Below are 112,776 nucleotides of genomic sequence, written 5' to 3'. Positions count from 1 at the left end.
GCATGTCTGGCTGTGTTCCGTATAATACAAAAGTCAACTGTGAACAATAAATACTACAGTCGCCTTGTGTGATTTCCTGGTGCAACACATTCAATAAAGCTGTTATCAACATGTAATCCGACGTCTTTCACGTGTACGTTCATTGTTTACAGTGTCTGCGCAAACAATGAAACGAATTACAGTATCCAATAATTTCCTAAATTCAGACAAGCCTATTACGCCACACCAGTGTTCCACTGTAAATAAAAAATGTCCTAAAAACACATTTCAAACTTCATCAAATGTCTTCTCCACTGTTTACAGTCAGATCCTTAACTTTACCATAGACTCTCTATGACTTTACCAAGTTGTAAGTCACCGCAGTTCGGATACGTTTCCCGGGAAAATTGTACGGGGTTCCACTGCCGTCAAAGAAACGCGGCCATGAGCCGATCCCATGTTTTTTCCGATTTTTAATTTTAATGTCCAGTATGAGAAGTCACATCCTCTTCGGAATAAAAAAGAAAGAAAATAACTTCTGGGATGTCTTGCCACAGAAGCGACGCCAGTTTAATAGTGCAGTGAAAAAGAGAGGCGAAACGACAACCCCTTGGTGTGCCTCTTTGATGGTCGTTTGGTCGTCGTTTGATGGTTCACAGCGTCGAAGTGTTTACGTCCGATGATCACAGTAGCCAACCTGGATTTTTACAACAATTTATTCTGTCAATCGTTCTAGGTGTTAAAAACTTTGCTGAATCCAATAAAATCGGGACATCTTGTAGCAGTTTACCATTCGAAAATCCCCGAGCAATCTGATAACATCGAGCCGCTAGCCGATCTATACCACAGTCACTTGGGGGCTGAAAATCAATAAATACTAATTTTCAATAAAAATCATCCGCTATACGTATGTGATAGGTATTTTTGATGGTTAAAAACCTTTCACTTAGGTAACCGGGATTCGGTCGTTTCCACGCTAGGCTGACAAAAGACACACACAAGCTTCGTTCATGTTCCCAAAACGATTCTCTGCCAAGTCCCTCGTTTTCACCCGAGACAGCATTAAATCAATCTTTATTTCTTGTCACCCCTTAACCAATTACAATCATTATAAGAGACTCCAAGGCCTTGCCTTCCAACAAACAACCAATCACATGAAAGTTTTACACATCATAATCAATTAATTACTCATCAAGCTGTCTAGAGAAAACATTTCTATACATTGTCAACGCTAACTAATATTGATGGGGTAATAGTCTCGCACTAACATTCCACAAAGATACCACCTTAGTTAAAATCGCAAACAACATTGGTTTAGAATTACAGCTACTGTCTTGTATCTTAAAAACTGCAGAGTCATAAGATGTTTTTGGTTGATTTCGACCAGCTCACCATCTGGTCTTGTCATTAACCTTTATCAGTATATGTCATGGCAACCACTGTCAAACTGACTGAAATATAAATCATGATACAACCCCCTGTTTTACATTCTGCATGTTCTCCGAACATACCGTTCGAGTGGGTGGGGGTTCACTTTGCATTTCCGTACCCCTCTCATCAGCATTCACGATTTCAAACTCGGGGGCTTCCCCAAATATATCCCCTTCATTTTGTTCCTCGCGTAAAGCTCCGCGTTTCAGTCTGTTTACATGAACTATATTTTTAAATATTTTCCCATCGCATACGCGTTGCAATCGAAAGTTCACGGGAGCTACTTTTTCGAACGTGCGATATGGGCCGTGCCACCGATGTTCTAGTTTTTTACTCAATCAATATCCCCAACTTGGAACGTACTTTCTTTCACTCTCCTGTCAAAATAATATTTCATTTTTTCTTGATTAGCCTCAATGCATTTTAAAGCAGTCTCATGGGCAACCTTTAATTTTTCTTTCAGTAATTCCGCATAATCTCGGGGTACCTTATTCTCTTGTTCTGGTTCTAATAACACTGTGTCTATTGGCAACGTCGCCCGTCTCCCATATGTTAAGTAAAACGGTGTTTCTTGAATCGTTTCCTGTTTAGTTACTTTATACGCAAATAACGCGGCCGGTATAAATACATCCCAATCTTCCTGTCTAGAGTCGCAAAACATACTTAATATTTGAATTAATGTTTGATTAAAACGTTCTGTATTCGCGTTACATTGTGGGTTATATGGCGTCGTGTTTGCTTTTCTGATTCCAAACATTTGGCAGGTCGCTTTGATTACTTCCGACAAGAAATTTTGACCCCTGTCTGACAAGAGACATCTTGGTGCTCCGTACCTGCATATAATTTCATCAAATAGAATCCTAGCTGTTGTTCGAGCATTCATGTTTTCCGTCGCGAACGCCTCAGCCCATTTCATAAAATAATCAGTAAACACAATAATATACCGATTTCCCGCCCGAGTTTTATGCATGGGCCCAATAAAATCAACTCCGACCCTATGCCAAGGGACTTCTATTTTTAACGGTATCAAGGGGGCCTTGGAGCGTAGTTTAGGAGATTTCCTAGTGGCGCAATCTACACACGTAGACACCCAACTATGGATTTCAGAAGCCATTTTTGGCCAATAATAACGCTGCCTGATTGAAGCATAAGTTCTTGCAAACCCAAAATGACCTGCCGTTACTTCATTGTGAAATTGTTCTAAAACGCGATTTCTTAATTTATGCGGAATGACTAACTGTTTTACGCAATCCTGTTCTTTACTAAATTTACCCTTGGGGAACCAGAGGTGATATAATTTTTCATTCTCCATAACATATTCGTCTCTAGTATATGCTAATATTCGCGCCTTGCGCGGTTCAGGCGGTAGGGTCCCGTTTATTAAATAATCTATTATTTGGCTTATCTCTGGGTCGGCTCGTTGCATTTCGCTAACATTACACCAGCCTGTGTCTGCAGGCGTTCCACCGACTACATTTTCTTCACAATATACGTCTACTGTTCCTTCATTATTAATTTCCGGTTGGAGTTTATCAGTTACTAAGGATACTATTCCAATCAAATCATCGTCTTCCTCTAATTCTGTAATCGTTTGGGGCCCCTCATAGGTACGTCTAGACAATGCATCCGCGTTTTGGTGAATCTTACCGGGCCTATGTACAACTTCAAAATCATACTGTTGTAGGGCAATGACCCACCTTCCGATTCAGCCCTTAGGTCTTACTAACCCAAATATATACTTTAAACTTGAGTGATCTGTTATTACCTTGAACTTTGCGTGCCTTAAATACGGGTCGAAATATTTAATTCCTACCACTACGGCCAAAGCCTCTAATTGTGTTATAGGATAATTACGCTCTGCCGGGGTCAACGCCCGCCCGCCATACGCAATAACTCTCTCACGTTCGTCTTGTATTTGCGATAAAATAAAACCGATGGCTTGGCCAGAGGCGTCGCAACTTAATATAAATGGCTTCTCAAAATCGGGGTATGCCAATATAGGCGGATTTGTTAGCGCTTCTTTCAGCTGTTCGAATGCCTGTTGACATTCTTCCGTCCATTCAAATGCAATATTTTTGCAAGTCATTGTATTCAAAGGCCTGGCTATTTTCGCATATTGGAACACTAACTTTTTATAATAATTACAAATACCTAAGAATCCTCTCAAACTTCTTACATCACGTGGAACGGGGAAATCCCTTATGGCTGCACATTTTTCTGGATCTGCTCTGATACCGTCCTTACTTATCACGTGACCTAAATATTTAACCTCTCTACACGCAAAATTACATTTTGATAACTTCAGTTTTAAATTAGCCTTTCTTAACCTTTGGAATATTTGATTCAGGTCCCCCAAATGTTTCTCAAAAGTATCGGAAAATACGATTATATCATCTAGATAAACTAAACAACTCTTCCAATTCAATCCCCTAAGCACAATATTCATGAGCCGTTGAAATGAATGTCCACTCCCAGCGACCCCCATCGGACATCGGTTAAATTGATAATTCCCATCATGGGTCGTAAATGTAGTGAGTTCACGACTATCTGGATGTAGGTCTAATTGGAAATATCCACTTTTTAGATCAAGCGTTGAAAAATATTTGGGTTTGGCTATTCCTAAGGAATCAAAACAATCCACTATTAAGGGTAAGGGGTATGGTTCTAATTTTGTGATTGCATTCAACTTCCTATAGTCGACACAGAATCGATAAGCACCCCCAGGTTTCGTAACCAAGACAACCGGAAAACTCCATTCCGAAACAGAAGGTGAAATTATATCTTCAGATAACATATCATTAATTTGTTTTTCAATCTCCCATCTTTTTTGAGGAGTGACCCTGTATGGCCGACAACTAATTGGGTCGGGGTCGCCTACTAATCTTATTCTATGTTGGATTAATTTTGTGTGACCCATGTGTCCTGCAATTTCGGCAAATATATCTCCATTCATATTTAGGAATTTCCTTAACCTTTTTTTTTGTTCAGAGTTTAAATCTGCCCTCGCCATGTCAATATTGAAAGGGTTTACTGTTTCACTAGGGTGATCATCGTACTTGAACTCATTCAAACTTAAGTGCTCCCCCTCTGAGCCGATGTTAATTATGCCAGTATCCGGGGTCAAACATTGTATCATTCCAACTTTAATGCCTCGAGGAATTTGAATTTCTGTGTCTGACGGATTCATTACTTTAATTGGCACCTTATTCTTATGTATTTCAAAAATGCCTTTTGCAGTCAATAACCCGTACTTAGATAAATTATTCACGCACTTATTTTCTGCAATTACCCCGTTTGGATAATGATATCGAGTTTTACAAGTCATAATTTGCTGTGTCTTGGGAGGAATTGTAATACTATTTTGTGTCCATATTGGCGACTTCGGTCTCAAATGAAACTTTCGGGATGAGAAATCAATAACTGCTTTATGTTCCGCTAGAAAGTCTGCTCCAATTATCACATTACTTTTTGTATAGTCGACAATGTGGAAAGGAATAGTCACTTTTTGATCCGCTATTTCTGCCCTAACATAGATTCGACCTCTGAGCGGAACTATTTGACCGTTCACAGTACGTGCTGAACTTCGAAGGGGGGGGGGGTATATTTTACGATTTCTCAAGTTTGGAAAGTTTCGTATGAAACTTCTTGAAATAACTGAAATCTCAGCTCCCGTGTCTACCAATGCCCATACATAATCATTATCTAATTTTACTTTAATTAAACTATTTCTATAGATATCGGTTGATACTGAACACAAAAGAGGGCTGTCTACCATCCTTTTCTTATGGCTAGTCAGTCTATTCTCCGCCCTTACTAAAATAGACTTTTTGGGTTTGAATTACCCCCTTGTTTTTCGTCATCACAATTTTTAGCAATATGGCCTTTCGCCCCACAACTATAACAAATTATATCTTTCGAATTTCCTTTTTGTTCCCCTTTCCGACATTCTCTTGCCCTATGACCTCTTTTGCCACAATTATAACAATTTCCACTGAAATAACTTCCACGGCTGTAACAGCCGGCTGCTGAATGACCCTGCTTATTACAAATGCCACATATCGGAATTGTATTGAATTTTCTACCTTGGTAAGTTAGGTTTGAACCAACCTGACTCTCTGGTCCCTGGAACTGCTGCGGGCTGTATACGTACTGCGGTCGATGTTGTTGTAATAATTGTTCAGTTTTCTGTGCTAACCTTTCCACGCTGAATTCAATCGCTGATAGATCTGCGCCATTCTTTTTTTTCTCGCCTTCCTGCATCTGACAAGCTATCTCACTCAGTCTGGCTCTTCGTCTCGCTTCATCAATGGTTTGAGGCTGATGGACAATCACCTGACTCTTGATGTCATTCCGTAGCCCGGCGCGAAAATAACGTAATTGTTCTTCGGGTGTTTTACGAAGTCGGGCACAACGCGACTTGATATTTGCCGCGTAATCTTCTACGGATTCGTCGGCCCCTTGTTTTCGCTCAGACAGTTCTTGTTCTAGTATCCAGTCTAAATTGGCGTTTTCAAAATATGCAATAAAGGCCGCCGTTAAAGCTTCATAATCATCTCTTACTTGGGCTGGCAATTCATTTACCCACATCTCGGCTGGGCCAGTCATCAACATTCTGAATCCTGCCGCTTTTCTATCATTCGGCAGTTGGTTAAAGTCTGCGTTCGCATTAAATCTCTGTAACCAGGATGTTGCGTTCTCTGATTGTTTACCTTTAAACGGAGCTGGCCCGATTCCCATGTTGACAGGCGTTGGACGATTTTGAAGATCTTCCACCACTTCCTGAATTCCTTCTACCGCTTGTTGTGTCATTCTTTGGTCTCCAGCAATGGCTTGTGTCATTTGTCCAAGATGTTCCGTTAAAACTTCACGAATCCCTTCCATCATGTATGTCTTTTGTCTTGTAATCATACAGTGTTCCCAGGATGATTTTTGTGTTGAACACAATGCCCAAGGGTTATCCACCACGTGTGATAGGTATTTTTGATGGTTAAAAACCTTTCACTTAGGTAACCGGGATTCGGTCGTTTCCACGCTAGGCTGACAAAAGACACACACAAGCTTCGTTCATGTTCCCAAAACGATTCTCTGCCAAGTCCCTCGTTTTCACCCGAGACAGCATTAAATCAATCTTTATTTCTTGTCACCCCTTAACCAATTACAATCAGTATAAGAGACTCCAAGGCCTTGCCTTCCAACAAACAACCAATCACATGAGTTTTACACATCATAATCAATTAATTACTCGTCAAGCTGTCTAGAGAAAACATTTCTATACATTGTCAACGCTAACTAATATTGATGGGGTAATAGTCTCGCACTAACATTCCACAAAGATACCACCTTAGTTAAAATCGCAAACAACATTGGTTTAGAATTACAGCTACTGTCTTGTATCTTAAAAACTGCAGAGTCATAAGATGTTTTTGGTTGATTTCCACCAGCTCGCCATCTGGTCTTGTCATTAACCTTTATCAGTATATGTCATGGCAACCACTGTCAAACTGACTGAAATATAAATCATGATACGTATATAAATAAACAAGTTGTGAAACACGGCACCGAGTAAATCGACACCCTGTCGGTTTCAAATGTCGATTTCTTACCTTAAAATGCGAAACAAAAATTTTAGAGGGGATCAGGTGTTACGTTAATAACCATTGTTCATAATCGCTAACTTGGTTTTATTCAAAACTGCACAAATCCCGCGTTTTCTAATGATATCCGACGATTTCATGAACGAAAATGGCCAGCAGCCAGAATCAAGGGGGATTCGCATAGAGTTCTGGGTAAATCAAGGAAATACTCGCTGTTACGGCACGCCTGATTGGCTGAAAATGAGTATGCGCACTTGATTTACCCACAACTCTGTGCGAATCTTAATGTCTCAAGTTCTAATCACATTTCAATGAAACTTTGTACATTGATAGTCTGTAATTTTGTGCAGATCTTGTTTCGCGAACCCGCCGAATGAACAAGAGCAGAAAATGAAATAAAAATAAAATTTTATTTCAGCGTAATTTCTCACTTGTAAGCGCAAAAAATTGCTAAAAAATATTATTTTTATCTTAATTTTTTCACCGCCTGCCTCATACCAAATCCAATTTGCATTTTCGAGTATCATGATCAAAGTACCGAAGTCTTGTGCCGATGAGAAGCAAGGTTATACATGGAGTAAAATTTTATTTCATTTCTTCTCTCCGATCTCGTTTACAATTCTTTTGAGAATCACACAAATCTAATGGAAAAAAAGAATTAATTTTATTTATTTTTTCTGCCCTCGTCAAAACAATTGCCTTATAAAAACTCGAGAAACAAGGAATAAAAAAAGTCTGGCCTAAATCCACTTATATACATCCATAATAATTCCCTAATTTGCAATAATAATACTTTTCGGCTTTCTATCGATTTTTAATAAGAATTAGTCATCACATTATAATAAAACTTGGCACACGTGCCCTGGAATATAACACTGACCTAATTAGTTTGCATAATAATTGCATTTCAATAAGGCTTGATATATAAGTCCCTGGGAACAATGCATTAGTTTTAGATAGAAATTCAAGCACGCTAACTGCTGAATTTGCCCAATGTGCATAATCATCACATTTCATTGAAGTTTGGTTCAGAGATGCTCTAGGGTAATCCGCAGACGTGATCAGTTTAATAATGAAAAACCTGCATATCTAATTATTAGTATTCAATTCCTGGTATCTCAAAAAATCTGATTTAAATTGAATTTGTAGTAGAGGTGCTCAGGAATAAATAAGACTGAAAATGACCAATGTTTACGTCTTTTCTGTATTTTGTATTTCTGTAATTTAATTAAATAACGGAATCAAATAGTTTTCACGTTGTACATCTCAGATATCAGACAAATATTAATTGCCAAGTTTCTTGTTTGGAAGGCTAATCAATTTGTAATATGTCTTTTAAGACATATTAAAATACTCTCAGCATATGGAAGTTCTTTCTAAGCTTTCTTGTGGTGGCCCGGTTTGAGTAGAATGCTACACTGTCCAGTAACATTTTAGTGGAGAAATGGGTTAATTAATGTCTGATATCACAGCAGTAGTACATTATGTTTCATGATTCAAATCAAAATGGCGTTATATCGGTTATTTAGTGCTAGACAAATTCTATACATGCTGTATAGCTTGTCCTTATTGTTGTTGCATTACTTTTATTACCAGTCAAGTGCACATCAAAGAAAGTGGTTGAGAAAATTCATTTACCGATATTGTTGAGTTTGTACTTTATTATTATCTTCAGGAGAGCTTGGGATAAATGCCTCAATAATGGCAACACGTACTCAAGACAATCGTTTTCTGAGAAGCATCCACATGGATATGGAATTCTCGGATCCTAAGCATACAAGCATACAGGAGTGGCGTGAAAGTCAACAAGCATTGAGCCAGCTATGCTATGCTGCCGGACTGGTGCTAGCAAGAGTGGAACAAGCCTGTATTAGACTGGTCTTTTCAAGCAGCCACCGGGAAGGGTTAGAACTATTGTGGAAAAGATATACCGATGGCACACTACGAGATATACTGCAGAAAGTTCTAGTCACACCTCGTCTGCTTTCGACGCTCGGTGTTCCAGAAATTACGATAGGTGTTCACATAAATGAAGAGGAGTTCCTGAAGGCGATGGAATATGTATCTAGTAAGTACAAGTTTGTTATCTGATCAAGGGGAGCAAGCAAACATAAAACCTAGTTTGATCACTATTTTAGTCCCCGTTCGGACTAAGTCAGAAAACGGGGACTTATAATTCGGTCTCCATCCGTCCGTGCGTCCGTTCAAAGTCATATTCCAGAATCCCTTAGACCGATTCCGTTCATTCTTCGCATGTGCCTAGTACTTTATGTGGGACATATGCACATGCAGTGGTTTAGCGATTCGATTCAAAATGGACGACTGGCAGCCATCTGGTTTTTTGAAAATGTTGTATTTTGGACATGCTTTTTCAGTTTTCATTCAAACTTGGTACATAGATTATACATGTTAGGATACATGTCCATGACGATTTATTTCACAATTGGATCAAAAATGGCCGACTGGCAGCCATCTTGTTTTTTGAAAATGTTGCAATTTTAGACATGATTTGTCAGTTTTCATTCAAATTTAGTACATAGATCATATATGTTAGGATACATGTCCCCGACCGTCCGTGAATTCCTTAGTCTGTCCGTCCGTCCGTGTGTCCGTCCACGCGTCAGTCTGTGCAGAGTCATATTTCAGAATCCTGTGGGCCGATTCCATTCATTCATTGCATGTGCCTAGTACCTTATGTGGTTATGTGGTTTAGCGATTCGATTCAAAATGGCCGACTGGCAGCCATCTTGTTTTTTGAAAATGCTTTGTCAGTTGGCATTCAAACTTAGTACATAGATTATACATGTTAGGATACATGTCCATGACAATTTATTTCGCAATTGGATCAAAGATGGTCGACTGGCAGGCATCTTGTTTTGTTTTTTTATGTGGTATCTTGGACATGCTCTATCATTTTTCATTCAAATTTGGCACATACATGTACTTTATACATGTTAGAATGCATGTCCATGACAATTTGTTTCAAAATCTGGTCAAGGATGGCCGATTGACAGCCATTTGACTTGTTGGTCTTACTACTATATTTCCACAATTTATGTACCATTTTCATTCGTATTTGGCACATACATCATACATATCAGTGTGTTTCATAATCAGATCAAAGATAGCCGAATAACGGCTGTTTTTATTTTTGGCCATATTACTACTACATGGAACACATGTTTTGATGTAAATAAACAATCTGTTGTATACGCGACTTGGAACTCAAGTTTCAAGGACACGCTCGCGACAACCCCTCCGCTTTAATGTGACGAGCACAAAGAGAACTTTAACAGGGACTGTGTTATTTTCAATGACTTGTTGAAATCATAAAATTGGACAACTTTAAATATTTATAAGGGAAATATTATTGTACATCCCGGTACACATGTAGCTTGTTATATTCAACCTTAGATGTCAACATCAGTACAACATGTGTATTTATTATGCATAGCCTTTATTGAATATGTAATGAACTATTTTTCTTTGACACTTATTTTACCATTTATATTGACAACTGCTACTATTTCCGTGTCATCATCTAATATACATACATGTAGGAAGTTAACATTTTAGCAATTATTGGTTTTATTCTGAATATATGTATTTATGAATTAAAACATCTACCTATACACACAATTTAATCATTTTTACAACTAAATCTGTTAGATTTACTGGTCATGATTAGTTAATCAAATAGAGAAAAATGTTGATGAAAATGAATGATAATATGATACAACATCTTACTGGAGCTCAGGGACAGCAGAGGATACCAAACTTACCCATTGTTTAAGACTCAAGTTCAATAAAATAGAGTGGCATATTTTATTATATATATTATTGTTATATATATTATTATATATATATATTCTGATTTCTGGTGGAAAAACTTGTAACATGTTATACAATCGCTAATGGTATTTTATGCTGATTTAGATATTTGTACCTGATTGTTTTTTATCTACAGTTACAGTGGCATGTGAATGAAATTATTGAATTGTTCAAAAACATAGTTTGTGTACATTCACTACTAATAAACTAATAAATACTATCTGGACAGTTTATTTGTGTTATTGAGAACATTAACCACTTGTATTTATTTTTTTCATAGCAAAAAATGTATATTTACCAGTGGCAACACAACCTGGACGTGTGACACCCAATGCAGACTGTATAAAAGAATTACAACCTGTTAGTTGGCGTGAATAGCGTGAAGCCTTGTTCTCCAAACTTTGAAACAAGAGATTATGTACTTCATATTGATAAAAAATTTACCACGATGGGACTGCTTAAACATTTTGTACTCAATTTTAGCTGTTTCATTTCATTGTTTATTATTATTGGTAGTCGAAATTGCTAATGACTGTAAAATAATGTCAATGAATAATAATTTCGCTTCCACATGAAAATTTGTAATCCAGTTCAAAACAAAGTTTTGTTCAATGTTTAGTGATATTTTTTTTTAAAAAGTTCAGAAGATGGCACTATACATTATATTTTGTATGCAGTCAATAAACGTTTGTTTATTAATATATCTCGATCCTTAGTTGTTGAATGGTTCTGATATTCAATCTTTTATTCTTCGGAAAACCTATTTTTATATATTTAAATCTATTGGATCTGTGTTTTCCTAGGGGTTCAATCGCATAACATGACAGTAGATATGGTCGTACAGAATCGAAAATCCAAGATTCCTTGTTCCCTTTGCAGAGATAAATGTTTGGTATGAATCATATGCGAATACTGGTAACACACACAGAACAGCTGTTTACAAACTCAATTATCTACACAAGACTAGCTCATTGTATTCTCCACACACCAAAAAGGCATTTTACGTTTTTACAAAAAATAAAATGAAAGTTCCATTTGCAGTAAAAAACGGGTTTTTACACTTTACGGTTTTTAATGTATTTGATAATTTGTGTTTTAAGAATCAAGAGTCAAACAATATCACACATTGAATAATGCGGATATATAATTGTATTTAATTATTGATTTTAATTATAATTACTTGTATAATAGCGTATTTTATGCATTTACATGTGGTTTTACTCATACACGCATTTATATTTATTTACCAATAACTCGCACCTTACAAGTACGGCGTATTTACATTCATCTAATAATAACTTATTGCACACTTTGCAAGCACGGTGTATTTATTTTTATTTAATATAAAATACTGATAAATAAAATATTGATCACCTCGGCAAATTAAATTCAAATACACTTTACTTCCGACGTACAAGTTATTGGCAAATATTAATATGAATAAAATAAATAATTTAAATATAGAACTGCAAGGATTCAATCAAGATAAAAAACGTGCGTATCCAAAAAATCCGTAGTCGAAACTCCCTACATTAGAGATATACGTAACAACTTAGCCCTCTGACGTCGATACACCAACAGCAGAACCTTTGTTTTCAATGAAAAATTCACATTATTTACGAGAATCCACTAAACCGCGGAAATAAACAAGAACTTCACTGCACATGTGCAACGACCTCACCCGGGAGATTTGCGCATGCCCCCGGGCGTCAAAAAGAGAAATTTGTAATTTTGTAAGAATTACGACATTGAATGTGAAAAATACTTTATACACTTAAAGAAATTAGATCATTGTACGAATTACGGAAGATTAAAATTTTACACCTTGTGCATGTCTACGAAATTCCGTTTTTTTTTATTTATTTAAATTACAGTATTACGAAAAAACAATTGATCACAGCATACGAAAATATCTTTTGCCGACCCTTTAATATTGTCAAAAATTGGCAACCTGAGTACCAGATTGGTTGATGGAGAGGATGGCTTGAATTATTCAAATGAGTACGTTTAATATGGTTGTGTATGTCATTGTCGCACTGGTAAAATATAATTGATTAGAATGCATACGGGTTCGATTATCTGATACATGTGAAATATTTTGATTGGTAGTATGCATTGGATTCCAACTCTGGGTTAGAGAAAACATTATACACTCAATATTAACAAGTTGAAACATTGTGCCTGAAATTTCAATTTATCAAGGAGCTGCGTGATGCAACTGTCACGTAAAAACAGGTTTTGGTTTTCATCTGCCATTGTCTTGAAGAGGTCTTCAAAATGGGGAAGTAAAGGCTTACTTTCAACAACCTGAAAGTATTTATTTATTGCGCAACACTCAAATGACACAATTGAAAGTTTGGTATGAGGGAAAGTTCCATACATTTCGTCGTAATCCGCAACAATTTGAAATATGATACGTGTACTGAGCACAGGGAAAGGACACGGGCCGACAGTTTTACGCCCCTCCGACTTGATACCACATTCCTAACCCCTAAATGGACGAGTTTACTAGTAATTTTTTCGACAGGTCTTTTGTGGTGAAGGAGCCAGTCATTGATGTATAGGCGTGTACCTCGTATTGGGCATAAGTACTTGCATTTGATTCACAATGTGTCGTGCCTTGGTATGTGGGCAGCTGCGGTGTCTGAAGTTTCTTTAATTCGGACTGTCTAATTATAACAAATAGTGATGTTAATTTGCAGTTACAAAAAAAAAAAAAAAAAAAAAGGACCGGCTGGAAACTGCCCAAGTGTTTATTAATCATTGCCAATCACGTACACTACAAATATGATGGATCATAAATTAAATTACGCATTACTTTAAAATATTTTCAACTATTTCAGTGAAAAGAACATATTTTCGCTCCTTGTGATGCCTCCAGTTAATTTGACTGTCATTTCAACTCGTAATTTTCAACTAAAAATTTTACTTTACTATATTGTATTGTCGTTTACATATGTGGGCGTTAAGATAACTGGAGCACCAATTTAACTTGTACTTTTGCTTCTGTACTTTGCGCCCGTTTGTATCATATGCTGTAGCCTCTTCAGAACTCCCATAGAAAGTAATGTAACAACTGGAATATCAGGGTTGATTTAAACATAGAAAAAAAATGAATTAAGTTCTCAAATTTTGAAGGCGTGATTTGTCTAGTTTTAAAATCAAAATAGGCAGCAATGAAGCCGACTAAATTACAATTTTATGGCAATAAATAAAAATACTTTGACTCCTTTGTCAACGCAGGACATGTGCTAAATATGGGACAGACATGCATCGTGGTTGTCGAATATAAAAATGTGTGTTCACAAACAAAGTCATTAAAAGAATGTACATTGGACTAGAATGATCGAATTAATTGTCTAAATTTTACCTTTCAAATACTGTTCAATTAACTACAGTCATCACGTCCACTATTCCTTTGATCAATGTATAGGTAACAAGTGGCGAGCAACAACTTGAAGATACACGACACCTTCCTACCCTAAATGTGTGACGTTACCTCTTATATCACCACCTGCCCGACACTTGCCGCGATACGTTTTCATACTGTTCTTAATTGTGAATTTCCTATCGACAATGTCACGGTCATGGTCATGAACTTCACGTCACTGTTATTAACAGTTTAATTCTCGCGTACAGGCAACATGTAAAGCGCTACATGTAGACATGCCAAACCTATTTAAGAGTCCTGCCACCTCACAGGAAGGACAATTACATTGTCAATTTCAAGCACAGCAGAACTAGGGGCGCAGTACATCTGAAAGGATTGCTGCCTGCAGCTCGCGCTTCAGATATTTGCAAATCAGCCAGATAAGTAGGCCGTCTGTCTACTTTACGAAGTTGCATTCCAGTGCTTTATGAACAAGTGTGAAAACGTACAATCATCGAAATACTTAAATTAGGGACACCGCGTGGTAATGGAATTTAAACTTGTTAATCAATATTATTTTTCAAGATCTTTATGTTCTTGGCTATAATACGGGGATTGTGTTCAAAGGAATGAATTATACTTCTAAAATATTGTTATGACCGAAATGAGTCCAGCGAATGACGAGACTCGGTAGGTGTATCATCAATCGCAAAACTGCATACACCATGTAAATTAATCAGATTAATACTATTTGTACCCCTTCTTAACACGTGTAGTTGTAGTTTCCATGACAACCAAGTATGGTTGAATGTGAAGACGTGATAATCCATCTTTAGAAGGAATTGGAAACTCGAGTTTCAATTGTTGCCCAAACCTTGGATCACATTATTCCAAACATCGCGTTGGGTCCAACTTGTCTATTGAATAGTTTGTCATATCGCTCGTACAGACACCCATCATGGGCGTTGTCACGATTCCCACGGGTGACGCTTGTATTATCATCTTCACATTGTTTTCAAGTGTGGTTTTTAAAACAATATCCGTGACTCGTATATCAAGTATGTGGTATATGGGCAGCCGACAGTAATATAATTCCACGATGTGCAATTCGTACATCATTATCACCTACGAATAATCAGCCTGTAAAGCATTTCACCACGATGTAGAAACGTGCTTTCAAACATTTACTGATGAGAAACAGAACTGATAAACAAGTCAGGGCAGCACCAATACTATTACGTTCGCTGGCATTTTCACAGCGATACAGATTTCATTTTTGGACATCCGATTGTAATTCTACCAATCTTGACTGGCAGATGAGACATGGTGGCATGAACATTGCTAACAAAACATGCAAAATTCAACTTGGTAAAATATGCATTTTAGTTTCATTTTTTTTTAAGTCAACAGAATTAACAAAATTATCTTGCAGGGTTGAAGTTTTATTTAATAGCATTGAAAGGGGACGATTTTTTATCTTGCTCGCCCAACCTCGCGACTGAATGGTCCGGTAGCGCCCCCCCCCCCCATGTTGTAAAATATAAATTACAATAAACAATGGCAAAAACTTCACTTCGGGTTCAAGTGGAAGCAGTCAGTGAAAGCAAGTGACCGCGACACAAGAGTAATTATTTCTCGCCGAGTCATCACAGCCCCACAGTCTCGGGTTTCTACTAACTTTGTTAGTTGCCGAGTAAGTTTGAACAGGCACGTGAAATGTCTATCGTTCACGTAGTCTTTGTTCATGCACAAGGGCTATTCGCAGTAGATTTCATCGCGGCGATCAATCTGGCATATAACAGCCTACTTATTTTGCAAGTGAAAATTTCTAAAAATCGAAAAATTTGGTGACGGTCATTATTATTTTACTTGAATAAATTAATTACTCCAAGTAGGGAATACAAAATAAAGGCGATTATGTAATACAAGTAAATCATATCTTATATTAGCCCTGCGTACAGTGCTGTGTGTAAGGGGACGCGGTCGGTTGATAGATGTCCCCACCACAGCCATGCGTATCTCCATAGACAAAGTCCGGGAACGCACCGTAATTGGTGCGCAAGTTAAAAATAGGTAGTTTCTCTGCCGAAATGACGATAGTTATCCGTAACAACCATTAAAAAGTTATCTGAAATGGAAATGTCTTTAAACGACTAGTAAAGACGGACAAATTGTAAACGCGCAGGTACAGGATGAATTATCCACCAAACGCCGCCATTTTTAATTTCATTCACGCAAGAGAATGCGTTTGTTTTTAGGGCAAAGTAGCCGATTTCATCCACAATTGGACTCCGAACTGGGAGTTCTGGATATATCTGGTAATCGATCATCATTATTGGTAGCTGGGCATGTTATTTCATTAAAAAAGTTATATTTTTCAAAGTCCCGGACTTTGTCTATGAAAGTTCGCAGGGCTGTGGTGGGGACATCTATCAACCGAACGCGTCCCCGTACACACAGCACTGTACGCAGGGCTAATCTTATATATAAATAAATTCACTGTTCCTATAGGCTATCTAATAATTTAACATATAATAAACTAATATATAAATAAACTATGAAACTTGTTATTCTATTAAAATTAAAACAAAAGTAGCATCGTACATTAGATGGTGATACAATCTCATTTTGCCAGTTTAGCTTTGCTCGAGGCAAGTTTTTTCAACGACAGTAACTTAGCATGAAGAAAAGTCTTCTTCCTCGTGATGTTTCTGGTTAAGGTTCCCTGGCGGTTAGTTTCTCTAGTGTTCTCAATTTGTCCACGAACATTGCTGCTGGGTATAATTTTTGCTAGAGTTGCCGAGCGACGGGAATTTGCCTGCTTCTCTTCACCGGTAGTTTCTTGTCTTAGAGATTTTCTTCCTAACTTCGACTCAATACGGTGAAAAGACTTGACTGTGACATTTTCATTCGTTGCAGGAGCTAGAAATTAAAGTAATGCCTTTTAGTGATTTGCATTGCTTGCATAAAAGGTTTCGGCATGGAAACCAGTTATAATTTCTTTATCTCCTCGAATATTTAGTATAAACTCCCTAAGTACCTTTCAAATTGTATGGATATTTGTGAAAAGCGAACCATATACAATCACAGGCATACTAACACAAGATTCAAAGTTGCGACCATGGCAAAAATCACCGCAATTGTAAGACTCTTCACACCACGCAACTTTTAAAACAACTGTCCGAAATGAACGCGACGCGAATCCACACCTACTAAAAGGACATTTGCAAACCAAAATGCATTTAACATTTGCAGTACACGTTTCGTTTAATAATCAGCATTTTGTTTAAAAAAAAACTACACTAGTTTCAGAAAATATTGTAGAATGAGCCCAACATGTAGCGAATTAACATATACGTTCATTTGCATTTTTTTGAATGCATCCATGGGCGATTTTTCTAACACGTGATAGACTCGTAGCCGCACAAATCGTATTGAATTTCTTTTATTTAGCGCAATGTCGAAATACAGTTTGTTCACAGGGAATGACGTTAAGGTGCACTTCAGTAAAATTTACCAATTATGTAATGCCAATTAAGCTTGAAAATAGCCAAAAAAACTATTCACGCACGCAGTGTTGACGTCACCCCCACTCATTTACATTTCATTGCATGCATGACTCAGATATACTAGTACAATCGTTTTGCAATTAATATGAGAAGACCTACGTGCAAGTGCACCGAGCTGTTCTTCTAGAGCTTCGATTCTTCCCAAGAGTTCTGTGTACATTTCCTCATCTGAAAAAGAATTGAATTAAAAATTGGCAACAGATTTCCTCAGATAATTAAAGATCCGCTGGACCAAGGTTTTTTTTATGAAGGTAAGCACTAAACACTTTTCCAAATAAGTGTGCTAGAATATAATTGGACAATCTTACTTTCTTAATGAAGCTTCCACTCCCAGTTGATTGTGGCAGTTATTCCAAATGGGGGGGGGGGGCGTTTACATTGCAGGAATAGAGTGAATAGTTAGAAAAGTACACACTATTTCACACTTCATGGTCCAAGTTACCCGTTGTGGAGGTTACCCACGTGCAATTGTATAGCCAATGAATCTAGCGACTGTTTCTCTGCCTTTAAGAATGAAATTGTGTGGAGTTAATACTAAAAACCTACGAGGTTTTGACGATCGATTACTATTTTCTTTGCAACAGAACGACTATAGTTTTTTTTGCGCTTGTGGTCACAACTTACCCACTTCATGACAATGCGACAATGTTTCCAACAAAAAAATATTCAAAGACGAAAATGTTTTTTTCTTGAAAACTCACTTAATGATTCATGTTGCTCTACATGTTCTTCCACTTCATTGCACTTCTCTTCTATGGCGTCCAACCTCTCTTCAATTCTAAATCTAGATATTTTTTCTATTGGAATGGAAGATCATTAAATTAGTAATACTAGATAAACTCTACTACTAAAGAAGTTTCATAATTAATAATTATAAATCTTGGTAAGCACATCTCTGGGCTTGCAGCTACCCATTCGCCAATTGTTTAACTGAGTGACACGAGAATAAAAAAAATAGTTTTACAGATTTAGCTAAAAGTTTGTATTATAGACAAGCGTCACGTGTATGGCAGTTACCTTCAATGGTTGGTTCTGGAGTAATTGGTTCCAACGTTGGAAGACATTCTGGCAGTCGTTCATCTTCGCCATATTCACAGTCTGATATACCATCACAAACTTTGATGATTGAAATACATGCACCAGTGGTGGGACATTTAAACTCCCTAGCCTCATCACAACCACAATCGTCTTCATCTTCGCCATACGGACAGTCAGGATCACCATCACAAACGTATTCTCCCAATATGCATTTCCCATTACCGCATTCGAATTGATTGACATTGCATCCACAGAGATCGACACTTTCATCTTCACCAGTTGCACAATTCGGTACACCATCACATACACGAAATAAGGATATACAATGTCCAGACAAACATGTGTATTCAGATTCTAAGCATCCAGTTCCACAATCGAGTTCATCTTCAGAACTCTCACAATCTATGGTACCGTCACAGAACTGATGAGCTTCAATAGATTCTCCAGATTTACATTCATGATGTATAAATCTACCACATCTGAAAGGATTCTCATCAGCACCACTAGGACAATCATCAACTCCATTGCACAGAGACGACAGTGGTATGCAACCACCTTGGGGACATGCAAACTCTACTTCAGAGCATACATTTGGACAATCTAATTCGTCTTCACCATTAACACAATCTCTGATGCCATCGCAAATTTGGAAATTAGCAATACATTCGCCAGTTGAGCATTCATGTGCTGGGCATGGATCATGACATGTACGTGGGTTCTCATCAACTTCACTTGGGCAATCTACTATTCCATCACATTTGGAAGATAAAGGAATACAGCGACCATCAAGGCAGGTAAATTCAGCCAGAGTACAACCACAGTTTGTCTCATCTTCGCCACTAGGACAATCACTAACGCCATCACAGAACTGGTCTGTGGAAATGCATTCATCAGTAGAGCATTCATATTGCAGCAATGTGCAAGGGGTTAGATTACATGTCAGTGTGCTTTCATCACCCGCATCAGAACAGTCTACTATTCCATCACATTTGTAGGATAAAGGAATACAGCTACCATCAGTACAGGTAAATTCTTCATTTGTACAAACTGTACAAAGTGGTGTTTGTTCGTCAGCACCATCCGAACAGTCTACTATTCCGTCACATTCGTAAGACAAAGGAATACAGCTACCATCAGGGCAGGTATATTCAGCCCATGTGCAAGGGGTTAGATTACATGTCAGTGTGCTTTCATCACCCGCATCAGAACAGTCTACTATTCCGTCACATTTGTAGGATAAAGGAATACAGCTGCCATCAGTACAGGTAAATTCTTCATTTGTACAATCTGTACAAAGTTGTGTTTGTTCGTCAGCACCATCAGAACAGTCTGCTATTCCGTCACATGTGTTGGATAAAGGAATACAGCTGCCATCAGGGCAGGCAAATTCTCCACGAGCACAGACTGCACAAAGTGGAGTTTGTTCATCAGCACCATCTTGACAATCTACTATTCTGTCACACATGTAGGATAAAGGAATACAGCTACCATCAGTACAGGTAAATTCTTCATTTGTACAAACTGCACAAAGTGGCGTTTGTTCGTCAGCACCATCAGAACAGTCTACTATACCATCACATTCGTAAGATATAGGAATACAGCTACCATCAAGGCAGGTAAATTCAGCCCATGTGCAACCACAGTTTGTCTCATCTTCCCCACTAGGACAATCACTAATACCATCACATAGCTGATCTGTAGAAATACATTCACCAGTAGAGCATTCATATTGCAGCAATGTGCAGGGGGTTAGATTACATGTCAGCGTGCTTTCATCACCCGCATCAGAACAGTCTACTATTCCATCACATTTGTAGGATAAAGGAATACAGATACCATCAGTACAGGTAAATTCTTCATTTGTACAAACTGCACAAAGTGGTGTTTGTTCATCGGCACCATCAGAACAGTCTACTATTCCATCACATTCGTAAGACAAAGGAATACAGCTACCATCAGTACAGGTAAATTCTTCATTTGTACAAACTGCACAAAGTGGTGTTTGTTCATCACCCGCATCCGAACAGTCTACTATTCCATCACATTCGTAAGACAAAGGAATACAGCTACCATCAGTACAGGTAAATTCTTCATTTGTACAAACTGTACAAAGTGGTGTTTGTTCGTCAGCACCATCCGAACAGTCTACTATTCCGTCACATTTGTAGGATAAAGGAATACAGATACCATCAGTACAGGTAAATTCTTCATTTGTACAAACTGTACAAAGTGGTGTTTGTTCATCGGCACCATCCGAACAGTCTACTATTCCGTCACATTTGTAGGATAAAGGAATACAGCTGCCATCAGGGCAGGTAAATTCAGCCAGAGTACAACCACAGTTTGTCTCATCTTCGCCACTAGGACAATCACTAACGCCATCACAGAACTGGTCTGTGGAAATGCATTCATCAGTAGAGCATTCATATTGCAGCAATGTGCAAGGGGTTAGATTACATGTCAGCATGCTTTCATCACCCGCATCAGAACAGTCTACTATTCCGTCACATTTGTAGGATAAAGGAATACAGCTACCATCAGTACAGGTAAATTCTTCATTTGTACAAACTGTACAAAGTGGTGTTTGTTCGTCAGCACCATCCGAACAGTCTACTATTCCGTCACATTCGTAAGACAAAGGAATACAGCTACCATCAGGGCAGGTATATTCAGCCAGAGTACAACCACAGTTTGTCTCATCTTCGCCACTAGGACAATCACTAACGCCATCACAGAACTGGTCTGTGGAAATGCATTCATCAGTAGAGCATTCATATTGCAGCAATGTGCAGGGGGTTAGACTACATGTCAGTGTGCTTTCATCACCCGCATCAGAACAGTCTACTATTCCGTCACATTTGTAGGATAAAGGAATACAGCTCCCATCAGTACAGGTAAATTCTTCATTTGTACAATCTGTACAAAGTTGTGTTTGTTCGTCAGCACCATCAGAACAGTCTGCTATTCCGTCACATGTGTCGGATAAAGGAATACAGCTGCCATCAGGGCAGGCAAATTCAGCCCATGTGCAACCACAGTTTGTCTCATCTTCATTACTAGGACAATCACTAATACCATCACATAGCTGATCTGCAGAAATACATTCACCAGTAGAGCATTCATATGCTGGGCATGGATCAGTACATGTCAGTGTGTTTTCATCGCCCGCATCAGAACAGTCTACTATTCCGTCACATTTGTAGGATAAAGGAATACAGCTCCCATCAGGGCAGGTAAATTCAGCCCATGTACAACCACAGTTTGTCTCATCTTCACCACTAGGACAATCACTAATACCATCACATAGCTGATCTGTAGAAATACATTCACCAGTAGAGCATTCATATGCTGGGCATGGATCAGTACATGTATGAGGGCTTTCATCGACTTCACTTGGGCAGTCTACTATTCCGTCACATTTGTAGGATAAAGGAATACAGCTGCCATCAGTACAGATAAATTCTTCATTTGTACAAACTGCACAAAGTGGCGTTTGTTCGTCAGCACCATCAGAACAGTCTACTATTCCATCACATTCGTAAGATACAGGAATACAGCTACCATCAGGGCAGGTAAATTCAGCCCATGTGCAACCACAGTTTGCCTCATCTTCCCCACTAGGACAATCACTAATACCATCACATAGCTGATCTGTAAAAATACATTCACCAGTAGAGCATTCATATTGCAGCAATGTGCAGGGGGTTAGATTACATGTCAGCATGCTTTCATCACCCGCATCAGAACAGTCTACTATTCCGTCACATTTGTAGGATAAAGGAATACAGCTACCATCAGGGCAGGTAAATTCAGCCCATGTACAACCACAGTTCGTCTCATCTTCACCACTAGGACAATTACTAAAAGCATCACATAGCTGATCTGTAGAAATACATTCACCAGTAGAGCATTCATATGCTGGGCATGGATCAGTACATGTCAGTGTGCTTTCATCACTCGCATCAGAACAGTCTACTATTCCGTCACATTTGTAGGATAAAGGAATACAGCTACCATCAGGGCAGGTAAATTCAGCCCATGTACAACCACAGTTCGTCTCATCTTCCCCACTAGGACAATCATTAATACCATCACATAGCTGATCTGTAGACATACATTCACCAGTAGAGCATTCATATTGCAGCAATGTGCAGGGGGTTAGATTACATGTCAGTGTGCTTTCATCACCCGCATCAGAACAGTCTACTATTCCGTCACATTTGTAGGATAAAGGAATACAGCTACCATCAGTACAGGTAAATTCAGCAAAGCTACAACCACAGTTTGTCTCGTCCTCACCACTGACACAATCTGCGATTCCATCACAAAGATTCATTTGACTAATGCATTCACCAGTTGAACATGCAAATTGTGTGCATCCAGTATTACCATTTCCTGATAAAAAAAAACATTTGAATTGTACATTACAAGTATTTCTCCGGCTTGTAATGCAACATCATTGCATTTACCAAAGAAGGCTGTCATTCCTGTCACTTGACCTTGAACGCTCATTATTTGGCTATTTCATCACAACAGCAGTTACACCGCATCTGCCCATGGTACAATTGTTCCTTGGTTTACGAGGCATATTCTACTTGCGAGATTGTCATAACCTTTTCCCAGTAGAACGAGTGTCTTCAAAAGTACGAGTTTTCCCCCCTGAAATGTACAGATTGTTTCGGAGAGATACAATTAAAAAAAATATCTTACTACACAATTCTAGCGAGTCATCATAATTGCCAGAACAGTCATTTGGTATTCCATCACACGCTTTATCAGTTGATATGCACGTTCCATCGGAGCATTTCAAGAATCCTACACTGCAACCTGAAATTAAAAACTTGATGAATGAGCATCGAGGTATGCTACAGGTAATTTGTCTTGTAAAAATGTAACAAATCTTAATTGTGAATTTTAGATACTACACACCTGCACATATAGAGGGCGCTTCGTCACCACCGTCAACACAGTCACCATACCCATCGCACACCCAATAAGTTGGCAAGCATCTTCCATCTGAACACTGGTATTCCCCACGTCCACATTCCGCTGTTAAAAAAACGCAATGTTAGAAAGCACATCTTAAATCTTGTACCATATGTTAGATTTCCATAGACGACAATTTAAGTGTCTTGGCGAAATTTTTTCTACACTACGTCTAAAATCCCCTTATTTTTAAAAATGCGTTTGAAAGTTGCGGTCTACTCGAGTCGTTTATCGTATTTCACAACGAGGCTCCTTATTAGCATACACGTATTCTTGCGACGTAACGAAGAGACGTGGTTGTACAACGTGGATATATTCTAAAGAATACTTCAGGTTCGAATTGTCAATCGATGCTTACATTTTCTAAAATAAGCCTCCACACTAATTTTAGTTTTACACATTCTACAAAATTTGGGCTGGGTTATTAGTGCAATGATATATTTTGTTTACGGAAACCATTTCTTTTACAACAATTTCTCGAACTGTCGTGGCTTAGTGACATTAAGAGTTTGCAACGATACACGAAACGATCTGTGGTTTATATATATTAATCAAAATGAAACTAGTCTATGGCAAGAGAAATAGAGCAAAGCTCGTCGTACAAATAAATGTTCGACTCTTGTTTCGCATTATCAATTGTCTGGTTGCGAATATGAGCGATTCCAGGCACTAACAGATGCACGAATGCATCTGTTAAAACGAAAAAAAGCGCTAGATCGAGAGACCTTCAGCGGGGACGGCCGCCTTTTGTGGGTAAAACTCCAGGTCTTCCGCGCCTACATTTGAACACATTCAATGACCCGATACGTGAATACACGTTTTTCATTCGTCAATCGCTCAACCCTCGTCATACTAGACGCGCAAGACTCTTTTCCGAAATTGGTGCAACAAAACGCGGTAGACGGAAATTTAGTGCGATTTGTTTGAGATGTTACTGGACATTTGTCTTAGTTTAAATGTCACCCACCAACGCCACTTAGTAACCAACGATCGTACGTTAGTAATCGCATATACTGTCTGAACAAGTGTGTGCAAGTATACTACCTCCATATGACCAATTGTTTGATAATATTTTGCAACCCGAAAATAAAATAAGTGACACTTACTCCATTTCAATAGATTTTCACAAGCATAATAGTAATTCACAGCTACAAGTTTGTTTTTTACTTCTTCTTCTACAGGGAAACCTTGGCTAGTCCCCGCCTCAAGTGTCATGGCGTACCAAGCCACAAAGGGGCGGTAACTAGTAATGGTTCCAGCATTCTGATCGGTCAGTCACTTTCTCGTCGCTTGTTCCATTTCCTTTGGTCACCTGATGTCGGCGCTAACGCCCGTGGCCCTAGAGAAAGGGTCTCCTTTTACTCTCGAAAATTGGGCGAATATGAAACTTTATTTTTTATAAATTTGCACAGAAACCTCGAGAAATGCCAGAAACATCTTAAATATGCAAGTCTAAGCAGGCAGAATGCAAGGGCATGGCGTAATGAAGACTTGTTTACAGAAAACTACTACTAGTATTACGTTTTCAAATTAAGTTAGTCACGTGGCTTTGGGTCGGAATCCTGAACAATATACATGATACAATTTCTAATGTTTAGGTTTAAGGAGAAGTTCAACTACTGGTTAAAGACTTGTCAATTGCTGGCACCACCAAGGTACGATGGATGGTCAACTTGGGTTTGAATGTTTAAAAAAAATCTGCACAGAAAATGTTACATCATCGTGAAAAAGATGTGGTTCACATCTAGGTGGCGAGGAAACCATCTCGCAGTAGTGTACTCATCCACACCCGATTTTTATAATTGCCCACACCGCACTGAGCGCAAAATACAAAAGTTATGTAGATTTCAAATATTGTCAGGGGGCTTGTTTCATAAATAACCTGAAATGTGTTCATTTCACTCACCTCCACAGATAGCCGTCGATTCATCAAAGTTGTCGCTGCAGTCCATTTCGTATCCATTGCACATTTCAAACGAAATTAGACATTCTCCATCAGCTGGACATTTAATCATAACAAGTCCGCACACTGTAAGCAACAAAATTGTTTGTGAACAGACGAGAAAAATACGACTACTAGACAACGTTAAATCGACGCAAGTTGTGCCGACTATACACTAATAGAATACCAATTATTGGCCGAGTAAAATGTCATATGCAAATAAACTTGCTGGAGTGAATTATTTCAGCTCTATTTTGAGGTTAACGTCGTATATTAATAACTTAGACCGCCTTAAAATGTTACACATACACATTCAGTTTAGAACACCAATGCCCGTACCACCGTATAGACAAAGGCAACACCACTAATAGAAGGCGTGGCATTTAAAATGGCCAATCATTGTCACAGTTGCTGTAGTATATTTGGTACATGAACCATTTTCCATCCAATACGGGGTCTATATGTGCACGAGAAATTAGCACGTGCACACATTTCAAATTGCCCAAACAATTCATTATATCCTGATACAGGTACTGGACTATTATGGGTTTAACATGTGACAAAAGGAAATGCACATTTAAAACTATTCAAGTCGAAGGTCGACAAAAAAGCGATTCTACTACACTGGTATTGCTAATGTTACCCAGCTGGCTACTCAAAATGCACCAGTCCGCCATTTCAGATCCAATTAGTTTTAGTCAATTTATTCACAAACCCAAGGCTTATTATTCAACGTACCAACACACTGAACAAGCATCGAATAAAAATTCATGCATTACAATCAATTAGTTTCCAGGTTATGGTGAATCAGTCCAATGTATTCATCAATCAAGTACCAATATTTAAAATTACAAGCACTTGTTGCATCTTTGATATAAGTTAATTGCCGAATAATGCAATAAAATGTTCTAGTAATCAATGTTCTAGGAAACTACGCACTTTACTTACCGGTATAGTCGCACAAAGAGTCTGATTCGTCAAACGCATCTGGGCAATCTGGCACTTCGTCACACAAATAATAGCTAGGTATACATTCACCGGTCGATGGACAAACAATCTCGTCGACACCACATCCCCAAGTAGTGATCGAAGTAAATATTGGAGGAGAGACCCTGCTTCCTTGATCAATGCCGTCAATATCATCGTTACGTAATCTTCGAGATTGGCGAATGTGCTAATAAAAGAAGATATTAGATCGATAGATTTATAATTATGTATCACTGAAATTATTTGCTAGGGGTGTACATTTAAAGTTGCTTGAATTAACCCGCCACATAAATACAAAGCAAAAAACAATATATCGCGTGAATCCAGCATTATGCAAAGTTTCTAAGTTCTGAATTCACAGGATACGATTTACGAACAAGATGCTTTTTTTTTTTTTACAAGATTTTGGAAAATTTGTCATTTTCAGTTTGAAAAAAACGGGAAAAAAAACGCTAAACGCATTTACTCTGTGTTGTGGCTATCAAGTTTTTGTTTGCAGAATCGAGAGAATCGACAGGTACATGCATTTGAAGGACATTACAGATGTATATTGGGCGAGACCATTTAAATACGTGGAGGTGATTTGGCAGCCAGCGAGGGCCTTCAAAACTGGGGACAGGGACTCGTTTTTACAGGAATGAGTGTCGAGTCTTGCGGAATATTTAAAATGCAAGAAGAAGATAAATTGAACTTAGAATTGTTTTAAAAAATCGAGCGTGCCGACCACGACTGAAAAAGGAAATGGGCCAAACACAAACCTCGTACTTCTCAATTGAGTTATGTTGGTCTCGTTCGGATATTTTCAAATCAACACGAGGGCGACGTTCCGCTGCATTTGTTCTGGCAAGGTCAAGAGCGGAAATAATGCCGCAACTACACATCATTATAATTAGTAAAATGATGAAAAGCGGTGACATGGCTGCCTTCATCCTCGCCTCGAGCCGAAGGTTAAACGGCAATGTGAGAGAACTGTCAATACGGGGTCACGTCAGCAATTATCCCACAGTCCGTCTATCGTTCGACTTTTTATACCGATGACGTTTCACCAGGAGGACACTTTATGCAAATTAGCACTCACTTGACAATAAGACCACCTGGCTTTTTTTGAAGAAGGAACATGCCATTGTCGTTTGTAATTCAGAGTTTACGTTCCAATTTCCGGTTTATTTGTTTATTTTTCTTTTCGAATATATCATGATCAAATATGAAGAAGCAAACAAAGTTGCAATGAAAGTGATATTTACACCTACAGTATTACGTTTTACGTCAATTGCATATAAAATCATTTTAAAATCTTGTTTCCATTACAATTGCCCTCAAAATAAAAAGTGCGCCGAATATTTAAACGTTGACCAATTCATTTTATTAATATTGTTAGAACAATTTAAATGTTGGTACGAATATGAGTACTGTTACCATGGAAACAGCAATTTTCTATTAAAAACTCAAAAGATTCTTGACGAAATCTCACGAAAATATCACGGCGACTGTACGGTGAACAGGAAAAGCAATCGATCTGATTTTGGTACAGATGTGGAAATAGTTGCTATAATAACATCGACTTCGGACTTTTTTATTGACAACTTAAAAACACGAGGATATTATATTGCTAGGACCAAGCCATTAGATGTTTGCAGGGGCGGCGTTACGATTGACATGCCATGGAATCGGTAATTTTGCGAATGATTTTTCATTTATAACTCAAACATTTATTCATATTAATTCTTCAGCAGGAATTTCTAGTGGTAACTAGTACCAATCGATTATATTTTGCTAGAGATGTGGATTTAGTTTCCTGGAAAAAAAAAAAATTTCGGAACTGATTACATGATGTGATTGACCATTTATCTTGCTTTCCTTATATGGTAACTGATCGAAGCGCGGTGGTCGTCACGCAGCGCATGTTCGAATTTTGTGTAAACAAACTATGTATTTTACACACGTTGTATACGTTGCTATGAATCCCATATCAATCAGGACGCGGCGCGACGACTGAAGCGCTTTAAAGGAAAAATTACGGCACGTAATGGTGTTACGGTGACAGATCAAGGGCGGTAGGCAAAAGTGTAAGATAAGCCAGGATTACTGACAATTTTCAAATGTTGACGATTTATTAGATAATGACAATGAAATAAGTTTAATTTGAATAACTATGTCTAAATGTACCTTATATATGTACACAATTTTAGCTGTACCATTCGCTTATATTATTTAATTCCACATTCGATTTGAAACGCATTGTATCCTTCGAGCCTTACGTTAGGCATAAAAAGTATTGAACAGCGCCAATACCGGCCATTTTTTGGGTTTTGGCAAATATTCAAAAGGAACGATCGCTCACGTGCACATTTCTCGTTTCATTAGTTTCCGCCATAAAGGAACAATATTTGGCGAAACGGGGTATGACACAGTGTGTTACATTTAAAAATTTGGTTTATCGAGCCTATTTTTTTTTAGTTATCGCACCCTGACACCGGCTGTACAAATATTCAAAATCAGAGTCACCCCGGAAGTTGTAAACAACGCATCAGTAGCTGAAGATTGCGAGGGTATATCGTTGTTTTAGTGCCGGTAAGAATATTTCGCCCATCATCGAACTAGATTTAAATATGCACAGAACGGAAGCCCGGACGGCAGCTATGCATCTAGTGACAGCGATGCATCACGAATGACCGCACAACAGCGATTATCATAAAGTTTCTGCATTTCACAGCAAACGTTCGATACTGAGCCGAGGTTAGTGAATTATGTTTTAACACGGTTACTAGAAGAAGAGTTTCCTAACCGTTCTTCTAGTAACCGTGGTTTTAATGATTGAACATGGTGTGTACCTTCTTCATTAAAAAACAGACATGCATAATAATGCGAAGAAGAGCATGGTACTTGTAAGCAATTGTATGAGCAATGGATGAAGAATTGCAGGTCACGTGTTCTATATGGCGAACACCTATTGGTCAGCTTGAGTCGTGTCATACCCCGTCTCATTCTCTTTCCCAGAGTTCCTTGCGGTTAGATCACCGAAAGTATCCCTGCCACCAAACTCCGCACAGTTCGATACGCGTTACTTATCATCACTACAAAAAGCATTCTCCTTTCCAGAGTTTCTTGCGGTTAGATCACCGAAAGTATCTCTGCCACCACACACCACTATTTTGTGGTGAAACACCACAAGACTTTTACTACGCGTATCATTTGCGTATTTTTGTTATTAGAGGGATCTTGTGTTGACTTATTCCTACTAATAAACAAGTTTTAAAATATTTCATTGATAGTTGATAATAATTTTTTTTGTAAACGCACTTAAAACGGTGAAATAGTTATAAATTACAAAAGAAAATAATTCTATTGCGTAATAACCGTTACCAAGGTGTTACTCGGTTCATAAAACTTCTTCGCCTGTCAACTGCCAGGCGAAGAATTACAAGCTAACGAAAGAACTTCGTAGTATTGACTGCTAAATCTTCCTACTGTTACACCGTTTGTGCTACAGAAAAAAAAAGAGCTAACTTTGAAAACGGCCAGTATATGCAAACAACGCGTACACATTCGTCGGGTTCGAAAATCGAACACTTGCTTGGCAATTTGGGGTGAGCGTTTTTGAAAGTAGTGCCACTGTGACGCATCGACCAATCAACGACAAGCATAAGATCGCGTGGTGGCAGAGATATATTTGTGATCGAACTCTGCCTGGAAGATTGGTCAATCACCTCACTACGCACGGCCATTTTCCTGTGGTTGTTACATCTGAAAACGTACTACAAATTGTGGAAAACAAAAATTGAATGGCTTGAACGGGTTCGATTTTCCGCGTCAACAGTCATAGAACACAAAGGTTCTCGTAAGTTATTACAGTGTGTCTTTTATTGTACAATTTAATGCTTCGGCATCTAGGAAAGGGTTGTACTTTTCTAACGCACGTCATGTATATTTTAATTTAATGAAATGAACATTTCGGAGTCAGGGGGTGAAACGTCCTATTAAAATGATTAATAAAGTAGAAGCCTACTCACCATTTCCGTCGATTGCGCATGTTTCTGCGCAATTGAAAGGCGTAAAATGGCAGCGTTTACGACATAGTAAATAAGTATGCTAAACAAACAACATGGACCTTCTTTTTTTTAATTATACATTAATGTAGTTGTTATGGGTATAGAATATTATTTTTTTGACAAATTATAAATATCGATGCATGTGCATGAACTTTTACGTTAGCCACTAACGTAAAACGGGTAAGCGTTGCTATGTAAACCCAGCTGTGCTCGCGTTTTTTTTAAAGCGAACGAGTCATACTTTGCTGTGCGTTTGTTTTGAAGCGATTTCCTAGATATTCATTCCAGGTAAGTTAAGTTTATAAACACTCAATTTCAAATTGCCGAATGAAAAATGCAAAATATTGTCACTAAGTGTCTGAAATGCGTGTATGATCATCGAGACCGTGTTGACCGTGTCAAGTGAAATACGGGTATTGTTTCAAGTTGACATCTGTTCGTTTATAACACTGCAACATTTAGATGTACGTGTGCTGCATGGGTTTGAAATAGTTATAATACATGTGTACATTTATAGAATTATTTGTTTCATCTGGTTCAGGTATGAGTAAGCGAGGCCGGTGTAGTAATGGAAAGTTTGTTTCCAAGTCCGACGAAAAACGCAGGAATGGTAACGGTCGGAGGTTATCTACAAACTCTGAATCACGGTCACTAACCAATAAGTTGTGGCAATTCCCTAGACACCATCCTTCCATGTATTACGATGGCCCAAGCTAAATTTTCATAAATTAACAAACCTCTTGAAATCACAGGTTGCTTGTCCAGACCAGATATTACTTTATGTATAGTTATGCCACCTCCCTTTTCTATATATGTACAACACCACCCGACTTCATTGTTAACCAGTTCAGTCATTTTGTGCTTGATGACATCACAATCAAATGAGATGACATTGGTGTCCATTTCCGTCAAACTACAGATATGTTGAGTCGAATCAGTTGTCACCTGTGGGCAAATTTTTTGTACATGTTTTCCGCAATCTTTACTATGGTCCTGTTGTGAGAAAAAAAAGTTAAATTATTACATATTTTTTCCAATTCTAACAAACAGGCAATAAAAATAACTGCAATTGTTAATTAAAATGAATTAATTTGAGGGAAAAAAATTAAGAAAACTATGGACGGAAATAAGTATAATATTCACCTGTTTGTCATCACAAATCTCTTGATCTCCCTTCTTCTGCTTTTCAAGTTTCTCCAGCTTTATTTTCTGTTACAATTTTCTGTAATGTTTTTTTTGTTCTATCTAGTTTTCCCGACTTGTATGGCATTTTGTATGAATAATAACACTGGAATACAAAAATATATATTCGGATTAAACCTGCACCATGAAACCATGCAACTTCCTACAGGTGTCAATTACACTGCCACTGGAAGCAGTCATGAAAAAAAAACAAGATGGCTGACATCACTATCGGGAGTAAAATGTCTGCAAACTTCGTTACAATGAAACTAACATCACATCCCTTTAAATAAAAGACTAATAGATTATAATTCAATGCACAAAACGAACTTATGAACCGTTCGCAGATAAATATTTGGGTACAATTCTTCGTCGCCATGTTGGACATCAACAGACACAGAGTTACGATTGCCCTACTGAAACGATGACAATTTTCTACATTAACCTAGTATTTAACCAACAGAAATGATAACAATGTGAACTATAGATATTAATTTAACAATGTGTTGTACTAAAATATAATTTAATCTGATTTTTCAGCAATTTTCCCGAACTTTTACGACAAAGGCAGTCAAAATAGCTGACGTCGCTTACCTTAACAAAAAAAGCGTTATTGTCTAAAATTGCGATTGAAACTAGTTATGATGATCGTAACCCGGTATTGAAATACCCAAACATTAACGTAGTAACGACTACAAACATTTTTGAACATTTACAGACAGAGTTTCTGGGATACAAAATGCCAAGGTCAATTACGATTCGCAGACGGCAAATCTGTCAACAAAACAAACTATCCGTATTTTCATTTTTTTTGAAAACAACAAAATAAAAGCTCACCTTGAATATCACACAACAGTCGCACAGGAGTCGGTGATGTTTTTACGACGGTCTTTCGGCTTAGTGAGTTTAATTTCTGCAATTTAGTTGACACACAGGAAATGCAATAGCAAGTCAGCAATATGGACGCCGTGCATAAAACCCAAGCGATGACGTAATAGTGGTTGGACGCGCACCAAATTGAAGTCAATGGTAATTAGCATATCTAACAATAGAGTTTCCTAACCGTTCTTCTAGTAACCGTGTTCAAACTAAAGTTTTGTTTTATACCCGGCCTCAGAAATCCGTATTTTAAATAATTGAACGAGTCTGTTTCTTTATTTTATGTAGGCAGTTGCATTAGCTTTGTTTGTAGATGTATATACTGTATTATTATGGGTTTATAACTGGAGTTTTCACTGTTTCGGGTGAGTATAATCAAATAAAAAATACTATACATGAGACACGTGCAGCCAATAAGCTGGAAATAAAGTACCCAACCGTAGATAATTAGTCGAAATTCGCACAAAAAAAACACGAGTTTATGAAGTCAACATAGAAAAACTAAAACCTAAATACACAGCAGCCCGTCGTTTCATTCCATGTATAGCCAAGCAGTATCGATAAAGAAGAAGTATCAGTGAAAACTCTGACAAGACTGTGATCTCGTGGGTATCAACACGGTCTCCAACAGTGGGTAACGAAGATATCCTTTTAAATGATACAGTCCCGCAGAGAAAACGAAAATGTTTCTTGTTTTAGTAAAACCCACAGGCGCTCGGAACGTTTCTTGGATAATAAAAGGGACCTATATAAAGTAGGGTCGGTATACTTAGTCAGTCGCCGATACATTTGCCGACCACCAGTATAATAACACAAGGTAAGCTTTGTCACCATGACATCGACACTTTCCCACAACTCAAGCATGATATCGGTAGAAACTATCGCACTATTTTCTGCATCTTGTATTTGTTATTTCTTTAATAGAATGAATTATGTCTGACTTAGAAATAAAAAAAGGTTAAAGAAACCTGTACAAGTATGGATTATAAAACATAAATGATTGTAATTAAAAGATAAAATAAAACTAAATTAAGTGTGCTGCTTATTATTGGAATTTGTAAAATAAAAATATAAAAGTTAACGCTTAATGATGGTGCATAAAACGCAATCTGCAATTGGCATTACTGTATGTGATGACGCATGCGTTGTAGAATACGGAAAAAAGGCCCGAGGCATGCGCACTGCGTACACAATATGCTAATAACTGTAACGAGACTATGACGTAGACATATCTCATGAATTTTAAAGTGCAATTATTAATAGAAAGCATTTATTATGAAACGCTGGAATCAAGTATATACGTATATACTCTGTCTAGTGTGGTTATTTGAAGATTGTACACGTATTCTGTCCTAAAAAACTAGTCACCAAATTTAACAAGTGTCTGCGCTTTTACACGTTGGCCTGCGTGAGCGTCGGCAAGCCTAAATAGGTTTCGATTGATTACAGCGCCACCAGTGGCTGTTTCCGGCTTCATGCGTCAAGAACTTCAAAAATACAAACATACTGACGTGTCGCTTTCTTGCTATTAAGGTGAACGCCTATCCATAAATTCGAATACCAAGTATGTATTCATTTACAATAAATTGTACTTCCGGGCAATACTGGTTTTAAAAAAGTGATTAGCCACCAGCCGAATTTTTTAGAACATGATGGTTGTGTTTTAGTGAATAGTTGCAATGTTGGCAGTATTTAGACGCTTGTACCATATGTTCCCATGGCAGAGATATTATGCCATATCTGAAATTTTAGGCTGGCAACATAGGCTGAAAAAAATATATATTATACAGAACACTAAAATCTTTAAATATCAAAGTTTAAATCAATACAAACCTTTGTTTCAAAAGTTTTGTTAGGCGACTGTTCCTAACATTAAACGAATATTTAGGAAGTATATTTAGGAACATGTGATCGTTTCCTAGCAACATGAAATAAATCTAATAATTATATATAATTATTTATATAGTTGTATTTATTTATTTATTTATTTATTTATTTATTTATTTATTTATTTATTTATTTATTTATTTATTTATTTATTTATATTGTGTCATATACAAATCCCATGTCATTGTTGGATGGAGATGTACTATGCATTACGTTTCTAGAAAATGTTCTACAAAATTAAAATTAAAATTAAATTATAACGAAGTGAAATTTCTTTTGACATAGTGCATAATGTGTCAAATCATAACATTTGGCATGGCGAACTATCGCAGACCATTCACAAAACCACGCGAATAACACGGTTTCAAGGCATACACACTTTGCTACGCCTCGCACATTATGTCGTTCATAGTGTACTTTCGTTCATTATGAGCCACCAGGGAGTACATTATTGTTGAAATATAACATGCATGAATAGCTCGGTTGTTTGTTAATCATCAGTAATGAACAATTTCATTCACTGTATGAAAGATGACAACACCAAACGAAAAAAAATATATATTCTCCTATACATTCCACAGTATGTAACCACGTCATTTGCCAAACAGTTCCACTTTTGGAATAGTTTGGCGTCAGCAAAAAACAACTTTAATCCATATCAATCCAACTTTATTACAAACAGAGGAACTCGTATACAACTGTGAAACAAAATATTTCATGTTCGGCAACATGGCAACGCTACTCACTGCATTATTTGTTTCGTAAAGTTGCTATAATGTTTGTTTTTTTAATAATGCAAAATACACGCAACTGTATTAAGTTGTGGAACCTCAGTGATCATTTCAATGACCAAGAAGAGAACACCATGTTAATGAACACATTTTATCTTTTCTTGGCGGTTTAAGTTTTTATTCAGCCCTATGTTGATGATATGTATCACTGATTCCTTCGAAATTTACAACTATGAGGATTTATATCACGAAAGCCCCTGTTTTTTCAAGCCTGAATTCTCGGTTCAATTTTCTTACCGTGGTTGGCGAGTTAAAATTTTGAAGCGCTACGCGCCAACCATTTAAAAATCTAGGGGGAGGGGCATTTACATTTAAAAATGTACATTTTTTAACCTCATCTATATTCTCAGCATTTCTTTACCACTTCCATTTTTGGTTAATATAAACTTTAATTGCCGATCACTGGTAGCATAGTGGTTGTTGCATCAGACTCATGATCGGTAGACCCAAATTCAAATCCAACCTTAGGCTGAACATCACAAGGGTCGACCCCTTCCTACTCTGGGCGAGTGTGCCACAGACTCAATGGGAAGGCCAATTCCACTGGCTGAGATTCATTCACTAACGAGTGCGGCTTATGGGGTACCTTGGTTAAGGTCTGCAGGTGCTTGTGTTTGACCTGGTTGAGGCCAGGATAACGCATTAAATTGCCATTCATGGAGAGATGGCCGCACAGCTTTGTCATGTGTCCCAAAAACATGTAATATGGCTTCTGTGGCAAAAATGCGCTATATGTCAGCACTTGCAACTTGCACATACAAACAAAGTCAGGAGAGACATTCAATGCCCAGAACCGTCACAAAAAACATTTAAAACAAATACGTGAAAATGAAGAAAAAATCGAAAATATTTAAAAAAAAAACTTTAATTGCCACAATACTAAGTTAAATATTTGAACAGTTTAAAATATATATAACCGTGAAACTCTGACCAATGTAGTTCATACTTTTATTATACACTCATTTTATCGAAGGTTTGTTTGTGATATCCTTAACAGCCGCTGACAAATTCATAGCAATGTGGGTTAGACAGTAAGATAATTATTCAAACTGCCTGTGGTAATAGTGTTTCAAAAGTGTTTCATTCACAGTTAAATACACCATTATTAATTTGTACATTGGTATAACTGTTGTCAAAATTTTACGTTACACATTCTTTTGGTAATATTTCACCATAGTAGCTAGTTGGCGTTTTAAATTGTCATGTTCTTAAAACTAAAATTTACTGTAAAAAAATACATGTATGTTTGAATTAGCATGTAATTGTATCACTTATAATTCGGCCTATTAATCCCATTAAATTTGTCCATTAAATTTGTGTTTGATTTGAATGTCATCGTTTCAAACAAATAATTCACTATTCATACATAACACGTGTATTTCGAGGTGTATAAGTGAGTGCATGCCAGGTTTTAATTATAACTTAATGAAATAAGCATGTGCGAAGAATGTATGGAACAAATTGATAAAATATAATGTTGGTGAATTTCTTAGATGATCTGTAATTTATATTGAGGCTAAATGTGTCCGATCTGTGTTTGCCTACCTTGTCTAATGTGAATATCAGACGATCTTGCGTCACTCTACGACTTCTGGAGTGGAGGGAATACTATTATTCAGCTCAAAACATAATAAATAGACTAACATCACATCATTTATTTCACTAGCAGATTTTCTACTGTAACTAGACATATTTTCCGCAGCATGAGCGTTGATTATTTTCTGTCTTGATTCTATATTTGATACTCGATTTGTAACATCTTCCAACTTTTCTGATGAATGTCTGATTAAGCGCTTCTGGTCCTACGATTTCTGTTGCAACTCCTCAACATCCGCCACATATTAGTAATCGCATATTGTTTCTGCTCATCCAAAAATTACCGTTCCTTCATGTATATTTGATTTTAATATGAGAACGCATCTATGTAGATTTGCAAATTCAGAGTAATCGGTCTTGAAATAAAAATGATGTGTTTTTCAGTATATTATGTATAGTATGTGTTTTATAGTATGAGACATGATAACGTGGAGTTCTACAGCCATGCAAATCATCATGGGAGAAAATACGTTTTTCCGGATTGGCTGCATGACACTGCACCATTAAAGTACAACAACGACGACCCCCCTTTTAACGACACCAAATGATATATCATAGTATGAACTGTCTAGAAAATGTCGTTTACCCGATCAAATTCGAGCCATATTTCGAAAATCTGCTAAAAACTGTGCCACATCTAGCCTCGTCCGCCATCGGTCCGGAAAACGGGAGTCACGTGACAGATAAGTGCGTGACGTAATAAGTGGAACTTATTCCTCATAGCGGTCAGTGACAATGGCGTTATCTATGGCCGATGCAAGTGATACTGATAGCTCGAGCGCGGAAAGCGTTGAGCTCTCCTGCTCTTTTTCCTCGTTCGAAAGTAGCGAAGACACGGAATATATGATTTTGAGTTCAACTATCCCAAGAAATGAAATAGAACCATACATGTTTGAGCCGTTTTGTGACGACAGTTATGAGGGCGACAACTCGGAATGTTCCGATGAAGATCATGTAACAGACAGACTCGAAAACACTGACTGTATTTAACTTTGTTGTATAAAACGAATATAAATTAATTAGAACGCGAGAAATGATCAGCTATTTTACTGATTTAACTGTCACCGATGCGTACGATTTTCATACGACAGCAAATGCTAAAATATGTTTGTTCACATGTTCGGGTAGACAGTACTTTTTTCAAGTATTGACACCTTTTTATTCACCAGTCGTCTTTTTTATTGTTCCTTTCAGGTGTAAATGTGGTAATTGTCGGGTAATGGGAACGGACAAAGAATGTGTTTGCTGTCGAGACGTCGTGGAGGTGACTAATAAAATGGAAGGGATGGCATGCATATGTATAACTGAATACCCAAGATTTAACAGTGTGTGCCTGGATGTATGGGTTTTACAGACGGCGTATTTCTATTTCCGACAGCAATACAGTGATAGAACTGAGGATGAACCAAATGAGTACGTCAAACTTCAATTCAATGGTCGTGAAAAATACATGTGATCGATGTAAAGAGCTAATCAGCGTATTTTGTAATTTATTGAAGACAGTACAGATATACCGCATACAGGCAGTTCGTGAGATGGTGTTTGGGGTACCTGGGCAAAGACATAAGAGTTGTGATTCCGTCATGTGCAGTCGCAAAAATACGTGATGAATTTCAGTCGGCAGAATACCGTGGCTTCAAACTACCACTATTAGACTAATTTATGTGATCTATTTTTTGACATTTTAAACATCATTATAGCTATTTGAGTAAACACTGCTAGTCGACAATTTATACATTATTTCTGATTGTATCTGTTATAGACGTTCATATCTGAATAAAGTGGACATTTTTCACATTATAAACGATTTCGAAATTCAGTTAAAACGTGTGGTGTTCCACGGTGCTATAAAAAAATCGAATGCTGGATTCTATTGGCGTTGCACTGCAGTAATTTATTACACTGAAAATCTGGTGGTATGCTCTTTGATTGCTTGATTCTTTTCAACCCGTTCGTGTTGGCTACATAATGGCGGCGGTTGTGATGAATTGAACTCGGCATTACCATCGCCTGAACAAAGTGAGATTACTTCATCAAAAAGTTCATCGACATAACCTGAAAGAGAAGTAGAATAAGGTGCGATAGATATAACTGAATTAAATATAAAATGGTACATGTATTTACGATTTTGGTGCATTCCTTCATATTAACGTGACGTATATCTGGTCACTTTATAACTTACTATATGTGCTGCGAACGTGTATCTTGTTCACTACATATCCCCCTTTCTTATATTTTGGATACTTCACTTTATATCGTCTAGAAATAACAAATAAACCCATGATGAGAGTACAATTATATAACATGTACAGGCTATTTGAAAACAGTCATCGTGATTTTGTGTGTACATGATTTATATTTACCTGGTGTGCATTCCGTGATAGGAAAACCCTATCATCTTGGGTGCAAAGTGATTTATGAGACTATGGAATGCCTCTAGATGGAATGTTTGATAAGACGGTGACAGTCGCTTCATATCACTGCAGATACTTCTTCCGTTTACAATTGCTGCGAGTTTTTCGTAAGATTTTGAACCTAATAAAGAAAATATAATGTCATGGTTTGGATAGTTTTGAGGCAAAGTCCGGGTATGTATACTCAACCACGTCGATAATTCATATTATATATCTCTATCACAGTTAGAACCCCGACTATCCTCAAAATGAAGCCTCTCCAACAAAAATGTACGAGTCTGGGAAACAGTATTTTGCTGTAATGACATTCATATTGAAAAAAAATATTCACAATATTATCATACTCGGTTTCAGCCACTTCTTTTGTCTCTCGCGCCCTCGTAGTCGTAGTCTGTGGGCACATGAAGGAAATAGGTCAGAATCATGTCCATTGTGAATATTCTGCATATGATTCAATAATGATTTCCATTTGGCCAGCATCATTTCACCATTGCCACCAGGCGTAGAGACAGCACACCAGTAGACATGGTTGACTATACTGCGGCTCCATAGTGCAACATCTTCACAGTCTTTTTCCTTTGCTAATGCATAAGCTTCTTTTTCAATCCTAAGATTAGAACAGTAAAATACATCAAACTGCGTTCATGATTGGTGTACAGTGATTAATACTAATATATAGCAGTAACATTATTTTGAAACGAACAACGCTTACTTTTGGCAACGTGCCAAACATCATAACAATGCGTGGTATCTGGTATCTCTTCACGAATGAACTTATTTATTTGTCTCTGTCTATCTGTAATGATTTCTCCGATATTTAACTCCTCCCCTTTTATGAAATCCAAACCTCTTTTGAGACCTTCCTTTTCCATATGATAACTTCCATTTGTTTCATTTGACTGGAACCGATGAGTAAAAAATATTAACATTCATCAAATCATTATTACGACCCATTTTACACTCACAAAGATATGATTTCAAAAATAAATATTACCTGCACGAGCTGTACATCAAGGACTTTATTGACAGACAATTCCATAATTGTATACGAGCCATATTTCGCCGAATGCCCTGGTGTATCAACAAGTCCATCTCCTCCTATAATGATTGGTCTTCCAGTAGACTTCAATTCCGTTATAAGTCGTGATTGGTGTTGCTTCCATATAGAAATAGTAGCAGGTTGAAGGTAGAGCTTTTGATGAGTGAAGAACGTAGTCGCACTGATTGCCATACAATTGAGGTGTGTAAATATGCGCAAAGACTTTGCCGGAGTTGCACCAGAGAAGAGAATTGATGAGGCAAGTAACAGATTTCCAGCAGGAACATTTTTAATAAAAGGTTGACTTTCCCATTCCTTCCTAAAGCCACAATTTTCACATTCCTGTGAAACTACGATGCAAGACTCAATCCGCTGCATTATTTTTCCCTCAGTCGGTAAGTGGCATATGTTACATATAGAAAACAACCTATAAGTAAATTGCTTTCAAAAATAATGTACTTTCTTTCCTGGTGAGGACTGACACTGGAATTGAAAATAAAAATATATTAAATATTAATGCAGCGGAACCATGTACGATACGAACACTTATGTTATGTCTATGTTACGAGATGTAGACGTACTTTATTTCCGTAATATTCATAGATCCGTCGTCTTCTTCAATAATATCAGTGATATTTTCATAGTCGTCATCTTTTGAATCTATTGTTTGATTGTCGTCGTCGCTATCATAGTCACCCATTTCGACATCGCTATTTTCGGGTGTGGATATATTAATTGGGTCAATGTTTCCAATACCACACTGTATAGATAGACTATTTTTTTGGACGTCGGATTCTGTCTGACAGGCTGATAAAAATAAAATAATATTATCAAACACACATACGGATAAATACTTGATACATGTATGTATATATTGGCGAAGTAACTCACCTATATCTTTTGTTGTAATGAAGAATAAACAATTCGCACCTCTACAAAATTCTACGCAAATCTGATGCAACTGTGTTAACAAGATATGATCAATCGGCTCGGTACAGGAGATCAGAAAGTAATAGCATGTTATCCTTTCCAATGTTTCCCAGATTTCGAATCCGGGTTCTCCACATTGTTTACATTTGTGTATTTCTCTGTCTGTGTACGGTGTGCTTCTTCTGTTTGATGCGCGCCTGCATTGTGTGGTTTGTTCAGGATGCATTTTCAATAAAAGCTCTCTGTTGTAGGAGCGAAATTAAAGTAGTTTTAGTCGATGTTGATGAGATGTACTTGTGCCGTGGCAGTGATAACTTGTATTAATATTTAAAACCGCATTGTCTAAAAACAATACACTTAACATTGCAATTATTCTGACCATCCCTAAATATTTCACACAGATTTTGAAATGTGCCTACATACATCCTCAAAACAATAAAATATCTTAAAGATTATCGAAAATTGATACTAATAATAAGTTCTCTATATTCATGCCAAATCATACCTAGAGTAACCGAGTGTCGATAGTATCTGAGTGTATTGAGCCTGATGTACCTGAAATAACTACAAGAAATAACTACTTTCCTCGATCAACTCGATGTTACATAATTCGCATATTTTTATTCTTCGGAGTCTTAAATACGATACGATTAAACCCGATGGTTGAGTGATGATGATCTTAACGGAGATAGAATAGTCATCAGGTTATCGTCATTAACGGGAGATGAATTCACAACAAAACATTATTATAAAGTCCTGGTGATTTTGAATATCTGTAGCCATTATTGTATATACATACCGCTAATTCTTTGTTTGAAAAGTGACAAAAGGTAATTAATATTGTCAACTCCCTGATTTTACTAACAAATCCAGCGCCACGAAAATATAAATTTATTTGTAGGGCCGGACATTCAACATTCTTTTTTGTCTTGATATATTGATACTGTTAACACTGGTTAACATAACGATTCCTATCCATTTTCACAATTCGTAATCAAAACTTAATGATATACGAGTGCCTTGAATATATTGACATGAATAGTGTTGAACGTACAACCGAGGAGTGAACCAGTACATTTATATGAATACAACTTTTAAAAGTTTACTTGTTTTATTTCATTATTTTGCTGCATAACTGAATACAACACAAAAGTCATCATAAATTACCACCCGTCCTGGATACGATACATACTCTATTCCCTGAAGCAATCTGAAAAAGTGTTTCATCAGCAGAGCAACGTCGCTTTCTTGAAGCGAACGCTGGAGTGCTGGATAAGCTCACAGCAAAGAAACCGCCGTGAATTATCACGCTGCCAAACATTGAAGGTGTTACTTTTTCGGACTCGTACATATTCTCAGTTCGAATCTGGATTTTACCTTTTATTGGCATGATGTGAATGTCGTTGCTCAGGATATTTGCAATCACACGCTGTTGGACCAAATTAATAAATGATGCAAAATGACTCACGTATTTATTTTCATATTGCACATGTTTTTCTTAGCATCATGGCAAAAGTTACAGTTTATTTTTGTTCTATTCATGTATGTTAATTCATTGCTAGATGTTGTGTTAATATGATTGCTTATGGTATGTACAATATCCAATCGACTCTTAACTTTTGAAAATATAAGCGGTTCGGCATAATGGTCAGCGTATTCGCCGAACACCGGGATTGTGGAAAATAATGACGCACACGTCAGCAGTCTAGGATAAGTTACTAGTATTTCAACTCCAAATACACTTTACTCTGCAAGGGAAACGAGGGAATGCATTGATTTCTGATTCAATATGAGCATGCATATTTGATTGCTTGATTTCAAATTAACACGAAGCAGTACACAGTTCAAATAGATTTAGATATATAAAACAATACTTTACAGATAAAAGATTAAATGTCAAAAACATTCACTATCGAAGATTTGAGACAGACATATTAATAAACAAACGTTTATTGATTCAGTATAATATTAATAATAATATTTAAAGTTTTAAGTTCAAGTACTAATGGAAAGACCTAGACAAAATTTATAGTAGCATTCACGAAGAAATTTAACAAACTTTCAAACAGACAGACATGTTTCATGTTACACACTGAACCCAGCATGTGTTGTAATTACAACATTAGGTTATACATGGCACTATAATCTTTCAAATGTAATTTCAATAATTACTTCACCAGTTAGTATTGGAGTACCACTCTCGTACCAATTCAGTGCACATTTGATTTGACCAAAATAATCTGGTAACTAATACTGATAAAACCAAAGATATATTATTTCTCAGATGAAAATAAATCAATAAATCAATAAATAAATCAATAAATAAACCAATAAATAAATCAATAAATCAATAAATAAATAAATAAATAAATAAATAAATAAATAAATAAATAAATAAATAAATAAATAAATAAATAAATAAATAAATAAATAAATAAATAAATAAATAAATAAATCATTCAATCAATTAAATGAATAAATAAATATACGGTGACCGATGTTTTTCGCGTGGATTACCGGCATTGATCTAGTCCATGCCAAGTAACCAAATGTACGAAAATCAACGAATCATATAAAGGAAAAAATATATATATATATAATTAATTCAATATTTTTTTGTGTATTCCTGTGTTTCACTACACCACACTAAAGACAACTGTTACAAAACACGGTAATATTCGTGAGCTTTTATGCTATTAATAATATGACTAATAATATAACTCAAACTGTTACACGCTGACAACAAAATAACAGCTCTTTGGGATATGAACAATGAACTGATCAGTTTTTAAAAAGAAAAACATATGGAAATAATAATTTGCACAGACAGAATCGTGCCGGAGACTGCTGCACCATGCTACACATCGGCCAAACGGATATATGGAATCGATAGCTATCGCTTTCTGTACCAAATATAACTTTGACAGGATCAAGAACTAGTCTTCCTGAATATTTCGACCAACTGTGAGTACCAGGCCACATACCAAAAGCAATCCTGACAGTGAAAACTGTGAACAATCCGTAAACACTGACTCGGTGATTCTTTGGGGTCGGCAACAACGCTAAATTTTATGACCAGTTACAACGTATTACGCCAACTGTGATGGGACACATGTATTGTATTTGTCTGTCTCTATTTTTTCACTGAGGTCAAATACGCGATGTCTGGGTAAAATCCTGCACGGATTCGTGGAAAAGTATGATCACACCGAGAAACCGTGCGATACACTGCGGCCAATGTCGATGTTTGTTTACACATAAAAGATATTTAAAATATTTAATTTAAGTATTGTATATTGTTTTTACATAGGGACATAATGGAAAACAAGTCATCATTTAAGAAATTGTCAGCGATTTCAGTAAGTTGTATATGTACCTTCGTCCTGCTTATTATCATGACATATACTGTTCCAGCAGTCAACAATGTAGCTACGATACCGCAGCCAGCGACTCAACACACCCACGCGAGCAACCATTATATTAATGTCAAAGAACTACCTCATCGATTGTTTGAACTCAACAGGTATATTGAATCCTGTAAAACAAATATTATCATTAAAGTTCAAGATGGGATGACTTATAGAGCGTTGAAACATTTGACTTCCACAGACAATCTGAAACGAATTTTTACAGATGTTCTGATGACAAATAGGACTTTGCACATTGGCATAGTTGGGGGGTCAATTTCTGCTAGAAATTTCAGCTATGGTAATGTACTTTCTGAAGGTCTACATAAATTGTTGGGTGTTCCAGTAAAACTTCACAATGCTGCAATCGGTGCCACAGATAGTAGATATTACGCATATTGCATAAATACTCATTTGAATACACGCTTGATGGATATCATACTTTGGGAATTTGCGGTGAATGATTTTATAAAACATGTGAAACCTTATGCGCAAGAAGAATTGACTCGTGTTGTTTTGGATTTTCCGAACTCTCCCCAGTTATTATACGTGAATTTTGTTCACGGGAAACAGATGCGTTCTAAGTCACCATGCATAAATAATGAAAATGTATCCAGTACGCCACTGAGTCTGTATTATAACATACCATCAATAAGTATGCCAGATGCATTGTGCCCAACAATCATGCAGGGAAATATTTCTCAACTCGTCGAAAGCAAGAGTGATGCACACCCAAGTAAAGATGTTCATATACTGATGGGTATTTTTCTACTCCATTTCTTTGAAGAGGTTTTTGTAAACTTGACCAAGTCACATTTATCTTCCCCTGAACAAGTAAATCTACCCTTGAATGGTCACTCTGATTTACATAATTTGCCAAAACCACTTTTCAATGAAACTATTATCTATCGTCCCAAGTGTTGGTCATCTCTTCGCAGTAATGAGAACACGTCTGCTACTTTAGAACCAACCAATGCCAACGGTTGGAAACGCGTTGACTTAGAAGGGAAAACAGCTGGACGTACAGATAATAAAGTCGCCTGGGAGTCGCATTCGATAAACAGTAATATTACATTCAGTATCACAGTCAATCCTTATCAAAACCTAAACTGCTCCATTGCTATAGGAATTATGGGATGTTCACATTGTGGGAAAGTGGCAGCTTATATAGATTTTAAAAACGAATCTGAGATTATAGTCGATGGTAAATGGAATTATAAAGTAACCTTGACATTTAAAATTGCAGAAAATATAATACCTGGCACACATAATTTGACATTGGTAATGAAAGAGGCGAACAGAGATTTTCGTATAATTAGCATTATGACATCTTACCACGTTTGAGTGAATATGTATATTGCTAGGTTCATCATTTTCGAAAACAAAATCAATTGGCTCACAATTTATAATGAAATATGTGTGCAACGTTGATTATTCACGTAATTTGTATTTCATTATATTTGTACAGAAAGTTTCTCCCCATTTTGTGGTGGAATGGGTTGGATTGTTTACCTACTAAATACTATCCTACATTGTGTAACGTTTACCCCCAAAGTTGAATGTTCACTGAGCATTATACTTTGGAATAGGGGCGGCCATACTCCCAAATATACTCTTTTAATCTAGCTTGTTTTTTTCTCTTTCATGTTTGAAACTTTTGGATTTTTAATTCTATTCTGCCCGAAATTCTGTAAATCGCGTTACCTTTCTCAACTATTTTCCACAAGTGCGAGATATCCCCATTTACATTGCTTTTTAAAGCAATACATTAATGATTCCAAACTCCTTTTGTTTAAAATCAAATTCTATATATGTTTTGTAACAGGCATGGAATGTTACATGAGGTGTATCCGATGGTTGTCAAAAGTGTTGTGGTTAATAATTAACCACGTACTTGTTAATAATTAAATACAAAATAAATGAAATCATGTTCGGAGGAGTTTCAATGATCATATAATTGAAAGGATATAGCGTGATCTATTTTTGTCTGTACATATTTATTCTAAATATGTATTTAATCTAATTACTCTAATATACATGTGAGTGCCAATGAACTATGACATTTATCTTAAACCTTCTGTTCACTTAATTTGATCATATTGTGCACAAATGAATAAGTCTTCCAATCTAAGTTAAAGTAAGTAACAACAGTTCTAATACACAGCAAGTGATCAGAGTTTAATTTTACAAACCATTGTCCACAATAAATCCAAACATATGGTAAAACATTCTGTTGTATGTGTATTATGTATCAAGAGGCCAACATGTACTAATAGAAACGACAAATTAAAACCTTGCTGAACCCCGCATAGCATTTAGACACATCTGAGATACCAATATGTATTACTGTACATGCACTATAAAGTAAAACATATCATGGACACCTCTTTTCAAAAGCTTGTGAATAAACAAATAATTGTTAATTCGGTCGAACGCCTTTTGAAAATCTACAAAAAACATAATATAGTTTCGCCGGAGTTAAATATAATTATTAACAATTGTGTCTAACATAAAAATACCGTTAACTGTACTAAATGATTTGCAAAACCCAGCTTGTTTTTCATTCAAAGGCCAATCTATTGTAAATAAAGGTAGAGAATATTTTACGCAGCAATGACAATAATGCAATCCCTCTATAATTATTAACATCATTTCACCCCCTTCTTATGATCAAACTGATCACCCAGTCAATTAGAAAAATGCCAGCGACTAGTAAATTGTTATATAATTTTACTACTTTATATGACGCATCGTTCTAATTTCGCGACTTCCGCATACGTAATTTGGGTTTCAAGTTGGTCACAGGTAATATGGGCACAGTATTGATTGATATCGTGATTAAAATTGTCCACACAAAAATAAATTTTGAACATAAGCAAACTATTCCTGACTCGGGATATTCAATTACGGAGATCGATGATCAATTTTAAGAAGGGACCAAAATGTCTTCGTTACGGATGCTTCTCTTAGGCCAAAAAAACAACAACTTATGTTGCCCTCAAGTCGGTAAATTGGGTCGGGCGGCGGATTTTTTTTAAACTCGTGAAAACTAAGTGTATCTTAAATAGCCGAGGTATATGGGAAAAAAACTGGACCCGATATTTCATATTTTTCGGTCGGTCGCTGAGGGCAACAAAACAATTTTTCGTTTGGCCTTACCTAATTGTTTTCTCTATTTTTGAATTTTTTTAGTTTTGAGTAGTTAGCGATGTATTGCAGTTCTGGTTTCGTCTAATTTTTTTTAATGCTGTTGATCTTTTTTATTTCGAGTAGGAGCAGACTTGATCACATCAAGTGGCTGTGTGCTTATAAAATTTAAATATTTTTAGTAGCCTAGCATTTTATAAGAGGTGTGTTTTAAACTGTTTTAAGCTGTGTAATAGTAGAAGAAAAATACAGTGACCCCTCCCTAAGTCGCGCCTCGGCAAGTCACGATTTTTGCATTATGGGGCTTCCAAACCATTACAAATATGTTTAAACACATTTAAGCTGAAGTGACGCCGCATCATGTAATGTTTATTGCCTACGAATGCCTAGTTGCTGTCAAAAAAAAAAAATAGTCGATAAGCTGAAATGCATCTGAATAAAACTGTTGGAAACGAACTGGTACACAGACTAAAATTCTTGGTTCATGTGCCGAATTGTTTACGTCACAAGTTACTCATTAAACTCGACTAACTACTGTGAGTCATGCTAGTCGTGTGTTCCGTCATTCCGTTTCTCATGTCTTCAAATTCCGAATGAAATATGTGAACTATTGTTATATAGCTCACGGACTAATTATTTCATGAGAAGAAAAACTTGTAATCAGAAATGGAACCTTTCCGAAAAGGGAAATACAGTGTTAATAGTGCTTCCTGCAACTTTTGAAGGTCAGTACAACGATTTATGATCATTTTTCATATTCCATATGTTTGTTCATATAATCGTTATTTATGTTACTACACTAAATTACGAACCCGATCCATATTATTAAATGTTATTGTTAATGTGTTCTTAGCTTATGTTACCCCCCTTTTTTACCTACGTCAGCTAAGATATTACCCTAAGAAGGCCGTTGTGAAACACTCAAAATAAAAAAACAGACCGTGACAGTATCATGGATTGAAAGAAGACATTGTCTTACACTGAAATAGTCTGAGCTTTGTCCATGTGGGTAACCCATAATTAATATCAACAAAGCTTTTTCATATTATCACTAAATAGACCAACCTATCAGCGATGAAGTCTGAGTAATTGTTTCTTACTGGGAGGAATATTATATATGGGACGTTAAAATTAACCTAAAATACGGCTGCTAAAATTAGTAATCATAAAACCTTAAATAGTTTAATAACTGTACCCGGCCTAACTTCATTGAAATCGAAATTGCATACTGTGAGTCATTCGTTCTTCAGTGAAGATACTACTATGTTTTTTTTATTAAGGACAAACAAATCCCATCACGAGTTACCTTAATTGAGTACGTGTGTTCAGCAATTGTTTCCATAATTTTCAATATTGAATATATATATATGCTAAAAACAAAGATACAGCATGATAGCTTTCATAGTATAATTCTAAACATATTATAGTCGAAACGTGAATGACTGGCATTGAGGTTTATGTACATTGAAGTACAGCATGTATGACCTAATGTATTTTTCACCAGATGTCAGATATGGAGTTATCGGTATCTGTCTAGTTGTATCTGTCACTCACCATTCAATATTGATACGAACTACATATCAGGCTATAGTCGTGTTGCTACATGATACATACCAAAGATATGATATTATGAGGTTATCACCAAATATCCCGTTGAGTAGCTAAAAGAACACGAGCGGCGATACGACCCCACCAAGTGTCAATATTGGGCGATATGACCATTGCAGATATTTTTTAAAACGCAATGAATTAATGTCATTGATAAATTTGTTTTATTTGGTATTTTTATGAATTCTTTCATCAGGGGGAGATTTCATTTGTAATAAATATTCCGAGAAGTGCTCATTAATACGACCTTACATTTTAACGTCGTGATTCCATGTTGATCTCTCGTTTTGTCTTACTCAGTGGCAGCAAAATCATTGCTATTTAAACAGTTCGCGGGATTATTGAACGGATATGTCTGTAGTCGGGGCTTTACGAGCACAACAAAACTACATGGATTATATACAGTATGTTTCGAAGCTTTAATTAACCAATTCATCGATGAATAGTGTTGAACGTACAACCGAGGAGTGAGCCAGTACATTTATATGAATACAACTTTTAAAAGTTTACTCGTTTTATTTCATTATTTTGCTGCATAATTAAATACAGCACAAAAATCATAAAAGTTATTTTAATGCAAACGTTTGAAATAAACACTAGGTTCTTCCCCCATAAATTACCATCCGTCCTGGGTACGATACATACTCTATTCCCTGAAGCAATCTGAAAAGGTGTTTCTTCTGCAGCGCAACATCGCTTTCTTGACGCAAACGCTGGAGTGCTGGATAAGCTCACAGCAAAGAAGCCGTCGTGAATTATCACGCTGCCAAACCTTGAAGGTGTTACTTTTTCAGACTCGTACATATCCACAGTTCGAATTTCGATTTTACCTTTTATTGGCATGATGTAAATGTCGTTGCTAAGGATATTTGCAATCACACGCTGTTGGACCAAATTAATAAATGATGCAAAATGACTCACGTATTTATTTTCATATTGCACATGTTTTTCTTAGCATCATGGCAAATGTTACAGTTTATTTTTGTTCTATTCATGTATGTTAATTCATTGCTAGATGTTGTGTTAATATGATTGCTTATGGTATGTACAATATCCAATCGACTCTTACCTATTGAAAATATAAGCGGTTCGGCATATTGGTTAGCGTATTCGCCGAACACCGGGATTGTGGAAAATAATGACGCACACGTCAGCAGTCTAGGATAAATTACTAGTATTTCAATTCCAAATACACTTTACTCTGCAAGGGAAACGAGAGAATGCATTGGTATTTGATTCAATACGAGCATGCATATTTGATTGCTTGATTTCAAATTAACACGAAGCAGTACACAGTTCAAATAGATTTAGATATATAAAAACAATACTTTACAGATAAAAGATTAAATGTCAAACACATTCACTATCGAAGATTTGAGACAGACATATTAATAAACAAACGTTTATTGATTCAGTATAATATTAATAATAATATTTAAAGTTTTAAGTTCAAGTACTAATGGAAAGACCTAGACAAAATTTATAGTAGCATTCACGAAGAAATTCAACAAACTTTCAAACAGACAGACATGTTTCATGTTACACACAAAATCCAGCATGCGTTGTAATTACAACATTAGGTTATACATGGCACTATAATCTTTCAAATGTAATTTCAATAATTACTTCACCAGTTAGTATTGGAGTACCACTCTCGTACCAATTCAGTGCACATTTGATTTGACCAAAATAATCTGGTAACTAATACTGATAAAACCAAAGATATATTATTTCTCAGATGAAAATAAATAAATAAATCAATAAATAAATCAATAAATAAATCAATAAATAATTAAATCAATAAATCAATAAATCAATAAATAAATCAATAAATCAATAAATCAATAAATCAATAAATCAATAAATAAATAAATAAATAAATAAATAAATAAATAAATCATTCAATCAATTAAATGAATAAATAAATATACGGTGACCGATGTTTTTCGCGTGGATTACCGGCATTGATCTAGTCCATGCCAAGTAACCAAATGTACGAAAATCAACGAATCATATAAAGGAAAAAATATATATATAATTAATTCAATACTTTTTTGTGTATTCTTGTGTTTACTACACCACACTAAAGACAACTGTTACAAAACACGGTAATATTCGTGAGCTTTTATGCTATTAATAATATGACTAATAATATAACTCAAACTGTTACACGCTGACAACAAAATAACATCTGTTTGGGATATGAACAATGAACTGATCAGTTTTTAACAAAGAAAAACATATGAAAATAATAATTTGCACAGACAGAATCGTGCCGGAGATTGCTGCACCATGCTACACATCGGCCAAACGGATATATGGAATCGATAGCTATCGCTTTCTGCACCAAATATAACTTTGACAGGATCAAGAACTAGTCTTCCTGAATATTTCGACCAAATGTGAGTACCAGGCCACATACCAAAAGCAATCCTGACAGTGAAAACTGTGAACAATCTGTAAACACTGACTCGGTGATTCTTTGGGGTCGGCAACATAACGCTAAATTTTATGACCAGTTACAACGTATTACGCCAACTGTGATGGGACACATGTATTGTATTTGTCTGTCTCTATTTTTTCACTGAGGTCAAATACGCGATGTCTGGGTAAAATCCTCCACGGATTCGTGGAAAAGTATGATCACACCGAGAAACCGTGCGATACACTGCGACCAATGTCGATGTTTGTTTACACATAAAAGATATTTAAAATATTTAATTTAAGTATTGTATATTGTTTTTACATAGGGACATAATGGAAAACAAGTCATCATTTAAGAAATTGTCAGCGATTTCAGTAAGTTGTATATGTACCTTCGTCCTGCTTATTATCTTGACATATAATGTTCCAGCAGTCAACAATGTAGCTACGATACCGCAGCCAGCGATTCAACACACCCACGTGAGCAACCATTCTATTAATGTCAAAGAACTACCTCATCGATTGTTTGAACTCAACAGGTATATTGAATCTTGGAAAACAAATATTATCATTAAAGTTCAAGATGGGATGACTTATAGAGCGTTGAAACATTTGACTTCCACAGACAATCTGAAACGAATTTTTACAGATGTTCTGATGACAAATAGGACTTTGCACATTGGCATAGTTGGGGGGTCAATTTCTGCTAGAAATTTCAGCTATGGTAATGTACTTTCTGAAGGTCTACATAAATTGTTGGGTGTTCCAGTAAAACTTCACAATGCTGCAATCGGTGCCACAGATAGTAGATATTACGCATATTGCATAAATACTCATTTGAATACACGCTTGATGGATATCATACTTTGGGAATTTGCGGTGAATGATTTTATAAAACATGTGAAACCTTATGCGCAAGAAGAATTGACTCGTGTTGTGTTGGATTTTCCGAACTCTCCCCAGTTATTATACGTGAATTTTGTTCACGGGAAACAGATGCGTTCTAAGTCACCATGCATAAATAATGAAAATGTATCCAGTACGCCACTGAGTCTGTATTATAACATACCATCAATAAGTATGCCAGATGCATTGTGCCCAACAATCATGCAGGGAAATATTTCTCAACTCGTCGAAAGCAAGAGTGATGCTCACCCAAGTAAAGATGTTCATATACTGATGGGTATTTTTCTACTCCATTTCTTTGAAGAGGTTTTTGTAAATTTGACCAAGTCACATTTATCTTCCCCTGAACAAGTAAATCTACCCTTGAATGGTCACTCTGATTTGCCAAAACCACTTTTCAATGAAACTATTATCTATCGTCCCAAGTGTTGGTCATCTCTTCGCAGTAACGAGAACACGTCTGTCACTTTAGAACCAACCAATGCCAACGGTTGGAAACGCGTTGACTTAGAAGGGAAAACAGCTGGACGTACAGATAATAAAGTCGCCTGGGAGTCGCATTCGATAAACAGTAATATTACATTCAGTATCACAGTCAATCCTTATCAAAACCTAAACTGCTCCATTGCTATAGGAATTATGGGATGTTCACATTGTGGGAAAGTGGCAGCTTATATAGATTTTAAAAACGAATCTGAGATTATAGTCGATGGTAAATGGAATTATAAAGTAACCTTGACATTTAAAATTGCAGAAAATATAATACCTGGCACACATAATTTGACATTGGTAATGAAAGAGGCGAACAGAGATTTTCGTATAATTAGCATTATGACATCTTACCACGTTTGAGTGAATATGTATATTGCTAGGTTCATCATTTTCGAAAACAAAATCACTTTAATTGGCTCACAATTTATTATGAAATATGTGTGCAACGTTGATTATTCACATAATGTGTATTTCATTATATTTGTACAGAAAGTTTTAAATTTCTCCCCATTTTGTTGTGGAATAGGTTGGATTTTTTATTTACTAAACACTATCCTACATTGTGTAACATTTACCCCCAAAGTTGAATGTTCACTGGGCATTATACTTTGGAATAGGGGCGGCCATACTACCAAATATGCCGTTTTAATCATAACTTGTTTTTCTCTTTCATGTTTGAAACTTTTGGATCTTTAATTATATTCTGCCCGAAATTCTGTAAATCGCGTTACCTTACTCAACTATTTTCCACAAATGCGAGATATCCCCATTTACATTGCTGGTTAAAGCAATACGTTAATGATTCCAAACTCCTTTTGTTTGAAATCAAATTCTACATATTTTTCGTAACAGGCATGGAATGTTACATGAGGTGTATATGATGGTTGTCTAAAGTTTTATAGTTAATAATAAACCATGTATATGTTAATAACTAACCACAAAATATATGAAATCATGTTCGGGGTTTCAATGATCATATAATTGAAAGGATATAGCGTGATCTATTTTTGTTTGTACATATTTACTCTAAATATGTATTTAATCTAATTACTCTGTTATACATTACATGTTGACAATCTGTCCATGAACACATATGTCTAAAGCTGCGAGTGAGACTGAAGTATCATATTTATTTTACACCTTCTATTGTAGTGTATTGATCCATCAGCGGGTTGACATTTGTACATTAACGTTATTAAGCTAAAGAGCCTTATTATGTGTTAACCCGGAAGTACTAACAAACGGAGGTCATCACATCCAAGATGGCAGCCCAGAGCTGAGTTCAGATCTGTTGTGTCTGTGTATTTAATCCAGACCATCCACTGTCTTATTGAAGACAGGGACTGTTGAATTTGCGACAAGGATAATAATAATACACTTTGATCTATCTGGTAATTATGGCACTAAATATTGAATTGGGCAGAATTACACAATTATACAATACTGACACAAAATCTAAGAGAGACCCACCCAAGGTAGCATTATACTAAACATTAGAGCACTCAGGCTTCTGGTTTTCATTAAGAAGATACAAATGCATTTGTTGAAGGACGAACAAGGTGTGACATCTTCGATAGCAACTGAGCTACAAATTTTTAATATCGCAAAAAAGTCGCAAACACAAAACTTGTTATAATTAATGGTTATTTTGTCAATAAAATAATGAAAAGATACGATTGTATATTTTCAGTAAGCTTAAGAGCTAATCCTTATAGTGCTGCAGCAGAGGCCATCTCTGAGAGGGGGTAGTGGCACCCAAAGTGCCACATTTTTCCTCATGCATAAATTTGAAGGACGATATGTCTAGAGTATGAAACAGCCTGAGGACATCTTTGGAAATGCTGGCGAGCAGAGAAATTGAGGTTTTAATTTGGTAATGTAGAACCGGCAAAACAGACACTATCGGTAATATAAAATGGGGGTATAGGAAACATAAATCTTCATATAATTCCATTTAATTACTTTATCTTACAAACATATATACCATTGTAAAGCTATATTGATAGCCTTTCAGACTCTGTAAGTTATATGTTCATAGGTCATAGGCAAAGGTCACCAGAGGTCGAATTATCACGTGACCAATGGTATCACACATATTTTCACCGTATAGCATGTTCATGGTTCACTTGAATGATATTGATCAAACTATGCTTAGTAAAATACCATTTTATTTAAATAATTACAGTTTGTGTTTGACCATAGGTGTCATGTTGATAAATCAACATGTTGATAGCAACATTTTATTGTGTATCCTTCTCGAAAAGTGTTTAGCTGCTGCTAAACGAAGAAGTGATCAGACCATGTTGGCACGACTTTATTCAGTTGCAAACGGGGATCTCGTAGATGTTGAAGCACGGTACCATAGACAAAACGAGTGCTACCCGAGCTACATAAGTGATAGACACTGAAAATGTGTACCAAACTGCACTGAAGGCCCTTATTAATGAATTCCGACCAGCCATCATAAACGAAAAAAAAGTCTTCATCCTTTCAACACTGCGATCTCGCTTTCAAGAGCTTGCAACTGAAGCTGGTGTTGAGAACCCTAAGAAGTACAGGTCATTTCGTTTGAAACGCCAACTAATGCAAGAATGCCCTGACATTGCATTTGTTCCTCAACATGGCATGTTAGATCTTGTATGCTCAAGTGAAATCTCAGTGGGTGATGCTCTGTGTAAATTAAGTGACTAGGTGGAAACACTAAAGGGCACATCTGAAGAGATGGAGCAGCTAGATGATACAGAGTTACCTGAGGAGGAAACTGATGAAGCCGTAAGTGTACATAAAGCTGTCGGTATCCCACGCCAACGCTTGAGAAAATCAACTGCTCCACCACAGAATTACTTCTCTCTTGATGACATGACAATGGCCTCATTGAAAGACTTTCTAGACCCTCTCCTCTACGAGGCTATATGGTGCCTAACAAACAAAGACCTGTTTTTTTTATATAACCACTTTGGCCACTTCACAAATATCACCAAAGCATTCGGGTTGGCCATTCACCTTCATCATGAATTTGGGAGCAGGAAGCTTGTGGAACACATCTTCTCATTGGGCTACTCAGTATTCTATTCACAACTGCATTGCTTCCTTACATCAGCAGTGCTTCAGGTCAGCGTAACACAGAAAGCATAGTATGGCTCATTCGTTCAACCCCAAGTGTTGCCCAATGAAAATGGTCATCAGTGTGGGAGATAACTGCAATGGAAAGTTCAACAGGGTTTGGCTGGAATACACCATTGAAGCGACAGAAAACAAAGCTCTAAAGGGCACAGAGGGTTCATTGGCCTGACCCTGAAAGGCCCAGCACTAGCCCGATGGTTTCTTGCCAGACCCACAACTGGAATATATTCCTTTCGTTTAACCCATATGATCAGTCATAATCGAGAGTCTGCACAAGGAGGTCGTACAATCAATGCAGAGATCCGATGCTGGAACACAGATGTCACAGAGATGAAGAGCATGTTTGATGGAACCTTTTCAGACCCATTCAATCTCAGGGAGCCACCTCCTAACCTCATACATGTGGAACTGGCTGTGTTGCTTCTGCACAGGTAGAACAATGTTTGACAACAGCACTTCAAAAAGGAGTGGCCTTTGCATCCCGATTCATAAGCGAGAGATTGGTACATGCAGAAGGCCAGGATGCACGTCAAAAGAGCTTGTACGATGCATTACCCAGATCAAACATTAAGACTATGTCTGACTTGAACAAGTCTGTCAGGGTTCGTTCAAAGAATGTGTCAATTTCGGGGAAAGTGATGTACCTACGGCTACTGACAGTGAATGCTGTAAAACGAATATCTCTCTAGAGAGTGATGGCTTTCGAGAACGCCTTAGTCCCATTGAGTTTATTCACAGATGATGGTACACCTTTGTCCTGTGCAAAGTTTGATTTCTTGCACAAACTTGAAGACCTCCTGCCCGGTGATGAGAGCACTGTGGGTCATTGTGATGCCATTATCTTCGATGGACATGCCATCATTCAGATGCTTCCTCTATCTGCTACTCCGCCAAATGTCACCTTCAGGGATATTGCAGCTAACTTCATGCAATACATTATTCAGAGGAGCAACAAACATGGAAGCACTTCCATTCACATTGCATTCGACAGATATGATAAGGACAGCATCAAAAAACAGACTAGAGACAAAAGAATGGCATCAACCCAATGGCATGAATATATAAGTTTGGACTTGCAGATACCGAAAGTATGGCGTGCATTTCTCACCAGAGGACAAAACAAAGCTCAGCTTGCCAGGTGTTATACTGACTACATGACTGATCACGCAGGTTATTTTCTTGGGGAGAACCAGGTACTGCATATCAGTAGAGGTCAGATCGATGGGGCTCTGAGAATAGATAGGCAGCAATCCCTGCCCTGTCCATCAATGGCATCACCACAGGAAGAAGCTGGCACACGGATTGTGCTTCACTGGTTGTGAAGGCAAACACATCGCACTAACTAGATATATCCCTGTGCATACCCTATTTGAACAGCTTAGCCAAGAGCAGCGCAATATTCTCCTTGCTGCATACTGCCTTACTGGGTGTGACACGGTTAGTGCAATCCATGGACACGGAAAACGCACAGCCTTCAGAATTATGATGCAGAAAGCAAATCTGTTCCAGCCACTTACCAATCTTGGGGAAAAATTGCAGATATCCAGACAGCAGAGGGCTGCTTGCACTGCATTTGTAGGTGCTTTGTATGGCTTGATACTTTGCGATGTAAAAAAGCAGCAAAGCAGATTGCACCTAAGAAACTTCCCCTGACTGAAAACAGCTTCCAACAGCATATTCTACGCACTGCATATCAATTGATGATATGGAAGCAAGCAGATGTCACCATCCCTGGTATCCCAGAAGCAACAAAGTATGGATACTTTAGGGAAGCTGACAATTCCTTACAGCCATGCATGATGGATCAGGAACCAACATCACCGGGACTCATGAATGATTTGTTGTGTACATGCAAACATAATTCTTGCCACACAAACTGTACATGTATCGACAACAACCAGCCATGTACAGCGGCATGTTCCTGCGAAGCCCAACTTCGTTTAGAACGCAACGATGGTGAATGCGCCAACCCTCTAACAATAGCAGCATTATATATCGATGACAGTGACACAGATACTGATGAAGATTACTAATTACACACAGAGCAGATTTTGATGATTGCCTTATTCCCTTAACGTTTATTTTGAATGGTCCAGGATACTTTACATGATATATATGTCTGTATCCAAAGACACTCCTCTCATACAAATGATTTAATACTTGGTATTATACAATCACGAGATGACCATAAGTTACTCTAACAGTCAATACCATATTGTAAAATATTAGTAGTTTCTCAGTCTATTAGATTACTTTCTGCTGCAGGGCATCATCAACCAAGAGTTAAATTGTTTGATGTAGCACATATCTTACACATTACATTGATCTCTGCACTGAATATTATTTCTATTTCGTTTATACATTCTTCAAGGAAATGTCTGTTGAAGCTAAACTTTTGGATTAATTTAATGTATGTATGTATGTATGTATGTATGTATGTATGTATGTATGTATGTATGTATGTATGTATGCATGCATGTATATATATACTGGGAAACATATAAAACCATATTCCATGATTCATAATGATAGTCAAAGGTATACTATAATATATAGCAAATTATGACCTTTTCAAATGATATTAATTATTTATAAACATATTTCTGGTGATTATCACTACCACTGCAATTATCTAAGCATAACATATAACTATATTCTGAACCATGATATGCCTAGCGACAATAAAACCCAATTATCAGTGCACAACCAACAGTATGTTCCTGAAAATGTACTGTAAAATGACTAATTTCACGCATATTCAGTGGGTTCATAAATTCATGCTTTTATCATTGAGATAACGTGTTCTATGCTAAATTTTACATAATCACTGGGTTTTAATTTAGCGCATTTTCCAGTCAGCCAAATAAACAAAATTAAAACCCAGTGAATAATTAACCCCTTACAGTATTTGATACATTTGTCATGTGACGTTTTGTCATCCAGTGACTTTTGCCTTTGACCTATGAACCCATAATGTTTTTAATTTAACCGTGTATCATGTATGTACATTGTAAAAGTGCTTAATTTTTGTTATCAGTTCTATTACATATTTATTTCTAAGTGCGGGTCCTTATCTTTTTCACACTTTGCTCGCGATTTACAAAGATTTCCGGCTGAAATTTTACTGTTTTTCTCTACCAAAATTGTTGTCAGCAAATTTTGCCCCGATTTATTATTGATATATTGTACGCTTAGAGTTCTATGGCGAACACACACACAAACAAACACATACTTGTATTGCCATATGTTTGCAGGACTTCATTGGATACACTTTTAATATATTTAATATATAATAATAAGTATATATTAACTTTTAATTAAGTTGCGTTATGTTTGATTTAAAACACAACGATAAAATAGGATGGCGTTTTAATTGGAGTTCAATTAAACTCAATTACTGTTACAGCCTGTAATGTACCAATTAATGAAAATATTGTAATCGTGTACTTTACGACACGTCACATCAAGTGAAATTGTTCCCTTGTTGAGTTTGACTCTTTAGATTACAGCGCTCAGATAGTGTCTAACAAGAAACTATTATGAGTCTTCTTAGCCAAGCCAAGCTCACAATATGTTAAGGAGGAAGCCTACTCACGATTTTCGAAAAAGTTGTTCATAAATCGTATGACATTGTTCATTAGTTTATTATGTACAGTCATGAAGATATTATTCCATGCAACAGATTAATTTTGTGTGGTAATGATAAAATTGTTCTGATATTTTTCTGGACACACTACGATAAAGACTTTTCGTTGCCGATGTTGTGGAATTTTTTTCGTAATTTGGGAAAAAAACCCAAAAAAGAATTGATTTCGACAATTCAGAAATTTATAAATTAATAAAATTCATAAGAAATTACCGATTACACAATCATATTACAGAAAAAAGGATAATGTGCTATATTTTTGCCTTGTATTTGTCTTGAATTATGACTGACAGAAGCTGAATGAAATTCCAAACCATGTAGTGTGGTCAATAACTCATGTAGAAACAATAACTGTAATAAAACGAAAGAATTTATTGCATCTTTATTGCAGTGTTAAAATCGTTATTGTTTAAACAATTACATGGAATACAATGTTAAGAAAAAAAGCACTATTAAACACCATAATTTCAAAATAATTCAGAACAAACTCAAAGTAATACATGATTTTTCAGCCAACTGTCAAATAGACACGCACGGAGTGGACGCGGCCAAAAGTCGGCGCTAGTGAGATTCGAATGTCAACTATTTAGTCAAAACTCAAGCAGTTACTGTTCAATAACAGAAATGGAATTTTGTCACAACTAATTTGTTTACGTCACAAGTTATGACGGGGTCGGGTCAAATATTAACCCAAAACACTTAATAATATTATGCGGATTCTTGTGTATAAAGTTACACAATATCTGTGTAATACCGAGATAATTTAGACTGATGTGAACCAGTATAGTTAAATACAAATATATGCATATATATTCAGAAAAAATAATGCACACTGCTCAATCTTACAAAACATATGGTATAGTTCTCGTTCTAGTTTCTGGCAGCATCGCCCGCCCCTACTACGGTTCAGCACTAAACGCGGCCTACACCATGCACCAATACTCTGTTTGTATGAGGTGTGGGTTACGAAATTACGCACTCTAGGCACCACAGCAAAGTCGGTAACAATCCTACGACCAGAGGGAGAAACTGCATTCCCTACTCGTCACATATACCGGTGATATATACTTGTAAAATACTGGCCAGAAAAATAACAATTCTAGAAATTAACAACATAGTATAATAACGTAAAGCCCTGGACTTGCTAGTATGCGTGTAGGAATGTCCGGGACCTAACTTTTCCCCAATGTGCGTCGAATTGTATCAGTAGGCTTCGTCGACCTGGTGAATTTTGGGTAGCCAGCGACTTGGGTTCACGAATTGAAGCGTCGAATTGTAGCTTCGCATCCACAGCGCCAGGCATCCTTCCCGGTTGGACTTCCGAATAATGGGTTCGGCTCTGATAGTGCATGGATCTGCTCGCCGGATTTCAAGGTCACGAAACATGTAGACCACCTTTGTTTGTAATACCATGACGTCACATAATTATTAAATACATAATTTAAATAACAATACTATCTAGACGCCTCGTGACACAAGTTAATCATTAAACTCCGGTACCGCCCGAGGAGAAACATAATCAGAAGTGGAATGTTTTCGGAATAAAAGTAATTTGACAGTGTGTTCTTCATCGAAGGTAAGTACAATTTCTTCTCTTCTAACCATTCTTTGCCTTATTCAAATAAATTATAAACACGATCTGTGCACTTTTGGGCTCAGGGCACCTTTGTTTCACTTCGGAAAATTATGACTGACGGGTTAGGCTATGGTAGTGCATGGATTTGCTCGCCTGATTTCAAGGTCACGAATAAATTAGGTTATACTCTTTGTTCGCCTTTATTGAGTTGGTTTTATACACAAAAGCATTGTTTATTTATTAATAGGGCATTTGCCTGTCTATTTCTGTGTAGCGCGCTCACAATAATATATGTTTATCGTTCCTTGGTCTGTTCCCAAATTGCTTTTATAGTTAAGGTATTTTACGATCGTCAGCCTATCTCATCTACCAGGGAACTGGCAAGTTGAGGTTAAATTAAGGTTATAGGTTGGATGTTAGGAGTCCACCTTGAACACCGATAAATCGTTAACAGTATTGTGCCCAAGGTTAACGGAACCTGAAATACAACAGCCTTTATATAGTTTGTTTTATATACTAAAACACTGTTTATTTATAATATATATCATTTGTTTCCATATATGAGAACATCATTTATAGTTGTGTTCCGTCGCCTCTATGATATATTCTTACACAGGCCTCAATAAAATAACGATTGTCAAACACAATTTACTCAAACTCTTGTGGTGTGGGTGTATTTCCCGTATACTGTGTGGACACTTGGTGTTCCTATCCACATCACCAGCAAAAACGTGTAACAGTATAATAACAGTTTCTTTGATTTGCAGATTACCATGCATTGATTAGTTAGCTTAGAGATGCCTTCAGTCGTAGATTATAGTTTGTGTATTATCTCCTAAATATAGTAAGTCTCAGTGAAGCAAGTGACCATGGACTTGATCTAAGAATATTGATTCTGATAATGTGTGTAAACAAGTATCTATCTATATGAGTAATGTGTGGAGATGCTGCTGCTGTATATGAAGATAAGGAGTAGTATGTTGATGTAGTGACAGAAATAATGCTACAGTATGTTAAAATAATGACGTCAATGTCAAATAGTATGTCGAGATAACGTCATAGTAAATGGAGATAACTTATTTTTATATACATAGAGACCAGTTGTCGTGACTCTATGTGGTATTATAACGTGTTACTATATGAATAGCTAGCATTATGTTGATGAATGCAGTGTGTATAATCAAATATTAAATAGGTAATATTTACAAATTCCTTGCTTTATGTATTTCTTTGACGGGTGATTTTGTTTCCCTATTCAGGTTTTGTGTATATTTAATAGACGCATGTTACAGATTTTGTATTTCTCTAAAACGCAAATAACCCTTTATTATTCGAAAATATCTATTCAAAATAACAATCCGTTTTCAAGTAGTTAAAACGATGGTTTATCTTAATTAACATAATATTGTCATGCTTAATAATGCTGTGTATCTGTGTGTGTGTGGCAGTCAGTATATTTATGTTTACATTCATAAACACTCTACATGTTAGAACACATAAATGTAAACTGCCGAATCGCTTGACTAAAAACAAATAACGTTGTTTATTGACATCCAGTGACGAGACCGTCGTGTAATATATCATTGTATTAGCACACAAAACAATCAACTACTTTTTCGAAGTCTTCAAACTGTACTTGTGGCGTGTCAATGTTCTTCCTAGCGGTGTTTATTTCACAGAACTACCTTCATTGTGGTTGTTCGGCTAGGCTATTCTGACAGAACCTTTATTCAGACAATCTATTATCTGACCAAAGGGTGTTGCTATTCAGATGCTGCCATGATGAAATTTAAAATGCATCATTCTTAACTAAGACATTTTGTTTCTAGTGGCAAATTCAATGGTCTGCGCTATGCAAATTGATGAGTTGTCAGTAATTAAAACAAAAACTACTTAGTTACTAAATTTCCGTAACATGCTTATCAGACAATTTACTACCATAATAATATATGTGTATCACGAATCATTAAGATATACATTACATTACAATGATAAATATGATACAAAAATAATAAAAGTCCAAAAAAATCTTATTCCTCTTATTCTAAGGTATTAAAGCTAACGCACAAATGGACAGTTTAAATAGCTCATGACGTAACTCGTATTAAACTTCTCTACGTACACCTGATAGCAGGACGGATGGAATCAATAGCTATTACTTTCCGTGTCAAATACGTCCTATAACAAGCTAGATCGAGTGATTGTATGCATAATAGACCAACGTTTTTGTACCACTGTGCCACATAACATGGTCAGTTATGCCCAGTTGTCATATGCTACGCCAACTGCGATTGGTCGCATGCAATCACATCTATGCATTTCACCGAGGCCAAATACGTAGCTTCTTGGTAGAATCCCGTATGGGTCCATTGGGGCGTATCTTTATATTAGGCTTGCAAAACCATGCCATTTGAACGATGAACTACAGTACAATATGTTTATACAAGCGAGCAAAACATCTTTTAAAACATTTAACCTGTAATATATTATATTTTTCACTTAGGAACATAATGGAAAAGAAATCAGCATATAAAAAGTTGTCAGCGACTTCAGGAGATTGTATCTGTATCTGTATTTTATTCACTATCTAAATTAATGTTGCCTATAATGTTCCAAAAGCCAACAATGTAGCCACAATGCCGCAGCCAGTGATTGAACAAACGCACGTGAGCAACTATTATATGCATGTTAAAGAACTACCAAATCGATTGTTAGAGCTCAACAGGTATATTGCATCTTGGGAAAAAAATATTGCCTTTCAAGTTCAAGATGGGATGATTTATAGCGTTGAAACATTTGCCTTCCATTGACAATCTCCAGCGGATTTTTAGAGATGTTCTGATGACAAATAGAATTTGCACATTGGTATAGTTGGGGGTTCAATTTCGGCTAGAACATTCAGCTATGGTAATGTACTATCTGAAGGTCTACATAAATTGTTGGGTGTTCCAGTAAAACTTCACAATGCTGCAATCGGTGTCACAGACAGTAGATATTACGAATATTGCATAAATACCCATTTGAATACAAGAATGATGGATATAATACTTTGGGGATTTACGGTGAATGATTTTATAAAACATGTGAAACCTTATGCGCAAGAAGAATTGACTCGTGTTGTGTTGGATTTTCCGAACTCCCCCCAGTTAATATACGTGAATTTTGTCCACGGGGCACAGATGCGTTCTAAGTCACCATGCATAAATAATGAAAATGTATCCAGTACGCCACTGAGTCTGTATTATAACATACCATCAATAAGTATGCCAGATGCATTGTGCCCAACAATCATGCAGGGAAATATTTCTCAACTCGTCGAAAGCAAGAGTGGTGCACACCCAAGTAAAGATGTTCATATACTGATGGGTATTTTTCTACTCCATTTCTATGAAGAAGTTTTTGTAAACTTGACCAAGTCACATTTATCTTCCCCTGAACAAGTAAATCTACCCTTGAATGGTCACTCTGATTTGCCAAAACCACTTTTCAATGAAACTATTATCTATCGTCCCAAGTGTTGGTCATCTCTTCGCAGTAACGAGAACACGTCTGCTACTTTAGAACCAACCAATGCCAACGGTTGGAAACGCGTTGACTTAGAAGGGAAAACAGCTGGACAAACAGATAATAAAGTCGCCTCGGAGTCGCATTCGATAAACAGTAATATTACATTCAGTATCACAGTCAATCCTTATCAAAACCTAAACTGCTCCTGTAACCGATTGAAATAATTAGACCTTAATGATTTCATACGATTAAGAGTAGGGTACGATAGCTAGTACATGTGAGTATATGTATACCAGCTGGTGTTCATTGATACTTGAGAACCCACTATCAGTTGGTGAGAGTGACAGTTAATTAATTAGTGTTATGGTTAGTGTGTGTGAACTTCAGTTAAAACTACAGGGAAAGTAAGAATTAGGTCAAAGCCAATTATGTGGTAATGAGTATAATTAGCAAAGATTTAATGTTTGAAGATTAGCCGTAGTATATCGTAGATAATTTGTGATTTTTATTAGGAGCTTTTGAGCGTTGCTTAATTTCTTCCAGAATTACTGTGTTTACTGTTTAAGTTTCCTATACGGGGTACTATAGCTTTCTTGGTAGCTATGGGGTAACCATGGAGACCAAATTGAAGATGAAGATGAAATCACTTATTACAAGCAAGTTAATGGCTACTTAGTACTAATTAGGGCAGAAATTAATTAGAATAGCTTAATAAGGAATTGAGGTGATTAATATTAATTAGACTAATTAGACATATGATAATAGTGTATTGACGTAGGTTTCTTTATTTTTTAGTTTTATTGTTATTGATAATCACGCACAATTATCCAGATTTTCAAAGTTATAAGCACATTCCAGGCAATTTTCCCACTTTTTCAGAAACAATGGGCTGAGCTGTGTTTCACTCCATATAGGGATTGGGGAATTTTAGAGTCATTAATACCTGTCGAAAAGTACACCGTCATTATCAGATGATGGACTCCTTGACCTATGGGGTGCGTCCAAGGGTGGAGTTACCCCCAGTAAAGATACTAGCTTAGCTTGCAGGTTTGAATTAGTCAGCAGATAGTTCCCAGAGTGTCGACAGTGTTTTGGGACAGCTCTGTGGGGAGCAGTTGCATTCCTGCTTAAACCAGGAGTCAGCTGGGATGTGGTTCTCATATTCAGAGAGCTTATGAGAAGAGGAACTCAGAGAACTGTGTTTTCGGGAGATCGGACCGGAATCAACGTTTCCAGCTGTAGTTCAAGATTTCCTATGCAACGGGAGTGGGTGAATCTCACCCTGAACTTTTGGTGACTCTGTGGTGACATCAGTTCTCATCCATCAAAAGAACCGCTGACTGGTGACATCTGATGGCAGCTGTAACTGAGCTAATATAGGGTACAGTAATTCTACCTCTCAACTTTCTACTTTCAAACTGTCTGCTGAATAACACTTGTACTGTGAGTTGGGATTGATAGTCAAGTTGTGTCCCACTGTACAGAGAACTATTTCTGAATTATGACAATTGATTATGACTATTGTTCAGAATTTCTACGAATGAACTTTTGATAACATTGTTGTTGAACAGTGCCCTCAACGCTGTGCCTGAATAATCTGCGGACACACCCAGACCACGCCCATTGTTGTTGAGCAGCGCCCTCAACACTGTGCCCGAATAATCTGCGGACACACCCAGGCCAAGCCCGTTGTTGTTGAACAGCGCCCTCTACGCTGTATCTGGGTAATCACCGGACACACCCAGGCCACGCCCTATTTCGTCGTGCAGCGCCCCCAACGGTGGAACTGCACACAGAAGCTGACTGTGAGTGAGCTGTGACCTGATGTGAACATCGATGCTGAACTGTTGACATATTCATGTGTTTGTTACTTATGTACACTTGTGTTTTTTGATTGGTTGATGGTTATTGTTCATTTATTGTTGATAACATTGGCTTTGTTAGGGACAAATTAGCTGATTTTATTATTCATTGAGGGACCGATTAGCACATTTAAACTCAAACACTAATTAGCTAAGGTTAGGTTTTCTTTCTTTCCTTGATATATTTTCAGGATATCCTATCTCACATATTTATATGCATATGCTAATTATTGTACCTTTGTTTATTTTACTGAAGTAGATTACATTAAAGATTGTGGAGTTAAAGTGCCTGTGTGTGCCGCCTGGTTTTGTTGCCCCTGCTTCCGGTCTTGGTGACTATATCGATGAACCACATGTATCTTTCCTGTGCCGAGCCCCAAAATTTATCTTTCCCGTACACATTTGTCCCACTGAATCAATGATCTGTGAGGCTTTGTGAACGGTGTGTTACACTCCATTGCTATAGGAATTATGGGATGTTCACATTGTGGGAAAGTGGTTGCTTTTATAGATTTTAAAAACGAATCTAAGATTATAGTCGATGGTAAATGGAATTATAAAGTAACCTTGACATTTAAAATTGCAGAAAATATAATACCTGGTTCACATAATTTGACATTGGTAATGAAAGAGGGGAACAGAGATTTTCGTATAATTGGCATTATGACATCTTACCACGTTTGAGTGAATTCACATAATGTGTATTTCATTATATTTGTTCAGAAAGTTTTGTGGTGGAATCGGTTGTATTTTTTATTTACTAAATATTATCCTACATTGTGTAATGTTTACCCCCAAAGTTGAATGTTCACTGAGCATTATACTTTGGAATAGGGGCGGCCATACTACCAAATATACCGTTTTAATTATAACTTGTTTTTCTCTTTCATGTTTGGAACTTTTGGATCTTTAATTCTATTCTGCCCGAAATTCTGTAAATCGCGTTACCATATTTAACTATTTTCCACAAATACGAGATATCCCAATTTACCTTGCTTACGAAACGAACTGGTAAACAGACAAAAACTCTTGGTTCATGTGCCGAATTGTTTACGTCACAAGTTACTCATTAAACTCGACTAACTACCGTGAGCCATGCTAGTCGTGTGTTCCGTCATTTCGTTTCTCATGTCTTCAAATTCCGAATGAAATATGTGAACTATTGTTATATAGCTCACCGACTAATTATTCTATGAGAAGAAAAACTTGTAATCAGAAATGGAACTTTTCCGAAAAGGGAAATACAGTGTTAATAGTGCTTCCTGCAACTTTTGAAGGTCAGTACAACGATTTATGATCATTTTTCATATTCCATGTTTGTTCATATAATCGTTATTTATGTTACTTCACTAAATTACGAACCCGATCCATATTATTAAATGTTATTGTTAATGTGTTCTTAGTTTATGTTACCCCCCTTTTTTACCTACGTCAGCTAAGATATTACCCTAAGAAGGCCGTTGTGAAACACTCAAAATAAAAAAACAGACCGTGACAGTATCATGGATTGAAAGAAGACATTGTCTTACACTGAAATAGTCTGAGCTTTGTCCATGTGGGTAACCCATAATTAATATCAACAAAGCCTTTTGATATTATCACTAAATAGCCCAACCTATCAGCGATGAAGTCTGAGTAATTGTTTCTTACTGGGAGGAATATTATATATGGGACGTTAAAATTAACCTAAAATACGGCTGCTAAAATTTAGTAATCATAAAACCTTAAATAGTTTAATAACTGTACCCGGCCTAACTTCATTGAAATCGAAATCACTTATTATATCATAAATAAATTGCATACTGTGAGTCATTCGTTCTTCAGTGAAGATACTACTATATTTTTCTTATTAAGGACAAACAAATCCCATTACGAGTTACCTTAATTGAGTACGTGTGTTCAAGAGTTGTAGAAAGTCCGGCAAATGTGGCAATTGTTTCCATAATTTTCAATATTGAATATATATATATATATGCTAAAAACAAAGATACAGCATGATAGCTTTCATAGTATAATTCTAAACATATTATAGTCAGAACTCAAATGAATGGCATTGAGCTTTATGTACATTGAAGTACAGCATGTATGACCTAATGTATTTTTCACCAGATGTCAGATATGGAGTTATCGGTATCTGTCTAGTTGTATCTGTCACTCACCATTCAATATTGATACGAACTACATATCAGGCTATAGTCGTGTTGCTACATGATACATACCAAAGATATGATATTATGAGGTTATCACCAAATATCCCGTTGAGTAGCTAAAAGAACACGAGCGGCGATACGACCCCACCAAATGTCAATATTGGGCGATATGACCATTGCAGATATTTTTTAAAACGCAATGAATTAATGTCATTGATAAATTTGTTTTATTTGGTATTTTTATGAATTCTTTCATCAGGGGGAGATTTTATTTGTAATAAATATTCCGAGAAGTGCTCATTAATACGACCTTACATTTTAACGTCGTGATTCCATGTTGATCTCTCGTTTTGTCTTACTCAGTGGCAGCAAAATCATTGCTATTTAAACAGTTCGCGGGATTATTGAACGGATATGTCTGTAGTCGGGGCTTTACGAGCACAACAAAACTACATGGATTATATACAGTATGTTTCGAAGCTTTAATTAACCAATTCATCGATGAATAGTGTTGAACGTACAACCGAGGAGTGAGCCAGTACATTTATATGAATACAACTTTTAAAAGTTTACTCGTTTTATTTCATTATTTTGCTGCATAATTAAATACAGCACAAAAATCATAAAAGTAATTTTAATGCAACGTTTGAAATAAACACTAGGTTCTTCCCCCATAAAATACCATCCGTCCTGGGTACGATACATACTCTATTCCCTGAAGCAATCTGAAAAGGTGTTTCCTCTGCAGCGCAACGTCGCTTTCTTGAAGCGAACGCTGGAGTGCTGGATAAGCTCACAGCAAAGAAGCCGTCGTGAATTATCACGCTGCCAAACCTTGAAGGTGTTACTTTTTCAGACTCGTACATATCCACAGTTCGAATTTCGATTTTACCTTTTATTGGCATGATGTAAATGTCGTTGCTCAGGATATTTTCAATCATACGCTGTTGGACCAAATTAATAAATGATGCAAAATGACTCTCGTATTTATTTTCATATTGCACATGTTTTTCTTAGCATCATGGCAAAAGTTACAGTTTATTTTTGTTCTATTCATGTATGTTAATTCATTGCTAGATGTTGTGTTAATATGATTGCTTATGGTATGTACAATATCCAATCGACTCTTACCTATTGAAAATATAAGCGGTTCGGCATATTGGTTAGCGTATTCGCCGAACACCGGGATTGTGGAAAATAATGACGCACACGTCAGCAGTCTAGGATAAGTTACTAGTATTTCAATTCCAAATACACTTTACTCTGCAAGGGAAACGAGGGAATGCATTGATATTTGATTCAATACGAGCATGCATATTTGATTGCTTGATTTCAAATTAACACGAAGCAGTACACAGTTCAAATAGATTTAGATATATAAAAACAATACTTTACAGATAAAAGATTAAATGTCAAAAACATTCACTATCGAAGATTTGAGACAGACATATTAATAAACAAACGTTTATTGATTCAGTATAATATTAATAATAATATTTAAAGTTTTAAGTTCAAGTACTAATGGAAAGACCTAGACAAAATTTATAGTAGCATTCACGAAGAAATTCAACAAACTTTCAAACAGAGAGACATGTTACACACACAATCCAGCATGCGTTGTAATTACAACATTAGGTTATACATGGCACTATAATCTTTCAAATGTAATTTCAATAATTACTTCACCAGTTAGTATTGGAATACCACTCTCGTACCAATTCAGTGCACATTTTATTTGACCAAAATAAATATCAACGAATCATGTAAATATATATATATATCTGTTTAATTCGTTTAAAAGATTCTTCTCATTAGTAAATAGCGCCCTCACTCTTATTTAGAATGAGTGGTTGGTCAAAAGTTTGATGAGTCAGGTGCATCTATTGGCTAAGCTTGTTGTACATAGATGCAAATGAGTATAGGAACCATTAATGCTGTAGGGTGTACTGGGAGGGGTGGAGGATTTTTCATGTTTGTAATGACTGGTTGTAATGTGGTATCTCGTTGTTTTCAAGATGCAGCCTGATATTTGTTGCTTTCTTGGTTGTTCAATTGTGGCTAAAATTTGTGTGGTGGATGGGAGATGTGTTTATTGTTTGTTGAGTCATTGTTTAGACACACTGCAGCTTGAAATGGTATGGCCAAATCCAAATTCGATATGGTGGTGTTGAATATCTGTGCGATATGGCAGTGTCGTCTAAAAACCACGCATCAAAATGATTTCTGTTTATTTATTTACTGTTGTAGATCCTGAGAACTAGCCATTGAATATGATGTCGGGAATAAATGGTTTTCTGAACAAGCTTTATTAATTATTGCTGGCAATATTCCAGTATGAATTGGGAGCAAACTGTGACACCAAATCTAGTCGTTGTATTGTTATGCCTCTAAAATATTTTTTTTAAATAAAATAAATTAAATAGAAATATATTATGTGTATTTTTGTATGTGGAAACATGGCTTGCCCACTAATAAATATAAAGAAGTGTGGTCTGCAGTTCTTTTTTTTTATTTTTTTATTTGTGAAAAAAACTTTAGTGTAAACAATAAAACACTCACAGTGCAAGGCTAGTTCACCAGCATGTCTATTCTCTTGCTTGAGTGTGAAAGTACATGGTTTAGTGACTACCTCTTATATTTTTAAATTTTAGAATTTCTTTTTTATTTGGGAAGGTTCTTCTATAAAAATAGAACAGATGTAATGAATTAATTTTAATATTTTATTTTAATTTCAGAAGTAAAGCAAATTCAATATCTGAGACGTATATCGTACACATATTCACTACGCCTAGGCTACCAAATCTATAGGAACAAGTTATAAGTCATGCCACAGTATGTTTACAGGTGAGTGAATTGTATACCGTCTCTAATTATAGCATAACTAGATACTCACTGCTGGTAATATTAATGAATTGATTTTAATAATTTAATTTAATTTCAGAACTAAAGCTGAATCACTATCTGTGAAATCAAATTTTAAAAGATTTCAACGGTGGCTAGTCTGACCCCCCCCCCTAGGGCTAAAAGTTATATGTCATGCCATAGTATGTTTACAGGTGAGTGAATTGTATACCGTCTCTAATTATAGCATAACTAGATACTCACTGCTGGTAATATTGTAATGAATTAATTTTAATATTTTATTTTAATTTCAGAAGTAAAGCAAATTCAATATCTGAGACGTATATCGTACATGTATTCACTACGCCTAGGCTACCAAATCTATAGGAACAAGTTATAAGTCATGCCATAGTATATTTACAGGTGAGTGAATTGTATACCTTCTCTAATTAAAGCATAACTAGATACTCACTGCTTGTAATATTAGATCTGTTTAATTCGTTTAAAAGATTCCTCTCATTAGTAAATAGCACCCTCACTCCACAATATTTAGAATGAGTGGTTGGTCAAAAGTTTGATGAGTCAGGTGCATCTATTTGCTAAGCTTGTTGTACATAGATGCAAATGAGTATAGGAACCATTAATGCTGTAGGATGTACTGGGAGGGGTGGAGGATTTCATGTTTGTAATGACTGGTTGTAATGTGGTATCTCGTTGTTTTCAAGATGCAGCCTGATATTTGTTGCTTTCTTGGTTGTTCAATTGTGGCTACAATTTGTGTGGTGGGTGGGAGATGTGTTTATTGTTTGTTGAGTCATTGTTTAGACACCCTGCAGCTTGAAATGGTATGGCCAAATCCAAATTCGATATGGTGGTGTTGAATATCTGTGCGATATGGCAGTGTCGTCTAAAAACCACGCATCAAAATGATTTCTGTTTATTTATTTACTTGTTGTAGATCCTGAGAACTAGCCATTGAATATGATGTCGGGAATAAATGGTTTTCTGAACAAGCTTTATTAATTATTGCTGGCAATATTCCAGTATGAAATGGGAGCAAACTGTGACACCAAATCTAGTCGTTGTATTGTTATGCCTCTAAAATATATTTTTTAAATAAAATAAATTAAATAGAAATATATTATGTGTATTTTTGTATGTGGAAACATGGCTTGCCCACTAATAAATATAAAGAAGTGTGGTCTGCAGTTCTTTTTTTTTTAATTTTTTTATTTGTGAAAAAAACTTTAGTGTAAACAATAAAACACTCACAGTGCAAGGCTAGTTCACCAACATGTCTATTCTCTTGCTTGAGTGTGAAAGTACATGGTTTAGTGACTACCTCTTATATTTTTAAATTTTAGAATTTCTTTTTATTTGGGAAGGTTCTTCTATAAAAATAGAACAGATGTAATGAATTAATTTTAATATTTTATTTTAATTTCAGAAGTAAAGCAAATTCAATATCTGAGACGTATATCGTACACATATTCACTACGCCTAGGCTACCAAATCTATAGGAACAAGTTATAAGTCATGCCACAGTATGTTTACAGGTGAGTGAATTGTATACCGTCTCTAATTATAGCATAACTAGATACTCACTGCTGGTAATATTGTTAATTCAATATTTTTTTGTGTATTCCTGTGTTTCACTACACCACACTAAAGACAACTGTTACAAAACACGGTCATATTCGTGAGCTTTTATGCTATTATTAATATAACTAATAATATAACTCAAGCTGTTACACGCTGACAACAAAATAACAGCTCTTTGGGATATGAACAATGAACTGATCAGTTTTTAACAAAGAAAAACATATGAAAATAATAATTTGCACAGACAGAATCGTGCCGGAGACTGCTGCACCATGCTACACATCGGCCAAACGGATATATGGAATCGATAGCTATCGCTTTCTGCACCAAATATAACTTTGACAGGATCAAGAACTAGTCTTCCTGAATATTTCGACCAACTGTGAGTACCAGGCCACATACCAAAAGCAATCCTGACAGTGAAAACTGTGAACAATCTGTAAACACTGACTCGGTGATTCTTTGGGGTCGGCAACATAACGCTAAATGTTATGACCAGTTACAACGTATTACGCCAACTGTGATGGAACACATGTATTGTATTTGTCTGTCTCTATTTTTTCACTGAGGTCAAATACGCGATGTCTGGGTAAAATCCTGCACGGATTCGTGGAAAAGTATGATCACACCGAGAAACCGTGCGATACACTGCGACCAATGTCGATGTTTGTTTACACATAAAAGATATTTAAAATATTTAATTTAAGTATTGTATATTGTTTTTACATAGGGACATAATGGAAAACAAGTCATCATTTAAGAAATTGTCAGCGATTTCAGTAAGTTGTATATGTACCTTCGTCCTGCTTATTATCTTGACATATAATGTTCCAGCAGTCAACAATGTAGCTACGATACCGCAGCCAGCGATTCAACACACCCACGTGAGCAACCATTCTATTAATGTCAAAGAACTACCTCATCGATTGTTTGAACTCAACAGGTATATTGAATCCTGGAAAACAAATATTATCATTAAAGTTCAAGATGGGATGACTTATAGAGCGTTGAAACATTTGACTTCCACAGACAATCTGAAACGAATTTTTGCAGATGTTCTGATGACAAATAGGACTTTGCACATTGGCATAGTTGGGGGGTCAATTTCTGCTAGAAATTTCAGCTATGGTAATGTACTTTCTGAAGGTCTACATAAATTGTTGGGTGTTCCAGTAAAACTTCACAATGCTGCAATCGGTGCTACAGATAGTAGATATTACGCATATTGCATAAATACTCATTTGAATACACGCTTGATGGATATCATACTTTGGGAATTTGCGGTGAACGATTTTATAAAACATGTGAAACCTTATGCGCAAGAAGAATTGACTCGTGTTGTGTTGGATTTTCCGAACTCTCCCCAATTATTATACGCGAATTTTATTCACGGCAAACAGATGCGTTCTAAGTCACCATGCATAAATAATGAAAATGTATCCAGTACGCCACTGAGTCTGTATTATAACATACCATCAATAAGTATGCCAGATGCATTGTGTCCAACAATCATGCAGGGAAATATTTTTCAACTCGTCGAAAGCAAGAGTGATGCACACCCAAGTAAAGATGTTCATATACTGATGGGTATTTTTCTACTCCATTTCTTTGAAGAGGTTTTTGTAAACTTGACCAAGTCACATTTATCTTCCCCTGAACAAGTAAATCTACCTTTGAATGGTCACTCTGATTTACATAATTTGCCAAAACCACTTTTCAATGAAACTATTATCTATCGTCCCAAGTGTTGGTCATCTCTTCACAGTAACGAGAACACGTCTGCCACTTTAGAACCAACCAATGCCAACGGTTGGAAACGCGTTGACTTAGAAGGGAAAACAGCTGGACGTACAGATAATAAAGTCGCCTGGGAGTCGCATTCGATAAACAGTAATATTACATTCAGTATCACAGTCAATCCTTATCAAAACCGAAACTGCTCCATTGCTATAGGAATTATGGGATGTTCACATTGTGGGAAAGTGGCAGCTTATATAGATTTTAAAAACGAATCTGAGATTATAGTCGATGGTAAATGGAATTATAAAGTAACCTTGACATTTAAAATTGCAGAAAATATAATACCTGGCACACATAATTTGACATTGGTAATGAAAGAGGCGAACAGAGATTTTCGTATAATTAGCATTATGACATCTTACCACATTTGAGTGAATATGTATATTGCTAGGTTTATCATTTTCGAAAACAAAATCACTTTAATTGGCTCACAATTTATTATGAAATATGTGTGCAACGTTGATTATTCACATAATGTGTATTTCATTATATTTGTACAGAAAGTTTTAAATTTCTCCCCATTTTGTGGTGGAATAGGTTGGATTGTTTATTTACTAAACACTATCCTACATTGTGTAACATTTACCCCCAAAGTTGAATGTTCACTGGGCATTATACTTTGGAATAGGGGCGGCCATACTACCAAATATGCCGTTTTAATTATAACTTGTTTTTCTCTTTCATGTTTGAAACTTTTGGATCTTTAATTCTATTCTGCCCGAAATTCTGTAAATCGCGTTACCTTACTCAACTATTTTCCACAAATGCGAGATATCCCCATTTACATTGCTGGTTAAAGCAATACGTTAATGATTCCAAACTCCTTTTGTTTGAAATCAAATTCTATATATTTTTCGTAACAGGCATGGAATGTTACATGAGGTGTATATGATGGTTGTCTAAAGTTTTATAGTTAATAATAAACCATGTATATGTTAATAACTAACCACAAAATATATGAAATCATGTTCGGGGTTTCAATGATCATATAATTGAAAGGATATAGCTTGATCTATTTTTGTCTGTACATATTTATTCTAAATATGTATTTAATCTAATTACTCTGTTATACATTACATGTTGACAATCTGTCCATGAACACATATGTCTAAAGCTAGGAGTGAGACTGAAGTATCATATTTATTTTAAACCTTCTATTGTAGTGTATTGATCCATCAGCGGGTTGACATTAGTACATTAACGTTATTAAGCTAAAGAGCCTTATTATGTGTTAACCCGGAAGTACTAACAAACGGAGGTCATCACATCCAAGATGGCAGCCCAGAACTGAGTTCAGATCTGTTGTGCCTGTGTATTTAATCCAGACCATCCACTGTCTTATTGAAAACAGGGACTGTTGAATTGGCGACAAGGATAATAATAATACACTTTGATCTACCTGGTAATTATGGCACTAAATATTGAATTGGGCAGAATTACACAATTATACAATACTGACACAAAATCTAAGAGAGACCCACCCAAGGTAGCATTATACTAAACATTAGAGCACTCAGGCTTCTGGTTTTCATTAAGAAGATACATGCATTTGTTAAAGGACGAACGAGGTGTGACATCTTCGATAGCAACTGAGCTACAAATTGTTAGCATCGCAAAAAAGTCGCAAATACAAAACTTGTTGTAATTAATGGTTATTTGGTCAATAAAATAATGAATAGATACGATTGTATATTTTCAGTAAGCTTAAGAGCTAATCCTTATAGTGCTGCAGCAGAGGCCATCTCTGAGAGGGGGTAGTGGCACCCAAAGTGCCACATTTTTCCTCATGCATAAATTTGAAGGACGATATGTCTAGAGTATGAAACAGGCTGAGGACATATTGGAAATGCTGGCGAGCAGAGAAATTGAGGTTTTAATTTGGTAATGTAGAACCGGCAAAACAGACACTATCGGTAATATAAAATGGGGGTATAGGAAACATAAATCTTCATATAATTCCATTTAATTACTTTATCTTACAAACATATATACCATTGTAAAGCTATATTGACAGCCTTTCAGACTCTGTAAGTTATATGTTCATAGGTCATAGGCAAAGGTCACCAGAGGTCAAATTATCACGTGACCAATGGTATCACACATATTTTCACCGTATAGCATGTTCATGGTTCACTTGAATGATATTGATCAAACTATGCTTAGTAAAATACCATTTTATTTAAATAATTACAGTTTGTGTTTGACCATAGGTGTCATGTTGATAAATCAACATGTTGATAGCAACATTTTATTTTGTATCCTTCTCGAAAAGTGTTTGTACTTTCTGTACTTCTCCAATATATTTGCACACAATTTGTCTTTTTCTCCCTAACACACACTTTATCTGAGGGGAAATTGCAATCCAAAACACAGATACAGCTAGTGTATGATAGAGGCTTCTATGGACAATGTGCCTGAAACAGAGAATATGTACACAAAAATGTTAGCTGCTGCTAAACGAAGAAGTGATCAGACCATGTTGGCACGACTTTATTCAATTGCAAACGGGGATCTCGTATATGTTGAAGCACGGTACCATAGACAAAACGAGTGCTACACGGGCTACATAAGTGATAGACACTGAAAATGTGTACCAAACTGCACTGAAGTCCTTTATTGATGAATTCCATCAATAAACGAAAAACAAGTCTTCATCCTTTCAACACTGCGATCTCGCTTTCAAGAGCTTGCAACTGAAGCTGGTGTTGAGAACCCTGAGAAGAACAGGCCATTTCGTTTGAAACGGCAAATAATGCAAGAATGCCCTGACATTGGATTTGTTCCTCAACATGGCATGTTAGATCTTGTATGCTCAAGTGAAGTCTCAGTGGGTGATGCTCTGTGTAAATTAAGTGACTTGGTGGAAACACTAAAGGGCACATCTGAAGAGATGGAGCAGCTAGATGATACAGAGTTACCTGAGGAGGAAACTGATGAAGCTGTAAGTGTACATAAAGCTGTCGGTATCCCACGCCAACGCTTGAGAAAATCAACTGCTCCACCACAGAATTACTTCTCTCTTGATGACATGACAATGGCCTCATTGAAAGACTTTGTAGACCCTCTTCGCTACGAGGCTACAGGGTGCCCAACAAACAAAGACCTGTTTTTTTTATATAACCACTTTGGCCACTTCATAAATATCACCAAAGCATTCGGGTTGGCCATTCACCTTCATCATGAATTTGGGAGCAGGAAGCTTGTGGAACACACATCTTCTCATTGGGCTACTCAGTATTCTATTCACAACTGCATTGCTTCCTTACATCAGCAGTGCTTCAGGTCAGCGTAACACAGAAAGTATAGTATGGCTCATTCGTTCAACCCCAAGTGTTGCCAAAGGAAAATGGTCATCAGTGTGGGAGATAACTGCGATGGAAAGTTCAACAGAGTTTGGCTGGAATACACCCTTGAAGCGACAGAAAACAAAGCTCTAAATGGCACAGGGGGTTCATTGGCCTGACCCTGAAAGGCCCAGCACTAGCCCGATGGTTTCTTGCCAGACCCACAACTGGAATATATTCCTGTCGTTTCACCCATATGATCAGTCATAATCGAGAGTCTGCACAAGGAGGTCGTACAATCAATGCAGAGATCCGATGCTGGAACACAGATGTCACAGAGATGAAGAGCATGTTTGATGGATCCTTTTCAGACCCATTCAATCTCAGGGAGCCACCTCCTAACCTCATACATTTTGCAACTGGCTGTGTTGCTTCTGCACAGGTAGAACAATGTTTGACAACAGCACTTCAAAAAGGAGTGGCCTTTGCATCCCGATTCATAAGCGAGAGATTGGTACATGCAGAAGGCCAAGATGCACTTCAAAAGAGCTTGTACGATGCATTATCCAGATCAAACATTAAGACTATGTCTGACATGAACAAGTCTGTCAGGGTTCGTTCAAAGAATGTGTCAATTTCGGGGAAAGTGATGTACCTACGGCTACTGACAGTGAATGCTGTAAAACGAATATCTCTCTAGAGAGTGATGGCTTTCGAGAACGCCTTAGTCCCATTGAGTTTATTCACAGATGACAGTACACATTTGTCCTGTGCAAAGTTTGATTTCTTGCACAAACTTGAAGACCTCCTGCCCGGTGATGAGAGCACTGTGGGTCATTGTGATGCCATTATCTTCGATGGACATGCATCATTCAGATGCTTCCTCTATCTGCTACTCCGCCAAATGTCACCTTCAGGGATATTGCAACTAACTTCATGCAATACATTATTCAGATGAGCAACAAACATGGAAGCACTTCCATTCACATTGCATTCGACAGATATGATAAGGACAGCATCAACAACCAGACTAGAGACAAAAGAATGGCATCAACCCAATGGCATGAATATATAAGTTTGGACTTGCAGATATCGAAAGTATGGCGTGCATTTCTCACAAGAGGATAAAACAAAGCTCAGCTTGCCAGGTGTTATATTGACTACATGACTGATCACGCAGGTTATTTTCTTGGGGAGAACCAGGTACTGTATATCAGTAGAGGTCAAATCGATGGGGCTCTGAGAATAGATAGGCAGCAATCCCTGCCCTGTCCATCAATGGCATCACCACAGGAAGAAGATGGCACACGGATTGTGCTTCACTGGTTGTGAATGCAAACACATCGCATTAACTAGATATATCCCTGTGCATACCCTATTTGGACAGCTTAGCCAAGAGCAGCACAATATTCTCCTTACTGGGTGTGACACGGTTAGTGCATTCCATGGACACAGAAAACGCACAGCCTTCAGAATTATGATGCAGAAAGCAAATCTATTCCAGCCACTTACCAATCTTGGGGAAGAATTGCAAATATCCAGACAGCAGAGGGCTGCTTGCACTGCATTTGTAGGTGCTTTGTATGGCCAGGACGGATGTGTCTCGCTTGATACTTTGCGATGTAAAGAAGCAGCAAAGCAGATTGCACCTAAGAAACTTCCCCTGACTGAAAACAGCTTCCAACAGCATATTCTACGCACTGCATATCAATTGATGATATGGAGGAAAGCAGATGTCACCATCCCTGATATCCCAGAACCAACAGAGTATGGATACTTTAGGGAAGCTGACAATTCCCAACAGCCATGCATGATGGATCAGGAACCAACAGCACCGGGACTCATGAATGATTTGTTGTGTACATGCAAACATAATTCTTGCCACACAAACTGTACATGTATCGACAACAACCAGCCATGTACAGCAGCATGTTCCTGTGAAGCCCAACTTCGTTTAGAACGCAACGATGGTGAATGCGCCAACCCTCTAACAATAGCAGTATTATATATCGATGACAGTGACACAGATACTGATGAAGATTACTAATTACACACAGAGCAGATTTTGATGGTTGCCTTATTCCCTTAACGTTTATTTTGAATGGTCCAGGATACTTTACATGATATATATGTCTGTATCCAAAGACACTCCTCTCACACAAATGATTTAATACCTGGTATTATACAATCACGAGATGACCATAAGTTACTCTAACAGTCAATACCATATTGTAAAATATTAGTAGTTTCTCAGTCTATTAGATTACTTTCTGCTGCAGGGCATCATCAACCAAGAGTTAAATTGTTTGATGTGGCACATATCTTACACATTACATTGATCTCTGCACTGAATATTATTTCTATTTCGTTAATACATTCTTCAAGGAAATGTCTGTTGAAGCTAAACTTTGGATTAATTTAATGTATGTATATATGCATGCATGTATATATATACTGGGAAACATATAAAACCATATTCCATGATTCATAATGATAGTCAAAGGTATACTATAATATATAGCAAATTATGACCTTTTCAAATGATATTAATTATTTATAAACATATTTCTGGTTGATTATCACTACCACTGTAATCATCTAAGCATAACATATAACTATATTCTGAACTATGATATGCCTAGCGACAATAAAACCCAATTATCAGTGCACAACCAACAGTATGTTCCTGAAAATGTACTGTAAAATGACTAATTTTCACTGGGTTTAAATTTCGCTGATTTACCATTTCAGGCATATTCAGTGGGTTTATAAATTCATGATTTTATCATTGAGATAATGTGTTCTATGCTAAATTTTACATAATCACTGGGTTTTAATTTAGCAAATTTTCCAGTCAGCCAAATAAGCAAAATTAAAACCCAGTGAATAATTAACCCCTTACAGTATTTGATACATTTGTCATGTGACCTTTTGTCATCCAGTGACTTTTGCCTTTGACCTATGAACCCATAATGTTTTTAATTTAACCGTGTATCATGTATGTACATTGTAAAAGTGCTTAATTTTTGTTATCAGTTCTATTGCATATTTATTTCTAAGTGCGGGTCCTTATCCTTTTCACACTTTGCTCGCGATTTACAAAGATTTCCGGCTGCAATTTTACTGTTTTTCTCTACCAAAATTGTTGTCAGCAAATTTTGCCCCGATTTATTATTGATATATTGTACGCTTAGAGTTCTATGGCGAACGCACACACAAACAAACACTTACTTGTATTGCCATATGTTTGCAGGACTTCATTGGATACACTTTTAATATATTTAATATATAATAATAAGTATATATTAACTTTTAATTAAGTTGCGTTATGTTTGGTTTAAAACACAACGATAAAATAGGATGGCGTTTTAATTGGAGTTCAATTAAACTCAATTACTGTTACAGCCTGTAATGTACCAATTAATGATAATATTGTAATCGTGTACTTTACGACACGTCACATCAAGTGAAATTGTTCCCTTGTTGAGTTTGACTCTTTAGATTACAGCGCTCAGATAGTGTCTAACAAGAAACTATTATGAGTCTTCTTAGCCAAGCCAAGCTCAAAATACGTTAAGGAGGAAGCATACTAACGATTTTCGAGAAAGTTGTTCATAAATCATATGACATTGTTTATTGGTTTATTATGTACAGTCATGAAGATATTGTTCCATGCAACAGATTTATTTTGTGTGGAAAAGATAAAATTGTTCTGATATTGTTCTGGAAACAAAGACTTTTCGTTGCCGATGTCGTGGAATTTCTTTCGTAATTTGGGAGAAAACCCCAAAAAAGAATTGATTTCGACAATTCAGAAATTTATAAATGTATAATAATTCATAAGAAATTACCAATTAAAAAATCATATTACAGAGAAAAGGATAATGTGCTGTTTGTATAATGTATATTTGTCTTGAATTATGACTGACAGAAGCAGAATGTAATTCCAAACCATGTAGTGTAGTCAATAACTTTAATAAAATAACAATAACTTTAATAAAAGAGAAAGAATTTATTGCAGTCTTTATTGCAATGTTAAAATCGATATTGTTTAAACAATTACGTGGAATACAATGTTAAGAAAAAAAGAAACATTTTTTGGCACTATTAAACACCATAATTGCAAAATAATTCAGGACAAACACAAAGTAATACATGATTTTTTCAGCCTACTGTCAAATAGACACGCACGGAGTGGACGCGGCCAAAAGTCGGCGCTTGTGAGATTCGAATGCCAACTATTTAGTCAAAACCCAAGCAGTTACTGTTCAATAACAGAAATGGAATTTTGTCACAACTAATTTGTTTACGTCACAAGTTATGACGGGGTCGGGTCAAATATTAACCCAAATTTGAAAACACTTAATAATATTATGCGGATTCTTGTGTATAAAGTTACACAATATCTGTGTAATACCGAGATAATTTAGACTGATGTGCACCAGTATAGTTAAATACAAATATATGCATATATATTCAGAAAAAATAATGCACACTGCTCAATCTTACAAAACATATGGTATAGTTCTCGTTCTAGTTTCTGGCAGCATCGCCCGCCCCTACTACGGTTCAGCACTAAACGCGGCCTACACCATGCACCAATACTCTGTTTGTATGAGGTGTGGGTTACGAAATTACGCACTGTAGGCACCACAGCAAAGTCGGTAACAATCCTACGACCAGACGGAGAAACTGCATTCCCTACTCGTCACATATACCAGTGATATATACTTGTAAAATACTGGCCAGAAAAATAACAATTCTAGAAATTAACAATATAGTATAATAACTTAAAGCCCTGGACTTGCTAGTATGCGTGTAGGAATGTCCGGGACCTAACTTTTCCCCAATGTGCGTCGAATTGTATCAGTAGGCTTCGTCGACCTGGTGAATTTTTGGTGGCCAGCGACTTGGGTTCACGAATTGAAGCGTCGAATTGTAGCTTCGCATCCACAGCGCCAGGCATCCTTCCCGGTTGGACTTCCGAATAATGGGATCGGCTATGATAGTGCATGGATCTGCTCGCCGGATTTCAAGGTCACGAAACATGTAGACCACCTTTGTTTGTAATACCATGACGTCACATAATTATTAAATACATAATTTAAATAACAATACTATCTAGACGCCTCGTGACACAAGTTAATCATTAAACTCCGGTACCGCCCGAGGAGAAACATAATCAGAAGTGTAATGTTTTCGGAATAAAAAAAAAATTGATAGTGTGTTCTTCATCGAAGGTAAGTACAATTTCTTCTCTTCTAACCATTCTTTGCCTTATTCAAATAAATTATAAACACGATCTGTGCACTTTTGGGCTCAGGGCACCTTTGTTTCACTTCGGAAAATTATGACTGACGGGTTAGGCTATGGTAGTGCGTGGATTTGCTCGCCTGATTTCAAGGTCACGAATAAATTAGGTTATACTCTTTGTTCGCCTTTATTGAGTTGGTTTTATACACAAAAGCATTGTTTATTTATTAATAGGGCATTTGCCTGTCTATTTCTGTGTAGCGCGCACACAATAATATATGTTTATCGTTCCTTGGTCTGTTCCCAAATTGCTTTTATAGTTAAGGTATTTTACGATCGTCAGCCTATCTCATCTACCAGGGAACTGGCAAGTTGAGGTTAAATTAAGGTTATAGGTTGGATGTTAGGAGTCCACCTTGAACACCGATAAATCGTTAACACTATTGTGCCCAAGGTTAACGGAACCTGAAATACAACAGCCTTTATATAGTTTGTTTTATATACTAAAACACTGTTTATTTATAATATATATCATTTGTTTCCATATATGAAAACTTCATTTATAGTTGTGTTCCGTCGCCTCTATGATATATTCTTACACAGGCCTCAATAAAATAACGATTATCAAACACAATTTACTCAAACTCTTGTGGTGTGGGTGTATTTCCCGTATACTGTGTGGACACTGGGTGTTCCTGTCCACATCACCAGCAAAAACAGTATAATAACAGTTTCTTTGATTTGCAGATTACCATGCATTGATTAGTTAGCTTAGAGATGCCTTCAGTCGTAGATTACAGTTTGTGTATTATCTCCTAAATATAGTAAGTCTCAGTGAAGCAAGTGACCATGGACTTGATCTAAGAATATTGATTCTGATAATGTGTGTAAACAAGTACCTATCTATATGAGTAATGTGTGGAGATGCTGCTGCTGTATATGAAGATAAGGAGTAGAATGTGGATGTAGTGATAGAAATAATGCTACAGTATGTTAAAATAATGACGTCAATGTCAAATAGTATGTCGAAATAACGTCATAGTAAATGGAGATAACTTATTTTTATATACATAGAGACCAGTTGTCGTGACTCTATGTGGTATTATAACGTGTTACTATATGAATAGCTAGCATTATGTTGATGAATGCAGTGTGTATAATCAAATATTAAATAGGTAATATTTACAAATTCCTTGCTTTATGTATTTCTTTGACGGGTGATTTTGTTTCCCTATTCAGGTTGTGTGTATATTTAATAGACGCATATTACAGATTTTGTATTTCTCTAAAACGCAAATAACCCTTTATTATTCGAAAATATCTATTCAAAATAGCAATCCGTTTTCAAGTAGTTAAAACGATGGTTTATCTTAATTAACATAATATTGTCATGCTTAATAATGCTGTGTATCTGTGTGTGTGGCAGTCAGTATATTTATGTTTACATTCATAAACACTCTACATGTTAGAACACATAAATGTAAACTGTCGAATCGCTTGACTAAAAACAAATAACGTTGTTTATTGACATCCAGTGACGAGACCGTCGTGTAATAAATCATTGTATTAGCACACAAAACAATCATACTTTTTCGAAGTCTTCAAACTGTACTTGTGGCGTGTCATTGCTCTTCCTAGCGGTGTTTATTTCACAGAACTACCTGTTGCCATGATGAAATTTAAAATGCATCATTCTTAACTAAGACATTTTGTTTCTAGTGGCAAATTCAATGGTCTGTGCTATGCAAATTGATGAGTTGTCAGTAATTAAAACAAAAGTTACTTAGTTACTAAATTTACGTAACATGCTTATCAGTTAATTTACTATCATAATAATATATGTGTATCACGATTCATTAAGATATACATTACATTACAATGATAAATATGATACAAAAATAATAAAAGTCCAAACAAATCTTATTGCTCTTATTATAAGGTATTAAAAATAACGCACAAATGGACAATTTAAATAGCTCATGACGTAACTCGTATTAAACTTTTCTACGTACACCTGATAGCAGGTGAAGAAGGTTTCACACCCGAGATTAAAACAAATTATTTTTACAGTAATTGTGATAGAACTAAACAGTACATCGAATGCTTCAATCCAAATTACAGCACGGCAGTCATTATAGCTGTGTTGCACAAAAAATATTACATCTGAAGTAGAAGAGATTGGGCTGACATTTTACAATCATTCACTCTGGCTGAAAATAAATTAATTGGGTTAATTCTTTATATCATTTTGTTTCCCTCAGTTTCATTATATTATTATAAAGAAACACAGCCACCACAGCTCTTTTGCTCGCAGTAAAATGGATTTTCAACTGTGACACATTTGCAAATATAGTTACTGTACTTGCGACAGTTCTCTTGGATATGAGTAATTAACTGATCAGCATTCAAAGGAACGGACGGATGGAATCAATAGATATTACTTTCCGTGTCAAATACGTACTATAACAAGATCGAGTGATTGTATGCATAATAGACCAACGTTTTTGTGCCACTGTGCCACATACTACGGTCAGTTATGCCCAGTTGTCATATGCTACGCCAACTGCGATTGGTCACATGCAATCACATCTATGCATTTCACCGAGGTCAAATACGTAGCTTCTTGGTAGAATCCCGTATGGGTCCATTGGGGCGTATCTTTATATTAGGCTTGCGAAACCATGCCATTTGAACAATGAACTACAGTACAATATGTTTATACAAGTGAGCAAAACATCTTTTAAAACATTTAACCTGTAATATATTATATTTTTTACTTAGGAACATAATGGAAAAGAAATCAGCATATAAGAAGTTGTCAGTGACTTCAGGAGGTTGTATCTGTATCTGTGTTTTATTCATTATCTACATTGATGTTACCTATAATGTTCCAAAAGCCAACAATGTAGCCACAATGCCGCAGCCAGTGATTGAACAAACACACGTGAGCAACTATTATATGCATGTTAAAGAAATACCCAATCGATTGTTAGAGCTCAACAGGTATATTGCATCTTGGGAATAAAATATTGCCTTTCAAGTTCAAAATGGGATGATTTATAGAGCGTTGAAACATTTGCCTTCCACTGACAATCTGCAGCGGATTTTTAGAGATGTTCTGATGACAAATAGAAGTTTACACATTACACATTGGTATAGTTGGGGGGTTCAATTTCTGCTAGAAAATTCAGCTATGGTAATGTACTATCTGAAGGTCTACAGAAATTGTTGGGTGCCCCAGTAAAACTTCATAATGCTGCAATCGGTGCCACAGATAGTAGATATTACGCATATTGCATAAATACCCACTTGAATACAAGAATGATGGATATAATACTTTGGGAATTTGCGGTGAATGATTTTATAAAACATGTGAAACCTTATGCGCAAGAAGAATTGACTCGTGTTGTGTTGGATTTTGCGAACTCTCCCCAGTTAATATACGTGAATTTTGTCCACGGGAAACAGATGCGTTCTAAGTCACCATGCATAAATAATGAAAATGTATCCAGTACGCCACTGAGTCTGTATTATAACATACCATCAATAAGTATGCCAGATGCATTGTGCCCAACAATCATGCAGGGAAATATTTCTCAACTCGTCGAAAGCAAGAGTGATGCACACCCAAATAAAGATGTTCATATACTGATGGGTATTTTTCTACTCCATTTCTGTGAAGAGGTTTTTGTAAACTTGACCAAGTCACATTTATCGTCTCCTGAACAAATAAATCTACCCATGAATGGTCATTCTGATTTACATAATTTGCCAAAAGCACTTTTCAATGGAACTATTATCTATCGTCCCAAGTGTTGGTCATCTCTTCGCAGTAATGAGAACACGTCTGCTACTTTAGAACCAACCAATGTCAACGGTTGGAAACGCGTTGACCTAGAAGGGAAAACACCTGGACGTACTGATAATAAAGTCGCCTGGGAGTCGCATTCCAAAAACAGTAAAATTACATTCAGTATCACAGTCAATCCTTATCAAAACCTTAACTGCTCTATTGCTATAGGAATTATGGGATGTCCAAATTGTGGGAAAATTGCTGCTTATATAGATTTTAAAAACGAATCTGAGATTATAGTCAATGGTAAATGGAATTGGAAAGTAACCTTAACATTTAAAATTGTAGAAAATATAAGTCCTGGCACACATAATTTGACATTGGTAATGAAAGAGGCGAAAAGAAATTTTCGTATAATTGGCATTATGACATCATACCACGTTTGAGTAAATATATATATTGTTCAGCATTTTCGAAAACAAAACCACTTATATTTGCTGGCCCACAATTTATAATAACATGTTTGCAACGTTTATTATTCACATAATGTGTATTGCATTATATTTGTTCAGAAAGTTATAAATTGCTCCCCAATTTGTGGTGGAATCGGTTGGATTGTTTATCTGCCAAATAACGGCCTACAGTATGTGACGTTATCCCTCAAAGTTGAATGTTAACTGAGCAGTTTACTTTGGAATAGGGGCGGCCATACTACCAAACATACCGTTTTAACCATAACTTTCTCTTTTATTTTTGACACTTCTGGATCTTTAATAGTAGTACGGACAATAACGAGACATTCCCATTTACCTTCCTACATTAATAATTCATGTTTGCAAACTTCTTTTGTATGAACAAAAATCTATATATTTTCGTGACAGGCATGATATGTTATATGAGGTGCCTCATATGATTGAGACTGAACTATCATATTTATCTTTAACATTCTGCTGACTTTATATAATCAAATTGTACACAAATAAAGAAGGCTTCCAATTCAAGTTAAAGTAAGTATTTCTAGTTCCAAGACAAAGCAAATGAACAGAATTACATTTTACAAACCATTGTCCACAATTAATCCAAACATATTGTAAAACATTGTGCTATACGTTTATTATGTATTAAGAGACCAACATGTACTCATGAAAAGTGCGAGACTCCAGATGATGTACGTTAAAAAGGAGACAAACGTGTTCGAGTTATAAGGAACTTAAGAAAAGCTTCATGACTGATGTGTTAGTTATCTAATTAATTTGTTATACTTTATATAGAATTCAGGGATTTAAATTTAAACAAATATTATTTTAAAAATTTTAATTAGTATAACAACCTTATTAAGTATCATATAGATGCGGGACAATTTTCCATGATTTAAAAAGTTCAATTTGCTTTGACCAAGCAATTTACTGAGGTTATTACCAAATAGTTATTGGACATTATTACGTGAGTTATTACACGTAACTGTCTTGATATATGAACGCTTATATGACACAGTAATACAAACATTTGTAAGTAAATAGTGATTCGTAACACAGTTTGAATTTCAGTTCTGCTTTCTATATTTCTGCAACATTTTTTAATTTAAGGTTTAAAGATGTCTGCACTATATTGTCATAGTATTGTCCGAGATTTCTATAGTTTACTCGCGTATATTTGCTTCCTACATAATTTAGTATGCAAAATAATTAGTATCACAAAAAAACATAAAACATGAACTTATTAAGCTCGACATGATACCCATGAAACTTACAAACATTTGTTTCTTTTCTGATAATTAGAGGTCAAAGCCTCTATAGAACCCTTATGTTCTCGTTAAGAGTTTATCTTTCCTTTTTCCACTGTTTAAGCCGGTTTAGAAAACCAGTGAACAGATTGGTCTGATTTTATTATAACGATAGGCAGTAACTGGTGTGCTTGCCTATCGGAATATTGATTGGTAACTTGGTTTGGCGGCCATAATTGTTTAAAGCAATTACGGAAGGTGTCAATTTAACAGAATATGTACTATTTAAACCATGAATTAAGTATATAACGTCACTTACTTTTGGCGCTATAATTAATAGTATCTCTAATGCAATGAATAAATGGATCTCTGAATTGTTTTTGAAAAAAACAAATACTATTCTTTTTTTCTGTATTTGGTGTGTAATTCCGTCATACCATAGTAATCATGTACGGCGCTTATAACATTTACATACTTTGTTACGATTTAATGCTAATGATATAATATCAGAATATATGGTCTGATTGGTATGCATCAGATGGATAAGATCAATATTCATCACAGAAGTGGGCTGGGCGCATTCCTAGCAACCAAGTCAACACCCATAGCAACAAACGCTATACTTAGTTAAAAAGCCAGTTAAAAATGATATATAACCACGAGATTATGATCAATGCAGTTCATACGTCGTTGGTACATTCATTTTCAATATGGTTTCTTTGTAGGTATTCCTATCAGCCACTGACATTTTCATAGCAATGTGCGTTGAATACAACAGTAATTGAACATTGTAATTCAAGTTACTCATTGTGATTTTTTATTAGTTGTCACATTTACAAAAATTGTAAACAATAATTAATTTGTACATTAGTATCACTGTCATATTATTATGTAAAAATGTTAATTTCCTTTGGTAATATTTCACCACACTAACTAGATGGCGTTTGCAAATGTCATATTCTTGAAACTAAACCAAAGTTGACTGTAAAAGAAATACATATATGTGTAAATTAGTATGTAATTGTATAGCCTGTAATTCGGTCTACTAATCTCATACTAGTAGACGCATTGTTCATTACATGCCATGGCTCAGTTAAAACTTTTCATGAAATAAAGTGAACATAAATGTATGATTTTATAGTGTAGGTGATTTTTTTAGGCTGAGATTATTATTATACAACGATAAATAACCTAACATCGCATCTTTTATTCTACTTGCAGATTTCTTACTGTATCTGAACAGATTTTCAGCAGCATGGGCGTTGATTGTGTCCTGTTTTGCTTCTATATTTGATAGTCGATTTGTAACATCCTCCAGTCTTTCTGATAATTGTCTTATTAAGCGCTCCTGGTCCTCGTATTTCTGTTGCAACTCCTCAACTACAGGATCCTCAACATATTGTAATCGCATGTGTGTGTTGGTCTGGGTCTGCTCATCCATCATGTATATTTGATCTATGAGAAAGTAACTACAAAGATTTCACATTCAGAGTAATCGGATTTGAAATCAAAACGATCTAACTATGTTTACTTACCTGTGAATGGTGGTTTCATGAATGATAACGTGTTGCTTGCTTCGTTATGTGTGTCTATGTGAATAAGTGACAAGGTAAAACATAAATTAAAATACGTTTATGCAAATCATTGTAGGAGAAATACGTATTTGGGGGATTGGCTGTTTGATACTGCACCATAAATATTACCACGTTGTAACGAATAATGAATAATTCGTACCTCTACAAAACATACGCCAATCTGTTGCAACTGTGTTAGCAAGATCTGATCGATCAGCTCGGTACAGGAGATCAGAATGTAACACCATGTTATCCTTTCCAATGTATCCCAGATTTCGAAGCCTCGCAATTAACTCAGCCGGGTCCTCCACATTGTTTGTGATTTTGGTTGAACACAGTCGCTTCATTCTCTTGAAAGTCTCTTCAATTGTTCAGACGAATGCGATGCATTTATTAAAACTTACAGAAGATGCATGGTTTCCATTGTGTAATGCATTGTAAATAAATGTGCGATGAATACTAATTAGAATAATCTTACCCTCTCCAATATACTTCCCTAGATTCGTTGCAAATAACTGTATTTCAATATCTTGGTCAGGTGAGCTCCTTCTGTTTGTTGCGCGCCTCCAATGTGCATTTTGTCCATGCTGCATTTTCAATTACTCTCTGTTGTAGAAGGCAAATACTTGCTAGTTAAGTATGAACATAAAATATGACTCTGCACTTGTAATGAGAATACAGGTTTCTCCGCATTGTTGTTTTCAAGCAGATTCAATCGGAGCTTTTTAATGTTAGTAATCGTTTTTAATATTTTAGCATTTGATGAGAGGTGTGTTTGAACTCACAGCTTAACGTTCAGACTTATTATTAAGATTATGGTATTGATGCCATTTTTTTTTGCTAATTTTTGTTTAATAAAATGCGATAAGTTTTTTTTTTAGTTTTTTATTTATTGAAACATAAATTAAGCATACGCTAATCGTATGTCTGCTTGCCAGTTTATTTGTTTGCCGTTATCCAAACACACTGTGTGTTATGATTGTAAAATAAGTAAAGTTTGACAAAAGCAGCCAATCAGTCACTGTCTTTTATAGATACAAACAATATATATGTTTGTGTGGTGTTTCGTCATTTATAGCAGAAGCCGTTTGCTTGGTCTTAAGGCTGTTATGAAGTCGCACTGATTAGTACTTTTACATGTGGTACAACAGTAAACCGATGTGATATTTCTTTTTAGTGGCAACAACTAGTTGCAGCAAAGAGGCCGCGTTTAATGGCGACGAGCAATCTGTGTAGTACAGATAACAAAAATTGAGGTCACTCAAAATACAGGTCATCTAAACAATATGTTGCACCTATTATATCCTATCGAGGGGAGTAGGAATCGGAAAGGCAATAGAAACAATCTTTTTAATGGAATGGGAATCCAGGTCTGTCGGAAGTGAACCAATGACGCTGATACGCCGAACCAATGACGTCGATTTTTATCCGACGAAATTAACCAGTATAATAGTACTCTCCTGGACTTTGAACATGTCTAGCTAATCATTAACTACAACAGAACTAAAGCAAGCTCAATACAGACGTGTATATGTGTATTGCAGTGACTTTTTTGTGGAAGCCTGTATGCTAAGTTAAACGCATCCAATCTTTTCTTTTCGAGTTGCAGTTATGTACAGTTATGCAGTATAGACATTTGAATTGTACCTACCACGAACGTTGCATATAACTTGTGTAGAACGGTGATTGTTTAGATGCTCTCCACATCGAGTTGGATCTGTTGATCAGATGACACTTCATTACTGAATTATTCATTAGATAATACTGCTGATCGATTCGATAATAGCGCCATCTAGTGGCACGCCCCGAGAAGCGACATCATTTCCGCCCAGTTCTATTCGAGACTGCCTCATCTGAGCGGAAGTGTGTTTCTGCTCAGGTGTACTGTTATTCTAAGTCACGTTGGTAAATCTTGTTCTTAAAATCAATATTGGATTTAAATTCAATAAAATGGATAAATTATAGATATTCATAAGTAGGCTTTTACTTTAAACGTGTTTCAGAAATGATGAGGAGTGCTCGCATACTGTAATGTGTATTTCTACGAATGCCTAGTTGCCGACAACTAAAAACAAAACAGTTGATAAGCTTAACACATCTGGATAAAATACACCTAAACTAAAGTAATTTGTTCCCAGTTTTGATCTGATTTCAATGTTTAGATGTACAAGCAAATAAGTCAGCGCCCTTTACTGGTGATAGAACAATGTGTAAATATACGTCCATCGATCTTTTTTCAATTCACAAATTGCTTTTATATTTGGTGTATGTTTGCGATGGCCAGCCTATCACAACTTTCATGGAACTGGCAAGTTGAGGTCAAGGTAAGGGTGAAAGATCAACATGCAATATTAGGGGTCAATCTCTGAACACCAATAATACCCTGACACATCCACTAATTTATTTACGTTAAAAGTTAATCATTAATCTTGAGTACCGCCATGATGACTCGTAAAACATACTAAACGTGTGTTAGGTCCTTCTTCCCTTGTCTTATAAATGTTGACTGATATTACGTGAACTGTTGTATTTTATATCTCGCCTACTGCTTATATTGTGAAAAGAAACAATTTTAATCAGAAGTGGAACGTTTTCTGAAAGGAAAAACAGTGTCATAGTGCGATAGTGCATGCTGAATCGATCGAAGGTCAGTACAACGGTGTCAGTGCCGTCACTCATTGTCATTCTGTTATTTTCTTTCAATAAATTGTGAACCAGATCCGTGTATGTTGAACGAACTGATAATATTGGTAATTTGTTCCCGTGGACGCTTTGTTTCACTTCAACAAAGGGTGACAATAGATCAACTAAAATATGAACCTAAAGTCACCCCAATGATATACTTAAAATAACACAGGTCGTCGTGGGGCAAATCATATCTGAGGCCGATTACTGAATTATAGAAGACAGCGACTCACACTGACTGTTTCAAAGACTGAAATCGACTAACTATTTACCAACAATTATAACCTGTAGTAAATATCACAAAGGCCTTTATTTGTCCGCGCCTTGTCAATAGAGGACACATACTAAAATGGGGAAAACACTTGCCAGAAAACTATAGCACGTGTGATGGGACTTCTACTTCTATTTAATAGCCGGGCCTTTTTTGAACATCGTCCAAATCCAATAAGAATTATAGCGTCTTCTACTATAGGAAGACAAAAATATAGTTTATGTGAAATTTGCTTAATTTTGAATACGTTCGGCTCTTTCTACATAAAAGTTGTCCTGTGAAAGACAGCCCGAATGTGAAGATATTGTGGAGTTGGAAATTTGGTCAGACATTAATTGTAGAAGTAGCAGGTAGTAGTGGTGAAAATATTTACTCAATATCAACGTTGTCACTATTGTTATCTATACAAGTCCTTGTTTATATCATAGCCACACTGAAGACAAAACTTATAGTATACAACAGAGATGTTAGTAAATAAAGACTCCAAAAAAACCGTTGCGTTTTAGCACGAAATCTAGGCCTACCCCATGACAAACAGTTGTTAAAATACCCATAAATGAACCAGAAATAGTGTATTTGTTAGGGCAAATCCTATAAACTGTACCCAACCTAAGTTCCTTAAAACCAAAACAGATTTCTAGTGTAAACCTTCACCCGTGATCGACTGATATACGAACCTAAATGCGACTGGGTTAAATACGCTTTGGAGACTTGGTGATCGTTATCTGAGGGAATGAATGAAAATCGCCCGATACGCATTCTATATTAGATAAGTTACTAAATAGAAAATACTGACTTACATTTGAAATGGTCATACAGACTTGCCACATTTTATCAAATCAGCAGTGAAGCGAGGCAAGAAAGTAGTGACTGATGTAACGAAATACATATTCCGTGAAGGATTCGTGAAAATTCAACTGTTTACTGTATGACAGCCGAAAGCAAGTGCCTGCCATCATGACACTAGGGTGGATCAACATTTCAATTCCTCCAAAAAGTATTTTCACACAGCCAATAAATTAGAATAATTAACACGATATATTTAGCAGTGGTTAACACAAGAGAAAGAAGACAAAAAATTCAAGATTGGAAAGAATTATATGATGCAATGAAAATAAATTAATCACAAGTTATCCAAAAATAATAATGAAACCATTGAGCATAAAAAACACTGGACAACTGTAATACTGATCTGACGACCATGTAATTTAAATGATTTGATCAGCATGTAATAGACAAAGCATAAATTTCAATAATTTGTACAACCAAATCATCCCAGGAGCTAAGGCACCAATCCAATGGACTCATGCAAACAGTGGCTATTGCTCTATGCATCAAATACGCACTATAACAAGATCAAGTGCAAATCTGCATAATAGACCATTTTGTGTGTGTTCAGTACTAAGCCACTTACCATGGCCAGTTCCGACCAGTTGCAACAAGCTACGCCAACTGTGATTAGTCGCATGCAATTGGATCTATATATTCCACCGATGTCAAATACGCAGCTTGTCGGTAGAATTCCGCATGGCTTCGTGGGGGAGTATCTTTATATCAAGCTCGCGAAACCGTGCCATTTGAACGATTCACCACAGTTCAATTTATTTATACATGCGAGGAAAACATCTTCTAAAACATTTAACCGGTAATATATTATATTTTTTACTTAGGAACATAATGGAAAAGAAATCAGCATACAAAAAGTTGTCAGCGACTTCAGGAGGTTGTATCTGTATCTGTGTTTTATTCATTATCTACATTAATGTTGCCTATAATGTTCCAAAAGCCAACAATGTAGCCACAATGCCACAGCCAGTGATTGAACAAACACACGTGAGCAACTATTATATGCATGTTAAAGAACTACCCAACCGATTGTTAGAGCTCAACAGGTATATTGCATCTTGGGAAAAAAATATTGCCATTCAAGTTCAAGATGGGATGATATATAGAGCGTTGAAACATTTGCCTTCCACTGACAATCTGCAGCGGATTTTTAGAGATGTTCTGATGACAAATAGAACTTTGCACATTGGTATAGTTGGGGGTTCAATTTCTGCTAGAAAATTCAGCTATGGTAATGTACTATCTGAAGGTCTACAGAAATTGTTGGGTGTTCCAGTAAAACTTCACAATGCTGCAATCGGTGCCACAGATAGTAGATATTACGCATATTGCATAAATACCCACTTGAATACAAAAATGATGGATATAATACTTTGGGAATTTGCGGTGAATGATTTTATAAAACATGTGAAACCTTATGCGCAAGAAGAATTGACTCGTGTTGTGTTGGATTTTCCGAACTCTCCCCAGTTAATATACGTGAATTTTGTCCACGGGGCACAGATGCGTTCTAAGTCACCATGCATAAATAATGAAAATGTATCCAGTACGCCACTGAGTCTGTATTATAACATACCATCAATAAGTATGCCAGATGCATTGTGCCCAACAATCATGCAGGGAAATATTTCTCAACTCGTCGAAAGCAAGAGTGATGCACACCCAAGTAAAGATGTTCATATACTGATGGGTATTTTTCTACTCCATTTCTGTGAAGAGGTTTTTGTAAACTTGACCAAGTCACATTTATCGTCTCCTGAACAAATAAATCTACCCATGAATGGTCACTCTGATTTACATAATTTGCCAAAACCACTTTTCAATGAAACTATTATCTATCGTCCCAAGTGTTGGTCATCTCTTCGCAGTAATGAGAACACGTCTGCTACTTTAGAACCAACCAATGTCAACGGTTGGAAACGCGTTGACCTAGAAGGGAAAACACCTGGACGTACAGATAATAAAGTCGCCTGGGAGTCGCATTCCAAAAACAGTAAAATTACATTCAGTATCACAGTCAATCCTTATCAAAACCTTAACTGCTCTATTGCTATAGGAATTATGGGATGTCCAAATTGTGGGAAAATTGCTGCTTATATAGATTTTAAAAACGAATCTGAGATTATAGTCAACGGTAAATGGAATTGGAAAGTAACCTTAACATTTAAAATTGCAGAAAATATAAGTCCTGGCACACATAATTTGACATTGGTAATGAAAGAGGCGAAAAGAAATTTTCGTATAATTGGCATTATGACATCATACCACGTTTGAGTAAATATATATATTGTTCAGCATTTTCGAAAACAAAACCACTTATATTTGCTGGCCCACAATTTATAATAACATGTTTGCAACGTTTATTATTCACATAATGTGTATTGCATTATATTTGTTCAGAAAGTTATAAATTGCTCCCCAATTTGTGGTGGAATCGGTTGGATTGTTTATCTGCCAAATAACGGCCTACAGTGTGTGACGTTATCCCTCAAAGTTGAATGTTCACTGAGCAGTTTACTTTGGAATAGGGGCGGCCATACTACCAAACATACCGTTTTAACCATAACTTTCTCTTTTATTTTTGACACTTCTGGATCTTTAATAGTAGTACGGACAATCGCGAGACATTCCCATTTACCTTCCTACATTAATAATTCATGTGTGCAAACTTCTTTTGTATGAACAAAAATCTATATATTTTCGTGACAGGCATGATATGTTATATGAGGTGCCTCATATGATTGAGACTGAACTATCATATTTATCTTTAACATTCTGCTGACTTTATATAATCCAATTGTACACAAATAAAGTTAAAGTAAGTATCCATAGTTCTAATATACAGCAAGTCGTCTGAGTTTAATTTTGTAAATCATTGTCCACAATTAATCCAAACATGGTAAATTATTGTGCTATACGTTTATTATGTATCAAGAGACCAACATGTACTCATGAAAAGTGCGTGACTCCAGATGATGTCCGTTAAAAAGGAGACAAACGTGTTCGAGTTATATGGAACTTAAGAAAAGCTTCATGACTGATGTGTTAGTTATCTAATTAATTTGTTATACTTTATATAGAATTCAGGGATTTAAATTTAAACAAATATTATTTTAAAAAATTTAATTAGTATAGCAACTTTATTAAGTATTATATAGATGCGGGACAATTTTCCATGATTTAAAAAGTTCAATTTGCTTTGACCAAGCAATTTACTGAGGTTATTACCAAATAGTTATTGGACATTATTACGTGAGTTATTACACGTAACTGTCTTGATATATGAACGCTTATATGACACAGTAATACAAACATTTGTAAGTAAATAGTGATTCGTAACACAGTTTGAATTTCAGTTCTGCTTTCTATATTGCTGCAACATTTTTTTAATTTAAGGTTTAAAGATGTCTGCACTATATTGTCATAGTATTGTCCGAGATTTCTATAGTTTACTCGGCGTATATCTGCTTCCTACATAATTTAGTATGCAAAATAATTAGTATCACAAAAAAACATAAAACATGAACTTATTAAGCTCGACATGATACCCATGAAACTTACAAACATTTGTTTCTTTTCTGATAATTAGAGGTCAAAGCCTCTATAGAACCCTTATGTTCTCGTTAAGAGTTTATCTTTCCTTTTTCCACTGTTTAAGCCGGTTTAGAAAACTAGTGAACAGATTGGTCTGATTTTATTATAACGATAGGCAGTAACTGGTGTGCTTGCCTATCGGAATATTGATTGGTAACTTGGTTTGGCAGTCATAATTGTTTAAAGCAATTACGGAAGGTGTCAATTTAACAGAATATGTACTATTTAAACCATGAATTAAGTATATAACGTCACTTACTTTTGGCGCTATAATTAATAGTATCTCTAATGCAATGAATAAATGGATCTCTGAATTGTTTTTCAAAAAAACAAATACTATTCTTTTTTTCTGTATTTGGTGTGTAATTCCGTCATACCATAGTAATCATGTACGGCGCTTATAACATTTACATACTTTGTTACGATTTAATGCTAATGATATAATATCAGAATATATGGTCTGATTGGTATGCATCAGATGGATAAGATCAATATTCATCACAGAAGTGGGCTGGGCGCATTCCTAGCAACCAAGTCAACACCCATAGCAACAAACGCTATACTTAGTTAAAAAGCCAGTTAAAAATGATATATAACCACGAGATTATGATCAATGCAGTTCATACGTCGTTGGTACATTCATTTTCAATATGGTTTCTTTGTAGGTATTCCTATCAGCCACTGACATTTTCATAGCAATGTGCGTTGAATACAACAGTAATTGAACATTGTAATTCAAGTTACTCATTGTGATTTTTTATTAGTTGTCACATTTACAAAAATTGTAAACAATAATTAATTTGTACATTAGTATCACTGTCATATTATTATGTAAAAATGTTAATTTCCTTTGGTAATATTTCACCACACTAACTAGATGGCGTTTGCAAATGTCATATTCTTGAAACTAAACCAAAGTTGACTGTAAAAGAAATACATATATGTGTAAATTAGTATGTAATTGTATAGCCTGTAATTCGGTCTACTAATCTCATACTAGTAGACGCATTGTTCATTACATGCCATGGCTCAGTTAAAACTTTTCATGAAATAAAGTGAACATAAATGTATGATTTTATAGTGTAGGTGATTTTTTTAGGCTGCGCTTCTTCTATTTGATGCGCGCCTCCAATGTGCATTTTGACCATGCTGCATTTTCAATTACTCTCTGTTGTAGAAGGCAAATACTTGCTAGTTAAGTATGAACATAAAATATGAGTCTGCACTTATAATTATAATATAGGTTTATCCGCATTGTTGTTTTCAAGCTTATTATTCAATCTAAGCATTTTAATGTTAGTAATTATTTTTAATATTTTAGCATTTGATGAGAGGTGTGTTTGAACTCACAGCTCAACGCTCAGACTTATTATTAAGATTATGGTATTGATGCCATTTTTTTTGCTAATTTTTGTTTAATAAAATGCAATAAGTTTTTTTTTTATTTTTTGAAAAATAAATTAAGCATACGCTAATCGTATGTCTACTTGCCATTTTTTTTGTTTGCCGTTATCCAAACACATTGTGTGTTTGACAAAAGCAGCCAATCAATCACTGTCTGTTGTAGATACAAACAAGATATATGTTTGTATGGTGTTTCGTCATTTATGGCAGAAACCGTTTGCTTGGTCTTAAGGCTGTTATGAAGCCGTACTGATTGGTACTTTGCATGTGGTACAACAGTAAACCGATGTGATATTTCTTTTTCGTTGCAACAACTAGTTGCCGCAAAGAGGCCGCGTTTAATGGCGACAAGCAAACTGTGTAATATAGATAACAAAAGTTGAGGTCATCAAAAAACAGGTCATCTAAACAATATGTTGCACCTATTATATCCTATCGCGGGGAGTAGGAATCGGAAAGCCAATGGAAACGATCTTTTTATGGAATGGGAATCAAGGTCTGTCGGAAGTGAACCAATGACGCTGATACGCCGAACCAATGACGTCGATTTTTTATCCGACGAAATTGAGCAGTATTATAGTACTCTCCTGGACTTTGAACATCTCTAGCTCATTATTAACTACAACAGAACTAAAACAAGCTCAATACAGACGTGTGTATGTGTATTGCAGAGACTTTTTTTGTGGAAGCCGGTATGCTAAGTTAAACGCATCCAATCTTTTATTTTCGAGTTGCAGTTATGTCCAGTTATGCAGTATAGACATTTGAATTGTACCTACCACGAACGTTGCATATAACTTGTGTAGAACGGTGATTGTTTAGATGCTATCCACATCGAGTTGGATCTGTTGATCAGATGACACTTCATTACTGAATTATTCATTAGATAATACTGCTGATCGATTTCATAATAGCGCCATCTCGTGGCACGCCCCGAGAAGCGACATCATTTCCGCCTAGTTCTATTCGAGACTGCCTTATCTGAGCGGAAGTGTGTTTCTGCTCAGGTGTACTGTTATTCTAAGTCACGTTGGTAAATCTTGTTCTTAAAATCAATATTGGATTTAAATTCAATAAAATGGATAAATTATAGATATTCATAAGTAGGCTTTTACTTTAAACGTGTTTCAGAAATGATGAGGAGTGCTCGCATACTGTAATGTGTATTTCTACGAATGCCTAGTTGCCGACAACTAAAAACAAAACAGTTGATAAGCTTAACACATCTGGATAAAATACACCTAAACTAAAGTAATTTGTTCCCAGTTTTGATCTGATTTCAATGTTTAGATGTACAAGCAAACAAGTCAGCGCCCTCTACTGGTGATAGAACAATGTGTAAATTGTTGTAAGATATACGTCCATCGATCTTTTGTCAATTCACAAATTGCTTTTATATTTGGTGTATGTTTGCGATGGTCAGCCTATCACAACTATCTTTGAACTGGCAAGTTGAGGTCAAGTTAAGGGTGAAAGATTAACATGCAATATTAGGGGTCAATCTCTGGACACCAATAAAACCCTGACACATCCACTAATTTATTTACTTTAAAAGTTAATCATTAAACTCGAGTTCCGCCATGATGACTGTAAAACATACTAAACGTGTGTTCAGTCCTTCTTCCATCGATTTATAAATTCTGACTGAAATACGTGAACTGTTGTATTTTATATCTCGGCGACTGCTTATATTGTGAAAAGAAACAATTTTAATCAGAAGTGGAACGTTTTCTGAATGGGAAAACAGTATCATAGTACGATAGTGCGTGCTACATCGATCGAAGGTCAGTACAACCGTGTCAGTGCCGTCACTCATTGTAATTCCGTTATTTTCGTTCAATAAATTGTGAACCAGATCCGTGTATGTTGAACGAACTGATAATATTGGTAATTTGTTCCCATGGAAGCTTTGTTTCACTTCAACAAATGGTTACAATAGGTCAACTAAAATATGAACCTAAAGTCACCTCAATGATATACTTAAAATAACACAGGTCGTCGTGGGGCAAATCATATTATAGAAGACAGCGACTCATACTGACTGTTTCAAAGACTGAAATCGACTAACTATTGACCAACAATTATAACCTGTAGTAAATATCACAAAGGCCTTTATTTGTCCGCGCCTTGTCAATAGAGGACACATACTAAAATGGGGAAAACACTTGCCAGAAAACTATAGCACGTGTGATGGGACTTCTACTTCTATTTAATAGTCGGGCCTTTTTTTGAACATCGTCCAAATCCAATAAGAGTTGGTGCTGCATGTGACAACTGGTTATAGCGTCTTCTATTATAGGAAGACAAAAATATAGTTTATGTCGTGAAATTTGCTTATTTTTGAATACGTTCGGCTGTTTCTACATAAAAGTTGTCGTGTAAAAGAAAGCCCGGATGTGAAGATATTGAGGAGTTGGAAATCTGGCCAGACATAGATTGTAGGGGCAGCAGGTAGTAGTGGTGAGAATATTTACTCAATATCAACGTTGTCACTGTTGTTATCTATAAAAGTCCTTGTTCATATAATAGCCACACTAAAGATAACACTTATAGCATACAACAGAGATGTTAGTAACTAAAGTCTCCAACAAACCGTTGCGTTTTAGCCGGGAATCTAGAACTACCCCCACGACAATGTTACAATGAAAGCTACTTAACATGCAAACAGTTGTTAAAACCCATAAATGATCCCTAAATAGTGTAATTGTTAGGGCAAATCCTACAAACTGTACCCAACCTAAGTTCCTTAAAACAAAAACAGATTTCTAGTGTCAACCTTCACTCTTGATCAACTGATATATGAACCAACATGCCCTGGGTTAAATACGCAAGGGAACATTGATAAGCCTTGGCGACTTGCTGATCGTTATCTGTGGGAATGAATGGAAATCGCCCGATCCGCATTCTATATTAGATAAGTTACTAAATAGAAAATACTGACTTACATTTGAAATGGTCATACAGACATGCCACATTTTATCAAATCAGCAGTGAAGCGAGGCAAGAAAATAGTGACTGATGTAATGAAATACATATTGAATCATCCGTGAAGGATTCCTGAAAATTCACTGTTAATACTGTATGACAGCCGAAAGCAAGTGCCTGCCATCATGACAGAAGGGTGGCTCAACATTTCAATTTCTCCAAAAAATATTTTCCACAGCCAATAAATTAGAATAATTAACACGATATATTTAGCAGTGGTTAACACAAGAGAAAGAAGACAAAGAATTCAAGATTGGAAAGAATTATACGATGCAATGAAAGTAAATTAATCACAAGTTATCCAAAAATAATAATGAAACCATTGAGCATAAAAAACACTGGACAACTGCAATACTGATCTGACGACCATGTAATTTAAATGATTTGATCAGCATGTAATAGACAAAGCATAAATTTCAATAATTTGTACAACCAAATCATCCCAGAAGCTAAGGCACCAATCGAATGGACTCATGCAAACAGTGGCTATTGCTCTATGCATCAAATACGCACAATAACAAGATCAAGTGCAAATCTGCATAATAGACCATTTTGTGTGTGTTCAGTACTAAGCCACTTACCATGGCCAGTTCCGACCAGTTGCGACAAGCTACGCCAACTGTGATTAGTCGCATGCAATTGGATCTATATATTCCACCGATGTCAAATACGCAGCTTGTCGGTAGAATCCCGCATGGCTTCGTGGGGGAGTATCTTTATATCAAGCTCGCGAAACCGTGCCATTTGAACGATTCACCACAGTTCAATTTATTTATACATGCGAGGAAAACATCTTTTAAAACATTTAACCGGTAATATATTATATTTTTTACTTAGGAACATAATGGAAAAGAAATCGGCATATAACAAGTTGTCAGCGATTTCAGGAGGTTGTATCTGTATCTGTGTTCTACTCATTATCTACATTGATGTTGCCTATAATGTTCCAAAAGCCAACAATGTAGCCTCCGTGCCACAGCCAGTGATTCAACAAACACACGTGAGCAACTATTATATACATGTTAAAGAACTACCCAGTCGATTGTTAGAGCTTAACAGGTATATTGCATCTTGGGAAAAGAATATTGCCCTTCAAGTTCAAGATGGGATGATTTATAGAGCGTTGAAACATTTGACTTCCACTGACAATCTGCAGCGGATTTTTAGAGATGTTGTGATGACAAATAGAACTTTACACATTGGTATAGTTGGGGGTTCAATTTCTGCTAGAAAATTCAGCTATGGTAATGTACTATCTGAAGGTCTACAGAAATTGTTGGGTGTTCCAGTAAAACTTCACAATGCTGCAATCGGTGCCACAGATAGTAGATATTACGCATATTGCTTAAATACCCATTTGAACACAAGCATGATGGATATAATACTTTGGGAATTTGCGGTGAATGATTTTATAAAACATGTGAAACCTTATGCGCAAGAAGAATTAACTCGTGTTGTGTTGGATTTTCCTAACTCTCCCCAGTTAATATACGTGAATTTTGTTCACGGGAAACAGATGCGTTCTGAGTCACCATGCATAAATAATGAAAATGTATCCAGTACGCCACTGAGTCTGTATTATAACATACCATCAATAAGTATGCCAGATGCATTGTGTCCAACAATCATGCAGGGAAACATTTCTCAACTCGTCGAAAGCAAGAGTGATGCACACCCAAGTAAAGATGTACATATACTGATGGGTATTTTTCTACTCCATTTCTGTGAAGAGGTTTTTGTAAACTTGACCAAGTCACATTTATCGTCTCCTGAACAAATAAATCTACCCTTGAATGGTCACTCTGATTTACATAATTTGCCAAAACCACTTTTCAATGAAACTGTTATCTATCGTCCCAAATGTTGGTCATCTCTTCGCAGTAACGAGAACACGTCTGCTACTTTAGAACCAACCAATGTCAACGGTTGGAAACGCGTTGACCTAGAAGGGGAAACACCTGGACGAACAGATAATAAAGTCGCCTGGGAGTCGCATTCCAAAAACAGTAAAATTACATTCAGTATCACAGTCAATCCTTATCAAAACCTTAACTGCTCCATTGCTATAGGAATTATGGGATGTCCAAATTGTGGGAAAGTGGCAGCTTATATAGATTTTAAAAACGAATCTGAGATTATAGTCAATGGTAAATGGAATTATAAAGTAACATTGACATTTAAAATTGCAGAAAATATAATACCTGGTTCACATAATTTGACATTGGTAATGAAAGAGGCGAACAGAAATTTTCGTATAATTGGCATTATGACATCTTACCACGTTTGAGTGAATATGTATATTGTTAGGTTCAGCATTTTCGAAAACAAAACCACTTATATTGGCTGGCCCACAATTTATAATGAAATGTTTGCAAAGTTGATTATTCACATAATATGTTTTGCATTATATTTGTTCAGAAAGTTATAAATTTCTCCCCATTTTGTGGTGGAATCGGTTGGATTGTTTATTTACTAATTACTATCCTACATTGTGTAACGTTATCCCCCAAATTTGAATGTTCACTGAGCATTATACTTTGGAATAGGGGCGGCCATACTACCAAATATACCGTTTTAACCATAACTTGCATTTTTCTTTCATGTTTGACACTTCTTGATTTTTAATTGTATTCTGCCTGAAATTCTGAGTGCTGAGTGCTGAGTGCTACAATAGCGAGACATTTCCTTGCTACATTAATAATTCACGTGTCCAAACATCTTTTATATGAAACAAAAATATGTATATTTTTTCGTAACAGGCATGATATGTTATATGAGGTGTTCAGTTAATTTGATCATATTGTGCACAAATGAATAAGTCTTCCAATCCAAGTTAAAGTAAGTATTTCTAGTTCCAAGACAAAGCAAATGAACAGAATTACATTTTACAAACCATTGTCCACAATTAATCCAAACATATTGTAAAACATTGTGCTATACGTGTATTATGTATCAAGAGAGCAACATGTACTCATGAAAAGTGCGTGACTCCAGATGATGTCCGTTAAAAAGGAGACAAACGTGTTCGAGTTATATGGAACTTAAGAAAAGCTTCATGACTGATTTGTTAGTTATCTAATTAATTTGTTATACTTTATATAGAATTCAGGGATTTAAATTTAAACAAATATTATTTTAAAAATTATAATTAGTATAACAACCTTTTTAACTATTATATAGATATGTAAAATGTTGGCTATGATTAAGAATTTTCAATTTTTTTGACCAAGCAGATTACTGAGGTTATTACTACCTAGTTATTGAACATTATTACATGAGTTATTACACGGAACTGTCTTGATATATGAACTAAACGCGTATATGACACAGTAAAACAAAAATGTGTAAGTAAATAGTGATCAATATCACAATTCCAGTTCAGCTTTCTATGTTGCTGGAATTTTTTTTCCTTTAAGGTTTAAAGATGTCTGAACAATATTTTCATAGTATTATCAGAGATTGCTATAATTAACTCTGTGTATATCTGGTTCCCTCATAATTTAGTATGCAAAATAAGTAGTATCACAGAAAAACATGAATTTATTAAGCTCGGCATGATATCCATAAAACCTACAAACATTTGTTTCTTTTCTGATAATTAGAGTTCAAAGCCTCTATAGAACCCTTATTTTCTCGTTTAGAGTTTATCTTTCCTTTTTCCACTGTTTAAGCCGGTTTAGAAAACCAGTGAACAGATTGGTCTGATTTTATTATAACGATAGGCGGTAACTGGTGTGCTTGCCTATCGGAATATTGATTGGTAACTTGGTTTGGCGGCCATAATTGTTTAAAGCAATTACGGAAGGTGTCAATTTAACAGAATATGTACTATGTAAACCATGAATTAAGTATATAACGTCACTTACTTTTGGCGCTATAATTAATATTTCTCTAATGTAATGAATAAATGGATCTCTGAATTGGGGGTTGAATCTTTTTGAAAAAAACAAATACTATTCTATTTTGTCTGTATTTGATGTGTAATTCCGTCATACCATAGCAATCATGTACGGCGCTTATAACATTTACATGTTTTGTTACGATATAATGCTAATGATATAATATCAGAATATATGGTCTGATTGGTATGCACCAGATGGATAAGGTCAATATTCATCACAGAAGTGGGTTGGGCGCGTTCCTAGCAACCAAGTCAACACCCATAGCAACAAACGCTATACTGAATTAAAAAGCCAGTTAAAAATGATATATAACCATGAGATAATGATCAATGCAGTTCATACTTCGTTGGTACATTCATTTTCAAGATGGTTCTTTGTAGGTATTCCTATCAGCCACTGACATTTTTATAGCAATGTGCGTTGAATACAACAGTAATTGAACATTGTAATTCAAGTTACTCATTATGAATTTTTATTAGTTGTCACATTTACAAAAACTGTAAAGAATAATTAATTTATACATTGCTATCACTGCCATATTATTATGTCTAAATGTTAATTTCCTTTGGTAATATTTCACCACACTAGCTAGATGGCGTTTGCAAATGTCATATTCTTGAAACTAAACCAAAGTTGACTGTAAAAGAAATACATATATGTGTAAATTTGTATGTAATTGTATAGCCTGTAAGTCAATCTACTAATCTCATACTAGTGGATGCATTGTTCATTACATGCCATGGCTCAGTTAAAACTTTTCATGAAATAAAGTGAACATAAATGTATGATTTTATAGTGTAGGTGATTTTTTAGGCTAAGATTATTATTATACATCGACAAATAACCTACCATCGCATCGTTTATTCTACTTGCAGATTTCTTACTGTATCTAGACATATTTTCTGCAGCATGGGCGTTGATTGTGTCCAGTCTTGCTTCTATATTTAATAGTCGATTTGTAACATCCTCCAGTCTTTCTGATAATTGTCTTATTAAGCGCTCCTGGTCCTCGTATTTCTGTTGCAACTCCTCAACTACAGGATCCTCAACATATTGTAATCGCATGTGTGTGTTGGTCTGGGTCTGCTCATCTATTATGTATATTTGATCTATGAGAACGTAACTACAAAGATTTCACATTCAGAGTAATCGGATTTGAAATCAAAACGATCTAACTATGTTTACTTACCTGTGAATGGTGGTTTCATGAATGGTAACGTGTTGCTTGCTTCGTTATGTGTGAATAAGTGACAAGGTAAAACATAAATTACAAATACGTTCATGTAAATCCTTGTGGGAGAAATACGTATTTGCCGGATTGGCCGCATGATACTGCACCATTAATATTACCACGTTGTAACGAATAATGAATAATTCGTACCTCTACAAAACATACGGCAATCTGTTGCAACTGTGTTAGCAAGATCTGATCGATCAGCTCGGTACAGGAGATCTGAGAGTAACACCATGTTATCCTTTCCAATGTATCCCAGATTTCGAAGCCTCGCAATTAACTCAGCCGGGTCCTCCACATTGTTTGTGATTTTGGTTGAACACAGTCGTTTCATTCTCTTGAAAGTCTCTTCAATTGTACAGACGAATGCGATGCATTTATTAAAACGTACAGAAGATGCATGGTTTTCATTGTGTAATGCATTGTAAATAAATGTGCGATGAACACTAATTAGAATAATCTTACCCTCTCCAATATACTTCCCTAGATTCGTTGCAAATAACTTTATTTCAATATCTTGATCCAGTGCGCTTCTTCTGTTTGATGCGCGCCTCCAATGTGCATTTTGACCATGCTGCATTTTCAATTACTCTCTGTTGTAGAAGGCAAATACTTGCTAGTTAAGCATGAACATAAAATATGAGTCTGCACCTATAATTAGAATATAGGTTCATCCGCATTGTTGTTTTCAAGCTTATTATTCAATCGGAGCTTTTTATTGTAATCGTTTTTAATATTTTAGCATTTGATGAGAGGTGTGTTTGAACTCACAGCTTAACGCTCAGACTTATTATTAAGATTATGGTATTGATGTATTTTTTTTTGCTAATTTTTGTTTAATAAAATGCGATAAGTTTTTTTTTATTATTTATTGAAAAATAAATTAAGCATACGCTAATCGTATGTCTACTTGCCATTTTCTTTGTTTGCCGTTATCCAAACACATTGTGTGTTTGACAAAAGCAGCCAATCAATCACTGTCTGTTGTATATACAAACAAGATATATGTTTGTGTGGCGTTTCGTCATTTATGGCAGAAACCGTTTGCTTGGTCTTAAGGCTGTTATGAAGTCGCACTGATTGGTACTTTTACATGTGGTACAACAGTAAACCGATGTGATATTTCTTTTTCGTGGCAACAACTAGTTGCCGCAAAGAGGCCGCGTTTAATGGCGACGAGCAAACTGTGTAATATAGATAACAAAAGTTGAGGTCACTCAAAATACAGGTCATCTGAACAATATGTTGCACCTATTATATCCTATCGCGGGGAGTAGGAATCGGAAAGCCAATGGAAACGATCTTTTTATGGAATGGGAATCAAGGTCTGTCGGAAGTGAACCAATGACGCTGATACGCCGAACCAATGACGTCGATTTTTTATCCGACGAAATTGAGCAGTATTATAGTACTCTCCTGGACTTTGAACATCTCTAGCTAATTATTAACTACAACAGAACTAAAACAAGCTCAATACAGACGTGTGTATGTGTATTGCAGTGACTTTTTTGTGGAAGCCGGTATGCTAAGTTAAACGCATCCAATCTTTTATTTTCGAGTTGCAGTTATGTACAGTTATGCAGTATAGACATTTGAATTGTACCTACCACGAACGTTGCATATAACTTGTGTAGAACGGTGATTATTTAGATGCTATCGACATCGAGTTGGATCTGTTGATCAGATGCCACTTCATTACTGAATTATTCATTAGATAATACTGCTGATCGATTCCATAATAGCGCCATCTAGTGGCACGCCCCGTAAAGCGACATCATTTCCGCCCAGTCCGCCCAGTTCTATTCGAGACTGCCTTATCTGAGCGGAAGTGTGTTTCTGCTCAGGTGTATTGTTATTCTAAGTCACGTTGGTAAATCTTGTTCTTAAAATCAATATTGGATTTAAATTTAATAAAATGAATAAATTATAGATATTCATAAGTAGGCTTTTACTTTAAACGTGTTTCAGAAATGATGAGGAGTGCTCGCATACTGTAATGTGTATTTCTACGAATGCCTAGTTGCCGACAACTAAAAACAAAACAGTTGATAAGCTTAACACATCTGGATAAAATATACCTAAACTAAAGTTATTTGTTCCCAGTTTTGATCTGATTTCAATGTTTAGATGTACAAGCAAACAAGTCAGCGCCCTTTACTGGTGATAGAACAATGTGTAAATTGTTGTAAAATATACGTCCATCGATCTTTGTTCAATTCACAAATTGCTTTTATATTTGGTGTATGTTTGCGATGGCCAGCCTATCACAACTATCTTTGAACTGGCAAGTTGAGGTCAAGTTAAGGGTGAAAGATTAACATGCAATATTAGGGGTCAATCTCTGGACACCAATAAAACCCTGACACATCCACTAATTTATTTACTTTAAAAGTTAATCATTAAACTCGAGTTCCGCCATGATGACTGTAAAACATACTAAACGTGTGTTCAGTCCTTCTTCCATCGATTTATAAATTCTGACTGAAATACGTGAACTGTTGTATTTTATATCTCGGCGACTGCTTATATTGTGAAAAGAAACAATTTTAATCAGAAGTGGAACGTTTTCTGAATGGGAAAACAGTGTCATAGTACGATAGTGCGTGCTACATCGATCGAAGGTCAGTACAACCGTGTCAGTGCCGTCACTCATTGTAATTCCGTTATTTTCGTTCAATAAATTGTGAACCAGATCCGTGTATGTTGAACGAACTGATAATATTGGTAATTTGTTCCCATGGAAGCTTTGTTTCACTTCAACAAATGGTTACAATAGGTCAACTAAAATATGAACCTAAAGTCACCTCAATGATATACTTAAAATAACACAGGTCGTCGTGGGGCAAATCATATTATAGAAGACAGCGACTCACACTGACTGTTTCAAAGACTGAAATCGACTAACTATTGACCAACAATTATAACCTGTAGTAAATATCACAAAGGCCTTTATTTGTCCGCGCCTTGTCAATAGAGGACACATACTAAAATGGTGAAACCACTTGCCAGAAAACTATAGCACGTGTGATGGGACTTCTACTTCTATTTAATAGCCGGGCCTTTTTTTGAACATCGTCCGAATCAATAAGAGTTGGTGCTGCATGTGGCAACTGGTTATAGCGTCTTCTATTATAGGAAGACAAAAATATAGTTTATGTCGTGAAATTTGCTTATTTTTGAATACGTTCGGCTGTTTCTACATAAAAGTTGTCGTGTAAAAGAAAGCCCGGATGTGAAGATATTGAGGAGTTGGAAATCTGACCAGACATAGATTGTAGGGGCAGCAGGTAGTAGTGGTGAGAATATTTACTCAATATCAACGTTGACACTGTTGTTATCTATAAAAGTCCTTGTTCATATAATAGCCACACTAAAGATAACACTTATAGCATACAACAGAGATGTTAGTAACTAAAGTCTCCAACAAACCGTTGCGTTTTAGCCGGGAATCTAGAACTACCCCCACGACAATGTTACAATGAAAGCTACTTAACATGCAAACAGTTGTTAAAACCCATAAATGATCCCTAAATAGTGTAATTGTTAGGGCAAATCCTACAAACTGTACCCAACCTAAGTTCCTTAAAACAAAAACAGATTTCTAGTGTCAACCTTCACTCTTGATCAACTGATATATGAACCAACATGCCCTGGGTTAAATACGCAAGGGAACATTGATAAGCCTTGGCGACTTGCTGATCGTTATCTGTGGGAATGAATGGAAATCGCCCGATCCGCATTCTATATTAGATAAGTTACTAAATAGAAAATACTGACTTACATTTGAAATGGTCATACAGACATGCCACATTTTATCAAATCAGCAGTGAAGCGAGGCAAGAAAATAGTGACTGATGTAATGAAATACATATTGAATCATCCGTGAAGGATTCCTGAAAATTCACTGTTAATACTGTATGACAGCCGAAAGCAAGTGCCTGCCATCATGACAGAAGGGTGGCTCAACATTTCAATTCCTCCAAAAAGTATTTTCACACAGCCAATAAATTAGAATAATTAACACGATATATTTAGCAGTGGTTAACACAAGAGAAAGAAGACAAAAAATTCAAGGTTGGAAAGAATGATATGATGCAATGAAAATAAATTAATCACAAGTTATCCAAAAATAATAATGAAACCATTGAGCATAAAAAAACACTGGACAACTGTAATACTGATCTGACGACCATGTAATTTAAATGATTTGATCAGCATGTAATAGACAAAGCATAAATTTCAATAATTTGTACAACCAAATCATCCCAGGAGCTAAGGCACCAATCGAATGGACTCATGCAAACAGTGGCTATTGCTCTATGCATCAAATACGCACTATAACAAGATCAAGTGCAAATCTGCATAATAGACCATTTTGTGTGTGTTCAGTACTAAGCCACTTACCATGGCCAGTTCCGACCAGTTGCAACAAGCTACGCCAACTGTGATTAGTCGCATGCAATTGGATCTATATATTCCACCGATGTCAAATACGCAGCTTGTCGGTAGAATTCCGCATGGCTTCGTGGGGGAGTATCTTTATATCAAGCTCGCGAAACCGTGCCATTTGAACGATTCACCACAGTTCAATTTATTTATACATGCGAGGAAAACATCTTCTAAAACATTTAACCGGTAATATA

General features: G+C 36.1%; 8 protein-coding genes and 3 long non-coding RNA genes across 11 annotated transcripts; 7 read left to right on the top strand and 4 right to left on the bottom strand.

The window, feature by feature from the left end:
• The first annotated feature begins 8,705 nt into the window (after window positions 1–8,705).
• LOC146745519 (uncharacterized) lies at window positions 8,706–11,536 on the top strand. Its single transcript, XM_085498727.1, has 2 exons — window positions 8,706–9,072; window positions 11,116–11,536. Exons 1-2 carry the CDS (start codon window positions 8,706–8,708, stop codon window positions 11,211–11,213), a joined length of 465 nt encoding a protein of 154 aa, XP_085354853.1. The 3' UTR covers window positions 11,214–11,536.
• A 4,090-nt stretch (window positions 11,537–15,626) lies between these two features.
• LOC100370687 (uncharacterized) lies at window positions 15,627–27,743 on the bottom strand. The gene is made up of 9 exons (XM_002742175.4): window positions 27,486–27,743; window positions 26,689–26,914; window positions 25,705–25,827; window positions 23,742–23,861; window positions 23,523–23,639; window positions 18,792–23,207; window positions 18,476–18,571; window positions 17,874–17,942; window positions 15,627–17,127 (listed from the first exon to the last, which is right to left on the bottom strand). Exons 1-9 carry the CDS (start codon window positions 27,654–27,656, stop codon window positions 16,829–16,831), a joined length of 5,637 nt encoding a protein of 1,878 aa, XP_002742221.2. The 5' UTR covers window positions 27,657–27,743; the 3' UTR covers window positions 15,627–16,828.
• A 4,207-nt stretch (window positions 27,744–31,950) lies between these two features.
• LOC146745518 (uncharacterized) lies at window positions 31,951–32,962 on the bottom strand. Its single transcript, XR_014929505.1, has 2 exons — window positions 32,796–32,962; window positions 31,951–32,064 (listed from the first exon to the last, which is right to left on the bottom strand). It is a non-coding gene; the product is annotated as an uncharacterized LOC146745518 (long non-coding RNA).
• Window positions 32,963–44,889: 11,927 nt separating this feature from the next.
• On the top strand, window positions 44,890–46,245 carry LOC146745517 (uncharacterized). Its single transcript, XM_085498726.1, has one exon. It carries the CDS (start codon window positions 44,890–44,892, stop codon window positions 46,243–46,245), a length of 1,356 nt encoding a protein of 451 aa, XP_085354852.1.
• Window positions 46,246–52,413: 6,168 nt separating this feature from the next.
• LOC144355175 (uncharacterized) lies at window positions 52,414–53,838 on the top strand. Its single transcript, XM_078010585.2, has one exon. It carries the CDS (start codon window positions 52,414–52,416, stop codon window positions 53,836–53,838), a length of 1,425 nt encoding a protein of 474 aa, XP_077866711.2.
• A 20,684-nt stretch (window positions 53,839–74,522) lies between these two features.
• On the top strand, window positions 74,523–75,956 carry LOC146745516 (uncharacterized). Its single transcript, XM_085498725.1, has one exon. It carries the CDS (start codon window positions 74,523–74,525, stop codon window positions 75,954–75,956), a length of 1,434 nt encoding a protein of 477 aa, XP_085354851.1.
• Window positions 75,957–87,446: 11,490 nt separating this feature from the next.
• Window positions 87,447–88,361, top strand: LOC146745515 (uncharacterized). Its single transcript, XM_085498724.1, has one exon. The coding sequence runs from the start codon at window positions 87,447–87,449 to the stop codon at window positions 88,359–88,361; it is 915 nt and encodes a 304-aa protein (XP_085354850.1).
• A 2,071-nt stretch (window positions 88,362–90,432) lies between these two features.
• On the bottom strand, window positions 90,433–91,062 carry LOC144348775 (uncharacterized). The gene is made up of 2 exons (XR_014929504.1): window positions 90,869–91,062; window positions 90,433–90,620 (listed from the first exon to the last, which is right to left on the bottom strand). It is a non-coding gene; the product is annotated as an uncharacterized LOC144348775 (long non-coding RNA).
• Window positions 91,063–95,845: 4,783 nt separating this feature from the next.
• LOC146745514 (uncharacterized) lies at window positions 95,846–97,288 on the top strand. The gene has a single exon (XM_085498723.1). It carries the CDS (start codon window positions 95,846–95,848, stop codon window positions 97,286–97,288), a length of 1,443 nt encoding a protein of 480 aa, XP_085354849.1.
• Window positions 97,289–103,841: 6,553 nt separating this feature from the next.
• Window positions 103,842–105,284, top strand: LOC146745513 (uncharacterized). The gene has a single exon (XM_085498722.1). It carries the CDS (start codon window positions 103,842–103,844, stop codon window positions 105,282–105,284), a length of 1,443 nt encoding a protein of 480 aa, XP_085354848.1.
• Window positions 105,285–107,348: 2,064 nt separating this feature from the next.
• On the bottom strand, window positions 107,349–107,977 carry LOC144350770 (uncharacterized). The gene is made up of 2 exons (XR_013420332.2): window positions 107,749–107,977; window positions 107,349–107,536 (listed from the first exon to the last, which is right to left on the bottom strand). It is a non-coding gene; the product is annotated as an uncharacterized LOC144350770 (long non-coding RNA).
• Window positions 107,978–112,776: the final 4,799 nt, after the last annotated feature.

This window comes from Saccoglossus kowalevskii, chromosome 5 (genome assembly GCF_978046115.1).
Source record: "Saccoglossus kowalevskii chromosome 5, keSacKowa6.1, whole genome shotgun sequence".
Lineage (NCBI taxonomy): Eukaryota > Metazoa > Hemichordata > Enteropneusta > Harrimaniidae > Saccoglossus > Saccoglossus kowalevskii.
This window is presented reverse-complemented; position numbering and strand designations above follow the sequence as displayed.

Coding starts and splice junctions, on each gene's coding strand:
- LOC100370687 (XM_002742175.4), bottom strand. CDS start 27,656: ATGAAGGCAGCCATGTCACCGCTTTTCATCATTTTACTAATTATAATG. Junction 26,915..27,485: donor ACTCAATTGAGAAGTACGAG/GTTTGTGTTTGG, acceptor TTCTTTTATTAG/CACATTCGCCAATCTCGAAG. Junction 18,572..18,791: donor TCCAGAACCAACCATTGAAG/GTAACTGCCATA, acceptor CCATTCCAATAG/AAAAAATATCTAGATTTAGA.
- LOC146745517 (XM_085498726.1), top strand. CDS start 44,890: ATGACATATACTGTTCCAGCAGTCAACAATGTAGCTACGATACCGCAG.
- LOC146745514 (XM_085498723.1), top strand. CDS start 95,846: ATGGAAAAGAAATCAGCATACAAAAAGTTGTCAGCGACTTCAGGAGGT.
- LOC146745513 (XM_085498722.1), top strand. CDS start 103,842: ATGGAAAAGAAATCGGCATATAACAAGTTGTCAGCGATTTCAGGAGGT.
- LOC144355175 (XM_078010585.2), top strand. CDS start 52,414: ATGGAAAACAAGTCATCATTTAAGAAATTGTCAGCGATTTCAGTAAGT.
- LOC146745519 (XM_085498727.1), top strand. CDS start 8,706: ATGGCAACACGTACTCAAGACAATCGTTTTCTGAGAAGCATCCACATG. Junction 9,073..11,115: donor GGCGATGGAATATGTATCTA/GTAAGTACAAGT, acceptor TTTTTTTCATAG/CAAAAAATGTATATTTACCA.
- LOC146745515 (XM_085498724.1), top strand. CDS start 87,447: ATGGATATAATACTTTGGGAATTTGCGGTGAATGATTTTATAAAACAT.
- LOC146745516 (XM_085498725.1), top strand. CDS start 74,523: ATGGAAAACAAGTCATCATTTAAGAAATTGTCAGCGATTTCAGTAAGT.